Source organism: Dermacentor albipictus, chromosome 1 (genome assembly GCF_038994185.2).
Source record: "Dermacentor albipictus isolate Rhodes 1998 colony chromosome 1, USDA_Dalb.pri_finalv2, whole genome shotgun sequence".
NCBI lineage: Eukaryota > Metazoa > Arthropoda > Arachnida > Ixodida > Ixodidae > Dermacentor > Dermacentor albipictus.
In genome coordinates this window covers 208,183,211-208,327,389 of record NC_091821.1, presented here as the reverse complement: position 1 = coordinate 208,327,389, position 144,179 = coordinate 208,183,211, and the positions used below count along the sequence as shown (strand labels likewise).

Here is a 144,179-nt window from a genome sequence, read left to right as displayed (position 1 = left end):
CTCTCGGATGAAATTATACCGTGCACACACACACCCCATTCACACTCCCAATTCGCTCAGGAAGACATTATTGTCTTTCGTCGAAGTCAACTAGAGGTTGAATCACCTTCCAACTTTTTCTTTCTTTTTTTGTCTGCTAGATCTATTATCTTACGTTTGTCAGTCGCGTTTCTTTTTTACCGCAGGGATTTTGCTCTTCACTGACAAATGCAGGTAAGTACACACTAGGTGAGACTTGCTTTTCTCTATAGGATGGTAAATTTCTATCATAGTTTCATTCAGCTCATTGCATTATAGTTACCTTTGAGTATCACTACCTATGCAACACAATGAAAGGTTACCCTCATCTTCTTGTCCGCCTTTTTTTCTCAGAAGCGGATGGCATGGAGACGGTGGTGGTGATTTTCCCACAGGCGTGGTTAACCTAGTAGACTTGACCGGCAATCGCTGCGTCCGAGCGTCTCTTTCCGTGTCGTAAATACGTGTCACCCGCCGCGGTGTCTAAGCGGCCATGGCGTTCTGCTGCAAAGTACGAGGTTGCAGGTTCGATTCCCAACCACGGCGGTGGGGGGTGAAATGTAAGGACCCTTGTGTTTCTAGGGTGCGTGAGAAGAACAGCAGGCGGTCAAAATTAATCCGGGTTTCTCCACTATACGCATCCTCGCGCACTACTCAGGTTTTCTTTTCTTTTTCTATTTTTGGCTGCACCTGCAGATAAAAAAGTAATTGCCCGTGGCAGATAGCACAATTCTTGTTATAAGTTATTCGATGAGGCTGCCATTATTGCCACGGAAAATCAAAATGCTCAATGGCGTAATTATCTCATTACACTAATTAATATTTCAATTAATCTTACGGCACATATTTAAATCTACACGTTGTAGCTAATGACTGTGCGAGGCATAGCGACTTGAATCCTGAAGATGGCACCACTTCCGAGATATGCGCCGTCAAACTTGCGGTAAAAGAATGCGCCGTTCCACTTGCATTTTGAACAGAACGCTGCTTTCTGCATTTAAGCGCAAAAGTAACTGGAACGCCAACGTATTTGGCCGGACGCTTCGAAAATTAATATATCGAAACTGTTGCAGTCCTGGGGAACCATTTTTAAGTCGACATGCCTTGCATGCTCATTAGCTACAATTCGTAGATTGAAATATGTGCCGCAATGTAACTAATGGGAAAGTTAATTAGCGTAATTATGTCAATTATTCAATGAGGCATTTTGACTTCTCGTAGAAGTAATGGCCACCTCAACGAGTACTTTGGATCAAAGGTTAGAATTCGGCTATCTGACACAAGCAATCAATAAAAAAAAAGTTGGTGCAGTTAAAAAATACGTATATCCGCGGCCCTCCTGGGAAAAGCGAACAGTTCTGCACGCGCGTGAGGAAACTCCGCTCTTCTCACGCTGGTGGTAGTGGTGAAAACGTTATTTTGCGCGGAAAGTTAATAGGGTGGGCTTCGTCCTTCCTGGGCGTCTGCCCCGAGCCCTTGGGCTCTGGCACGGCGTCGTCGGCGCTCTGGACTGGCCACAGTTGATCTTCTGGGGCTGAGCTGAGCAGAATGCGTTGAAGGGCTGGTTGGTGCTAATCCACAATTACTTTGTTCAGCGCAAAACAACGGACACAAGAAAGACGACAGGACAAGGCGCGACAAGCGCCTTGTCCTGAGCTGAGCAGCGCAGCACACCAGCGCGCGCGCAGGCTTTCGCTAGAGGCCGTCTCCCCGTTGCTACTCGTCAGCCCGTTGCATTCCCAGAGCGTGTGCTCGAGAGTTTCTATTGAGCCACATTACTAACATTCGTTTGTCTCGCATATATCTAGATAAATTACATTCCGCATTAGTGGATTACAGTATTATGTCCTCGTTTGTAATTTGCCGCCACTGGACAGTCTCCGACTTATTTAGTTTTTGATGAAGTGCTGGATAAATACAGCTCTTCATTTTGTAATGTATTGTTATGTGTTTGGTCAATCTGTCTCCCCAGTCCCAATCTCCGTCCTCACCTTATTTGGCGGCCCCCGAGTCGACGGCACCAATGCTTGTCGCAACTCGGTCGGTCAGCCCTCGAGCTGCGTTGCGTACCGCCTCGTTGTTTCCGCCGTCCCCTGGTGAAGTCGTATTATACGCAGGTGTCCATAGTAATTGAACGTTTTTGTCATTTTTTTTTGGCTCCTTTAAGTAATATGTGTAGTGCCTCCGGGGAGATTCGGCCATTTGCATGGCTGCGAGTCACTGATTATATATATATATATATATATATATATATATATATATATATATATATATATATATATATATATATATATATATATATATATATATATATATATATATATATATATATATATATATATATATGCTAATTAATTAATTATGGGGTTTTACGTGCCAAAACCACTTTCTCATTATGAGGCACGCCATAGTGGAGGACTCCGGAAATTTAGACCACCTGGGGTTCCTTAACGTGCGCCTAAATCTAAGCACACAGGTGTTTTCGCATTTCGCCCCCATCGAAATGCGGCCGCCATGGCCGGGATTGGATCCCGCGACCTCGTGCTCAGAAGCCCAACACCATATATCCACTGAGCAACCACGGCGGGTTATATATATGCTTCGGTTTGCGTTATTGCTAGTGCTATCGCCGTTCCTTCTGCTGGTTCTGTATACTCTATCTTTATTGTGACGCTTGTTACACTTTCTTTTTATGTGATCGACTAGACTTAAGCACAGCAAAGGATTCTTCTCGTGCTGTCCAGAAGCATCTCCTTTCAGATCGGAAGCGCTAATTGCAGGACCAGATGAAGTTGCGCGGTAACGTCCCAATGTAACACAGCGGCTACGAGGGGCGCCGTGATGGAGTGCCCCGGATTAATTTTGACCACCCGGTATTTTCTAACTTCAAGTGTGCGCGCAAACTGGTGCTCTGGTCTCTCCCATTCCTTCTCTCCCTCTTTGCCCCTTTATCTCATGCTCTTAGAGATGTACAAGATACCGAAATAGTGTTTTTAAGATAAAATACTAAACACTGCACAAACAAGACAGAAGGTAAAAGGAAGATGGACACTTTAAATGTTCAGTATAGCCGAACTAGGAATGCCGCTTTAAGCCAACTTTTCGGCAAGAACACCTGTTTTCGCCAGGGCCTCAACTGCTTAGGGTGCTAGGCGAAAAAGGTAAGGCAAATACTGGGGAAAAAAAAGAGAAAAGAAAAGAAAGAGATCACTTAGTAGAGTACTAAAACCGAAATTCCAAAAGTGTCCGAGGAAAATCCTGAAAAAAGTATTTCGTTGTACTTTCAAGGTACTTTCAACATACGAGACACTGGAGAAACAAGAGAATTTCTATATGACTGCGGCGCTTTCTTTTGTCGAACAATATAAAGGGCCAAATTACCGAAAACATTTGCTCACCTTCGGAAAGGGGGGGGGGGGGGCTTTTAAAAATTTGCATCAGACAGCCTGCCTTCTTTTTGAAGATATCGGCGCCTACACTGAAAGCCGCTCTCGGCAGCCTTGCGGATAAGAAGAAAGAAAGAAAGAAAGAAAGAAAGAAAGAAAGAAAGAAAGAAAGAAAGAAAGAAAGGAAGAAAGAAAGGAAACGTTGAAAGGGAAGAGTACTTCAATGCCAACGTCACATCTTAGTCGTGGCTCCGTCGTACTCAAACTAAGAGCGTAGTTGTTGCGCAGCTGCACCCTCGGGATTGTCCGCTGGCGAGTTGTGGAAGGAATGCCCTTGTCGCGTGCCCGACTTTGTTTCTCCTTTCCGTTTAGCCCGGATGAAGTCGGCTGCAGAACAAGGCTGTACTAATTACGCTACTAAATGCTGCTTTGCGAAAGTGTTTCGAAAATACCAAAATACTCACGAAAATATTTAAAATACAGCATGTCAGTAGTTGGCACAGACACACATTAGCCGATCCCCCATTGCAGGGTAGCAAACAGAACGTGCGTCTGGTTAACGTCACTGCCTTTTCTTGTTTTCTCTCTCTCTCTTATAGAACTAACTATACGAGCGTTTCAGCATTCCGTCCCTCTCTGTATGTGCGAGCCGCGGCTGAGAATCGAAACCACGACATCGCATTCAGCAGATGAACGGCATAACCTCGGCGGGTGCCTGTGGCCGGCTTGAGTTCTGTCTTCCACGAAGAGTTGCTTTTTCTTCTCTTCCTCCTCGCTGCGGTTACGTCGCTCATTTCAAGTTATTCGCGGTCGCATTGAGACTGGAGATAACCAATGTCTGCAGTTCGTATTAATTTATGCGCGAACAGAAGTCAGCACAGACATGAAAGAGACAGGACGTGCCGCGTTACCAGGAAGGACGGAGAAACACAACCGCCCCACTGTCGAAGAAATAAGGTTCAGCAGGTCTATGTCCCGTCTCCGCGCACGTTCCTATTTGCGCTAAATTTAACACGGGTATGCACCCAATTTTCTCTTGGATGTATCCTACTGAACAATCTTAGCATCCTACACTTATGTCTGCTGCAATGTGAATGAAAATAAGCAACACGGCAGCCACACAAGGTTGAAAAGCTGGAAGCAAGGACCTCGTCGGGTCATCCGGCCTGTTTACACCCTTTGCCGCAGCGCTTTTATCGCCAGCCTAAACTATGACATCACGCCAGACATCGGCACCTGCAAGATACTGCATTTCTCATCTCTGCACAGAGAGTGTTGTTACCGACCGATGAAAAGACCTTGTACCCGAGTCCGCAGCCACGCACGATTTTACTCGTGCCAATTACATTCGCCGTCGTTGGCGTTTCTGCAGCAAACTGTGGCACACTGACGCTCTCCGGCAGTTCGTTTGTTCCGTATTTTTAGTTGTCAACAAGATAAACGCGTTGCAGGCTGATCGTCTTTACGGGTGCTCCAAAGGAGTGGACGGAACTCGATCGCAGTAACAAGGACATAACAAGCGCACAGTACGCCTAGCCCCGTCGAGCACTGATCTTTGCAGCAGAATCCAAGATCATCGTGCTCGCTGGTCCAAGCGTACCGCCCGCACTGACTGTTGTGATAACAATGCAAGGTAAAAAGAAGGGTGGGACGCTCCCGGGGGAGCCTCCGCCTCTGCCCGGACAAAGGAGACGCGCAAGTGGCACCTTATCGATGACCCGATAATCGTACACTCACCGCGCGCAATTGAGGGACGCCAGCAGTGCGCAGCTGCAGTCGACGCCTGTAGGACGAGTCTCCGCTCCCACTCTGGGCGTCGTTGCGGGTTTACAGGCTGGCGGCGCTGTAGATGGGGTCGTGTAGTAGCGCTGCGTCGGCGGAGCAGTTTAGCGGGACCTGCCGGCGTGCGCCGCACGTGTTGCTGTTCTTCGCGCTCCGAGGCAGTTCTCAGGCCCGAGAGCGTAGCAGCAGACGGCTTCGTTTCGTCTGCTGCGAAACGCGCCGGCGAGCGCACCTGGGCTGCGAGACCGACGCCACCTGGCGCAGCGCCGTGCGCCGACCAATGGGACGGCGAACGCGGACGCGCGCTGCGCGACGGGTCGTGGGTCCCACAGCCTTCGGCGACGAATTTCTGGCGGTGTTCGGTCGTTTCTTTATTTTTTTACGACGGTTTATCTTATCGGCGGCCCGCAGGACCGAAACTGATGGCGGCGGCGAGGCGAAATTGCCATCCCGTGTTTCGTTCTTGCGTTTCGGCGCGAATTATGTTTGCCGCGTTAATTGCGCGCGTGCAGCGTTCACTCGAGCGCGGTGCCCCTTGGTCGTAACTGATAACAGGAGGTGCTGGTTGGCATTGTAGGCGAGGACCCGGCGATAGGCACTGAGCGCCGCTCGCGGGGTATAGTTTCCAAGCGCAGTGGTGCACCGCTGCTGCGCGTGGTTGCGATTATGCAGCAAATTCTACACGTCACTTGAGAGAGTGGCGCTACTTCGAAGTTCTCCTGTTGGTCGTTTAGGAGGAAGTGGCTTTTGGAAAAGGAGAGCAGCAGCCGCGGTGTCGGGGGAAGGGAGTGGGAGGAAAGAAGAAGAGAGAAGTGCATGGGGAGAAAAGTAGCAGAATGTATCGCATGACCATGCAAGATCGAGGAAGGAGTGAAGGCACGTACGGGGGGAGTGAATGCTTGTCCAGCCCCGTGTTTCGGTGTGCATAGGTTTAAGGGTCCATGTAAACCTATAGATTGCTGTAAACCAAGAGCCAATCACAAGAAAGCTACAAAGAGAGAAGGAAAGCTGGGGAGGTAAGTTAGCTGCCAAAATTCGCCTGGTTGGCCACACTGCGCTTAAGGTGGGGAAGGAAGGCTAGAGAGCAGTGTAGAAAGGGTAAATGCACTAAGTTCACGAACAATTCACTACAGTCGCAAGGTCGATGCCCGAGTCCTCTAGTCTTCGGGAAGCGCAGCGGCGCCCTCTTAGCTTTCTGCATGCAGAGTTTCCGTGGCCAGTCCCTAGATATTTTCGCCGGCAAAGCTATCACGCAGCAAATATAAAGTAACACGAACCAGCGCCTCCTGTAGATACCAGAAGACATTGCATGCATTGCACGCATGTATTGAGCCGTGACGTCACGCGCAATTTTAAGGAGTCCATTGAAAATAATGTCGTAAAACAAAAACAACATTATTGCGCTAAACGTTCCCCACGTCCCTCATTTAAATGTACGTCACGTCTGCCATTTAGTGTTACGCAACGGCTCAAAGTGTGCAGGCCTAGGCCTAATATTATCATGCAGGTGTTGATGAGATTCTGCGATCACCATGCAACAAAGAGTAACACGTAACTTGATATGAGAGATGCATTTGGCAGTTTCTTCGCAGCTGCTACAGTGACACGCAGTAGTGTCAGCCATGCAGAACTTCATGAAAGTGCCTGCTAATCGCAGCGTACACATGCATCACGATATCCCGGGTGACAGCTGACGCTGCAACGAAGGGTGTTCCATACAAGTGCAACAGTGATTATGCGCAGATGACCTTTATGTTATTCCCGCGATGACAAATAAATTATAGCGTCGAATGCCACGAAACTGCACGGTAGATTATTAGGAGGGGCACCCTGTACAGGGGGGGGGGGGAGGGGGGGTGGCGGAGAGCGGGTATCCGAATTATTTTGACCACCTGAGGTTATTTAACGTGCACCGAAAACACGGTACACGATGGCTTTTGCATTCCGCCCCTGTATACATCGGAATGTGGTCGCCGCAGCCGAGAGTCTTCTTGTGACGAACTTGAGCAGATGGACGATCCAAGTGAGCCCTTTCTGGAGAAAAGCTGCGCGAAGGTTTCACAAAAGGCCATGCGCGGTCAATAATCACATTAGAAAAGAAAACTACGGGTTTTTCTCAATGTCACCGTTTCGCCGTTGATAAATACGGTGTACGACTTTACCCACGAATTTGCGTGCACATATGCAACTAGTGCTTGTTACTCCGCGGAGTCTTTTAATCCTTCTCTCCGAAGATATCTATACGCATATCTCCGCCTTGCCGCATTCTGGAGCCTTGCACGTACTTGAGGGCATGCCAAACCTGACACTCACATGTGCACATGCCATACACGCTGCGCGAAATATTGGCCGCTTGGCGGTAGTGCTTCCACTTGTACGACCATAGGCGACATTCAAGTGGCTTAGACGTTCTTTAAGTGGCTGAGCTCGTGCGCGCTCCGTAGTCTATCGTTGTTGTTCTTGCATGTGTTCGACAGCAAGGGAAGTTTGCACCTTGCAAATTTCGGAAAGAGTTCTCTCTAACCGCAACGTGACAAGCGTGTGGTCCCCATGTTTGACCTGTGATTAATGTGTACGATTTGCAATGAGAAGAATTGATATTCGTCTCGGTGTCGGTTAGAGAATGTTGAAGGTTTTGTGGATGAGGCAACGCGGTGACGCTGATTGCAAGGGGTTAACTGTCTATTAAGGCGGTATATGCAAGCGATAGAATGGGAAAGATTTACAAAGGCATCTAAAGACTACGAGTCAAAAGTCCCAGTGTTGTTACAATTTTGGTCTTCTTCCAATCTTAGCCGAATCTCTCTCCGAATTCCCTCCAGCGGCCTTGCACGCGCATTTAAAGTCCCACGACATCACCCTCGACCCATCGTTCGCCCAATCACACTGCAGTGCGCGTATAGCGGGCACACAACGGGGCTCCAGGGTGACACTGATCGGAGTTTCAGTGTCCCGAGGCCAGTGCTATAAATCCTCGCTTTTGCAGTGGGCCTCCTGTCTCACCACCGCGCAAGCACAGTCCCCAAAGGAATGCACTCCCATGCACGCTCGTTGGACGTGCTTCATCTTCAGTATGGCCGCGTGAATACTCTAGCAATGACGCAGATTAGTATGATGGCACTCAGAAATGTGTGAGCTTCATTTTTTAGCATGCCACAGCTTAATCATTCACGCGTACTGTGTCGGGTGCCACTAACTGCTTTATCTCAATCGGCCCTGGTCTGCCCCGACGGCATAGTCTTGCAAGAATGCAAATGCAGCCGCCTGGTACGTCATTGTCGAAACCCGGGAAATTGTCGCTATACGGAGCATCTTATAAACCTATGTACTAATGCACTCACCAGCTGATTCGTTAAGATCACAGAAAGAGCGATAATCGCACGTGGTACGCACCTTGAAAAAATCTATCCTGATACCATCCGTGACCAGCTATTCGTGCGGTCATTGTTTAATCCATAACGTGGCTGACCTCGTGTTCCCCGTGCAGCACGAAAATTTTGTCAAGCACCTCTATCATGGCCGCTTCTTGGACGTGAATGGTGCGAGAATGTTACGCATTTGTTATCATGGACACACCTGAGCTTGAGGCTGCTGAACTGAACATCGGTGTAAGCGAAGCTTTCCGTGCTGGATGCTTTGATTGACGATAATTAGCGGTCCGAGTGGCACTCCGCCCGCATTATCACTGCGATCGACCGGCCGTGAATGGTGGATGATAAGAAAATAAAAAAAGTAAGTAAAAGAAAAAAAATTATGCAGGTGCACGCACTGTGGAAATTGATGTAAATGAAGCTTTCTGTGCTGTTTGCTTTGATTGACGATAATTAGCGGTGATGTTGACGGCGAATGTTTAATTTCTTCGACGTTTAGTCCAACACAAGAGTGGTGAGTTAATGTTAAACGTCACCTTACGTGTACCGCTGCTGTCTGTACGCGTAGTACACAGAACACACAGGGATAGGTGTTTGCTTGAGGTGCTTGAGGATAGGTGTCTGCGTGTTGTTGTGCGCCATATTTCATAACCTCTGAGAGGGTTGAGCATTGTCATTGCCTCACATGGTACATAGCATCGTGGCAGAAGTATTAAACTTGAATTGGATTATGGGGCTGTACGTGCCAAAAGCACAATCGGATTATGAGGCACACCGTAGTGGCGGACTCCGTATTAATTTTGACACCGTGATGTTCTTTAACGTGTCACAAAATCTAAGTGCACGTGCGTTTTCTATTTCGCACTCGTCGGAATGCGGCTGCCGCGGTGGGGATCAAATCCGCGACCGCTGGTAATGCCATAGCCGCAAAGCTACTCCGGCGAGCACAGAAGTGTTGATTTGACGGTCGACCGCTTCGGTAGTGTCGCCTGGACCCTGCGGTGTGATTTAATTAATGCGGCTATGCTTTTGCACGCCTTGCGTAGTTTGTCCGCTTGACACATTTGCATGATGTTTATTTTTCAGAAATAGCAGCAACGTACTGTACCGTATCTTGAACTTAAGCTTATCCAGTTTCGCCGCAACCGCTGTCGTTTAGTAGTAGGGTTATCCTAGCCTTCTCACGTCACCTTCCCCCCACCTTTCTTATATGGGAACTGCCTCTTCTCCTCCTTCTCCTCCTCTCTACAGTTCTATATGCGTCCCCTCTGGCCTGGCACGTTAGTAAAAAGAGAAGCACTGCAGTTTCTGCAATGCTTCTGAGCGGAGTCACAGATAATTAGAGCTGTCAAGCGGCTAATGTGGCGACAGCCAGAATACTCCAGGGGTTATTGTGCGCATTCGACGCAGTGGGGTGAAAACGAGTTTCTCGCTTTGTCTTTCCTCTCTGACTCGCCCCTGTCATGTATCATGATCATCAGCCTATTCTATGTCCACTACAGGACGAAGGCCTTTCCCTGCGATCCCCAATGGACGGTTTGCATAGAGTCACTGGAAAATTTTGTTTCCGATGACTCTAGGTCGGATGGATGTTATGAGCGTCTCCTTTGGAACGGGGGGGTGGGTTGCGCCACCAAGCTCTTGCTGTTATACTGCCGAATGTCCTACCTAGGTTAAGCAAGAAAAAAAAAAACACGATGAACTCCCGCAACCAAGTTTTCGGACTCCCTATTGTGAACTTTGCTTTTGTACGTCTCCGTTTTTTGTCGTTTCCCTACTTTTCTTCCACCAATCTTCCAATCGCCTCTTACTAATCTCTATTGCGGACATGTTTACTTTTTCCTTGCTCTCGCTGAACCCAAGGGCTTCAAGGAGGCCAGTGGTGTCTAAATAGACCGCTGGGCAGATGTCTTCACATTCTGATAAAACATGCTCCATCGTTTCCCTAGCTTTACCGCAGCCACCACATGCTTCTTCTTCCTTCTTATATCTCGCTTTATAGGTGCGTGTTCTAAGGCATCCCGATCTCGCTTCGAAAAGTAATGAGCTTCAACTTGAGTGATAATAAATTGTTTCTTTCCTGATTTTGTTTTTTCCTGTTAAGTAGTTACTCATGGCAGGTTTCTTTTCCATTGCCGCCACCTATGAGATTGTTCCTGCCTCTCGGACTTTCCGCTTGACGTTCTTTGTTGCTATGTTGCTCACCCTGCAGGCCCCATACTTGCTGGTAAGCTTCCTAGTTCTTTTCCTCCACTGTGAATCAATGTTTTTCCTGTACAGATACCTCAATACTCTCCCAGCCCATTTAATTTCTTCCATATTCCTCAGTCGTTCTTCATAATCAATTTTACTGTGCGCTTCCCTCACTTCAAGACTAGTCCAGCCCATATCACCCTGCACAGCTTCATTTGTAGTCTTCCCGTGAACGCCCAATACGAGGCACCCCACTGACCTTTGATTGCCATCGAGTCCTGATTGTACCCCTGATTTCAAGCAAACAACCGCATTTGCAAAAGTAAGTCCCTGAACCATTACACCTTTCCACATACCCGGAGCACGTCCTACCTATTGTATCCCCATAACGCTCTAGGCTTCATTATGGCTGCATTTCTTTTCCCCTTTACTGTTATTGTTTTTTCCTGTGTTTCCATATATCTACTGCCTTCGTTTATCCATATACCAAGGTATTTATGTTCTTTTACCGTAGGTATTTTCTGGCCCTGTATTGCCACTGTCTGTTCACTGTTTTCATTGAAAACAATAACACCTGATTTTCTAACACTAAATTTCAAACCTAAATTCTCGCCTTCCTGTACACAGATATTACCCAGACGTTGCAAATCACGTTGCTTGTTAGCTAGCAACACAATGGCCTAAACAAAGAAACGTTCCTTTCCTTCGAGTGCTTCCTAACCTTACGTGAGGCCTCCTTACAGCGAAGGACCGATGGAGGAAGCAGGCGTACTCTGAAAGCTCCCTTCGCCTGTCCTCACGTAAGGAGCGGTTGGCGCATGACAGGGTTCAAGATGATCTCTTAAAAGCTTTACGCGAACACTATTATTCAATAAAAAATGTTGTATCGTCGCAGAATTTTTAAATTGAAGAGCTACTATAGAGATGTGTAGACACTTTCTTCTAATTTTGTTTACTAAACGTAAAAAAAGTACCACATTACAGTGCAAAACTTGATGTGCTCCAGCCACGATGGCACGCCGGCGTTGTGCAACGCCTAGCAACGCTTTCATGTCACACTCGTGACCGAAACGAACATGCCTGGCAAGACGTACCGTGCTCACGCTTCTCAGGTGGGCGACAGCGCGCATGCGCAAGCAAACATTACGTGGTTAAGCAGTGAGGTGAAGCGCTCGTTCAGGGCCAGGAGCGGCGTAAGGACGCATGAAGGTAGCTTCGGAGCTACCTTACGCTGAGGAAGCACTAAGGAAGCCTTCACCGAGGGCCCCTCAGTAAGGAAGCTTTCAGAAGGTGGCCTCACCGCAATGAAGGGTTCCTTACTGAGGTACGGAAGATTTCATTGTTTGACCCAATGTCGTCCGCATAAAATAAACCTGGAAGCTGCTGCTCTACTGCTGCTCTACTGCTGCACACGCCTGATTGTATAAGAGATTAAACCCGGTATTACTTCCTTCTAGCGCCCTCTCCATCCTCGCCATGTACATCACAAACAGCGGTGAGGATAAAGGGCACCCCTGCCTCAGTCCCTTGTTGATATCAACTTTCTCATCGCTCCTCATCCCTTCCCATTCAAAACAAACGATATTTTCTAGGTAAATCTCTCCCAAAAGCTGTAGACAATCGTCACCTAAGCCTTCCCCTTCCAGAATATCCCACAAAATGTTGCGGTCTATGTTGTCGTACGCTCCTGTAATGTCTAAAAAGGTCACATATAATGGTCTGCTTTCTAGTCTTGATATTTCAATACACTGAGTAAGAACAAATAAGTTATCATCCAAAGGCCTACCTATTCTGAAGCCATTCTGAAGTCCTTCCGAAATGCCATTATTCTCTGCCCATTCTTGCGGCTTTAATTTGATTTGATTGCCTGCATTGCTAGCTTGTATATTACCGATGTAATGGTCAACGGTCTATACGAGTGAATTCTATCTTTCTCCCCTTTACCTTTATAAATTAAATTCATTCTACTTTGTCGCCAACTGTCTGGTATTTGTCTATTTTTTTCCACTGCTTTCACCAGAGCTTCCTTACTTTTTGGTCCTAGTTCATTTATCAGCCTAACGGGAACCTCGTCTAGCCCTCTGGCTCTGCGCTTAGGAATTTTCTTTTCGGCTTTCTTCCACTTGAAATTTGTCAGCACCAGCTCCTTTTCCATGTGGTTCTCTTTCATGCTCTTTTTTTTTTCTTCGAATACAACCTCGACATTGCCTTGGAAAGATTCGGCTGTTATTTTTCGCATGTAATTTAATGCCACTTCCCGTTCAAGTTTGTTTCCATCTTCGTCTAGGATATGTTGTATTATTGTTGACTTCCTGCCTAATAATTTTATGTGGTTCCAAAATATGCTAGGTGCGGCCTTCTTTTTCTGACATATTTCTGACAACCAACGTTCACTTTCACCTTTTATCTTTGCTTGCACCAGTATTTGAACCATAGACTTTTTCTCCCGGTATATTTCCCGTTTATTGGCTACTTCATCCTGCGGCAACTGCGCCTTCTTTGCCTTCCTGTGCTCTCGGGATGCTTTCTGTCGTTCGGCGATCGCTTCTCGTATCTCCCTCTACTACCAGCTTTTCGGTTTCCTTTTTCCTTTCCTACGAACATGTTGTTTCTCTTTCCGTATTTCTGTCGTTATTACACTTAGGAGCTCACTATATTCCCACTCTTTACTTGGCCATTTGCCAAGTTCTTCCTTGACTCTAGTGATTGTGGTTATTATTTGTTCAGCATTCAAATTTGGACTGACCATTTTGCACTCCTTGCTCTCTTTCTCAACTACATATCCCATTTTCAAAATGATGCGTGTATGGTCACTCCCTATGCTGCTATACCCTTCCTCGTCAAAGACCATTTCTCTCAATTTATCATGGATTCCTTCTGTCATCGGACAGCAATCAATGGTCGATTGCAGGTTTCCCACTTCCCACGTGATCTGCCTTCCCACACTTAGGCCCTGTATTCACGATAACGAGGTTATGTGGCTCACAAAGGTTTAGCAAGCTTGGATTGGATTGGATTTATTGGCCTCACCCTTTGTAACGGGTGGGCATCGCTGTGAAAAAGTATCGATGCCCTGGCCTTGGTAGGTCGCGCATCAGGGCCAAGCTGCAGCGCTCTGCGTGCGGGAGTATGTGGTTAGAACGCGAGTTTCGTTTCGCGGCTTCTGCCTGGCCTCTGCCGCGGCATCCGTGTATGTTCACTCCGGCAAAAATAATTGAAGACGCCGTCACTTCGTTCCAGTTTTCGTACATATGACATGGACCTCCGACTTCTCGAAGCGTACCATTCAAACTGATCGCGTGTGGCAATACGTGCGGACAAAGTCAGCGCTCTGAGAGTGATGCTCCGCTTAGGAGAGTTTACCGTTCTAATATGGCCCATCTGCAACAAAGCAATGTTGCACGGAGCTGTTTGTCTTATTACGACGGTCCTTTTTCGCGTACGATAAATACAGGAAAGTCTCAAACGGCGCGCCGTTCTCTCGACTATATGCACTAACTGGCACCGATGAAGACAGTATATGTAGGCCTTGCTCGCTGGCCGTGGGTGTCGCCGGTTACGAGGAATCTCCTGCTAGCAATTGAACGCATCGTTTTTTTGCGAACTCTTTAACGCGTGCATGGATATTGAGAGGCTAAATGAAAAATACATTCGGATATCTGTACACATTCGGCCGAAAACAGCAAACCAGGAGAACTCCGTCGCACGGTGGTCGCTCCGCGCTGCCCGTCGGCGACGCCAACTGCCCTCGGATGGTGTGTTTCGATCACTTCAGTGGCTTAGTGCTGGGCGCTGATTGTCATATGAGGCGCACTTTCGACATCACTTTATAATATTTATTATAATTACATGTCAGCGACAACTGAGTGACATCACTGCGCTTTCGCAAGCGCTGTCCGTCCTAGTCCATCGTGAGCTTTCCACATTCCGACAAAATGCTGCTGCGTTTAAAGGTGTCTCGAAGCTTGCAAGCCGAAATAACCTCGCGGCGCTGGCATATGACAATTCAGTAGCCCCAAGTAACGCAATGAGAACCGGCTCTGAGAGGAGCGAGCGAGTTGAGTGTTGTGGTGGCATCTCCCGCCCTCGCTTATCTATGCTGCTTTCCTCGCCAGATAGCTCTTCTCGGACGGACACCGAAATTATCTCGTGCTCCGTTCGCTAGTGAAGCAATTTATGCACAATAGGCAACACAACTAGCCGGCCTTTTCACGAAAATACCGCGATCAAAACCACCACAAGCCGGCGCCTCAAGGCGCGCTAGGGCGGGTGTAAAGCTTGGTTGTAGGTTTTGTTCGTCTGCTTCTCGTATCTAACCAAGTAGAGGGCGCTTGTGACAGCCGTGTTCGCGCATGGGCAACAGTATTTTTTGCAAACCGTCCATTACTCCTGCCCTGCGCCAACCGATTCCACCTAGCACCTGCGAATTTCTTAATTTTATCACGTCACCTAGTCTTCTGCCGTCCTCGACTGCGCTTCCCTTCTCTTGGCAACCATTCCGTAACCCTAATGGTCCACTGGTTTTCTAACATAAGCATTACATGACCTGCTCAGCTCCATATTTTTCTCTCAATGTCAATTAGAATATCGGCCATACCCGCTTGCTCTCTGATCCACTCTGCTCTCTTCCTGTCTCTTAACGCTGTGCCTGACATTCTTGGTTCCATCGCTCTTTGCGCGGTCCTTAACTTGTTTTCGAGCTTCTTTGTCAGTCTCCACGTTTCTGCCTCATATCTCAGCACCGATAGAATGCATTGATTGTACACCTTCCTTTTTAATGATATTGGTAAGCTTCCAGCCATTATCTGACAATGTCTGCTGAATGGGCTCCAACCCATTTTTATTCTTCTGTAAATTTTCTTCTCATAATCAGGGTCCCTTGTGAGTAATTGACCTAGGTAAACGTACTCCTTCACAGACTCTAGAGGCTGACTGGCGATCTTGAACTCTTCTTTCCTTGCCAGGCTCTTGATCGTTATTTTTGTCTTCTGCATATTAATCTCGTTCCCGAAGTTCCCGGAGCTCGACCAGCATCGCCCCCAGCAACCAGCCCCCGAGGGAGGTCGCCGTCGCTCCAGATCGCGGTCAGGGGTCGCCACCGTTCCAGGAGTTTATCCCGGAGCCGTTCCCGTGGTCACTCCAGGGGACGATCTGCTTCCATGGTTCGCTTCGAGCCCAGAAGCCGATCCAAGTCCAGATCCAGAGCCAGGGGACATCATCATCATCAGCAGGTTGTCCACAAGGAGGGCCACCCCACTATGGCAGATCGGGTACGTGGAGGACCAGCGGAGGTGATGTCGAGGTCGCTGCCAGAGCGTGATGATACTTTGGAAAAAATGACGAGATTAGAGCGCGAGAACGCGGCCATGAGAGATAACATTAATAGGCCAATGGCTGAGATAGCCGAGATTAAGGGCGCTAGGAACTCGCAACCCACCGCTACCGTCAACGCGCAAATTCTGGAAGTCTCGATGACCGCGGGTAGCAACGAGTCACGACCCCCGAAGAAGAGGGCAATAGCTTGTGATCAGGATAACGTGTCACGTAAAGCTAAAACAGAGGTGCGCGAGATGTTAACAGCTCTTAGCGAAAGTATGAAACAGTTAGGTGATAGGATCACTGAGATGCAAAGCAAGATGACGACGTTAGAAGCAAACACCAACCAGCGGTTGGCCAAAATGGAATCCTTTCTCGAGTTCGTTGTGGGCCCGGTACCGCCACCGAACCCACCGATACGTCTTTCTGACCCAGCAGCTAGCAATGTAGCCACGATTCTAGCCCCACCTAGGATCAGTGTCCAGCTCGTAAGGGATGGCTCTGCCCCTTGAGACATTTCAAATTTGGCATTGGACTGTGGGGGCTTCTCTAGGAAGAAGGCTCCCATACAGCAATATCTACGCAGTTGTCTTATTCTTATTATTATCTTATTACAGGAAACCCTCTCGCCTGGCATCTCGATGACTGGGTTTTGTTCGGTCGCCGTGCAGTCGGGGGGTCGAGGGGGGTATGTACTTTCGTTAGTAAGAAACTCGCTCATGTAACACATGATCTCAAAATGGCTGGTAGTAATATTGGTATGTCATGGTAGAGATCATGCCTGGTTGGGTCAACCGAGGCAGCATATATATTCTTAACATTTATAGTAGCCCCAACGATAGAAGGCAACGGTTTAAGACTCTGCTCCGCAAGGCCGTAGACCTGGCAGGCTCAAGCCCTCTTATTGTAGCCGGGGACTTTAATGCCCCACTTCATGTCTGGGGTTGTAAATATGATACCAATAAGGGTAAGCATCTCTGGCAGAATGCCATGGATCTGGACCTGACGCTGATCACTGACCCTAACTTTCCGACCCGAATCGGGACATCCACGTGTAGAGACTCTACCCCCGATCTCATCTTTGTGACTGAGGACAAATGGAACAACTTGGCTGAGAACCTTGGTAGTGATCATTATATTTGTGAGGCCCAGCTTCCTATCGTGGGTAAAAAACAGCGCGAATTCTCGTACACGGACTGGGATAAATTCCGCAAGCTTCGGGAGGAGAGGCATCCTCAGATTCACGACCTACCATAGAGCAAAGGATGGGTCAGATCCAAGAGGACGTTCGGCGTGCAACTTCTAAGGTCTGCACCGACCTTCCTGTCGAGAAAATGGACAGCAGGTTAGCCCATCTGTTGAAGGCCAAATAGTCTATTCTCAACAAATGGAAGTGTCAACGATTTAATCGTAGGCTACGCAAAAAAGATATCTGAGATTAACAAACACATTGAAGAGCACTGTATAACCCTCTCTAAACAGCAGTGCGACGAGGTTTGCAATTCGATAGACGGCCAAATGCGTAATGGTAAAACTTGGAACTTGCTTAAGCATCTGTCTAACGAGACTAATACTAAGTCTAATCAGAGGCATGTTATTGGTAGAACCATACATGAGGCCGCACAAATGACCTCTGAGGATAAGTTAATCCAATAATAATAATAATAATAATAATAATAATAATAATAATAATAATAATAATAATAATAATAATAATAATAATAATAATAATAATAATAATAATAATCAGCCTGGTTACGCCCACTGCAGGGCAAAGGCCTCTCCCATACTTCTCCAAGTACCCCGGTCATGTACTAATTGTGGCCATGTTGTCCCTGCAAACTTCTTAATCTCATCCGCCCACCTAACTTTCTGCCGCCCCCTGCTACGCTTCCCTTCAATTGGAATCCAGTCCGTAACTCTTAATGACCATCGGTTATCTTCCCTCCTCATTACATGTCCTGCCCATGCCCATTTCTTTTTCTTGATTTCAACTAAGATGTCATAACTCGCGTTTGTTCCCTCAACCAATCTGCTCTTTTTTTATCCCTTAACGTTACACCTATCATTCTTCTTTGCAGTGCTCGTTGCGTCGTCCTCAATTTAGGTAGAACCCTTTGCGTAAGCCTCCAGGTTTCTGCCCCGTACGTGAGTACTGGTAAGACACAGTTGTTATACACTTTTCTCTTGAGGGATAATGGCAACCTGCTGTTCATGATCTGAAAATGCCTGCCAAACGCACCCCAGCCCATTTTTATTCTTCTGATTATTTCAGTCTCATGATCCGGATCCGCAGTCACTACCTGTCCTAAGTAGATGTATTCCCTTACCACTTCCAGTGCCTCGCTACCTATCGTAAACTGCTGTTCTCTTCCAAGACTGTTAAACATTACTTTAGTTTTCTGCAGATTAATTTTTAGACCCACCCTTCTGCTTTGCCTCTCCAGGTCAGTGAGCATGCATTGCAGTTGGTCCCCTGAGTTACTAAGCAAGGCAATATCATCAGCGAATCGCAAGTTACTAAGGTATTCTCCATTAACTCTTATCCCCGATTCTTCCCAATCCAGGTCTCTGAATACCTCCTGTAAACACGCTGTGAATAGCATTGGAGAGATCGTATCTCCCTGCCTGACGCCTTCCTTTATTGGGATTTTGTTGCTTTCTTTATGGGGGACTACGGTGGCTGTGGAGCCGCTATAGATATCTTTCAGTATTTTTACATACGGCTCGTCTACACCCTGATTCCGTAATGTCTCCATGACTGCTGAAGTTTCGACTGAATCAAACGCTTTTTCGTTATCAATGAAAGCTATATATAAGGTTTAGTTATATTCAGCACACTTCTCTATCAGCTGATTGATAGTGTGAATATGGTCTATTGTTGAGTAGCCTTTACGGAATCCTGCCTGGTCCTTTGGTTGACAGAAGTCTAAGGTGTTCCTGATTCTATTTGCGATTACGTTAGTAAATACTTTGTAGGCAATGGACAGTAAGCTGATCGGTCTATAATTTTTCAAGTCTTTGGCGTGCCCTTTCTTATGGATTATGATTATGTTAGCGTTGTTCCAACATTCCAGTATTTCGAAGTCATGAGGCATTGCGTATACAGGGTGGCCAGTTTTTCTAGATTAATCTGCCCACTATCGTTCAACAAATCTGCTGTTACCTGATCCTTCCCAGCTGCCTTCCCCCTTTGCATAGCTCCCAAGGCTTTCTTTACTTCTTTTCGCGTTACTTGTGGGATTTCAAATTCCTCTAGACTATTCTCTCTTCCATTATCGTCGTGGGTGCCACTGGTACTGTATAAATCTCTATAGAACTCCTCAGCCACTTGAACGGTCTCATCCATATTAGTAATAATATTGCCGGCTTTGTCTCTTAACGCATACATCTGATTCTTGCCTATTCCTAGTTTCTTCTTCACTGCTTTTAGCCTTCCACCGTTCCTGAGAGCATGTTCACACGCTTGCTGGCACACGCTTGCTGACAAATATCTCCCACTCGGGTCAGGGCGGTCTCCTGTACATCTCGATTACCAGGGCCAAGCCAATTCCTACCTGAAGGCGGAGTTTGGCGTTGAGGATATTCGTAGCGCTCTACATAGACTCTACGGATGGCATCTCCAACAAGACGTTGCGAAATCTGGATGATAAATCAATCGCATACCTCACAGAGGAAATTAATGAAATTTGGAGGAATGGAACCGTCCTATTGCCTTGGAAGACTGCTCTCGCAGTACTCATCCCCAAACCTAGCAAAACACCTAGTGTTGACAAGTTGAGGCCCATCTCGCTTACATCCTGTGTGGGTAAGGTAGCGGAGCACGCGGTCTTGAATCGACTCTCCCGGTTCTTGGCGAATAACGACATTTACCCTCATAGTATGGTAGGATTCAGAGCAGGCCTATTCACACAGGATGCTATGAAACTGATTAAGCATCAAATCATAGACAATGACTCTAGCGACACTCGGGCCGTTTTGGGACTTGATCTTGAGAAGGCCTTCGACAACGATCTACATTCGGATATCCTAGCCTCGATATCTCGGCTCAATCTCGGGGAGAGATTTTACAACTATGTTAGATCGTTCCTCTGGGATAGAAAGGCTATCCTCCGGGTGGCCGATCTCGAATCACAGCTGCTGTCTCTTGGCGAGAGGGGCACGTCACAAGGGGCAATTATTTCCCCCTCTTTATTCAATATAGCAATGGTCGACCTTAGCCGAAAGCTCATCGAGATTGAAGGCATCAAACACACTATGTATGCTGACGATATGGTGCACAGGAGGCAATGATGGTCAGGTTGAGGGAGCTTTACAGGAAGTCATAGACACTATCGAAACCTATCTCCAGTCTCAGATGCTCCTAATCAGTCTCAGATGCTCCCACTTGAACTCGGAACTCTCTCTGTATAGTCCCAAGAAACGTGGTCCAAGGCCCAAGGGGTGGACATCGTTAGAAGACAGATATTAACCTATATACAAGAAACTGTTGCCGCATACCGAGAGTCGATTCAATCAAGGTATTGGTCATGATCGTTTAGTCAGGGGTACAAATAACAAGACTATAGGCAAGCTAATTGCTAAAACTGAAAGCGCCGTTCATTTAGTTCGGAGGGTATCAAATCGGCATCATGGACTCAAAGAGGATAACCTCATTCGACTAATGCATGCCTTCGTTCTGTGCCACTTGACATACGCGGCAGCCATGCATCGATGTAAACGGGCAGAGCAGGATAAATTGAATGCACAGCTTAGGAACATTACTAAGCAGGTTCTCTGGTTACCGGTATACGCTTGTACAGAGCGCTTAATGCACTTAATGCTTAATGCTTAATGCTTAATGCACTGAGCGCTTAATACTCTGGAAGAGGTTGCAGAGGCCCAGGAGCGCGCACAGCTAACTCGCCTCACTACGACGAAGGCAGGGAGATTCATCTTGCAAGAACTCGGATATTACCCCGACAGAGTAGCGGAGGAGTTCTCTGACGTTCCTCCGTCGATTCGTGAGAAGATTACGGTCGCGCCCATACCTAGGAACATGCACCCCGATCATAATCGTGGTAGGAGGAGGTCAAGGGCAGCCAACCTCCTTAGGCAAATACACAGTGATCCGCGACAGGTCAGCTTTGTGGATGCCGCTTCTTGTAAGGGACGTCAGGCGTTCACCATCGTCACTGTCGATGGTCGGCAAGGAATCACCAATGCTGCCTCGGTTCGGACGAGGGACTCCGAAATTGTTGAGCAAATGGCGATTGCACTAGCCCTGCTGGATAGCTCACGGGATGTCATCTATAGGGATTCAAGGTCTGCAGTCAGATCATCTGAAAAAGGCCCCATTTCCAAACAGGCCCTTAGACTTCTTGGGGGCAAGGAAATCACGCACCACTTCATTTATTGGTTTCCCGCACATCAGGGTCAGATATAGGGTGCTCCTCCTAACCTCAACGAGTCGGCTCACGGGGCTGCTCGTGAACTTGCCCATCGCGCTACCCTCGACCAATCAGAAGCCGACTCCCCAGAGAACAGGGACACGCCCTTCACATACAACGAGATTACTAAACACTACTATCTCAGCCGTAGAAAACCTACTTCGTTCCTCATCCGCGGCTCAATAGAGCTCAAGCACTAACCCTCCGTCTGCTACAAGCGAATACGTATCCCAATCCGTCGCTCTTACATAAAATCTATCCGGATACTTACACTAATGGTACTTGCCGCGATTGTGGGGAAATAGCCACGTTAGAACACATGCTCTGGCGGTGTGCTCGGTCACGCTCTATCATCGATAACAGCTCGGCCACATGGGAGGCGGTTCTCCGCAGCCCTCTTCTGGCTGACCAACTCTGGGCTGTCCAGCAGGTTCACGATGTGGCCGAGAGGCTCGGCCTTCCGGTTCCCATGTGGGAGCGGCCCGCTTCGTGAAGACTCACGAGCTGCAGGGCTTCAATAAAGTTTTACCATACCACACCAGCCTGAATTGGACTGCTTTTAGCCTTACTGCGTCTAGGCGGGGCTCATTATGCAAAATAGAAGTGAGGCGTGCAGACAGGACACAAGAGTAGAGAAGTGGACAACACGAACGCCTACTATCAACTGAAGGGAGCACTGAGGCGAAAAAAGAAAGAAGACGCAAATCTCATCTGCGCATGCTCAGGAATGGTAACACCACGTGTCAATCGGGTACACGTGCTGGTCTACGTGAGAGATAACTGTTAAGGCACTTAATCTCTTCCTTATGTAAAGTAATCGAAGCCTGACTCACGCACGCACTTCCACCATTATAGATATGCCATGCCTCTACCATAAGACGCGTATCTTCATTCTTATGCCTGTACAATATCGCGCATTCATCTACCTCTGGCGTGCAGTTACAATCTCGGCAATGTAGCGAAAGATTAGAAGGCGATCCACCGGTTAACGACCTTTTATGTTCCATTAGCCTCTGATTGATACACCGTCCCGTTTGCCCTACGTAGAACTGGCCACAGCTAAGGGGAATTTTATAAACCACACCCATACGACAGTCAGTAAAACTGTTGTTCTTATTGTGCTTCACTGGACAAATATCTGTTCGTTTTTTGCCTTTTACCCGCTCCTTTTTATTCTGTACGGCAGCGCATATCTTACCTAGCTTATTGGGAGCAGTGAAAGCAACATTAACATCATATCTACTAGCAACTTTTTTAAGCCTGTGCGACACTGAATGAATATACGGAATAGCCACTACTTTTTTTTTGCTATTACTGCTTTCTGTAATCACGTCCGTCCCTCTCGAAACCGACTTCTTTAGGCGCTCAGCCACAGCGGCCACCGCTACACTAGGATAACCTGCTTCTAATAGGCGCCGGAACTGCGCATTAAAACTGGCGCTCATTCTGTGCATGCAAGATCTTGTGAGGGAAGACTTAAGGCACGACATGGCAATTCCGTTTTTTACTAATTTAGAATGCTTGGATTGAAAGTTTAGCAACGGCTTCAAAGATCTTGGGGAGTACTGCCAACAAACATGATTTTGTTCGAAGATCAAGGAAATGTCAAGAAACTGAATTACGCGTCGCTGAGGAAATTCCTTGGTAAACTTTATTCCTTCCCGATCAAGTTTAAATTGCTCACTCACTGAGGTAGCAGCGGAATCGAATTCTTCCCTATTGCAGAAAATCAGGTAATCACCAACGTAACGAAATATCTTGATAACACTATCACCTAAGGCCTTCTCTAAGCAGTTGTCAACCTTACTCAGGTAAATGTTGCTAAGAATAGGGGCAACCTTTGAGCCAAGGCAAATGCCTGATTTCTGCAGAAAAACGCCGTGTCTCCACCCAATCAGCGTCGACTTCAAGTACATTGAAATAATTTCTAGAAAAGTTCCCGTGGAAAGACCGCATCTGTCAATAAAAGCCGACTCTTGCACTTGTTCTTTAATGCACTCATTTACAGAATTTAGCAACCCATCATGCGGCAAAGAATAATACAGGTCTTCGATATTCATACTAAAAGCTGTACAATCACGAGGATTTTCCTTTCTCAAATACTGAACTAGTGCCTGAGAATTACGTAGGCAAAAGGGGTCTGAAAAAACTAGTGAAGCTAGGCAGTTCTGTAGGTAACTAGCGACACACACCTGCCACGTCCCTTTCTCTGACACTATAGCACGAAAAGGAATTTCTTGTTTATGGGTCTTGGCTGAGAAAAACAGCTCTAAGGTGAGGGATTTAGCGTTCTTGACATTAGAGACAAGCTTATCAAGATTATGTCTTGACAAGAAGTCAACCGCACGTTGCCTAACTACCGAAGGCTTGAGTTTTACTGGCTGCAAGTTCTTTGCAGCCAGTAAAACTCAAGCCTTCGGTAGTTAGGCAACGTGCGGTTGACTTCTTGTCAAGACATAATCTTGATAAGCTTGTCTCTAATGTCAAGAACGCTAAATCCCTCACCTTAGAGCTGTTTTTCTCAGCCAAGACCCATAAACAAGAAATTCCTTTTCGTGCTATAGTGTCAGAGAAAGGGACGTGGCAGGTGTGTGTCGCTAGTTACCTACAGAACTGCCTAGCTTCACTAGTTTTTTCAGACCCCTTTTGCCTACGTAATTCTCAGGCACTAGTTCAGTATTTGAGAAAGGAAAATCCTCGTGATTGTACAGCTTTTAGTATGAATATCGAAGACCTGTATTATTCTTTGCCGCATGATGGGTTGCTAAATTCTGTAAATGAGTGCATTAAAGAACAAGTGCAAGAGTCGGCTTTTATTGACAGATGCGGTCTTTCCACGGGAACTTTTCTAGAAATTATTTCAATGTACTTGAAGTCGACGCTGATTGGGTGGAGACACGGCGTTTTTCTGCAGAAATCAGGCATTTGCCTTGGCTCAAAGGTTGCCCCTATTCTTAGCAACATTTACCTGAGTAAGGTTGACAACTGCTTAGAGAAGGCCTTAGGTGATAGTGTTATCAAGATATTGCGTTACGTTGGTGATTACCTGATTTTCTGCAATAGGGAAGAATTCGATTCCGCTGCTACCTCAGTAAGTGAGTAATTTAAACTTGATCGGGAAGGAATAAAGTTTACCAAGGAATTTCCTCAGCGACGCGTAATTCAGTTTATTGACATTTCCTTGATCTTCGAACAAAATCATGTTTGTTGGCAGTACTCCCCAAGATCTTTGAAGCCGTTGCTAAACTTTCAATCCAAGCATTCTAAATTAGTAAATAACGGAATTGCCATGTCGTGCCTTAAGTCTTCCCTCACCAGATCCTGCATGCACAAAATGAGCGCCAGTTTTAATGCGCAGGTCCGGCGCCTATTAGAAGCAGGTTATCCTAGTGTAGCGGTGGCCACTGTGGCTGAGCGCCTAAAGAAGTCGGTTTCGAGAGGGACGGACGTGATTACAGAAAGCAGTAATAGCAAAAAAAAAGTAGTGGCTATTCCGTATATTCATTCAGTGTCGTACAGGCTTAAAAAAGATGCTAGTAGATATGATGTTAATGTTGCTTTCACTGCTCCCAATAGGCTAGGTAAGATATGCGCTGCCGTACAGAATAAAAAGGAGTGGGTAAAAGGCAAAAAACGAACAGATATTTGTCCAGTGAAGCACAATAAGAACAACTGTTTTACTGACTGTCGTATGGGTGTGGTTTATAAAATTCCCCTTAGCTGTGGCCAGTTAGTTCTACGTAGGGAAAACGGGACGGTGTATCAATCAGAGGCTAATGGAACATAAAAGGTCGTTCACCGGTGGATCGCCTTCTAATCTTTCGCTACATTGCCGAGATTGTAACTGCACGCCAGAGGTAGATGAATGCGCGATATTGTACAGGCATAAGAATGAAGATACGCGTCTTATCGTAGAGGCATGGCATATCTATAATGGTGGAAGTGCGTGCGTGAGTCAGCCTTCGATTACTTTACATAAGGAAGAGATTAAGTGCCTTAACAGTTATCTCTCACGTAGACCGGCACGTGTACCTGATTGACACGTGGTGTTACCATTCCTGAGCATGCGCAGATGAGTTTTGTGTCTTCTTTCTTTTTTCGCCTCAGTGCTCCCTTCAGTTGATAGTAGGCGTTCGTGTTGTCCACTTCTCTACTCTTGTGTCCTGTCTGCACGCCTCACTTCTATTTTGCATAATGAATCCTTACAAACTAGCTCAGCTTTCTGTCGTTCTAGGCTGGGCTGTTTCTCCTTGACCATTTTTACTCTCTCTCTTCAAATTGAGGTGAATCCTAGCCCTCACTAGCCTATGATCACTGCACTTTACCCTGCCTATCAGTTCTACATCCTGCACTATGCTGGAATCGGCAGAAAGTATGAAATTAATTTCATTTCTTGTATCACCATTAGGGCTTTTCGAGGACCACTATCTGTTATTACGCTTCCCGAAAAAGATGTTCATTATTTGAAGCCTCTTCCTTTCTGCGAATTCTACCGTCATCTCTCCTCTTGCGTTTCTAGAATCGACGCCGTAGTTGCCAATTGCCTGTTCATCGGCTGCTTTTTCCCCACTTTTGCGTTGAAGTCACCCATTACTACTGTATACCAAGTTTGCATTTTTCTCATCGCTAACTCAACATCTTCATAAAACTGATCTGCTTCCTCATCGTCGTGGCTGGATGTTGGAGCGTAGGCTTGTGCTACCTTTATTCTATACCTCTTATTAAGTTTGATTACGACTTCTGCTACCCTCTCATTAATGCTGTAGAATTCGTCAATGTTGCCCGCTATGTCCTTATGGATTAGGAATTCTGCTCTGAACTACTTCTTATCTGGTAGTCCTCTATGGCAGAGGACGTGGCCATTTGTCAGCAATGTATAAAACTCACCAGTTCGTCTAACCTCACTAAGGCCAAAGATATCCCAAACAATGCCTGATAGTTCCTCGAAGAGTCCTGCTAGGCTAACTTCACTCGAGAGGGTGCGGGTATTGAACGTTGCAAGGGTCATTTTTCATTGGCGGCCTGTCCGGGTCCAGAGATTCTTAGCGCCCACTGCTGCGTTACAGATCTGACCACCGCCTTGGTCAGGTGCTCCGCAGCTGCTGGGGACTGATGACCATTGGTTTATCGAATGAGTCATTTGGGAGGGAGTGGCCGAATACTGCACCAGGTAGGCAAATTCCTGTTCTGGTGAGGGAGTGTCTTGTTGAAGCTTAGTGGGTCTTCCTAACTTGGTTGTACCTGGATTAGTAAGCCCCACTTGCTCTCGGCGTTTCTTACGGTGTCAGGTGCCACTCCAAGCCTGGAGATGTGGTGTACTGGGGGAGGTGAATTCGAGTTTCACATCTTCAAAAAAGAAACACACGCACACACCACCCCCGACGCGGTGTGCAAGACAGCAGCAGCAGTGGGAAAGTCGAAGGAAGAGGCAAAGAAAGGTTCGCTTTAAAAGCCAGCTATCCGAAATGCAATTAAAGATAGTGACAATGACGACGAGAGCATTGAGCTTGCTTGGAAGGTGGTACAGCGAACGCAGAAGCGCGAGACAGAATGTCAGGAGTGTGAGTGAGAAGGCCAAAAGCACGAAAAAGAGATGGCAGAGATACACCAGAAATCGCGTGCAGCGGCGGGTAGCGAAGGGGCTATCCTTAGGAGATCAAGCGATGTCCAGCCATGTCGGATGGACCAGTGAATGAAACCATACAAGGTGGGAGGACATTGCTTTATTCTTGGCTCATTTCGAGAGAGCTTGCGAGAGGTGTAATTTCACTACGGGCACCTTGTGACAGTGGTTGGTGATTTGATTGCCTTGTGAGGCGACGAACGTAGCCGTAAGATTAACGGCGAGTGACGCAGAAGAGCTACAGGGAAGTAAAGGCAACACTCTTGAGGAGGTACCAAATTTCCACGGAAGCATTTAGGCAGCGTGCAAAAAGCGAGCAAAAAGCGAGCAAAAAGAGCGACGAGGGCTACTCAGAGTTCGCATACGGTTTAAAAACAGACCTTGTTGAGTGGCTTAAGGGTGCCGAAGACTACGAAAGTAGAGACAAAATTGCAGAGTGCATCTGTCTCGAAGAAATTTTACCGTAGCATTCCACAATCAATTAGGTTTTGGGTGTAGGATAGAGATGCCGTAGACACGATAGGTAAGGCGGTTCGGCTAGCTGATGAGTACGAGAGGCGACGAAAGCTCACTACCGGGGACGAGCGTTCAAATGGAAGGGATAGTCCGAGAAGGTATATCCGCCACAAAAGACAGTCACAGGAAAAAGCTACAGGGCGGCAGAACTCGTTGAAAAAAACCCAGGAAGAGAACAAGGAAAATGGAGCTAGCAACCCTCCAGAGGAAGGGTCAACGAAGGATGGCATGAGAGAGTTTCGAGAAGAGGCGACCAATCCAATGTTATCAGTGCCATGGCCTAGGCACTTTGCTGCGGCTTGCAAAAAGAAAAAAAAAAGGTGGTAGTACTTTCATACGTGGACAAAAGTGAAGAAACTTAGAGCTTCTCCATTCATACCTCCAGGAGCTACCGATTAGCGGAAAAACCTGTAGGGTATTACGGGACAGCGGAGCAACCATGGACATACAGTTCACCCTTCTTTTGTAAACGCGGAGGACTGTAGAGGGAAGATAACTTGGACCAAGTCACTGCTAGAACACAGCGTGTGTCTGCCAATAGCACGAGTGACGATTTCCGGTCCTTTCGGTGAACTAGAGACAGAAGCAGGCGTTTCGAAGGCGCTACCAATTGACTACCCGTATCTCTTTGAAAACCATTCGGAGCGTTTGTTACGGGAGTGCGGTCAGAAGTTCGGAGAGGGAAGGGTGCAGGCAAGGTGGGAGCCCGCCAAATCACCGCTCAGTGAACTGAGGACCCAAGCGCAGTGGTGGTGGAATGCTAGGAAGCGCATTCTCATGTAAAACCTAAGACAACTGAGGAAAAGGAAAACTGCGTGGCAGCAGAGGGGCCAGCTGAAAGAACTCCCGTAGAAAACTCGCGTAGCGAAGAAAGGGTGTCATCTGAAGTAACAGAAAGGGAGAACGGCTCTGTGCTTTCAGCTATCTCTGGAGGCTTTGACAGGCTACTCCAGGTAGACAGGGAGTCGCTCAGCGCAGAGCAACAGAAGTTACAGACTCTGACATGTTTACACTACAACACGAAAAAGGTCATAGCCAGGCGCAACGCGACCATGCACGAAAAGGGAGAACTGCTGTGTAGACACTATATACCGAGATTGTATGGGCCTGACCCTAGATCAGTTAATCGTTCCGGAGAGGTATCGGGTGGATCTCCTGACTTTGTGTTGCGGAAACGGCTGGTTGGGTCATCTAGGAATGAACAAAACGAAGGAGAGGCTTCTGTTAGAATATTACTGACCAGGATGATTTAAGGATGTGGAAAATTATGTAAGGGCATGTGACGCGTGTCAGCAAAGGGCTTCAAAGTTGGCTCCAATAATCACAGAGCCATTCCGCCGGCTGGTAATCGACACAGTCGGGCCTTTGCCGCCGAGCCGATCAGGGTGCAAGTACTTGTTGACCATGTTCTGACCCGCGACAAAGTTTCCTGAGGCGATTCCTTTGACGGAACTGAGCTTCAACGAGATAGTCGATGCTCTATTGTCCGCTTTTGCACCTGCAGAGATTTAGGTTGACCAGGGGACGGTATTCACAAACGTCTTACCCCCGACGTTCCTACACAGGTGTGTTGTGCGACTGATACATAGCTCCGTGTATCATCCACAGTCAAACAGCGTGGAGAAGGTGCACTCGGTGCTTAAGAGAGTGTTACGTGCATTGACCCATGAACACAAAGCAGACTGGGAGGACTGTTTACCCGCAATACTGCTGACGTTGAGAGTGGTCCCGCACGAAGCAACGGGGTTCACTCCCTCTAAGCTGGTGCATGGTCGGACGATCCGTTCCCCTCTCAGAATGTTAAGAGAAATGCGGAAAGTAACAGGGAAAAGACAGGCGGGGGTCAGTTACGTTTGAAATTGCTGGACCGGATCACTAAGGTGTCTCGCAAAAACTGGTGGAGAAAAACCTAAAAGAGGCCCAGAAAAATGCGAAAGCGTAATATATGTTAGAAATGCGCTTAAGCGAACATTTAAGGTAGGCGACAATGTCATGATCCTAAGGCATTTACGAAAAAAAAAAAACTTCAGGTACAGTGGGATGGAGCCGTAAAGGTTCCAGAAGATGTCGGAGACTAACTACACCTTAGAAGTTCCCGGAAAGGGGAATCCTTTACGACTGCAATTTAATGAAACCCTATTTGGGAAGGGAAGAGATTGTCAATAGGGTGGCAAACGTGTCTGAAGAAGTAGCGGTCGATTCTTCAGTTTTAGCAACAGTGACGGGCGCGGAACGCTCCATAGAGGACAGCCTGAATCTGTCTGTAAAGTGACTGACTCTCGATGCCAACCAAGTAGGCGACCCTCGGAAACTCTCTGAGGAATTTCGTCAATGATTGAATAGCCGGCTGGGGAGAACGACACTCATTACTCATGAGACTCATTGACTGAGTGGACGAACCCGTCCACTCGAAACCGTACCGTGCCCCACCTCGACAGCGAGAAATAATGGAAGTAGAGATCAAACGAATGCATGAGTTGGGAATCAGTGAGCCAGCAGACAGTGATTACACTTCCCCGATGATTCTCGTAGAGGCGAGCGGGAAAGAGCCGTGTCCATGTGTGGACTATAAGAAATTGAATGCGATTACAAGGGACCAACAACAAGCAACGCGGCGGCTCTCCGAACTAAAGATAGCATCTATCACCAAATTTCCTCAACCGCGAACAAAGACGGATGTCAGGACCTTTCTGCGGCTCGTGGGATGTTACCAGTGGTATGTTCCAAATTTCTGACAGACAGCAAGCCCCCTAACAGAGACCTTCTGAGAGGGAGAGCCCGGAAAGGTTCGATGGAATGAGGCAAAAGAAAGCACATTTCAAGATTTTAAAAGGGTTGCGGTCTCAGCACCAGTGCTTCAGACCTCCGATTATTCCAAGGAGTTGATCGCGCAGTGCGGCGCTAGTGGCCGAGGACCAGGTGGGCGAAGACGCCGAGGAGTATCCGGTACTGTATGCTAGCCGAAAATGAACGTGCCGAGAGGAGGCGTACAGCGCCTCAGAGAAAGAATGCACGTGCTTAGTTAGGGCGGTCCAGAATTATCTTGTTATCTGTATGGAGCAAAGTTCACTTTCGAAACCGACCGCTGTTCTCTGACCTGTCTCAAACACGTGTCCCCTAAGAACGGATGCTTGCTCAGACGGAATCTAATTTTCCAGGAATATAACTTCACCGTCCGTTAGAAAAGGGGCAAGTTAAATGGGAACGCGGATAGTTTGAGACGGTTGTTTCAGTGAACCGAGGTATTATCTTCCGTCCTTTCACTAACGAAGTATGTAGCTTTATTATGCGCTGGAAGCCATCCCCGCAGCTTCAAAACATTGCGTGTGTATGTTTCCAATTGTTTTCACTAATTGTTTAGTTTTCTCACGGTTCTTTTGCAACGACAATATATCACTCTGGCCTTGTCGGCATTCGAGGAGATATAGAAGGCTGTTTGGAAAGGTGGTTGGATCTGCATTATCAAAATTGGAAAAAAAAAGAGAACACAGGGTTGAGTTTGATATAATAAGAGCCTGCGCTTGCACGTGGAGCAGCGCTGTGTTCTTTCGTTTGTCTGACGTACGTTCCCAGGGCACGGGGTCCAGGAATTCGTCACACGAAGCTCGTCGCAAGAGCACTACTGGCTTCATCGGCGTTCTTCGTGGCCAACGAATTGAGTTCACCGGCCATTTCAAACTTCCGGGTAGAGGAGGAGCTGTTGCACACGGACCATTAACTAGCATCGGTCAAGTTCTCCTGACGCAACCATTCGCCGTCGCATTCCAATTGTGGGGGCGTAGGTGCGCGTCGACCATGCTACCGGACCGGTCAGCCAAGTTGGCTATCCCGCAACACTTTTGATACAGCACGAATGATGTTACCAATTATGTTTGGTGGATGATGATGAATGATGTTTGTTGGCTTCTCATGATATGATTAATAAAAATCGGGCCACTCGGTTAAGCCCCTTTCTTCTCGTTCTTACATAACGAGGGTCTCGCATCCGGCAACACTGATGCCTTCAGGTAGCATGTGTGGGTTTAGTGACCAGTTGCCGTCACCCAGAAAGATCACGTACTCGTGACGCATGCGGCAGAAAGGATGTTCCACATCCGCCATCAAGGTTTGTGAGTGGTGGCGCTGGCTTACAGTCCCAAGGTTAGTTCTAATAATAATAATAATAATAATAATAATAATAATAATAATAATAATAATAATAATAATAATAATAATAATAATAATAATAATAATAATAATAATAATAATAATAATAATAATCAGCCTATTTACACCTACTGCAGGGCAAGGGCCTCTCCCATACTTTTCCAACTACCCCGGTCATGTACTAATTGTGGCCATGTTGTCCCTGCAAACTTCTTAATCTCATCCGCCCACCTAACTTTCTGCCGCTCCCTGCTACGCTTCCCTTCCCATGAAATCCATTCCGTAACCCATAATGACCGTCGGTTATCTTTCCTCCTCATTACATGTGCTGCCCACGCCCATTTCTTTTCTTGATTTCAACTAAGATGTCATTAACTCGCGTTTGTTCTCTCACCCAATCTGCTCTTTTTTTATCCCTTAACGTTACACCTATCATTCTTCTTTCCATAGCTCGTTGCGTCGTCCTCAATTTAAGTAGAAACTTTTTCGTAAGCCTCGATGTTTCTGCCGCGTACGTGAGTACTGGTAAGACACAGCTGTTACACACTTTCCTCTTGAGGGATAATGGCAACCTGCTGTTCATGATCGGAGAATGCCTGCCAAACGCACCGCAGCCCATTCTTATTCTTCTTATTATTTCAGTCTCATGATCCGGATCCGCGGTCACTACTTACCCTAAGTAGATGTATTCCCTTACCACTTCCAGTGCCTCGCTACCTATCGCAAACTGCTGTTCTCTTCCGAGACTGTTAAACATTACTTTAGTTTTCTGCAGATTTATTTTTAGACCCACCCTTGTGCTTGACCTCTCCAGGTCAGTGAGCATGCACTGCAATTGGTCCCCTGAGTTACTAAGCAAGGCAATATCATCAGCGAATCGCAAGTTACTAAGGTATTCTCCATTAACTCTTATTCCCGATTCTTCCCAATCCAGGTCTCTGAATACCTCCTGTAAACACGCTGTGAATAGCATTGGAGAGATCGTATCTCCCTGCCTGACGCCTTCCTTTATTGGGATTTTGTTGCTTTCTTTATGGGGGACTACGGTGGCTGTGGAGCCGCTATAGATATCTTTCAGTATTTTTACATACGGCTCGTCTACACCCTGATTCCGTAATGCCTCCATGACTGCTGAAGTTTCGACTGAATCAAACGCTTTTTCGTTATCAATGAAAGCTATATATAAGGTTTAGTTATATTCAGCACATTTCTCTATCAGCTGATTGATAGTGTGAATATGGTCTATTGTTGAATAGCCTTTACGGAATCCTACCTGTTCCTTTGGTTTACAGAAGTCTAAGGTGTTCCTGATTCTATTTGCGATTACCTTAGTAAATACTTTGTAGGCAATTTTTCAAGTATTTGGCATCCCCTTTCTTATGGATTAGGATTATGTTAGCGTTCTTCCAATATTCGCTCGAGGTCACGTGAGGTCACGCTCGAGGTCATGAGGCATTGCGTACACAGGGTGGCCAGTTTTTCTAGAATAATTTGCCCACCATCCTTCAACAAATCTGCTGTTACCTGATCCTCCCCAGCTGCGTTCCCCCTTTGCATATCTCCCAAGGCATTCATTACTTCTTCCGGCTTTACTTGGGGGATTTCAAGTTCTTCTAGACTATTCTCCCTTCCATTATCGTCGTGGGTGCCACTGGTACTGTATAAATCTGTATAGAACTCTTCAGCCACTTGAACTATCTCACCCATATTAGTAATGATATTTCCGGCTTTCTCTCTTAACGCATACATCTGATTCTTGCCTATTCCTAGTTTATTCTTCACGGCTTTTAGGCTTCCGCCGTTCCTGAGAGCATGGTTAATTCTATCCATATTATACTCCCTTATGTCAGCTGTCTTACGCTTGTTCATTAACTTGGGAAGTTCTGCCAGTTCAATTCTAGCTGTAGGGTTAGGGGCTTTCATACATTGGCGTTTCTTGATCAGATCTTTCGTCTCCTGCGATAGCTTATTGGTATCCTGTCTAACGGAGTTACCACCGACTTCTATTGCACAATCCTTAATGATGTCCGTAAGACTGTCGTTCATTGCTTCAACACTAAGGTCCTCTTCCTGAGTTAAAACCGAATACCTATTCTGTAACTTGATCCGGAATTCCTCTATTTTTCCTCTTACCGCTAACTCATTGATCGGCTTCTTATGTACCAGTTTCTTCCGTTCCCTCCTCAAGTCTAGGTTATTTCGAGTTCTTAACATCCCATGGTCACTGCAGCGCACCTTGCCGAGCACGTCTACATCTTGTATGATGCCAGGGTTAGCGCAGAGTATAAAGTCTATTTCATTTCTAGTCTCGCCATTCGGGCTCCTCCATGTCCACTTTCGGCTATCGCGCTTGCGGAAGGAGGTATTCATTATCCGCATATTATTCTGTTCTGCAAACTCTACTAATAACTCTCCCCGGCTATTCCTAGACCCTATGCCATATTCCCCTACTGACTTGTCTCTAGCCTGCTTCTTGCCTTCCCTGGCATTGAAGTCGCCCATCAGTATTGTGTATTTTGTTTTGACTTAAATTTACCCATCGCCGATTCTACGTCTTCATAGAAGCTTTCGACTTCCTTGTCATCATGACTGGATGTAGGGCGTAGACCTGTACGACCTTCACTTTGTACCTCTTAAGTAACGCGTAAATAACCAACCAGGGAAGTGGATGGAGAAACCGCGCCGCGGTAGCTCAATTGGTTAGAGCATCGCACGCGTAATGCGAAGGCGTGGGATCGTTCCCCACCTGCGACAAGTTGTTCTGTCATCCATTTTTATTGCCATTATTTAAATTTTTATTTACTTCATTTATTAAGTACAAGTAATTTCCCCTAAGTTTTCCTTGGTTTCCTTGTATGTTGGCTTCTCATGATAGGATCAATAAAAAGCGAGTCACTCGGTTAACCCACTTTCTTCAGGGACGCAGGAAGGCACATATAAAAAGACAATGCCACGGCGCTACTAGCAGCAACGTTTATTCTCGAAACCAAGACCGCTTATATACCACGTACACCATAGCAGACACGGATCACGTGGAAGCACTCAGAAATGTGTGCGATGAAAGCCACACTATCGAACCATATTTATGTCCCGCGATAACGTACGAGAACAACTTGTCACGGCTGGCGCAGGAAATCTTGCTCCGTACAGGAGACAACGTAGTCGACGGCCTGCTAACGCACAAATAATCAAGTGCGCCAATATGTTCTGCCTCAACAATGAATGAGGTGATCTCTTCTCTATACCTATCAACAATGACGTTTTTATCAAACAAAGGTCGGCAAGGACATGCTCTGGTATGGAGGGCGAGAAACCCATCAGTTGGCAGCTTTTGTGTTCTGTTATTGCGCTCCCTCAATCGTTCAATTAAGCACTTGCTGGTTTGGCCGACGTATTGTTTCCCAGAGCAGAGCGGAATACGATAAATCAAAAATGCCTTGCAATCTACGAACTTGTTTTTATGCTTTCTTGTGCACTCAACTTTTTCTATCATAAAAGGAATAGTCTTCACACTGAGCCCTCCAAGCTTACCGGGTACAGTAAAAAAACACCCTAATGTTATCACGGAGTGCTACCTTCTTGAGATTGTGCGAAAGTTGGTGAATATAGGGAATTACAGCTGTGCTTCTCGTTCCTGCATTTGCACGGTGTTGAGTGTTAGACTGCCCTGAACTCCCGCGAACTCTTTTTAGCTGCTTTTCTGCTACTGACACTAAAATACAGCCTGGATAGCCAGCTTCCTTCAACCGTGAAGTCTGATTCTGGAAGCTATCCTTCACTATATAGGTGAGCGCAAGATTTTCTTAATGCGTTGCTGAGGAATATTGTCACAACGCCTCTCTTGGTTAGTTTCGACGGGTTAGAGTGAAAAGGGAGTAAAGCTTTTTTGTCCGTGGGCCATAGCACCAGCATAGCTGGTTGTCGGAGCAAAGAACTTTTAAGTCCAGAAATCTAATAGTTCCATCAAACGGCCATTCAACTATCACGTGAAGAGGATTAAGGCTATCGCATAACACATTCAACACTTCCTTGTTTTCGTCGTAAAATCTCTCCCACGAGCATGATCAATAAAAATAATAAAATTATCAACAAATTTGAAAATCTTTTGTACACTTGTTCCTTCGAAACGGTGTGACAAGCCTTTGTTAAGTTCAGCTAAAGAAAGGTTGCTTTTGGAAATAAGTGAAAAAAAAAGGGGAATAAGGAAATATTTTTACACAAGAGGGTGTGTGTGCATTGGCTCACGTATAGTCCCCGTATTCAGCAACATCTTGTAGCGCACACAAATTTTAAGGGCTGGTCATAACATCCGGACATCCCCCCTCGATGCACGCACAGTTACAATACACGCATTGTTACATCAAATGCATCTTTGGTATTCGCTTTCTCCTCCTATTCAGACTCCAACAGCTATTCAAGAAATAACAGAAAAGTTCTTCCAGTTGATTACATTAAATCACTTTCCTTATTGTGCTAGAAGCTCGAGGGGCAGACGAGATGGAAGTGCTGCGCCTATGAACGCAGCTGGAGTATGTGGCTATACACCTTGTGGTTCAAATGGTTCACAACGCAAAATGGAAATTTCTGTAAGCCACGTCATTGCCGTCGCACACTTCGCTTGCACCTGTGTCACTGTCCCTTCGGCGCCATCTGGCTTGTGAGGCGCGCGGGGCATCTGTGGTTGCGAAACATCGGGTTAACCGTCGTCGCTCCCCTTGCTCGCTTTACAACACGTGGCTGCTACATCAGTGCCGTAGTTCCACGCAGGAAAATTAAGCTAATGGCAGCAGGTGGCACGCAGCGTTGCATAGGTTGCTCACCATGACCCAGAACAACGATGAAGAACAGGCGTGCGGAGACAACAGCGCTATCACGAAAGGGTTATCGGCGCGCAGTGGAGGGGATTAATAGCCACGTTTCACGGGATGTTTAACCGACCCTTGTTCCAGTGCTGCTGAGGCAATTCAAGTTACTGCCTATTGCACTTATGCGATGGTGTACTTGAAAGCGCTTACTGCAGTTATTCCTTTAACCCTGCTATACGACCAATTCAGGCTGCTACTTGCAAACAAATATGCAGCCTTAGAACAGAGAGATGAAGATGACATTGAGGTGATGATTGACACCGTAATTAGGTTGGCTTCAGAGGCAACAATTGAAGTGGGAGGCAAGGCACCAAGGCAGCCAGTAGGCAAGCTCTCCCAAGTAACAAAGGACCTAATAAAGAAACGACAAAGAACGAAAGTGTCCAACTCAAGAGATAAGATAGAATTGGCGGAACTGTCAAAACTGATCAACAAGGACAAAGTAAGGGATATTCAAAATTATAACGCGAGAAAGACTGAGGAAACCGTAAAAAAATGGACAGAGCATGAAATTATTAAGGAGGAAACTTGGCATAGGACAAATGAAGATGTATGCACTGAAAGATAAACAGGGTAATATCATCAAAAACCTCGAAGGTATATAGTAAAAGCAGCGGAAGAATTCTATACTGACCTGTCAGTACCTAGAGGAGCCACGATACCTCCATTCGAAGCAGTAATGAACAGGTTGCAGAGACTCCTTCTGTAACTTGCGATGAGGTTAGAAGGACCTTGCAAGACATGAAACGGGGAAAAGCGGCAGGAGAAAATGGAATAACAGTCGATTTAATCAAAGATCGAGGAGACATAATGCTTGGAGAACTGGCGGCTCTCTGTACGAAGTGACTATAGGCTTCAAGGGTCCTAGAAAATTGGAAGAATGCAAACATTATACTAATCCACAAAAAGGGAGACGTTAAAGAATTGGAAAAATATAGGCCCATTAGCTTACTCCCAGTATTATATAAAATATTCACCAAGATAAATTGCAGTAGACTAAAGGCAACACTGGACAACCAAGGGAACAGGCTGGCTTCAGGAAGGGATACTCTACAATGGACCACATTCATGTCAATAATCAGGTAATCGAGGAAAGCGCAGAGTACAATCAGCCTCTCTATATGGCTTTCATAGATTACGAAAAGGCATTTGATTCAGTAGAGATACCAGCAGTCATAGAGGTATTACGTAATCAAGGAGTACAGGCTGCTTACGTAAATATCTTGTAAATTTCTACAGAGATTCCACAGCTACCTTAATTCTACTCACGAAAAGTAGGAAGATACCTGTAAAGAAAGGGGTCAGACAAGGAGACACAATCTCTTCAATGCTATTCACTGCGTGCTTGGAAGAAGTACTCAAGCTATTAAACTGGGAAGGCTTAGGAGTAAGGGTCAACGGCGAATATCTCAGCAACCTTCGGTTTGCAGATTACATTGTTCTGTTCAGCAACATTGGAAACGAGTTACAACAAATGATTGAAGACCTTAACAGAGGGAGTGTAACAGTAGGGTTGAAGAGTAATATGCAGAAGACAAAGATAATGAGCAATAGCCTGGCAAGAGAACAAGAGTTCAAGATCGCCAGTCAGCCTCTAGAGTCAGTGAAGGAGTACGTTTACCTAGGGCAAATAATCACAGGGAACCCTGAAAATGAAAAGGTAATTCACAGAAGAATAAAAATGGGTTGGAGCGCATACGGCAGACATTGTCAGCTTCTGACAAAGGAAAGAAGAAAAGTAAGATGTACAATCAGTTCATTTTACCGGTGCTGACACATGGGGCAGAAACTTGGAGACTGACGAAGACGCCAGAGAATAAGTTAAGGACCGCGCAAAGAGCGGTGGAACGAAGAATGCTAGGCATAACGTTAAGAGACAGAAAGATAGCGGTTTGGATCAGAGAGCAAACGGGTATAGCCGGTATTCTAATTGACATTGAGAGAAAAATATGGAGCTGAGCAGGTCATGTAATGCGTATGTTAGATAACCAGTGGACCATTAGGGTTACGGAATGGTTGCCAAGAGAAGGGAAGCGCAGTCGAGGACGGCAGAAGACTAGGTGGGACGATGAAATTAGGAAGTTGGCGGGAGCTAATAGGAATCGGTTGGCGCAGGACAGGGGTAGTTAGAGATCGGAAGGAGAGGCCTTCATGCTGCAGTGAACATAAAACAAGACTGAATATGACTTGCGTAAAAAATGCGATTGAGCTTTCCTCATAAAACAGCACATAACTGTGGTATATAAGCCGTAATAGAACTGCGGCCTAGTCGATGCACGAACACGCGTATACGTGGTGTGCACGAGCCTTTGCGTCGTGAAAAGCAATTCTCAAATGCGCCATTGTACAGGCATTGTAGGTTTCATGCGGGAAATTCTGCGCGCTGCATTTGTTGTTGTTTATTCACGCAGGCACTAAAAAACGAAAACCCCGCAACCTGTTGGCATGCGGACGAGCTTGAAAAGTTACGGAATGTCTTAACTTCATAGAGGACCATTGTTCTACCCATAACCGCTGGCGCTGAATGATCTGTCGAAGTTTTAAGCCGTCTAGGTCATGGCGATCTTAAAGTGCAATGCAAATTCTTTACCAGCGGAATGGTACTTCTTATGGCAGACAGAGCACATGATTATCCATACCAAGTAATATAGAAGGTGTGAATAAGGCGCATAGACTCTAAGTGCTTGTTAGCATATATGCTTCATCTCGAACTGCTCGCTCCTGTGGAGGAGCCAAAGAGTAATTTTGAGCGACGTTTGGTTTGAAGTGGGGGCCAGATTATGATATATCTCCAGATTAACAAGATCATGCTTTTACCAACCACGAACTTTTGCGCGATAACAATGGACCACATGAAGTAAGAGAACTTATATCGGCGCGCACGAGCCAAGTCCTTCCCGTCTCCTTACTTCGCCTTCACGTTTGTGCAAAACGATTATTGCTCGCTACACGCGCATTAACGTTTGCATTGTTACTGCCCTTAACCACACGTGCTGTTCGGCATCAAGGATACTGCGTGTAGCGAATTACAGATGTATATGTATATGTCTGTATACCGTGGGTGCGGATGAAACTTTTGTGACACGCAGTGGCTGCGTAATCAGGCGTGCTTGCACGACACGTGCCATTTATATCTCTCCGAGGCCACAAGAGAGAGCGAGACAGAGAGAGCACAGTGCATGACCGCTTCCCCACTGCCCGTCGACGAATGCGCGTAGCAATAACGCAGCAGTGGTCTCCTTCCTGAAGGCGTTGTCAAGTGCGCGATAAGGAGAGCATATGTATACATGGACTACGCTGGATCTCAGTCGCCCGCAAGACCCATGGCGAAGATGCGGTACTGCGTAGGCGGCTTGCGGTTCCGCGCACATGTGCCGTGGTGGGACACCGCAGCGTGCCTGGTGTAATGAACGCGCACATCTGACCTGGAAACCTTTGGCCGGTGGCTCCCGAGACAAAAGGCGACGCAGCCTGGCGTCACCGCCACCAAACAATGCCCGCTGCCCTGCTCTCTCCAGTCTCCCGTGCAATCTTCTGATTGCGTCGCTCGGAGCCGTGCGGTGCAGCGAATATGAACGCGCTTCGATGTGGGTTAGCGATAGTGGCCCTGAGATAGACGGCGACTATCTGCGGGGAAACAGAGGCGCATGCTGCACTCCCAGCGGCGGACGACACCGGCATCTGCACCCGGGTGAGTCGCCGCCAGCGCTTCTTCTGCGAAACGCCATCGCGCTTTTTTGCGCGCTTGCCCGTCTCTTACGTCTCGATTGTCTCTTCTGGGCGCGTTTTAATTGATTTGGGGGCGGGAGGCGTCGCGCTTCGACGCGCTTCGTTCGAGCGCCTCGAAACGCGAGGCTGAAAACCTCTTGATCGAAGTGCAGACAGATGTTTGGGGTACGGTATAGTGGCTCGAAATCTATCTAGGATGGCACCGAAAGAACGCGCTCACATCGAGCCGGATCGAGGCGTGCGCTACTCTGCGGCAGCATAGCTGTTCCAGTCTGATGCGACCGACTTAGGCAATTCTGCAACGTCTGCTCGAACTTTCCGTTTGACAGTGACCACGTTAAAATTTAAATTAAATTGCGGGGTATTTACAAACTAAAACCAGGGTCTGATTATGACGCACGCCGTTATGGGGGGCTCGAGGTTAATTTTGACCACCTGGTGATTTTTAACGTGCGCTGCAATACACGGCACACGGGTGTTTTTGCATTTCGCCCCCATTGATATGCGGCCGCTGCGGCCTGGATTTGATCCCGCGCCCTCGCAGGCTTAGCAGCGCGCAACGCCAAGTAAACGCACCACTGCGGGTGACCTTTCTGTCCACGTTTCCCTTTTCCGCACCGCTTCTGCGCTCCCCTTGTCAAAAGACACTGACTACGTTAGATCTGCAGGCTCGACCTGCAGGTGAGGAAAAGTATGCGCTATAGTATGCGGACCACGGGATGCGCGTGCCAAACTGCATCGGTGCGCCGACTTATGACCCGGTGCCTGCTGTCGAGAGTGGCTCTGGAGCGCGTGGGCGCATGCGTATCCCACCATATAACTGACAGCATGTCATGTTGCTTCCCGTGACGACGTAGGCTACTTGGGTCAGCCGCAGTGCGCGGCCTACTGCCTACCGTCGTGCCTTTTGATGACTCGACCAGGATGCCTCTTAGGGCGATATTCGCTGCTGACGTGCTGCTGCTACTTCCATAGAATAGAGTGTCAAATCCTTTGGCGCGACAAGAACAATTCGAAAAGGAAGGAGCAGGAGAGAGAGAAATAAGGCAGGGATGTTAACCAGAAATGCGTCAGATTGGCTACCCTACTCTAGGGGATGGGAAAGAGGGAATAGAAAGGTGAGCTAGAGGAGGGAGGGGGCCGGATAGAAAAGACGCGGTGAGCTCGCGCTGAGGGCCTGAGCGAGTCAAAGGCCTTCACACAGGCTAGCCGCCCCCAAGAAAGACAAAAGCTTTGTGGGCGGACGAGTGATGGGGGCGGTCTTCAAGTAGCGTTTTTGCACAGACAGCGGCCGGTCTTCCAGTCGTCGCAATGCGATATACAACGTTTGTCTTTCCGATTGAAATCGATGTGAATGGCACAATAAGTGTTCAACGTTATCTTCCACGCCGCAGGCGTCGCACGCAGCACTATCGGTAATTCCAATCAAGTACTGTACGCCTTTGTGAAAGCCACTCTCAACCAAGGCCGGTGTCTAAGCGATGCCTCACATCGGTGAAGCCCGGGCGGAGGCCGGAGTTGGAGCGAAGGGTGCAGTTCGTGAAACCTGGTGCGCCTTATATTTGGCGTGTTCCACTCTGTTAAAGAGAGCTTGTGTGCCAGGTGAGGAAAGTGCCTTGCAGCGTCTGTTTGGGAAAGAGGAATGGGTATGCTGTTTCCTTGATGTGACTCTCGGGCAACATTGTCTGCTAGATCATTTCCACTGACCCCGGAAGGGCGAGGTAGCCACTGGAAAAGAATTTCGTGGCCTTTCTTTTTGACGTCGTGGTGAAGTTTGAGAATTTCGTACGTTAGCTGTTCGTGAGCGCCACGTCTGAGAATTGACTGCATGTTTTCTAAAGCCGGTCTCGAGTCGGAAAACATGGCCCGTGTGCCAGGACGCTCTGCGTCAATAAATTGAAACGCACTGCGCAGAGCCGTGAGTTCTGCAGTCGTAGACATCGTGACATGTGACGTCTTGAATTTCAGTGTTATTGTTCTCGTCGGTATAGACACGGCACCGCCAGAGCTGATAGATGCAGTCGATCCGTCAGTACGTGGCTCCTGTATCTCTCGTACAACAGGAGTAAGCTCAATTGTTTTAGCGCAGACGGTGGTAGATCTGACTTCTTCTGAAGTCCTGGAATTCCGATGTGTACTTCAGGACGGCACAAACACCATGGAGGAGACACTGACCTGGCCGCAGGTGTGTACCCCGATGTAAGCGAGGCATGATATGCACTGGCAGTTGTGCTAAATGACGTGCGGGGTCTTTCCCCGGTGAGTGCGGCGGAGATGGTGGCAAGGGGTCCATGGCAATTTGCCTGACATGTGCACGTATTGTCTCGACTGTGATGTGCGTCGTGATTAAATAATCTTGAGCAACGGCAACAGTTTCAGCCGTAGACGTACTGCGTGGTAATCCAAGGCATATCCTCAGTGCTTGGACCTGAATGCTCTTAATTGTACGCAAATTAGTTTTACAAGTGTTCGATATAATAGGTAGGCTGTACCGGGGGAACCCAACAAACAACAACCTGTACAGCTGTAACATGAATTGTGTGGACGCCCCCCAGTCCTTTCCTGCAAGGAACCTGTACAGATGACAAATAGCGATCAGTCGCTTTTTCAAGTGGTTCACGTGAGGAGTCCAGGACAGGTCTCTGTCAATCACAACTCCCAAGAAACTATGACTTCTGCTGGGCGATATCACTTGTCCGTTGATTGATATGCCGTATGCAGATATTGGCTTCCGTGTAAATGCCAGCACTGCGCACTTTTCCCACGACACCTCCAGTCCTTGTTTACGAAGGTAGCATGATGTCGATGAGACGGCAGTAAGGAGCAAGGCAGTAGTCCAGACGATCGATAATCGATGAGACCAGGACGCGCGAGCCAGATTCACCGCAGTCACTCGGCAAAACTGCGGCGCACATGTGACGAAGCAGATGAAGCGGCACAGGCGGTGCCGCCCTCGGTACGTTTGGTCGACGAGAAGCGCACCTCGTTAAGTGACATGACATGTCGGCAGATATGATGCGACGCGCATGCGCACCGCCACTCAAGCGCTAGTCTGGACAGCAATTTGGCACGCGCTTTCGTGGTCCGTATACTTCTGCTCACGGGTGTACGCTGTCGATAAAGGCATGACGTTCGCAGTGAAGAGCTTGAAGCTGTGTGCTTGTATGCGGATTTAAGTAAACTCGCACAAAGAGCTCTTCTTCGTGTGTCGAATTCGTTCATGTGTCGTTTTAAACGGGCTATAATTTGGAAGGCCAATAACCAGCTCGCCGAAACACATGCTTTGTCCGCATAACTGTGTCCCTGCTGATAGTATACTGCTCGGAACATAAAACCTTTACACTTGATGAACGCGCACACAACAAACGAGGACATAAGGCGAAGGTAACACACAAGCTCCTTTGTTGTGTGCACGCTGCATATCATAATTAATAGCTACGAACTCGCCCAACTTTCAGTACCGTTACACTCGAGGTTCCGCACGTTATGATCACGATTAACCGCCGTATTCAGAAACGCATCTTGACTTGAAGCCCATGCTTGACTTGATATAAATGACGCCTGTTGCGAATGCGCCAAAGATACTCATTGCGTTTCTTACGGTGCGTTCGCGACAGGCGTCATTAAAATCAAGTCAAGCATGGGCTTCAAGTCAAGATGCGTTTCTGAATACGGGGGTAAGACATTCCACGGTTGCCTATAGTGGCGTTGCGCTGGGGACATATTGTGGGAGTCTGGGACGATGGCTTTCGGCGATAGTAGACAATTGTAGTATAGCGCACACAACTATAGCGTGCGCTTAGCCGCACACGTTTATCAGTTTTAGTTGCCCTGAGATACCTTACGAACTCAAAGGCCATATTCCATCGTCGCGGCTATCTCCCAACTTTATCGATAGGTGGCGCTGATATAATAATAATAATAATAATAATAATAATAATAATAATAATATGCATTTATTTTCCATCCCAATGATATGGGAGGCAGAGAGGAAAAGCTAGGTTTCCTGCTTGACGGGCTCTCGCCTCCCCGATACATATACATGACTTAGAAAAACAGGCAAACAGTACAAGCATATGAGTACAGTCAAAAAGGAATATCAGAATGCACAAACAAACGAGAATTTTTACACAAATGTACAAACCCATGAGAACAAAGGGATGTGCATAATATCATGTCGCACATTTCAAACAAAAAGTGGCACGGGGTGATATCTCGAATGTTCCTATTTGGAACATTTTGTAGGACATGTTGGAACATGTTGTTGGTAATGCTGTAGGACATCAGGCAATAAAATAACAAGAGCTTGGTGGCGCAACCCCCCTCCCCCCTTCCCGTTCAAAAGGGGACGCTCATAACATCCATCCATCCACCCTCTCGTTAGGCTTAGAGTGTTCGGAACGACAAGCGATATCGAAATCTCCACAATGTTATCCATAATAATCTGTCGTCAAAGCGGCCTGAGACTAAACGAAAGCCGTTTACAGAATCAGTTGCTACGAACGAAGCGAATTTTACAAAAGCAACGCCAAATTAAATGGTATAGCGTACGCTGAACTAAAACTGTCTGCTCTCGGCTCGGCCATCAGGCGCGCGCTGATTGGCAGGCTAAGAGAAACCGGATTTGCGGATTGGCTGGTTGAGTACTACGTCACGCGAAGGCGATAGTATCGCCGAAAGTGATTGTGCGGGAATACGTCCCCTGCTGAGTTCAAGGTCACGCGGGTTGGCTCCCGACCACGGCGGTCGCATTCCGGTGGCAGCGAAAGCTAAAAACGCTATAGTGTTCCGTGCATTGGGTGCACATTAAAGAATCTGGGATGCTCAAAATTAATCCGGACCCCCGACTACGGCGTACTTCATACATAAACAGATCGTTGTTTTGGCACGTAAAACCCTCGAATTCTTCTTCTTTTTTGATCACGTATAGATAAGTGAAAGGAGTAGTGGAAGAATACGTAAAAAAAAAATCACCTCTCGCGGTAATGTGCAAAGCATTAACAGCGGAGATAACTTGGTGTACAAACTGGCGGAGGTGGGCAGTGGCGAGCATGCGAAGGAGGCTTAATCAGTGAGTAACAATGCTGGAATTTATGGCGCCAACGGGATAGGCGCGCGGGAGCGAAAGCAAGTGACGCACGAACGGGGGCCGCTACGCCGGGGGAAAGGGGCGGAATGATAACTCGAGAGAAGGTGGAGCCGGATTCGTCGGGAGCCGAAAGGACCTGCAGTTGCTAACGGTTCATTCCGGGAAAGAACCACTCAAGCGGCAACCACGCGGAACGCGTTTCAATGCGTATTTGCTTCGCGACGCTTTCCTGGGTCGGTGCGTCCACTTCTACCCTGCGCACGTCTATGGCGCTCACGCTGACCATGTGCTGAGGCGTAGCCGAGTGGAGGGGGGGGGGGGGGTCACGCCGGGATAAGACAGAACGCCGTTCGTCCAATACCACGTGCGCCTCTTCCCGCCTAACTCCCGGATTTTTTTCCCCTCACTATAAAGTGTTTTCATAAAGGCTACGTAGCTGGAGTTGTAGCTAAACTTTTTCAAAACATTGGGATTATGAGAACTGAAATCCGATGATTTCCTGCGCATATGGGGAAAGTGGACGGGACTCGGGTAAACCTCAATCAGGTTGCTCATGACTTGACACGAGTATTTGCTAACCGTGACAGTCACAACCAAGCCGTTCATCTCCAGGCCAGGGAATCTAGAGATCATTTAATAACTTACAATGACGTTACCAAACATTACTATTTAGGACGCAGGCAATTCCCATTGCCACATTAAAAACTGAACAGGGCTCAGGCAGTCACAATGCGCTTATTGCAAACGGGTACATACGCCGTACCGCATTAATAAAATATATCCAGAGAGGGAGATTAGGATGGACTGCAACGATTGTAATGGCATCATTAGAATCAGGCATATGCTAGTGGGGTGTCCCGCGACTCTCCCCAGCCTCGTTGAAGAATGAACACAGTGGAAAAAGAGGATTCAAAGCCCGTTTTTTCAAAACCAAGGGCCGTCCAGAGGGCCCATGATGTCGCTGAAGGACTTGGACTGACGGTGCCAACGTGGGAGCGGCCCGCCTTGCCTTAAGAAGTAGAGCCTCCGGGCCTCATATCAATAAAAGTTTTCACACGCGCACACGCACGCACGCACACACACACTAGTAGGTCACTTGTTGAGTCCAAAGCACAGTGTGTTTGGTTTATTCCGCGTACAGCGGGGGCTTGCTAATGCTCGCCAGCTGCATACATGTTGGAGGTAGGCCACGTGCTAGCACTACATCTTTAGAAGCGCACAGGTCGAAAGAGACAAGAACGCGTTGCTGCCTCTTCTGGTTCGCCAATATGGTTTGTAGCAACGACAGATTCTGAAACATATTATTATTATTTTTCTTTAAGTTCTTCACTGCACTATGATTACGAACCGGCTAGGGAACCATTTAACGTTGCGCTCCTCTAGCCTCTATCGTGGGCCGATACCGGAGATTGTGCGGTCTTAAAGTGTACGCCAATCTGGAAGATAGATCGGGTACCGGTGCTCCCGGTGGTACCGGTGGTACCGGTGATAAGGGGGAACGCTGTGGCATTCTTCCTTTGTGACAGCTACCGTTTTGAGACGCTGTAGTTGAGACTCTGCGCCTCTGATAGAAGACTTACACTGTCGTTTCAAATGCTGCGGGTCTGTCAATAAATTATGTGCATGGTTAATACACCCCATTCTCACACCCAACTATTCCAGCGAGTCTTTGTCCTTCGTCGACTTCAACTGGAGGTTGAATCGCCGTTCCAACTTTTTTCCCCACCTTTCCCGCCTTTCCGTTTAAGTTACCAAACAACTGAGCGTGACACCGAGCTTGAAATAGTGTTGATGGTTACTTCCACCCTCAGGTTCAAAGGCTGTTGGGTCCTTCGGCGCAATAACTTTTACTAACAATGAAGGCTCATGCAAGTCAAGCGATAAGATTAGAAAGAAAAAAGAAAAGTAAACCTGTTGACGACGCCGTTCCCGGCGACAATCGAACGACAGAGCCTTTGACGTGTAAGGGAAGACATCTATAAACCGATCTGGGTGTAACCGATTTATGGGTGTATAAAGGGTGTTCGGTTTTCCCATGACTAACACCCTCACGCTTAAGGGGTATCTTGCATGTTTGCCAACATTTTCTGGCAAGTGAAAATGATGACAGCTGTGACAGATGACACCAAAACCGCATCAAATAGATTTTCAAAGCTGTCGCTGTATTCTACTATTAGATATTTCTGTGCACCCGGGGCTGTCAGAATTATTACATTTTTTCAATCACGCTTATTCTTATCGCACGTCTAGTTAGAGCTCCCGTCGTCGAGTTCTATAACATAAAAAAAAAACCTGACGGTAGCTGCGTTACCCATGGGACAAGCAAACACTCTGAAGGGTGTGAAAAACTTTAGTGATACTTTGTTCCGGCGTCACGATTATCGATACTGCCACAAACGTTGTTTCAACAGTACCAGTACACAACCCCTCAAGCACGCGCACAAATATGTTTTTTTCCCTTTCTTTTTTTTTCTTTTTTGTTGCCGAAGGTTAGGCCATTCACTATCACCTCCAACAACAGCTGTATAGCGCGGCGTGCACTGTTGGTCGCGTCCTCGCCTTTCGTGTCCCCATGACGCCCGCTTACACAGGTTCGAGAACGCGGCTGGTGACTAAATTTCTTTCCTTGTTCGTACAGCACGTTTGTTGCTGCACGAACGTTCTTCGCTAAAAGCTCTTTGTCAGAGAAGCCCACGCGGCGCACTTAGCCCATACTGCACAGAACAGCGCAAACAGAAGGACAAGACAAGACGACTTGGCCCAGTTCGATAAAACTTCCCGCGAACAATGTTGCTCATTTTCGTGCTCGGGGCGGAGCCCTCCGATGCGACCGGTCGCGCTTTCGGTAAACCTAGCGACGGCACAGTATAGGTGTACCTAGAAGCCGCGCATGCGTATATGACACCTGAAACGGGGGCAGTAGCGATAGCAGCAGAGCGGTAACACGTAACGCCGACTGCAGAAAGCTTCAGCGTCCAGCCATTGTTGTAATCGCGGTGCCGCTCCGACCACGTGCAAGCTTTGCGGGTGCTAAGCCGCGACGCACTTCCGTCTGGCGCGGCTTAGCTAGCATGCGCGATAAGCTGATTGGTGGTGGCGATGCTTAACAGTAACGGTATACAGGGTGATCATTTTTAAGTTTCATGAAATTTTTTTAAAAATAGCCTGTTGCTGATAACAACTATATTGCTTGAGCTAGATTATTCAGAGGGGCGGACATTACTTGCACGAGGAATCGGAACGCATATTCAACTGATTAACAAAAATTCACTAATAAATTTTGAATTCATCGTCATCATCAGTAGCAGCCTATTTTATGTCCACTGCAGGACTAAGGCCTCTCCCTACGATCTCCGATTTCCCCTGTCCTGTGCCCGATTCCAACCTAGCGCCTGCGTATTTCTTAATATCATCACCCCACCTAGTCTTCTGCCGTCCTCGACTGCACTTCCCTTCTCCTAGCACCCATTATGCAACCCTAATGGTCCACCGGTTAACTAACCTACGCATTACGTGACCTGCCCAGCTCCATTTCTTTCTCTTAATATCATTTAGAATACCGGCTATGCCCGTCTGCTCTCCGATCCACACCGCTCACTTCCTTTCTCTTAACGTTATGCCTAACATTCGTCGTTCCATCGCTCTTTGCGCGGTCCTTAACTTGTTTTCAAGCTTGTTTGTCAGCCACCAAGTCTCTGCCCCATATGTCAGCACCGGTAAAATGCACTGATTATACACCTTCCTTTTCAATGATAATGGTAAAGTTCCAGTCAGGATCTGACAATGTCTACCGAATGCGCTCCAACCCATATTGAATTAATTACTTTACGGCGTTTGTTGGAAGTTAACAATTGTAGCCGGCGATCTTGCAAGGCACTTGGAAGAAATTTCCAGAGTGACGTCATGTTTAGAGATATGCGCCATGAAATTTGCCGTAAAAGTTAGCTGTTGTTCCACTCACATTTTTAACAAAACGCTCTATTATGCATTGTAAAAGTAACTGGAACGTCCATATGTATTTCGTTGCAGACTTTGGGAAATACCTCTTAACCTATCGTCTTGAAGATTCATTTCAAGTGGATACGTCCGCACGCTCACCGGCTACAATTCGTAATTTGCAAGATGTGCCGTAAATTAATTAATGAAGAAGTTAATTAGTGATTTTCTTGTAGTTACTTGAACATGTGTTCCGATTTCTCTTGCCAGTAATGTCCGTCTCTTCGAGTAATCCAGACCAAGGACAAGAATTTTTTTTTTTTTCAACCTGGCCTGTGGGAAGGCATGTGCTTAAATTTCGCCTTGAACTGGTCTGTATATCAGCGACTGCCCAGCTTGATTGCTTAGCACTTGAATTTGTTCCCTTGTTTGCTGTGAGCTTACTGCACAATATGGTCTCTGAGGGGTAAATGCGAACTTCACACACGTGACAGATACAAGGTAGCAATAAGCTTTCGGCTCTATGGAGTGAAGTTTTCTATAGACAGGATTTTTTTTTTTAGGTTGCTCTGCGGCGTCGCGTTTCTTTTTTTGCCTATACTGCAAATAAAAAGAACATAGAACAAGGTGACACTATACGCTGTGCTAATAGGATCCTGCAGTCGTACTGTAGCCATTACCTGTTTCAGACGATCGAGGAGAGCTTTGCTTTCAAGCTGATTGTAAGTCTATAAAAAGGACAGCCTTTCTAACCTTCGCGCTTCTATCGCGCACGTAACACGGGGGGGTGTCTTATCCTCGTACGTGCATTCCGCTCCGGTTGATGTTTGTCCTTTTATTCTCCCTATCTCTAACCTCTGTTACGGGTGGACAGGATGATAAGAAGGAGCATTTGCTCGGGGTTGAAATATATGAACTTGCGGCAGTATATACGTGAGCATAGTTTCACTCTGACAATGCTAAGACAGAAATACTGCGCCCGGTATCTGTGTGCTACTCCCGCTGCCGCTGTTCAGCCATCGCGGGAAGGATTGGCAATACAGGGGTTTGCCTGCACTTCACCCTTCCGGCATCGAACCAACTTGTTAATTTTTATGCAAAGTTTCTTCAAGGTCGCTTCTTATTGCAAGTTCGTTTACTGTGGGGATAATTACTTTATTAATTAATTTACTTTATGTTGTTGGAGGAGATATTGTGCTTGAAAAGTTTGCGGCCCTTTATACCCAATGCCTCACGACTTAGTAGAAGTGTAGCAGAGAGCTGGAAGAATGCCAACATTGCACTAATCCATAAGAAGGGAGGTGTTAAAGAGTTGAACAATTATAGGCCCATTAGCTTGCTATGAGTATTGTACAAAATATTCACCGAGATAATTTCCTGTAGAATCTGGGCAACACTTGACTTCACTCTACCAAGAGGCTTCAGGAAAGCATTCTCTACAAAGTGTCCCAGCTAATTTTGGCCAATAAAAGCGTTTTTTCCGAGCGTGAAAGAAGCCCGCGAATACACGCAGAGTGCCTCGAGCGGCCAGTCGCGCGGCAATTTTGCGTGCATTTGCCGGCTTCTTTCAAGCTCGGCAAAACACGACGAGCTGCTAATGTGATCCATGGCGCAGTGCTGAGAGTACACTCTGTAGGGCTGCCTTGGAATCGCACAAGATTGACCATGCATGGGGTGGTTCCTCCTGAATGAAATGAAGAGCCGCACGCAGGGCTACCAGTTCTGTAGCTGTCGTTGATGATACATGTCATGTTTTTAGCTGTATTTTGACGGATCTTGTTGGTATCACCACAGCGGCAGTTGAACTTGTAGGTGTGACTGAGGCCTCGATGTAAACATGCACGCGGCCACTGTGCATCTAATCTAAAATTCCTAATCTGGCCTGATTCAGGGCAAATGACGGCGTGTTAGCTTTCTTCGTGATTCCTGGGATGGTGAGGCGCATTTCAGGTTTGCGCAGGCACCATAAAGGTGAGCATGGTTTTGCTGCAGGCGTGTGTAGCTCGATGGCAACGAGGTACGGTTGGCAACAATTATACGACTGAAAGTTGTGTGTGGCCTTTCTGCGGGTAAAGCGGCAAGATGGTGAGAAGGTAGACGGGTGACATGACGAATATGCACCCTGAGAGCGTCGGTGGCTAAGTAAGTTGATATTGGGTGATATCGCGCTATGACAATCGTTGCCGTTGTAGAGGCACACTTCGGAGACCGAGACACGTCCTTAGGGCTTGCGCTTGTAGTCCCTGGAGTACAGGCAGGTTTGTTTTGCAGGTGTTGCCTAGCACAGGGCCGCGGTATATTGCGAAACCGAGGAACAAGGCGTTATAAAGCTGCAGCATTGACCACACCGATGTGCCCCATGACTTTCCGCCGAGAAATTTGAGGAGGTGTATTATTTACACTAACCTCTTCTTTGGGTATAAAACGTGAGGGCTCCATGATAGGTCGCGGTCGATAATTACCCCTAAAAAGCGGTGTTTCCGTGCGTTTGCAATTGATTTCCCATTGACACTTACAGAGTAAGGCCTCATTACCTTCCGAGTGAATGTAAGAAGGCAGCATTTCTCTGAAGACAGCTCTAAATTCTGTTTTCGCAAATACAGTGATGTTAACGTAGCTGCCTTTTGTAGCCTTGCTCGTACCTGCAGTCGTGTTACAGCAGACGCCCAGAAGCAGGTGTCGTCAGCATAGATTGATACTTGAACTGTGTTGGGCAAGCACCTGATTAGGCCAACGAGCACTATAGGTTGAATAGCGTCGGGCTCAACACCGCGCCTTGCGGTACTCCACAGAATGTTTGGTGTTGAATCGTGGCGCCATCCTCGATCATCACTAAGAAATTCCTGTCAAATTAAGAACTGCATAGCTACTGAAAATTACGGCCAGCGATTCCGGCTTCAATCAGAGCCTCTATAATGGCATAATGTGCTCTATTATCATAGGCGCATTTTATGTCAAGGAATAATGCTGCAGTGAGTCGTTTCAAACGTTTTTGATGTTGAACAAACGTGACCAAATCGATGACATTATCTATGGATGAGCGCCCACATCGGAAGCCAGCCACATCATTTGGGTACACGTTGTAATTTTCTAGGTACCATTCCAGGCGAGTCAAAATCATTCTTTCAATTATTTTTCCTATGCTACTGGCCAGAGCAATGGGGCGGTACGATGACAAATCTAACGGTGATTTACCAGGTTTGAGAAGTGGAACCAAGCGGCTGCATTTCCATTCACGTGGAGCCAAACCGTTGCGCCAAGACTAGTTGTAATGGCTTAGCAGCACGAGTCGTGCTTTGTGCCCAAGGCTGCCGAGCGCCGCGTATAGGTAACGCCGTGCGGCTCAGTTGAGGAAGAGCGCCTGCAAGTCGCCAGTGCCGCTTCAAGCTCCTCCACCGAAATCATTACACCCATGCGGGAGTCTCGAGGCATAGGAGTGACACATCTTGTAAGTGCGCGTTGGCGCTGCAAGCTGGCAAGTCTTAAGCGAAATTAATCAATCTCTCTTCGACCTTTGTGTAAAGCGAGTTGAAAGGAACACGCTGTTACGGTGTTACGCCAAGTGCACGCACTGTTCTTCATATTTGAGATAAGCGCTGACGTTAACTGTTTTGAAGAAGCGTTGCGAGGCTAGGACGCAACACACGGGGACCATTAAAAAAAAAAAATTTGCCGAAAACATCGACGATGATTGTCAACGTAAGCGCACGTTATGACGCGCGTACAGGAAAGAAAGGCTCTCACCTCAACGGGTCTGACATGGTCGGAGTTTGAGAGTGACAAGAGACCAGGACGAGGTTGCACCTTGAGGCGTTGAAGTACACTCATCTCTCTCTCTACCCGCCGTGGTTGCTCAGTGGCTATGGTGTTGGGCTGCTGAGCACGAGGTCGCGGGATCGAATCCCAGCCACGGCGGCCGCATTTCGATGGGGGCGAAATGCGAAAACACCCGTGTACTTAGATTTAGGTGCACGTTAAAGAACCCCAGGTGGTCGAAATTCCCGGAGTCCTCCACTACGGCGTGCCTCATAATCAGAAAGTGGTTTTGGCACGTAAAACCCCATATATTATTATTATTATCTCTTTCTCTCTCTATCTGGCCACTCCCCCCACTCCCCAACTCACTTGCTTTCCCAGGATGCGATCGCCGTTGTAACAACAACAACAAAAGTTAGTTTTCAGTGACTCCTACTGCTTTAAACTCATTTAGTGCGACAGCAGCAGGAAACATCCCAACGCCAGCGTAGGACACGTCCGAGAGTCGTAACAGCTATAATACTGCATGTCTTATGTGGTGGGATCATTTTTAGGTTTTACAGAATGTTTTAAAATTATCCGCGGCAAATAGCCCACTTCGATAGTCCTTGTGCTGGATTAACCAACGAGGCGGACATTACTTGTACGATAAATCGAAACACATTGAATTAATTAACTTCTTAAGTAATTACTTTACGGGACATAATGCAATTTACGAATTGTAGCCGGTGAGCCTGCAAGACATATTCGCTTAGAACGAATTTTGAGGATAGCATGGGTTTAGAGATATGCGCAATGAAACTAGCGGCAAAAATGCGCCTTTCTACTTAATTTTTTAATTAAGGTTTTTTTTTTACATTGAATCGCAAAAGTAACTAGAACGTCCATGTATTTCATCACACATTTTGACAATGAATATCTCGAAACTGGTGCCATGCTGAAAATTAATGCCAAGTGGATACGCCTTCCAATCTCGCCGGCTACAATTCGTAAATTGCAATATGTGCTTTGAGGTAATTAATTAAAAAGCTAATTAAGTAATGCTTGTCAACTCATTGATTACGTGTTTCGATTTCGCATGCGAGTAATGTCCGCCTCGTTGAACAATGAAGCTGAAGGACTAGAACTAAGTTACCTGCCACCGCCGGTTTTTTTTTTTTTTTTTTTTTGCAAACTGGAACATGGTCACCCGGTATATCGTTGCTTGTACCTGTGAGGTGGTTCGCTCCACAATCCTGCGACTAAAGTAAGCAGTTACTGTTAACAATGTTGCGATGATTTCTCTTCTACCACGAGACAAGAACACACCCGCCGTGGTTGCTCAGTGGCTATGGTGTTGGGCTGCTGAGCACGAGGTCGCGGGATCGAATCCCGGCCACGGCGGCCGCATTTCGATGGGGGCGAAAAAACCCGTGTACTTAGATTTAGGTGCACGTTAAAGAACCCCTGGTGGTCGAAATTTTCGGAGTCCTCCACTATGGCGTGCCTCATAATCAGAAAGTGGTTTAGGCACGTAAAACCCCATAATTTAATTTTTTAGAACAAGAACAGTCTTGTTTTTTTGTTAAATCGGATTTAGCTCAAAAGCGGTTATGCTGCTCCAGAGAGGAATTGTGGTACTGAGAGCAGCTACGTCATCTGCGATAAGGCTGTGGTACAGCACTGCGAATTCAGTCGCCTTTCTTTTGGAGCCCTCTTTCGTCCTGTCGTAAGAAGTAACGTGATGACAATGCTTTGCGGCAGTGTGCCGGTAAGCTCGTCCCCAATCTAGCCGTGAAGTCTTGCGACTTTCGTCTCAGTAACTAGATCTTGCTTTCGACTTTTTGAGCGTATCGTAAAAGTTTCGTATATATAATACAAGATGTGCTATCCTGGATTTTGGCCCGCCAAACTGGCCTTCCGCATTATATTTCGGTACCAACTTTCTAGGCGCTTAAATGCTTTTGGGCTTGTTTATGACCCAAGGCCCACTGTTATTAGTCATGTGACGTATGGATAACATTCTTTTTTTCCTAGTTTGCATTCTGGAATTGCCCTTCGTATTATGTTCTGGTTTCTTATTGCATGCGGTATTTTACGGTGCTGATAAAACACGCCGGAACATGATTACGGAACATGTCATATATATCATAGCGCAACCTAGGCTGCCTGTGTTGCAGTGATTGTCAGCATCTGCATTGTTTAGGCGGCGCACTGCAAGCAAAAAGTGTACGTCTCGCTGTGAACTACAGTGTGCGTCTAGTTCAATGTACTGTAAACACAGTGAAGTCTTTCTCGACGGACGTGTATAAATGTGCCTCGCCCTGTAAAACAAAGGGCACGTGCAAAAAAAAAGAAAGAAAAGAAACACCGAGGCCAATCATTTACTAGAGTGAATCCGTGCAGTAGCATCTCCACTGCACCCCCCCCCCCCCCCCCGGCGATAGAAAGTCCCGTGACACTGTCGTGAGCTGGCAGGCTTTATTGAACGCTGCTCTGTCGAGTGCAGGCTCCGATGTCTCAGTGCGTGTCAGAAGTGTCGTAAACATTAGGCAACCGTTGTACGCACCGGCATTGTCGAGCACGTATACCTGTCGATAAGCAAGGCTTGATTCTGTACGGTAAGGGCCGCGAGAGCACTGACGGGAGCACGCGAGGGTGCTATCACGGCGCGACGGAACCGAGATCGCGGCTTGCTAGAATAGGATGCAACAATTACGCCAATAAACTCTCAATGCCCGCGCTGCATTTCACAATGACCAGCAAACGGCAACCGGGTACAGCGCAGACAAAACTGCGCGCGGGCCGCGATGGAACACGATCTGCCGTGTGGTCGATTTTATCGGTCCTCGGCTTGACTAATCTAGACAGCGCCGATAGCCGCGGCGGTCGCCGAAAGCTAGCTGGCGGCAAACAGACGAGGGCGAGGAGGGGTGCGGGATCACACCGGCGGTGACGCTGGATTCATCCAGAGCGGCGGCGGCCGGGTTTACCAGATGCCCTTGACTTACGCCGCAGTCTACTGCGCAAGCGCCGTACGATCACCGCGCGAACGATTCGGCTTTTTCGCGACAAAGCTCAGGAGGCGGGGAACGGGAGTGCAGTCCGTCGAGTGAAGCAGACGAAAAGCTACTCGCGTCGTCCCGCCGAGTTCGCAGGTCCGCCCCTGGTCGAGTGTCCGGCCGTTGAGCAAGTGGTCGTTTTCGTTCTACCAGGTGCCCCCATGGCCTCGCGCCGCAGAAGTATGGTCAGCTTCAGCGAGGCGTTCGCCTCGACGGCGACCACCGGGGTGCCTGCTGTCCCTCCGGGCGCCTACTACCGGCATGGCCCCGGCGGCAACTTCATCCAGGACAGCTTCCACAGCTCCACCGACTTTCCCACGTATATCGTGTGGCAGACGCTGTCCACCGACCTGTCTGAGCGCATGCGCCAGGGCTCGGTGCGTCTCAGCCGGACCAACACGCTCGAGTATGCGCCCATCACCGAGGAGAACGGCGAGAAGGCGCCGCTGTTGAATGCACTGGACGACGCGGGCTTCTCGGAGTCCACAATCTCTACGCCCGCCATTCAGCCAGGTGGGTGGGTCTGTGCTCAAGGATGTGTGCCTCGATCGCCACTGTTTTATTGCGGATGCTGAGCTGTTGCTGTGCAGGCAAGTGTGGCAAGGGCAAGAACCACTGCTCTAAGATTGTTTCTTGCCCAAGCGTTGGATAGCCTCTGGAGAGTAAATTCGGCCAGAAAGTTTTGCTATGCTGCAATGCTATTCAGAATCTGCTAGCGTTGTTAGCCCGATACTCGCTTGGCTTCAGTGTTTGGGCTAGTTGGTGGGACATAACTTGGGATGGAGCGCAGAATAGACGGCACAAAGACTAACACACACCAGGAGGCTGTCTGTGAGGTCTTTGTGAATTATTTTAGTGTTCTGCGCTGCATCCGCTATGAGAGCCGGATATTCGTTCGTAAATACCGCAAATCAGCTTCCTTGCGCCTATGAATCTGTGTATCGGCAATTCGTACGACTAGCTTTCTTGCGAAGCAGGGAGTCTTGCGCACTGGCGAAGGAGTAAAGTCACGATGGCGACAATATTTGCGTTTCGGTTGCTTGGAATTTAAGGATTCCTTGCGAGGTTTGGTCATTTCAACTAGACAAGCGCGGGGCGTGTGTCCCGTGGTGATGGTCGTGTTTGCAAAGCGTTACACCGATGTGCGCCGCGAAAACAGCTGGAAATTCAAATGAAGGCCCGCGTACCCGTCTTGAAGCAGTCACTCGGCTCGACAACGAGATGGGTGAGGTCACACGCGTCGCCCATCGTGTCACACGCGGGGCTCCTGCAGCCGCGCAAATAGCCAGCGTCAGTGTGAACTACTCGGGGATTCCCGTGCAGTGCAGTATGTGAAACAGCTGTTGAAGTGCACCACTCAGCAAGACGAGATAAAAAAAAAAGGAGAGGAGGCCGAACTCGCGACTACAGGATAGGTCCTCGAAATGGGAGAAGGCAGGAGACTAACGTCGCTTGCGGGTGTTGGTCGAGGCGACGGGAGAGCCCAAAGCCACCTAGATAGCGCAAGGCCTGTACACTCTGCTTTATGACGTCACGCTAACAGGGCCGACTGCTATAGAATCTAATGGGAATGCTGCTGAGTAATCCACGGTGATTTTGCCGTCGCCGCTTTCGTCACGCCGGACTTGGCAATGGAAGTTTCGGCACTCTTAGTATGGCGTCCTAGAGCAGATGCTACATACCTTGTGACATGGGTGGCGTTGGAGAACCTCTGCTGCGGGCAGGGTAGCCTCCTCGCACCATGGCTTCCCAGTGTTTCATTTACTTCTATCTCCGCTGCTACTGAACCGTTTTTCAAAATTCCTGCGCTTTACAACTTGTAGTGTATAACCCAACTTCCCTACTGTGCCTTGTTGGGGGGCCATCTAAAGGTGATTTATGCGCGTACGCCGACTTCACGGCGATACGAACGATTATAGAATTGTATAGAATATATAAAAACTTCGTATTATACAATGCGCACACCGATCTTGCTCGAAACACGCGAACTTTCCTCTGTTCCGTTTTCGGAAAAAAAGTTTAGTGCCTCCGCAGTTTCGAGGCAGGTAACTGCTCGCCTTCAATTATTTTTTCAGGGCGACGCTGCTTTTGCGGCATGTGGCACAGAATGTCCGCCTTGAATGTCGACGAAATTTTAATATATCCCTTGAATCAAGCGCACAATTGAGGGAATGTAGTGAATTAATGATTAGGCTGTATTTGGGCTAACTAGGTGCTCTGTGGTAAATTAACGAATTTCTACTAATTTCACTTTGAGGTTTGAATAGCGCGTCGTTTCACACCTGTCGGACTTCAAAAATGAAGGCTTCGTAAGAACAAACGCTTAGACCACCGCCAAACGTATCGATGAAACATTGCCGTAATAAAGGGAGCTTTATTTGGAGAACATTCTGAAGAAATTTGAAATATGTGCGTGTATTGGGGGCGCCTTAAGGTTCTCCCTATTGCCGTCGGATCCTTTAAGAGAGATGGAGAGGAAAGGCAGGGAAGTTAACCAGATATCAGTCTCCTGTTTGCTACCCTACACTGGGATTGGGATGTAGGGGTTAGAAAAATGAGAGGAAAAGGTTAAAAAAAAAAGCGCACGCACATGCACGCACGCACGCACACAAAGGGCGTTCCAGTTAGAGACGTTCACAAAGGCCGGTAGATCCCTTAAAATGCTCCTTCGAGTAGTGACAAATTTTTTAATTGGCGTAAACAAAGAGCAAGTTATGCTTGCCACTTTCCACACGCATACGGGATACTCTAAGTTTATAATCAACTGTTGAAACTTTACGCGTTGACAGAAGTAATAATTTGAAAACGTTGTTAAAACGTCGACAACGTGGGTTTACGGACCCTATGTAAACAACCTTTTCTCTCCTTCTCTACACTTTCAGCTATTCTTGTCCTGTTAATTCCATAACCTCTCCTCCTCTGCTTGCTGCCGTTCAGGCGTCTAGCCGCTCCATCCATAAAGTTAGTGCAATCAGCAGCAATTTCCTTTAACCGCTTACTACTCGCGGAGGTTGTTGCAAGAGCGCTGAGAAAAGTTCCTCGTGGGCTGGAGCCTCGAACTCTACTTCGCTTGAATTTGAGCTGTGATTCTGCAAGGTCCCACACGTATGGCCGGGGTTTCTTCATATGAGAAATGTCAGCGTAGCCGCTGCGATTTCGCTTGCGGCTGATCATCGGCGCCAGACAGCGCCTATACTTTACCGTGTGTCCCAGCTAAAGTTAGCCAAGCTGTTCAACGGAAACAACAAAATATAGTGCAACATAGTTATAAGACCTACGGTGTTCTGCCGAATACCCTAGCTCTTATAAAGGTATCTTGAACCGTGCTTTAAAAACCTTATATATTTTTTTCTGTCGTAGAACCACTTGGCTAACCTTAGCTGGGGTACCAGATACGCAGTAACGGTGCCACTGGCACACATGGAGTTATTGCGCGTGTTTCAACTCCATTAGTGACGGTGGTACTAAAAATGGTGGTACGAAACCCTCCGTTTTTCTTAAGATTGGCTGCCTGAGCCTCCGAGCGACCATTCGTGGTGTGCTTTAATTCCATTTCCAGTTCAAAATGACGCGACAGTGAGTGTTGCCAGAGAAGATCTGCTTGATATGCGTATTTATTTTGGGACATGTGGCAGTTGTCACGGGCGTGTGGCACTTTCTTTTGCTTTCATTTTCTTACTTTTCGGCATTCTAGGCGATGCACTACCGCGTATCCGTGCGTAACACTAGCGTTTTCGCTGCAGTAGATTTGATAACGCATTTTCTGTTTTCGTTTTGCCTTGAGATGTACTACGTGCGATAGCGCATGTTTTCCTAAGCGGCAGCTCTGGTTGCAACCGACCAGCGACTGCTCAGCGCCGCCGGTGATCTTGCGTGTGAGGCCATCTTCAAGCGAATATTCTTAACTGGTTTAGTCCCGTACGCGCCAAGACAAACTTGTTAGTGGTCCTTTGTGCACTTTCGACAGGCATGTAGCACAAAGCCACATTAGACAGCACGGTCGCTGCTGTTAGTTTATTCAGCGCCAGCGTAGTCCGTGTACTTTAAAGGGCCGTTTATAGACAAGAACGGCACCGAGAGCGGCGCTGCTGCGCCGGCGTTGAGAGCGCCGCATGCGGAGCAAAATTCTATTAGCCGGTGGTACCCCTCTCCCATCTCTCGTTCGCGCCGCCTTGATTGCCTCCTGCACTGCGCGTGTTTGGGCACGTTTCGCGCCGCGCGCGGTGTGTGCGCGTGGACATTTCCTTCGATGGGCGGTGTACAGTCTCTCTGACATTTAGGGGAAAACTCGAAGCGCATTGCATCGCGATGCGGCGAGCGCTTGAGTCAGGCGGCGGCAGCAGCTCGCGCAGATGCTCGAGGGGCGGGATCTTGAACGGCGTCGTCTGCTACGGCGGCGCACGCTGGCCGCATTGTCGAGAAACGTTCTACTGTCAGGTGCAGGGCGCTGATCACATCGTTACTGCGTGAAATGAGCCGGTATTGTTTGCTAAGCGTTGCGCGACGCCCACTGATACGCCTCGAATGTAAGTTCATCGCTGCATGGCAGGCATAGACGACGTACTGATTCCATACATTCTTGACGGCCCGTTTCTGGAAGGCGACTATATATTCTAACGCGATAGGACGCCGATCCACACTGCTCGTGCTGTGCAAGAACTGCTAGAAGAGCGCGCAGTCACTCTCTTGGAGCGGCCGCCTCAAACCCCGGGCGCCAACATCATTTAAAATGTCTGGGGCTCGTTGAAAGTATACCTCTGGCGAAACATCCCCTCTATCAGTCGCCCGAGGATAGGCTTAGATCCACCATCGTCAGTGACTGAGACGTGCAGCGAATGAACACATCCCTGATCAAGTCATTCTACACTTCACTGCCTTCCAGGATGAGCGCTGTCATCGCTGCCGCTGGAGACATGACGAGATACTAACTGAAGTTCCGAGCGTGACGTGTCCAATTCCCCACCGGCGGGCAGGGTCTGTCTGGTGTAGCGAATGATTGTCGAGGAAAATCACTTCCAGCTCATTGTCTGAACTTAAAACGTTCATTTAATCGTGTCCGTTTTTTTCATCGTGTTCGACTCCCATTGTTGAGCGCTTTGTTTTCCTTTCGAGTCAAACAAAGACTGAGCACGTTGCGCGCACATCTTGGTGCCTTTTGTCACTGCTCATTACGGTAGCACACACAGTGAAGAAATATACGTGCACACGCTCAGTACTCCGGCCTTTCGAAAGAACAAATGAACCATGTTGTCAAGAAAAGTTTGTGGAACTCCATTATCGCCAATGAAGGATCAGAGTGTGGCGACGCACAACGTTTAGTAAAGAATATCAGCTCAGTTCCCGCAGTACCGATGAAATCGATGCACTGCCCCTGACAGTACCACGCTTCCCGAAAATGCGGCCAGCGCGCGCCGCCGTAGCAGACGACGCAGATCACGACACTGCCCCTCAAGCGTGTGCGCCTGCTCGAGCTGCTGCCGCCGCACGACTCCATTGCTTGCCGCATCGCGACGCAATACGTTCCGAGTTTTCCCCTTAGTGTGAAACAAACTGCACACGCTATATTTGCCTTTAAGAAGATCGGTACGCTTGACGATTATTTTTATGGCTGCAATGCGGCGAAAGGGCAGCGTCTGCTTAACCATGTAAGGGACGCTGAGGAGGTAATTGGAAACGACATCGTATGTGCCGCCGGAAAAATCGTCAGCACATACGATGCGGCACATACATACGGCACCTACGAGCTAGTCATTTTTGCAGTTTCTCACATTATGTTGGCTCCAAATCCGTGTTGTCTCTGATGGCGACAACGGACTTCTATCGACACTGTGCGGAAATAAACAAGATATATCGCTGCATAGCACAAGTACGACATGCGCACACAACTTTAACTAGTACGTCCCCTACAATATGGAATAGAGGCAGCAATGTAGACAGCTTGGTCATTTTTTAACAGTACTCAAGAGACGGAAGTTGAAAGTATTATTAATCATTCCTTATTTATTTATTTGATACCTGCTTCGCCTTTGCAGGCATTACAGCAGGGGGATACATAAAAATAAGCATCATATTTGATACCAATAAAGAAAATAATTACACAAAGCGCGGTAAAAAGCATCATTTGACACATTGGATACAATCATAGGCGGAAGATTATTCCACTCTCTTATACATCTAACAAAGAATGAATAGCGGAAGACGTCACCTTTAAAGGAAAATTCTTTTATTTTGAGACTGTGGTCCCTTCTTTGGGATATATAGGACGGCTCTTGAATGTACTTCTCCTTATTGATTCCAGTTTTAGAATGGTAGATGTTATGGAAAAATTTCAACCTGAGGTTTCGTCTGCGATCTTTCAATTCTTCCCATTTAAGTTTACGTTTGCTTTCGCTCATGCTAAGGTGACGATCCCAATTACCTAGAACGAATCGCACTGCCCTATTCTGTATTTTTTCAAGCGTATCGGCCAGCTCTTTGGTATACGGATCCCAGCAAACGCATGCGTACTCCAGCAATGAGCGCACATGAGTGAAATACAGTTGTTCTTTTAAATTCAATGGAAGTTCGCTGAAATTTCGTCTTAAGAAACCCAAAACACGTGCAGCCTTTACTTTGATGTGGTGAACGTGCTTAGCCCACCTCAAATCACTCGTTAAATAAACTCCTAGATATTTATATTCCCTGGCCGTGCTTAAAGTAGCGCTATTTATGGTATACGTATTCAACTGGTATGAACGCTTCCTCGTAAAGGTGACGTGAACACACTTTTTAACATTCAACGACATTTCTGAATGGGCACACCAGGATGATATAACATTCAAATCATGCTGCAGGTATTCTGAATCACGTTCATTCTCTATAATCCTGTAAACTACACAGTCATCCGCGAACATTCTGAACGAAGATTTGAGGCCAATAGTAATATCATTTATATACATCAGAAACAAAAGAGGGCCCAGAACTGAGCCCTGGGGAACTCCTGAGGTCACGGGAACATATCCGGAGGAACAACCGTTGAGAACTACCGACTGCTGTCTTAGAGAGAGATACTCGGCTATCCATGCAATAACTGATTCATTCAGTTTATAGCCCCGTAATTTACTAATAAGAAGGTCATGGGGAACAACATCGAACGCTTTTTTGAAGTCCAAGAAAATACAGTCAACTACTTTACGCTTATCTATTGCTAGAGCCAATTCATGCGTGAACTCAACAAGCTGTGTTGAGCAAGAAAATCCTTGCCGAAAACCGTGTTGACTAGAATGCAGAAGATTATGTTTAACCAAATGTGTCATTATACAACTATAAAGGACATGTTCAAATATTTTACATGGTATACTAGTTAACGACACCGGCCTGTAGTTCTCAACGTCATTTCTTGGCCCATTCTTATGAATAGGTGTAACACGTGCTAACCTCCAATCACAAGGTAGTGCCTTCTCCACCAAGCACTTCTGAAATAGACGGTGAAAGTATAACGATAACGTTGCCGAACAGTTCTTTATTATCGCTGCTGGTATATCGTCTGGGCCGCACGCTTTAGCTGGTTTGAGATTTTCTAACAATTTACGAATACCAGGCACACTAAAAGTGACCTCGGGCATCACTTCTGCCTCAGTTGGAGAAACCATGTTAACAACGCGTGAAAAACTTGGACTAAACACGGACGAAAAATAATTGCTAAAGATGGCTGCCTTAGACGCATCATCGTCAACGATTGTGTGAGAATATTTTAGAGGAGGAATAGATGTATTATCTTTACCGTTGAGACGAACGTATTTCCAAAACTGTTTCGAATCCTCCACTAGCTTCTTACCAAGACTTGAGAAGTAAGAATTTTTAGCTACTTTAGTTAGACTTTGAAAGTTAAGTTTCATTCTTTTCAGCTCCCACTTGTTTTCCACAGAATTATTTTTTTTACATTTCCTGTACATTCGTCTTATACGTCGCAGTAGAGTACGCAGCAGAGTACTTCAGCAATGCCGGTGCGACCAAGACGCGGGTGTGTATCGTCCAGTAACCCGATCAATCGGTGCGGTGGTGAAGCGGGAATGAACTCCGGTCATGTTCAATGCATCATGCACATATTCAATTTCTCGGCACGCGTGAACTTCGGCCACTGCTAGCGCATACAACAGACGTGGTTTCCATTCTTAGACAGCGCACACACAAACGAAACACGAGAAAGAAGACAGGACAAGCGCTTGTTTAACTTAAAGTTTTTATATGAATAAAAGGATTATGTACCGAGTAATTATTAATTTCACGTGGGTTACATATAGAAACCGTCATACACTCAGGAGGGATCAATGAACGAGCTCGCTTCGTTTGCCAGATGTTTACTTCGCTCGGCGCACCGCAGTAATCCATGTCTGTCGTCTGCTTCTTTCGTACCATTTTCTTGTGAATCGGCAGAATTTCACTGGTGGCATCAACCTTTTCATGTTTACATTGCTGTCGTGACAGTTAACAACACAATAATAATTTCCGGTCATCCGAAGAGGTGCCGTCGCAAACAAGAGACGTTTCGCGCGCAGCGCGAACTGAACGCGGGCGCGACCGTGAAGGGAAGCGGCGACGGAAACCCCCGCTGGAGATGAAATCGCTCCGCCAGGGGAGAAACGAGCGCTGGCGTCTAGGATGAAACTTGGCGTGCGGTCGTCTATAGACGAGCGCACGCCAAGTTTCACCCGAGACGCCAGCGCTCGTTTCTCCCCTGGCGGCACGGTTTCCAATCCCCCGGGGGTTTGCTTCCGCCGGTTCCCTTCGCTCGCGCTGAGCCAGAGGAGGCCAGGCTGAGCGCGCGCTGCACGCGAGAAGGCTTTCTCGCGCGCGCTGCACGCGGGAAGGTGTAGGTTTCCGTCGCCGCTTCCCTTCACGGTCGCGCCCGCGTTCAGTTCGCGCTGCGCGCGAAACGTCTCTTGTTTGCGACGGCGCCTCTTCGGATGACCGGAAATTATTGTGTTAACTGTCACGACAGCAATGTAAACATGAAAAGGTTGATGCCACCAGTGAAATTATACCCATTCACAAGAAAATGGTACGAAAGAAGCAGACGACAGACATGGATTACTGCGGTGCGCCGAGCGAAGTAAACATCTGGCAAACGAAGCGAGATCGTTTATTGATCACTCCTGAGTGTATGACGGTTTCTATATCTAACCCACGTGAAATTAATAATTACTCGGTACATAATCCTTTTATTCATACAAAAACTTTAAGTTCAACGAGTGCTTGTCCTGTCTTCTTTCTCGTGTTTCGTTTGTGTGTGCGCTGTCTAAGAATGGAAACCACGTCTGTTGTATGCGCTAGCAGTGGCCGAAGTTCACGCGTGCCGAGAAATTGAATATGTGCATGATGCATTGAACATGACCGGAGTTCATTCCCGCTTCACCATCGCACCGATCGATCGGGTTACTGGACGATACACACCCGCGTCTTGGTCGCGCCGGCATTGCTGAATCAGGAATGATTAATAATACTTTCAACTTCCGTCTCTTGAGTACTGTTAAAAAATGACCAAGCTGTCTACATTGCTGCCTCTATTCCATATTGTAGGGGACGTACTAGTTAAAGTTGTGTGCGCATGTCGTACTTGTGCTATGCAGCGATATATCTTGTTTATTTCCGCACAGTGTCGATAGAAGTCCGTTGTCGCCATCAGAGACAACACGGATTTGTAGCAAGCATAATGTGAGAAACTGCAAAAATGACTTTAGCTCGTAGGTGCCGTATGTATGTGCCGCATCGTATGTGCTGACGATTTTTCCGGCGGCACATACGATGTCGTTTCCAATTACCTGCTCGGCGTCCCTTACATAGTTAAGCAGACGCTGCCCTTTCGCCGCATTGCAGCCATATAAAAATAATCGTCAAGCGTACCGATCTTCTTAAAGGCAAATATAGCGTGTGCAGTTTGTTTCACACTAAGGGGAAAACTCGGAATGTATTGCATCGCGATGCGGCAAGCAATGGAGTCGTGCGGCGGCAACAGCTCGAGCAGGCGCACACGCTTGAGGGGCGGTGTCGTGATCTGCGTCGTCTGCTACGGCGGCGCGCGCTGGCCGCATTTTCGGGAAGCGTGGTACTGTCAGGGGCAGTGCACCGATTTCATCGGTACTGCGGGAACTGAGCTGATATTCTTTACTAAACGTTGTGCGTCGCCACACTCTGATCCTTCATTGGCGCTAATGGAGTTCCACAAACTTCTTTTGACAACATGGTTCATTTGTTCTTTCGAAGGGCCGGAGTACTGAGCGTGTGCACGTATATTTCTTCACTGTGTGTGCTACCGTAATGAGCAGCGACAAAACGCACCAAAATGTGCGCGCAACGTGCTCAGTCTTTGTTTGACTCGAAAGGAAAACAAAGCACTCAACAATGGGAGTCGAACACGGTGAAACAAACGGACACGATTAAATGAACGTTTTAGGTTCAGACAATGAGCTGGAAGTGATTTTTCTCGATAATCATTCGCTACACCAGACAGACCCTGCCCGCCGGTGGGGAATTGGACACGTCACGCTCGGAACTTCAGTTAGTATCTCGTCATGTCCCCAGCGGCAGCGATGACAGCGCTCATCCTGGAAGGCAAAAAAGTGTAGAATGACTTGATCAGGGATGTGTTCATTCGCTGCACGTCTCAGTCACTGACGATGGTGGATCGAAGCCTATCCTCGGGCGACTGATAGAGGGGATGTTGCGCCAGCGATACTTTCAACGAGCTCCAGACATTTTAAATGATGTTGGCGCCCGGGGATTGAGGCGGCCGCTCCAAGAGAGTGACTGCGCGCTCTTCTAGCAGTTCTTGCACAGCACGAGCAGTGTGGATCGGCGTCCTATCGCGTTAGAATATATAGTCGCCTTCCAGAAACGGGCCGTCAAGAATGTATGGAATCAGTACGTCGTCTATGACTGCCATGCAGCGATGAACTTACATTCGAGGCGTATCAGTGGGCGTCGCGCAACGCTTAGCAAAGAATACCGGCTCCTTTCACGCAGTAACGATGTGATCAGCGCCCTGCACCTGACAGTAGAACGTTTCTCGACAATGCGGCCAGCGTGCGCCGCCGTAGCAGACGACGCCGTTCAAGATCCCGCCCCTCGAGCATCTGCGCGAGCTGCTGCGCTTCAAGTTTTCCCCTAAATGTGAGAGAGACTGTACACCGCCCTTCGAAGGAAATGTCCACGCGCACACACCGCGCGCGGCGCGAAACGTGCCCAAACACGAGCAGTGCAGGAGGCAATCAAGGCGGCGCGAAGGAGAGATGGGAGAGGAGTACCACCGGCTAATAGAATTTTGCTCCGCATGCGGCGCTCTCAACGCCGGCGCAGCAGCGCCGCTCTCGGTGCCGTTCTTGTCTATAGTCCGACGTAACGCACGCGCGCGCGCGCGCGCGCGTTCGCTACGTAACGTCGGCGAAAACGACACCTCTAGAGTCGGGCGCACCGGCGCAGCTAACGTAACCGGCGGCTTCCAACGCGCCCCGACGGGCCCGGCGATGATTTGGCTCCGGAGCCATTCGCGCGTCGAAGTCGGCGGAACTCTCGCACCACAATGCATTGCGCGCGAAGAAAAAGGCGCCAACACAACTCCGCAGACGGCTTTTGCGGACGGCGCGTGACTTGGTGAATCTTCTGCGCATGCTCCGAAGATAGCAGCCTACGGCGCGCGCGTTGAAGTATAGAGGGGATGGCATCTCGGCTGGCGCAGCGCAACCGACGTAGCCTGACTGACCGCGAACGACGCTCGCCCGCGCCGCGCGCGGATAACGTCGGACTATAAACGGGCCTTAAGAGCAGTTTTAGCCCGTGATGGCGGCTTCGCTCCAGCGGAGCCTGCAAAGTGGCTTTTCTATTGTCACCATGGTAGGCGGCCGGCATTGCAGCAAGAGCGTATACCACTGACGGCACTTGTAATTTTACGAAGCGTATAGCGCTCGGTCATAAAGTCGAGCAAATGCCTGGCGCCGTATTTTTTTGCTCGGCCTTTCTTTAAGGAACATCCCGTCCCAGCTCCAAATTACTTCACGAGTGCCGGCTGTGAATCAGACTCGAGCGATTTACGCCCATCGCCAGGTAATTGTGCTTTCCTTACCGTTGCCCGCTGATGTCGTTCGATCGTCAACTGAAATGCACTCCCATTTAGGGTGAAGTGCACATTGAAGTCTTTCGGAGAGTTCGTCTTATCTGGGCAGGCTTAATCTAAAAAAAATCTTGGTGCATTGATTAATCGGGATAATTATGGTAATCACAATTTTTGGGGGGAGTAATTCTCATCACTCGTAGCACTTTCGCCCCTATAGAAGCGAAATGGGGCAGCGGCAAGCGCATGTTTCCAACTTGTTCGAGCAAGCCAATCACTGACATTTTAGTTCTTTGGTCGTAACACTAGCTGATAGGTGTGGTACTTTGAAAAATTGCAGCATGATCCAGCCATGTTACAATAGTCGTGAAAATTTGTTTCGGGAACTTCGCGAGCAACGCATCTTGCCAGCGAACAGCTGCGAGTTGTATGAGCTTTTGTTTTGCTTGCAGCATTCGCTAAAGTTCATTTTTCTAACGTTACGTAAAAGAAACCAGTACTTCTTGCCTGTGCCAACGCGTTCAGTGAGGAGGCTAATGGAGGAGACTAAACTGATGGCGGTGGTCACTGCCCCTTACTTGAGAACCTTAGCCTCTAGATACGTTTTGTTTGCATGATGGCCTGGGTCTAGGTGTCATTGCACTATACGAGTACAGACGATTACGCTTTGAAATACATTACGGTAAACAGAGTTTAGGGCCTTTTGCTACTTGTGACGCGTAAAAATTGAGCCTTCTAACTCGACAAAACATTGAGGCAAATTAAAAGCATAATGACAGCAAGAAAGAAAAAAAAAGCGAAGTCGCACCTATTACGTATGGTCACTGGAAGAGGTAAAGAAACTCCATGATAGACTTTAGAAGATACATAGAAACAATAAAATTGACAAAGACACGCAGTGCAATTTTCGTTTTTCTTTTTTTTCTTTTTTTTGTCGCGCTTCGTGTAGTTTCTGAACTGCAGCATATCGAACCAACTGGCCTTCGTCATGTTGCTTCTGCACTTGACAAACTCGGCACTATGCCTGTTGAGACGTTGCATGCTTTGTACTTTTACGAAATTACTGCTGTGCGGTGTGCGTTAGCATATCAGTTTCGTCGCACCATTCACGAATCGAAAGTCAGCATAAAAGTGATCTAAGCCCTCTGACACGTAATCTTATGTGCTGTAATTGTGCGCTCCGGTACTAGTAACGAGAATACGACGACGAATGCTCGCTTCTGCCTTTATAAACGCCTAAGCTTTCTTTTTTTAAAATGTTAGCTCATATTCTTGCTTGTCAACTTTTCCTCGTTCTCTTTTATGACCTATTCGTCCCTCGGGCATGTTTTTATGTTAGGCGCCGAGTATATATACGCGAAGTATCGTCTATTGGCGGTCATGCACACTGGTAAACTCTCGTGCAATAACGATGACGTAGCGCCTCCTACTTCGAGCTGAGGCACGTGGCAGAACAGTTAGATCATACCAAGGTGTTTTGACGTCATATTATAGCTCAGTATACTTCGGGTACCATTCCTCAGTCTGTCCCTTTTTTCGCCATGTTTGCCGTGGCGAGGCAACGCGTAAGCTGCGGACGAAGACGGGCACATAATTTGATATGAGAAAGTGTTCGGCGGATTTTTAAGGTGGAAAGCTGAGCTGGCAGCAACGTAGACCTTTGATACAATTCCATCGTTTGGGGCGTATATAGAACACTTCAGGACAACGACACGAGAATCCGATGTCAACGTGTCCGTCGGAAATTAACATGATTAACTGAGCACGTGGTCCAGTGCGAAAGGGAACACCTAGTCGACGTTAAAACAGTTACTGCCGAAGTACGAGCCGGAATGCTTGTGCATGTGAAGTATTTATAGTTGAAAAAAATGTCACGTGGTACTTTTGGTTTGACATTAAAAGCAAGGGCATTAAGCGGTCTGGAACGCAAATCATGTGCTTCCAACCATGTTTGTTCACCGCGTGCCTTAGAAATCTTACAAAAAAGAAGTCTTGACGAAACACGCATTGTTTTTTCTGTTGGGTAAAAGTCTCAATACGAGCGAGCGCTTGAGGTTTGTCTTCTGTGAGTTATCTTTCTGGACCCGCAACCGCAAATCCAGCTAAACAGCTTGCTTTGTTTTAAAGAGGATGAACTTCGCTCGCTGTTATCTCAACATTTGCCGTTGCTAACTCCGACGTTGCTTCTGTGCGAAGTTTCTGCCCAGCAAGCACTATTGGTCAGACAATGCAGCGTTTGGCGAGCGACGGTCAGTATAGACTGCCCTTCATTAAATTGCTGGAAGTGCACTATAAGAGTGCTGAGCTAAACAAGTCATTAACGGTCGATCCTTCCGTTTCGGCAAACCATATGCCCTATCTACTTGCTGCATACTTGAAACGCAATTTCGTCCGTCATAACACAATTTCACCCATCAAGAAACTACAGGAGCGAAGACTATAGAAAAGAACGTCGGAGACCTCTGGCACTACGACGTTTTTGTTGGTCTGCGTACTTTAGGTCGAATTGTTGTTTTTGTTTTGTACTGGTACTTACTGTACACAATTTTGTAAGATGTGGAAACGAACATTCACCACCCCTGCAGGTTAAATATTTTACAATGGTCCTTTCTAGCAACAGTGTACTGCATGCTAAGAGAATGAAGTACCTGGCGGCAATTAATGATCCAAAATCAATGTCGGCTTTCTAATGCAGAAAAAAGAATGAATAGTACTAATTCATCCGCAGACCTCCATTGTGGCGTCTCTCATAGGTCCATAGAGGTTTGCGACGTGTAATCTCATGTTCTAAAGTGCAGCTTAGGAGCTTTATCGCGAGCGCGACCCACACCAGCAGGTTAGGGAGAGGTCCTAATGACACGTTTCCGCAGTGTTGGAAATGTGAATTTATTGCGTCTGTTTGTCTGTTTGTTTTTCCTTCTGATTGGGTGGCTCGTGACAGGTTTCGTAAGAGACTTTCAGAACGCATAATGAGTAATCAGTATGCGCGAGACGGAGACTGCTGTAACGAAATGTTCGCTTAATTGACCACGTGGTTACGTTACCACATATTTCAACGATGCCAAAAAACTGACACATCGCAGTGAAGACTTTTTTTTTTCGGCGGCGCATTAGTATATAGTGGCAGACGTCAGTAAACGTTTTATAATCGCTATGCAAATTATTTACTTTTCCCATTAACGTTATATACTTTTAGGGCACATGCTGCAGTCAATACTTAAGGGCCAAGTATATTTTGCGGGCAAGTTTTATACTCGACGTTTTCAGCTAGTGCAGCAAATGCGGGTCGACAGAAGCAGAGACAGTAAAAACTAAGGCACCAAGAAGCGCAGTTGTTTGCTGACGCAGACTTGCGCTTCGTTAGTAGGTTTTACGCCACGTCTTTTCTCCACCTGCCTTTGCCGCTTCTTTTCAATGGCCTTGGCGCCGCTCATGTCTACTTAAATGTAGGGATTGGGTTTTTCGCCATCCACTTACTTGAAATGTGACAGGCATTTACCGGCATTTACATTCCTTGGAGAATTCGGCACTTATCGGCGCCCATGTTTTTTTTTTTACAGTGCCGCTTATTCGGCATTCCCAAATCCGGCACATTGCAGTTTATACCGAATTCACAAAATTGAAAATGTCTAGTTTTTGGCATTTTATCGGTAAAAACTGAAAACTACCGCCCCTATAATTGCATGCGTATTCTCTGGAGTTGAAGTGCCTTCAATTGTCGATTGCATAAGCTGGACCCCCTGCGACGGCTACAACTGCCGTCTAGCCTTTCTCGCGACGAAACTACCTCGCTGTGCCGCTTGTGGCCGGTAGTGGCGTTCACGAACGCTTAACCTATCGTACTACCACGTACGGGATTGGCCGCTAGCCCAATGTGCGACTCCTGTTGGTGCGAGGGTACCATCGAGCACCTATTGTGTATCTGTCCTAGCTACGATGCACAACCCCTCTCTCAGGACCACTTTAAACCGACTGGACTCGAGACCGTTCTGAGACAAAGCTACTCGGACCGTGGCACTGGCACAAAAAGCGATTCGTGCACTAGTACACTAGAAGTGCACCGGTTTGAGAGACCGCTTATGGTGTCTCTGTGCATCCTCCCGTGTGCGCCCAGTGCTCACTGTCTGCCTCTTCTATTCCGCCTTGTCCTTACCCCCAGTGTAGGGTAGCAGCCGGGCGCTCGTCTGGTTGACCTCCCTGCCTTTCCTCTCCTTGCTTTCTTTTCTTAAGGCTAGCACCATGGTTCAATATATCCGTCCGCGAACTTGCGGCGAAACGCGTTCCAATTAATTTATCAGAAACTGTTCTTTGAGAGCGTTGGGTCAATTAAGGGGTGCCTAAACCAGCTCTAATATCCTCTCTGGGCTTGTCCAATCCTTTCACACGTAGTGACGCCAGTATAGGTCGTGCACGTGACGTAACCAGGGTAAAAGCTGTCAAATGGTCTCTGTTTGTCCATATGCGAGGGGGACGTCAGTTCCGGTCCGTCCGCCAGCACGACTTTGCCACGTCTCTTCCTCGTCGTCTCGCTTGCCTGTGGTGCACAATCTACTTCTCGTGTATATCGTATTCAACGCTGCGCGTGCGACGGTGATTGCGTGTAGCCGAAAAGCGGGGAGTGCTGATAAGTGGGAGTGGTGTTTTCAAAGAGCGTCACCGTGAAATTCGGCGCCGAAGTAATGCCCACGTGTTTAATGTGACGTACGTGAGCGAGGAGGAGAGCGCCAGTGGGGGAAGGTATAGCAAAGGCGAGAGGGAAACCGCGGGTGTTTTTTGGGGCCCTTTAAAGCAGCGTGAAACGGCCAGTATACTCGGTGGCACATTTTGGGGGCGAATGCCTCGAAACTGGTGGTATTTTCAACCACAAATGCCTCCAGTCCCTGACCACCTTCGTGTGCCCTGAGGCTATCTAAAGCTTACTCGAATATGTAGTACATTTCAGCGATTATCGCGCAATCTCTCATGCTTGCCTGCGCAAATGTCACCTGAAAATAAAGCTCCTTATCTTTGCACTGCGCATTGTTTTCAACAAGTAATCTTCGCTCGCTCACGCGACTTGTCGTCCGCGACATGCGCTCGCTAAACGGTGCCATGCGTGTAAATGGCGTGGTGGACCGAATGGCTGCTGCGGCAGTTCTTCGGCACCTTGAGGTCCACTCGGTTTACGCCTTGTATGCTTATCTTATATCCTTCATGCAGCAAAATACAATTATTGACGCCGCGTTGTTTGTGCGTGCGTTGACGTGCGTGTGTGTGTGAAAGCCAGCCTTAAGTATGGGGCCGCTCTGTTTTGAATGTTTTGGAAGCTACAAAAGTATTTAAATTTCACAGCGAAGCTGTTAACCTCTGGTTGGTCGGCATTGTTCGTATCGTGGTCCGTGGGCAAAAATGTGGGCCGATCCTGGATGTAGTGAAATAGCGAGCCGAACCGCGGTGGAGGGGAAGCAGGTTTCAAGCACTCGGCAAAGTGAAGCGACAAATGCATAGATTGGAATCACGCACACAATTAACATACAAAAAAGCGTTCGTTTCAATAAAGAACAAGCACATCCGAATCGCAATGCATCCGAATCACAATGGATCAGGTGCTCCTAATAACAATGCGAAGCACGTAGTGCTCCCCGCGTACGTTTCATAGTAAATACTTAAGCTGCCGCAGCGACGGCAGCTTGCGACGTGGCGAGTAACGTCACTAGCCTTTCGTATGTATAATAGAACCAGCCTAGCAACTGATTTCATTGTTGTTGCTGCACCGCTATGCAACAGCATACTTAAGACAACGCGTACTTAGGACTCCCGAGGAGCAGTGTGAATACGAGGAGCGGCAAAGGGTAAAAGAAACGGCAGTACGACCAGCGACGGCGTTTTGTCAATATTACCATTACTACCATTACTCTAAAGCAATGAAGGATTGCATATCCCTTTCAGCAGTTGTGGTGGTTTTCAACAGTTTCGCTGGACATTCACTTTCCCAGGGCCGGGATGGCGAGTCAACTTTTTTCATAGTATGCCTACCAGACCATATAATTGAATTGAATTTCGCAGCTTCACTTAACTATAACTCGTTCTTTTTGCTCTTTCTTCTTTTTAGAATAACCGACCTAACTTTTTTTCGACAAGGGTGAACTGACAGAAACTATACCTCTGCGTGGCTCCTTGTGCTAAATTCATGGCAGTTGTGCGTGGACGCTTCACCCTGTTCGCGGCTTAGTGTAAAGTGCACCTGCTATTTCCCCTTTGAACATCTAAGCTGAGAAATCATTTCTGCATTTTCCAATGAACAGATCGGACCCCGCACCTGTCCACTTGTCTCTTGTCCCGTCTTGTTTTCGTGCTCAGTTTTTAGTTATGAACATGTATACCCAACTAGCCCAGCAGTTCATTTTGCTAAAAGGTCACTGTTTGCAGAGTTCTGCTCACTGCCCGCTGTACATGTTTTTCTTTTGTACAGCGAAGCTTTTAGTGCGACTATACCCCTCGTGCACCGCCTATAGAGGTGCCACTGATAGCCACCTAGCGGGCGTTTCCAACAAGACTCGCGGGAGCAGTAGCAGACGACAACCCTTTGCAGCAAGGATGGCTGAAGTTCGCGGCTGCGATTTGTCCTTTGTTCGGGCGCCAGACTGCTTTTTCTGCGGTGATAGCTGTAGGGAGGAAGACGCTGACCTCTGTGGGAGCGGGTATGAACAGGATGTTACCGGTGTTTGGGACAACATGGTCCACATACGTGCCAGGTGCGTCCCGCAGACAAACGCCGTGAACCCCATTTACATGAAGTGGAGCTCATGTGAACTAGCCGATAAATTTTGTTGACTAATGCGATGTCTCGATCGTGTTTCTTTTTAATTCTACCCTTGCCGTAATGCTGCTTCTGTGCCTCAATAATAAGCACCCGTCGTTAGTGCAGACTTACATCAAACAAATCCGCACGTTGCGATGTCTGCATATTCCGTTGTGATTTCGCTGCCGATGAATACATGCGACATCGCCGAATAAGTGCAGTCGAAGTCGCTTCAAGAAGAGTAATTGCCAATTTATTGATGGAAACGCGTACACTAGACAACGAAGTCACCAAACGCACGGGTTAATTTGCAATTTTAAATTCCCCAAGGGAGCTGCTTGGAAACGTACAAAGCTAAAGTCTAACTTTTCAGTGCTACTTTTTTAAATGTTACTAGAGAGAGGTGCCACATGATATAAAGACAGAGCAGCGCCAGTAAAAGTAGATGAGCGCTGGCGCCAAGGCCGGGTTTAGTCCTCTGCGGCGTAAGCATAAGAAATAATTCAGTTGAGTACAAAATTCACATGCAAGAAGCGACTGCGTTGTGAAACAAACAAATCACTCGGCGTGTTAAGTCTGATGACTTCCCAAACGTGACGCGAACTTTTCAGCGAAAAATGGAACAAAAATACCATATGCAGCAACTATTAGGCATTCTCGCCCTGAAATACCTATTTTCTAAACACATTCCCCCCCCTCCCCCCCAAAAAAACAACACAATATCTAAGATGCCCTCGGGCGAAAAGAATAAAGCTGTTAAAGAAGCTTTTGCTTGGTATCATTCCGATAAGACACACCGTGATTTATACCCTTTACAAACTAGGCAGGGTGAAAACGTTGCAGCTCAAAAGAATCAAGAAGAGTTATGCATGAAGCAACCAGCAACAGTTAGACATGTGCGAAGCCACGCATAAAATAGATGTAAAAACATGAAGTGCGCGACGGCTGGTGCGAGGATTTGCCGGGCCACATAAAACTAGCAATTTCAGTTCTTGCAAACTTCTGTAGCTTTAACATACAACACAGTGCGCTCGTGCAGTCGTGCTGCCTAGCTAGCCCAACGCCGTAAAGAAGCGGAAAACAATATAAGCGGCAAACGGCATTCCGAACTTTAGCGAAATGCCTTTAAATCGCATGCTGCACTGCAGAAGGGCTTCGTCGTTTACGCGTCTAACTACGATCGAGTGGGAAAAAAAACACCGAAGCGACAAAGGAAAGGATGAGAACAAGAAATTTCCCGCCGAAGCGACGATCCATTGCTACCGTTGCTCCCACTGATGAGGCTTTCAGGGAATGATTAGAACCGTATCTCCGGCACGTTTTCGCCGGTATTTGAGCTCCCCACCGCGCAACAATTCTTCTTCGACGTTCCTTGAAGCTTTGGCCACCCCGCACATGCGAAGGGTGTTGCCTATTTTGCTCTGAAAACGTGAATAAGACAGAGAAGCACTATCAACGACACAGCAAACTACGGCGCGCGGCTGGCTCCTCTCCCGCGTGTTATGCGCAAGGCCGCCACCAGTGGCGCGTCCATCGGCGCGCACTACGCGTATAGAAGCGCGCGGAAACGTTGTATGCGGGTTTTCGCTGTGTCCTGAAAGAACTACATTATTCAGTTTTTATTTAAAGGAAACTGGGTTTTAGGACGTTAGGGACATTAGGAGTTCATTGAAACCTAAATTCTCGTCTCATATACCTGTCTAGAGGCTATACAGCAAACGCTTACGAAGTTTTCCCGGATGCCCTGAAAGAACCGAAAACGGCAGCAATTCTATATTCAGGGAAAGTAGGAGACATGCTATGGGTGGACATTACAGGAAGCCTGAACTATATAGATGTACACCTTTTGTATGTGTGTACACCCTTTGCAGCAGATGGGAGGGCTCAGAAGAAAAAAACAAGCTTTAACAAATTTGTTTTCCAGGGCATAAAAAAAAGACACAAAATTTATGGAATAAAACGGACTGCATTGATTTATATCGTTCTAAAGTTAGGTTAGCATGTGTCATCTTGTGAGTTTAACCAGTCAGGGAATATAACGTTTCATATAGTTCGTGTACCATTTTTTTTAATGGTAGTGGTTTGCTGCATCTACATTGTTCGTTGCTTACAAATGCAACCTCGATGTGCGTCACTTATCGAAAGACACAGGATCCAACCTCCTATAAGGACGAAAAACGAAAGGGAGGACAGTCCTGGTAAGGCTGTCTCAGTCATGTTAAGAAAAACCGGCTTTTAAAGCCACGTCTAATGTCTAGCTTAGTCTGTCAATGGACGTCTGGGTCGGTACGCAGTACAGAATTTGCCGCTGTCCTAACCCAATGCTAAAACGGAAGCGAGCCCAGAGTTTGGCAATTGAGAGCAGCATTTTTAAGTCGATACTCTGCGCTTGAGTTTCTTGGCGTGAAAGCAAGCTCGCCATCCGGTATTAGTTCCATCTGATTTTCAATATATCTGTGTAGCGTAACCTAAGCGCACCCCTTTTCTCCCCCCCCCCCTCATTGTATATACTGAGAAATTATTCCGCAAGCAGCTTTTCTCTGCAGAGCAACAGCTTGACTTGGCTTTCTCTCTCGTTGCAAAGCAGAAAGCCTCCTCAGAAGTTCCTTTCAATTGGCTCCCAACTTCAATGTAAGCCTTTTCTGTTGTCTTATTCCGAGGTAATGGGCTGTCTGACAGCGCAACTCCAACTCGCGCACTACTATGGAGGAATACTTTGCAGGTTCCTTTTACCGTCACTAGTAAAGCGAAAAAAAACGCAAGAAACCAAATCCTGGTTGCACCGCTCATCCGAAGTTCACTGCACTGACTCGCCAAGACGTCATGGATTTTGACAGCGTCTGCGCGGATCCGTAGTTAAATGTTTTTCATTAAAAGAAAGGTACGCCGAACTTAAAGGAAGTCTCAACCTCGCAAGTTTTGAGACCCTAACCTGGCGTCAAGAACGGCCCAAGTGCGACAACAAAAGTTGAAATTCATGACGTTACATTTACTTGACGGCACTCAGGTTACAACAACAAAAATTTAGAAGAGAACGCTTTGCCTTCATTTCTTCGATTAATTACCGAGATTTTTCTCGCAAAATAAAAATTGTTTTGAAGAGTACCATTCTTATCTTTCAATAGATTAAGCGCCAAAAGTGACGGCACACAAACGGCGCTTAATCTATTGAAAGCTATGCACCAACTAGCCCCACAACGTGTTTTATACTGCACCATTATTATCTGGTTTCAAGTTGGTCGCTGCAGAGAATCTGTAGTGATGGCTGCTCTAACCTTTCCCACCTTTCCGTACGTCCAGAGGTACCCACATGTTTGAGCTATAGTTTTTGCTATGGGGAACCCGCATGATATATATAGAATTGACCACATGGCTATCCGCAATTAAAGAAAAAAAAAACTGCTTCCAGAAGTGGGCAGCCAGCACACCAGTTTCCACTCTGTAATAGTGAAAAAGCGCAGCTTTCATGGACGGTAGATGCGAATTCCGAAAGCTATGAAGAATCTACGAGGGAATAAAAAAAAGACGTGATTTGCTGCAGAATGCCAACATCCTGCCTCAACTCTTGGAAACATATTTTTCATGCACCCTCGTCTGCTCTTATGTTTACTTCTGCGTGTCAAGACAGGTTCTGTTTTTCGAATCTTTCCAATATTTCAGGAAAAATAATTTTTTACATGTTTTTCTTGCGCCTACAAAATTTATCGAAGTTTGACATCTCTACACTGCAGTCCCACAAGACGTCGACGTGACCAGCCGTGGTTGCTCAGTGGCTATGGTGTTGGACTGCTGAGCACGAGGTCGCGGGATCGAATACCGGCCACGGCGGCCGCATTTCGATGGGGGCGAAAGGCGAAAACACCCGTGTACTTAGATTTAGGTGCGTGTTAAAGAACCCCAGGTGGTCGAAATTTCCGGAGTACCCCACTACGGCGTGCCTCATAATCAGAAAGTGGTTTTCGCACGTAAAACACCATAATTTTTAAGACGTCGACGTGCCACAAAGATAAAACTTCAAATGAATAGGGTGCGTCCGATGGGTGATGTGCGGGCAAAGTTTGCTGTGTTAATTACGGCCTCTGCAGTGCACTGCGTACACTCTAAAAAAAGTTCACACCCTTTGGGGTGTGTATCTGCACCACAACAATAATCGTCACCTGCCTTGCTTGCGTTTCCTTTCTTGAAAACGCCGCGCCCGCTACTTTCCTGTCGGCAATGCTATGTCATGCTGATAACGCGCATGCCGTCCGTTACTGGGAAGTACCTGGCTCGCCGCGTTAAAGAATGGAAAGGCCGATAAGACAGATGGTGTTTATTGTTGTGTGGCAAGATACGCCCCAAAGGGGCGTATCGACTTTACTTGGAGTGATATGGAAGCGATCCGGAGAGTTTTTCACAAACGGCGCCGAATTTAGCCTACTTTCCCGTGACAAAAAAAATAAGTCACTGAGATCAAACCTTGTAAATATATGGGGGATATTATGTCATATGAGCATGTGATGTTTCGTGGTTAAATTGGATTTTGCTAAATTATTTGAGTGCTGTTTACGTAAATATCTTGGAAAATATCTACAGATTCCATAGCTACCCTAGTTCTCCATAAGAAACGTAGGAGGATGCCTATAAACAAAGAGGACAAACCAGGAGACACAATCTCGACAATGCTATTCACTGCATGCTTGGACAAGGTATTCAAGCTATTAAATTAAACGGCAAATATTAAATTAAACGGCGAATATCTCGGCAACCTTCGGTTTGTAGATGACATTGTCCTGTTCAGCAACACTGGGGACGAGCCACAACAAATGATTGAGGACTTTAACAGTGTATAAGTGGGGTTGAAGATTAATATGCAGAAGACAAAAATAACGATCAATAGCCTGGCAAGGAAACAAGAGTTCAGGATCGCCAGTCAGCCTCTAGAGTCTGTGAAGGAGTACGTTTACCTAGGTCGATTACTCACAGGGGACCCTGATTATGAGAAGGAAATTTACAGAATAAAAATGGGTTGGAGCGCATTCAGTAGACATTGTCAGATAATGACTGGAAGCTTACCAATATCATTAAAAAGGAAGGTGTACAATCAATTCATTCTACCGGTGCTAAGATATGGGGCAGAAACTTGGGGACTGACAAAGAAGCTCGAAAACAAGGACCGCGCGAAGAGCGATGGAACTGAGAATGCTAGATGTAGCATAAAGAGACAGGAAGAGAGCGGTGTGGATCAGAGAGCAAACGGTGATAGCCGATATTCTGATTAGCATTAAGAGAATGAAATGGAGCTGGGGAGGTCATGCAATGCGTAGGTTAGATAAGCGGTGGACCGTTAGGGGGACAGAATGGGTGCCAAAAGAAGGGAAGTGCAATAGAGGACGGCAGAAGACTAGATGGGGCGATGAAATTACGAAATTGGCGAGCGCTAGTTGGAATCGGTTGGCGCAGGACAGGGGTAATTGGAGATCGCAGGGAGAAGTCTTCGTCCTGCAGTGGTCTTAAAATAGGTTGGTGATGCTTCCCAGTGCCCCGAGAGAACTGTACGTGACAAGTTCTCATTCAGTAGGAAAGGCGAGCGTGTGATGTGGGGGGAACTTGTAGCGTTCCTAGCTTAATTATGAGTTTTGTAAGTAATACTTTTTCTGCGCATTTTCGTGCGTCATACGAGGTTCGTAGTAGGTTTTCCCGGTGTGCTTGGAGTACTGAACGAGGCATCTTGTTTATAATTGACACTTAGGAGAAGGGTAGTGAATGATGTATTGACAAAGATCAGTGTTTGGGTTAATTGCTGCCTTTGCAGTAAATTACACATGGAATCACTCTGGAGCATAAGCGAGCTTTAAGAACAGGCGCACAGTTTATCTCTGTCCTGGGAGACTTTTACCTGTCACCAAGATAAAATTTGGTGAAATTGTGGGGAACATTATGGGGCTGATGCCCACGCGAAATTAAAGCTGAGGGCTGCTGAGTATACTGCTTCTGCTAAAAAGGCCTCAAGCTCGAAAATGTCATATGCGGGCAACGTATTAAAGTTGTGAAATTATACGGGCAACTGGGGAATCGTTGATGAAACTCCTCCAAAGAAACAACTTCGCTGGTAATTAAGCTGTCATTCTGGAAAGTTTCACAAGCTTGCTGGAAATGTTTTTGCATGAACTGACTTTTTTTATACGAATCAATCTTTTAATCTTGCGATGGATACGCCCCTCATTTGTAAAGTGTTTTGCGACTGCTCATTTTTGCGAAATGTTACGTGTTCTCTTAGAACTAGCTAGGTGCCTTCTTTTATTTTTACAAAAAAAAATGAACATGTATTATAATGCATAGTCAGTTGCGTATTAGATGAGGTATATACTTTTTTTTTGAATAATGTAGAAGAGTGCGAAACGCTTTAGCGAAGTGCACACCGAGAGTGTGAAGGCCAGGGTGTGCAGTTGGCGCTATACAAATCACGCCTCTGTAGTGTTGCTTGTCCGTTAATATAGCTGGGTGTTCCATCGACGAACAGGGCGAACAGCTACGAATTCTCAAGACGGTAAGCTGACCGCCGAAAGCGTTTCCTGCCGATGGTGGCCCGTGCAGTGCAATAAAAACTGCGTGAACGAAAGAAATCGCGGCTAGTTATGGCGACGCGTCATCGATGCGATATCGAGCCCTCTCTGATGGAATAAATGGCTTGTTAGTTTATAGAGCAAACACTTTTGGTCGAAAGATAGCGCGAGTTTTTTGGGCGTTGCTTTGTGCATTTTTTGAAATCTGTGATTACCTTGTCAATGCGCTAGTCTACTGGAATAAAACACATCAAGAGAATGCTGGAAAATTTTGGAAAGCACAAGACTAGAAAGATTTGGTGTTTTTCGCCTTGTCTAGAGTGGTCGAGTGGCCGGCTACGTACTGCGCCACCTGTGTACAGGTAACCACTGGGTTCGCGATCTGTTGCTTACAAGCGCATGCGTGGAACGCGCATGTGGCGTGGCCATTCGTCGATGTTACATGGCGTCGGCCTGTACCTTGCGAGCAATGGGCGACCAAAATGAGTGGTCCTTTGTCCCAAAAGTGGACCAAAATATATAGAGTGGTCTTTTTGACCACTATATATGAGTGCGACTTACACCATCCGCGTGTAAAGACATGCAGCGCTAGACAGCGACGCCGGGGCTTGCACGTGATCCGCGTCACACGTATACCACGGCGGTAACCTTCTGGTATGCGTGCGTCGTGTCCTGCATATTGCTACATGCATATTGCTGCAGTCAGACATGACCTATTTCCCGAACAAACAGCAGTTCTATGCCGCTTTTTGGTTTTCTACCGCGACATATCTTCCACCTCAACAACTCGCAATTGGGTCAGACTTGTTCAGCATCACATAAATACTGGTGATGATAGTTCCATTCATCGGCGGCCATATCGAGTTTCTGCATCCGAGCGTAAGGTTATTCAAGGCGAAGTGAACAACATGCTTGCCAAAGGCATTGCTGAACCCTCGTACAGCCCTCGTTGTGCTTGTTGGAAATAAAGATGGCACGTGGCGATTTTGCGTAGATTATCGTCATATAAACCCTCTGTCAACGTCTGACAACAAGTGGGTCGCTGTGGCGACAGATTACGCCACGTGCTATGCAATCACCAGAGCGCTTCCATCAAGCTGCGCCACAGATGTCGCAGATTTTCTTTTACAAGTCATTTTACAGCGTGGATCTCCACGCACACTGCTCACTGGTCGTGGCCGGAAATTCAAAAGTCAACGCCGACATCATGCGGTCCCGCTCGACCAGGTACAAGCTAACTACGTCTTACCATCCACAATCTAATTGGCTCGCGGAGTGTCTGAATGGAACCCTGACAGACATGCTTGCAAAGTATGTCTCGTCCGACAATACTGATTGGGACCTCAACTGCTCTACCTTTCATCACATTTGCGTATAATTCCTCGCGCCATGACACTGCCGGTTATTCCCCGTTCATTCTGTTGTTCGGCCGAGAACCAACATTGTCACTGGACACATCCCTTCCATCCGCCGCACCAGAGGCCAGCGAATATTCACGTGACGCCATCACCAGAGCAGCCCAAGCACGCGCAATTGCTCACGCCCTTGCCTCCTGACCTTCGAAGAGATGAAGGAAAATACCAGTCACAAAACACAAAGGACAAGAAGAGAGGTTCATACCACAACGACCTCTCTTCTTGTCCTTTGTCTTTTGTCTGGTTTTTTCCTTCAACTATGTACCAACTGGCCCGGATTTCAACCCTCCGAAGAAAACCAACGGTGTTTGTAAGATCGACAACATCAGACGTGCACTTTTTTGCCTGGGCATCTTCTACTGCTGTGTTCCCCGACTCGTCACGTTGGGCTGTCCTAAAAACTCCTGTATCGGTACACAAGCCCATACCGATTGCTGCGTGCCGTGACTCCACTTGCGTATGAAATTGCCCCAGTCAGTATGCCAGTGCCTCATCTGCCCTGCATTCCACTGGCGTTCTGCATGTCGCATGCCTCAAACCTTATTTCTCTCCTGTTAACACCAATATTTAGACTCACCGGTACTGTGCTTCTGCTGCTGGGGGTAACGCTATATACTTGCATATTGCGTGTTTCTTTTGGACAATGCGCGTGGGCGCCCCGACGAAGACGGGCTGTCTCGAGCTGTCTTCGAGAAGTCTCGAGCTGTCGGCTGAACTGGCCAGCGCTGCAGTTTTTGTAAATGCACTTTGTAAATGCACTTTGTAAATGCACTTTGTAAATAGTCCTTAGTGTTCAATCGATCGTTCGCGTAACAGTAAAATTCTGCAGCCGAAGCAGCTTCCCTGGATCTCGAACGGTGCACTTCGAGCTGCGGTGACGGCACTTATATGAGCGCCTCCAGAGCTTGAGGTAGCTTTGTGCCGCAGCACGAGCGAAATGCTGGCTATTTTGCGTTTAGTGAGAGGTTATTTCGCATACTCGCGGCCATCCGTAGATGCTGCCATTGAAACAAGCGCATGCGGTTCCCATGCTTGATCGGGAATGCACGTCAGCTAGGCTGTTTGCTCGACCTTTCGGAGGCTGAACGCACACGCAGGCAGCTCCTGTTCAGATGGCTGAGCACAAGCCAGCACCCAGAAAGATCTGAGGGCGGCTTGTATAGCTCTTATTCCCGTCTAGTGCCCTTGAAACTCCGCCGTTTTGTTTTTTGACGTTTTGTCCCTGTGTATGTACGGTGCCCCGTTTCCTTGAGGTTGTTCCGGGCGAATATCGCGATCCGGACGATGTCTCGGAAGACTTTGAATCCATCACTGCATTGCTCCTCGGGCCTTGCAGCGAAAAGCAAAAAAAAAAGATATAAGGTGCTGATGGACGCAGGCACTTTGTACCCATGTCGCAGTGGAGCCTGACAACTCGTGCCTCGAATCGCAGGGGTCGCATGGACCGTGGCCGCCTTCCTGCTGGTCAACTCTGCTTTGGGGGCCGGAGTGCTCAACTACCCGGCTGCCTACGACCGCGCTGGCGGCATTCTCTCGGCAACGCTTTTACAAATAGTAAGCTATTTGCCTTTTAAGTTTAAACGCGCGTTGCTTCGCTTTTTAAAGACATGCGGACTGAGTGAAACCTCAGTTGTCGCACGCTTCATCACGCGTTTATGTGCTTTTTTTTTTCTTTTTCATATTGCGTCTCCTATTACCTCTTCAATACCTCTACCCCACCGCACCAGTACATAATATAGCCAGCCGATATTTACACGTGGCTATATGCTCCATGCTTTTCCCTATAATTTTCCTGTCCGCTCTCCAGCGCGTCTTTAAGTGCGCTTTCTTTGCGGAAAGTACGCACGTATACGATAGACGAATCGGCGGGAACAGGCATGTAGCAAGCTAAAGGTTGTCACCGGCGCGGGTGCAGTGTACTACGACCTTCTAAGGCTCGCATCATCGTATGGCCGAGACACACACCTAACATGCATACTAAGCGGCAGAACGATATGGTTGCACACATGCTTTTCCAGGATTGACACTTCCTCCGAACATTGAGCTACTACATTTGCTTTGTTGTAGTGGAAGTTAAATGGACGCATCCATCCGCTGAACGCGGAAGACCGCGTGTGCCCGCATTTACATGTAACACCTGCATAGCACAACGGAATTTCACAAAATTTGTGCACTCGGGGATTTTTATGCAGATACGCTGGTGGTTCTTTCAACAGCTTTCAAGCGATGTCAGCCGCACGCAGTTGTTAGGCTATCGCTGCCCTATTAGAGCCAAATGCAATTCGGCTTTAATAAACCGTGATTCCTGAGCGTGCGAGCGTGAAGAACCTGAACTAACGAAGCATGTTGACACCATGCGTACACCTTCAAGAGTGCCTGCGTCCGTGTCTGAAAGCCACGGGAAACGGTACGCAAGAATTTTATCGAGTGGCGGCCTTTTTTTTTTTTTCAAGCATGACGGAACGGGTGGCGTCAGAGATGCGCTTTTCATTCGTTCCTTGACAGATGACCCTGTACGTACACTTGACGAGTGAGCAAATGCTGATTGAATTCTTCTTATTCTTGAGTTTTATTCGTGAAAACCTGGTGACGCCCGCGCTAACTTTTCCTCTTAAAAGCAGAATTCGGAATCGGATAAAGGCTGGAGTACACAGAGCGAACTATCGGCGTCCTAGCGACGAACGGTGGCGACAGACGGCCGGCGTCAAAAGTGTCGTCGGCGGCCGCCGATTCTGGCCTGACCAGTTTCGTGCGGCTACGAACATTGAACCGATCCCCGTGTAGAATCGTTCCTACCGTCATGCTTTGTATTCCGGTTCGTCTGCTTTTAACGGCGGACAAGTTGCGAGACGACACGATCAGAAATTCGTGGTTACCGCCTAACTACGCACTGGCGACCCTTATCGAGTGGCATCACATCTCGCTTTCTTGCAAGTGTCAAATAGATGCGGCCGTGTTAGGCATGCAGCTTGAACGCTACTCAGCCAACAGGTAATCGCAAATCATGCAATTGCGTCTCGGCGCAGGCATTCAAGCGATTTATGATGCCGTACTTTTACGACTTACATTGCCAAATGGCGGTTCTGCCAGGTTCTGCAAAGGCGCTTTTAGCGGCGACCGCAAGTACCCGTTATGTGAGAGGTGAAGTCTGCACGTAATTCGCCTGAAATGACAAGAGGCAGCTTAAAGAACCGCAATCGGGCCCATTGTTAGATTATTGAACGTGTTCGACAGCGTGACAAGTTTCCTGCTAAGGAGCCAGCATTTTGTCTTGTTTTTTAGTGCAGAGGTGTACAGCCTCCGCATCCGATGCGGTATGCGTGTGTGGTAATCCCACCTGTTTCTCTTTTAATCTTTAGTGCAGTGACATATTTATTTTCAATCGTGATAGTTGTTGGAAGCGGCATAACTATAGCCTGGATATACGAGTTGCAGAGCTAGGTTTTCTTTCTTTGTTTTTCTTGGTTGCCCGCTCGCAGTGAGGGATTCCTGTGAAAAGTATCAGGACCAAATTAACCGTATTAGCCACTGTATTGTTAATTGTATATAATCAAATTGTTAATGCCAAAAACCGTTACTTTGTCCATTGCATAAATATTACAATTTTACCCTATCTGGTCACACCGATGGCGATGCAGCGATCGTATGGCAGCGTCCGCCTCTTTTTCTCTCCGTGTAGTTCGTCGTGAAAGTTTGCTGCATGCCCAGGATTAAAGCGGTTAACCTCTTCATTGGCAACGCATAAAAATAAAACGTTCGCCATCATTGAGTGTTCGCGCGGAGCATGCTCCAATGTATTGTCACGTGGCACGTATCGCTTTAAGCCAAGCACTTGGGAAGCACTAGAAGGCAGGTTTGCATAGTGTGAGCTGGCTGCCGCTTAGGGGAGAGGGTGCACGCTTTGTGTTTCAAGTGGGTCACGGAACCACGCCGTTTTCGCAGCTCATGATCTGCTTGAATGTGGTGACGATGCTGATCCTGGGCTACTGCTCCGACCTGAACGGTGACACCACGTTCCACGACGTCCTGCTGACCACGTGCGGCCGGCGAGCCCAGCAGGTCGCGGCGATCTCGATCCTGCTGTCGTGCTACGGCATCAGCATCACCTTCCTCATCGTCATCGGTGACCAGTACGACCGACGTAAGATTTTCTTGTCTGTGTAATGTCGATAGGATGCGGATGCGATAGGATTAGACTTCACGCTAAACCGCGGGCAACCCTCGTTTAGTAGCAACGTGCCGTTGTTCCCTGGGACTCGTGGTGTAACAAGTTGGACACTACCTTCATGGGCCGGCCTTGCAACTTGCGAAGCCTGCGATATGCGTCTCGATGGATGACGCTTTTTTGAGGCCGTAAGAACCCTTGACCATGTGCGCTGCGGGTAAAATGACCTAGACGGACACGCTTCTTCCGCATCAGCCCCCACCTCCTTTGCTCTTTCGACAAAGGCTCAAGTGCAGGAGATAAGTCGTTCTCAAGTCAAGTGCTCCGCGACGATACGTTTGCTTTCTTATGTGGCTCGGTCACATACCTGTGCCTCTCTGCATTCTGGGCGCCGTGATTACTTCCCGCGCCTCAGGGCTAAAATAATCGGCGCTAATCACTACGTTATTGGAAGAATTGGCGCTCATTTGCGCCCTACTTCGTCCTTTGGCCTACGTCCACACACAGAAGGTCGCCGTGGTTAAATTGGTTAAGCAGCGTGTATCATGAAACGGAAGGTGGCGATGTGAACCAGTGACCGAAAATTTAACGATAACATTTCGTTTGCGACGTGACGAATGTGCGCTCATCTTGCGATTGGGACGCGTGACTTTCATACACTTCTAACCGTTGCCCAATGTCAACTTCGTCCGTGCGATGTTGTAGCTGGACTGGACTGTTCTGGATACGACCGTCACGCATGTTTCCATCACTGCGTGCGTGCGCGAAAGGAAAATGGCCGCTTTTATCGCTCACCCCGCAGGGGCGTCTGCGCAAGCAGGCGTTTGGTGTGTTGCGACACCACGGACCCGAGCACACGAGAGTTGGACCCTCCCGCGTGTAGCCGTGCGCGGCTTAGCCGTGTCCGGGGAAAGGGGGATCCTGGGGGTTGAGCCAATGCCGGGTGCTCGGACCTTTAAGGCCCCCCGGCGGAGGCAACACGCCTCTTTGGCCTCTGCTTCACGTAGACGGCACCCCCGGACTGACCCTCCCGGGCGAAATCGGTAGTCGCCTTTTCCGGTCTCTCTCTTCTCAAACCTTCGTCTTTATCTCTCACTTTACATCTTTCCTGTCTTCTTCTCTCTTCTATTTACTTCCTTCTTCTTGGCGGCAAGGGTTAACCCTGTGTGGCTATCCAATCTTGGGTACACCATGTTTGGTTATAGTGGCGGCGTACGGCTGGCGTCGTGCAGACTTGCATGCAAGCTCTGCCGCGTCCCCTCGTTGGGCTCCGTGGTGGGCGGTCGGCGCTGTTGCCGAATTTTTATACATTTTCATGGAAACTTCTTTCCCCAAACTTCCTGATCGCCCTCAGAAACGAGGGCGCACCGAAGACCCCTTTCAATTTTTCGGACGACAAGTCCACAACTTTCCTCGATTCCACGTGATTCACTCAGAAAAGCCAGACAAGCTAGTGCGATCCATTTCACCGTTCCTTGTTTCCAAGTCTTTGACCGAAGTTTTCGGTACAGGATATAAGGTGTCGAGAATGTCAAGTGGCGATCTACTTTTGGAGCTCCAAAATCAGCAGTACGAGAAGCTGCCGAAACTTGTGTCGTTTGGGGAGACCCAAGTAACAGTAACCCCGCACCGTACCATGAACACAAGCCGCGGTGTTGTCTCGGACGATGACTTGCTGGAGCTCACTGAGGATGAACTCTTGGAGGGCTTCAGTGACCAGAACGTTATCAATGTTAAAAGAATTAAGATCAGGCGTGACAGCAAAGAAATCAAGACCAAACACCTTATATTGACTTTCGGCTCAAGTATTCTGCCCGAGTCTGTAGAGGCCGGGTACATCAAGCTCCGTATTAGGCCATATGTGCCAAATCCGCTTAGATGTTTCAAATGCCAACGCTTCGGCCACAGTTCGCAGAGCTGTCGAGGCCGTCAAACCTGTGCGAAGTGCAGTGCACACGAACATACTTCTGAAGCTTGCGTAAACACTCTCCATTGTGTAAACTGTGAAGGCGAGCACGCCGCATACTCGCGGTCGTGCCCGTCCTGGAAAAAAGAGAAAGACATAGTAACAATCAAAGTAAAGGAAAACATTTCATTCAAAGAGGCACGCAGGCGGGTAGCATACTTGCCAAAGAAAAGCTTTGCCGAAGTGGCGCGTCGGGGCAGCGTCACAACGGCCTCCGGCGGCTGTCCGGCCCACAGGCAGTGAGTCGGCAGCTACGCCATCTGCCCCCGCGGTGGTTGCAGCTAGCGCTGATCCGTCAACCCTGAATGAGGGATCATCGACCCCGAAGGTTGGCGCAGCTGAGGCTGCCCCGGCCTCCCCGACCCCTTCCTGCGCTGGCAACAGCCGGCGCAGCCAAATCCCACAGGGAGCCCCATCAACCTCCGGGCTGGTGGGCGCAGGGGTCTTGCCCCCCAAGGCGGGACCCTCTCTAGTTACTTCTCGCTCGCAAGAGCGCGTGTCCGGCGCCTCACATGAGGCAATGGACACAACACCTACCCCCACGGCGCTCCAAGCGCCTAAGGAGCGGCAAGGCTCCCTCGAACGCTCCAAAAAAGGCAGAACCCCGGTTACAGGGCCTCGCAAGAGCTCTGTAATCTAAGACATCACGTCCGTTTCCGTAAACACAGCACCAATTTACCTTAAACATGGATACACAAATCATTCAATGGAACATCAGAGGTCTCCTTAGAAACCTTGATGATTTGCAAGAACTCATCCACAAACATAATCCAAAAGTGCTGTGTTTACAGGAAACACACTTAAAATCTAAACACACAAACTTTCTCCGTACGTATGTTACGTTTCGCAAAGATCACGATGATGCCGTCGCATCATCGGGTGGTGTTGCGATTCTTACTCGTAGAAGTATTGCGTGTCAACCTTTAAAGCTACAAACGCCCCTTGAAGCAGTGGCGGTTCGAGTTGTCCTACTAAACAAACTCATCACCATTTGCTCCCTTTACATACCCCCGCATTACCAACTGAACAAACATGAATTTCACTCCTTGATCGATCAATTGCCAGAACCTTATGCTCTTCTTGGCGATTTCAATGCGCACAGCTCCCTGTGGGGCGACTCTCGTATAGATGCGCGAGGTCGCCTTGTTGAACAGTTCCTTTTTTCTTCTGGAGCGTGCCCTCTCAATAAGAAAGAACCCACATATTACTCTCTTGCAAACCGATCCTTTTCGTCGATAGATCTTAGTATAGTCTCCCCGTCTGTACTGCCTGAACTTGAATGGGAAGTTACCGACAACCCTTACGGTAGCGACCACTTCCCTATACTGCTAAGATCATGTAAAGAAAACGAATATCCACCATACGCACCTAGGTGGAAGATTGAGACAGCTGACTGGGAGAAATTTCGATCTCTAACTAGTATCACATGGGCTGACCTGTCTTCGTTAGGAATTGACGCTGCAGTCGAGCTTTTTACAGCATTCATAATAGATGTCGCATTTAAATGCATATCAGAAGTAAAAGGCTTGGCCTGCAAACGGCGTGTCCCATGGTGGAACGACGATTGTAGGATCGCTCGTAAAAAACAGAACAGGGCGTGGGGGTTGCTACGCGCTTCTCCCACTGCGGAGAATCTAGTCAACTTTAAAAAAGCAAAATCCGAAGGCAGGCGAACCCGCCGACAGGCCAGACGAGAAAGTTGGCAGAAGTTTCTATCGAGTATTAACTCGTTCAGAGATGAGGCGAAAGCCTGGAACAGGGTCAATAGGATAAGAGGGCGACAAGCACATGCACTCCCTTTGGTAAACACAGAAGGCGATACCCTACAAGATCAGGCAGACTCACTTGGGGAATATTTTGAGAGCGTGTCAAGTCCAACAAATTATACACAATCCTTTCTCAAATACAAACAAACAGAAGAACGTAAGCCATTAACAAGAAAAGGTCGAGAGAATGAGCCTTACAACCGTCCTTTTAGTATTGCTGAATTGAGAGCTGCCTTGAGCGCATGCAAGAGCTCCGCATCAGGACCGGATCGAATCATGTATGAAATGCTCAAAAATACGCAAGTTACACTACTCACACTTTTCAACACCATCTGGGATGCAGGGTACCTTCCAATCGCATGGAAGGAAGCCATTGTGGTCCCTGTTTTGAAACAAGGAAAAGACCCTTCCTCAGTGGCACGTTACCGCCCAATAGCCCTCACAAGTTGCATTTGTAAGGTGTTTGAAAAAATGATAAATCGGCGACTCATCTTTTTGCTTGAACAGAGCAAAATGCTTGATCCTTATCAGTGCGGCTTCCGAGAAGGGCGCTCCACAACTGACCATCTTGTACGTGTAGAAGCAAATATCCGGGACGCATTTGTACACAAGCAGTTTTTCTTATCCATATTCCTCGACATGGAGAATGCCTATGATACAACGTGGCGCTACGGCATCTTAAGAGACTTGTCAGAAATGGGCATTCATGACAATATGCTAAACATAATAAAAAACTACTTGTCCAAACGTACATTCCGGGTAAAAGTCGGCAATGTACTGTCACGTCCTTTCATACAAGAAACTGGTGTACCCCAGGGAGGCGTGCTTAGCTGCACGCTCTTTATCGTGAAGATGAACACGCTTCGTGCTTCATTACCGCCGACCATTTTCTATTCTGTCTATGTGGACGACATTCAAATAGCTTTTAAGTCCTGTAACCTCGCAGTGTGCGAGAGACAGGTACAGCGTTGCTTGAACAAAGTATCAAAATGGGCAGAGAAAAATGGATTTAAAATCAATCCTAACAAAAGTTCTGTTGTTCTTTTTACACGAAAGAGAGGCCTGATCCCGGATCCTTGCTTAGAACTGTGTGGACACCAAATACCTGTAAACAAGGAGCACAAATTCCTAGGTATTATACTTGACGATAGACTCACTTTCATACCACACATTAAATATCTGAAAGAAAAATGTCTAAAAACAATGAACCTAATGAAACTTCTATCTACGACTACGTGGGCTAGTGACAGAAAGTGTCTAATGAATATCTACAAGAGCCTAATTCGGTCACGATTGGATTATGGTGCCGTAGTGTACAACTCTGCCGCCCCGAGCGCACTAAGGATGCTGGATCCTGTCCACCATCTGGGCATCCGCTTAGCAACTGGCGCTTTCAGAACAAGCCCGATCGAAAGCTTATATGCCGAATCGAATGAGTGGCCGCTCCACTTGCAAAGATCATACATCAGCTTTACGTATTTTCTCAAAGTGCACTCTAATCCTGAACATCCATGTTTTAATACTGTCACTGATATAACGTGTGCTACAATTTTCCGAAACCGTCCGTCTATAAGACAGCCTTTCACGCTGAGTGTGAAGGAGCTTAGCGATGATATGCATGTCCCACTCCTGGAGCACCGCTTAATGCGCCCAACCAAGCTATTACCTCCTTGGGACTGGCAGGTCACAGAATGTGACGTATCCTTCCTAAAAGTTTCAAAGCATGCTCCAGAGGTAGAAATTCGAATGCATTTCCTAGAACTTCAGTACAAGCATTCATGCACAGAGTTCTACACAGACGCTTCCAAGTCACGTGCCGGAGTATCCTATGCAGCCGTCGGTCCCTCTTTTTCGGAATCCGATGTACTACATCCAGAAACAAGCATGTTTACAGCTGAGGCCTACGCTGTATGGTCGGCTGTAAAGCATATAAAGAAATCAAAACTCCAAAAGGCCGTTATATATACTGACTCCCTAAGTGTGGTGAAGGCCTTCATGTCGCCCTACAAACATAAAAATCCTGTGCTTACTGAGGTCTATTCCGACATGTGCAAAGCTTATCTAACCAGCAAATCATCATATGCTGGGTACCCGGCCACAGTGGAATTGAAGGTAACGTTTTGGCAGACCAGATGGCTACGTCAATTGCACTCCCTACTGTTAATAATACTGCTTTGGTGCCTCTCACAGATCTGAAACCTTACATACTAAAGAAACTGCGAAACCACTGGCAACGCATGTGGGACGCAGAAATAAATAAGCTGCACGTTATAAAACCACAGTTAGGTTCTTGGCCCTCCCCAACAAAATCTCGGCGAACAGATGACCTATTCTGTCGCCTCAGAATAGGACACACATTTGGCACCCATAATTATCTACTTACCGGAAGTGAACCCCCAATCTATGGTAGATGCGGCAAGAGGCTTACCGTCCTCCACGTGCTCCTGGAGTGTCGGGAAGCCGACACGGAGAGAAACATTTTCCGCTTGCTTACCAACACTACATCCCTCTACACCCGGCTATGTTTCTTGGTAAGGAACCGCTTTGTGACACCAAGGCAATCCTCAACTTTTTAAATGATGTTGTCCTACATGTATTAAGACCATTAAACTCGTAGCGCATCCTCTTTCCAGAGGATGCCGCTGTGATAAATTTTTTATGTAGCACATGCCTCTAGGCCCTTGTGTCTCAAGGGCTCTAACGAGGCAGTGTTGCTCTAGTGAATTTTAGAATCTTATATATTTTCTATTTTGCATCATTCGTTTACGATGGATTTTAATGTACATAGTATCCATCATTAGTCATCGCCATAATTTTATAGCACGCAGATTTTACGCACTTTACAGCGACTATTTTTGGGCCACTTTGCAGCCAAGTCACATCTTCCATAATATATCGTTAACACTACCACTTGTCATGGCGCTCTTTGGCCAAACCTGGCCCTTGCGCCATAAAACACTACACATCATCATCATCAGCTTTTATCGCTCACTACACCCGAGTGGCTCCCGGTCGCAGCTGGCCAAGTCACTCGAGCGCGATGTTGAACCGTGTACACATATCGTAGATCGATCCGGCGCATCAGGAAGTATTAGTACGATAAGCGTTGCCCTCTCGAGCAGCGCCAACGGTTTCGCAAGCTTGTCTTTGCACACTGTCCTCGTGACACACACCACGTGAGCGGTGAATGTCGTCGCTTGTTTTCCCAGAAGCAACGATAACGTTGGCCAAAGTGCTGATGCTGCAATCCCGTGCTATACTCATTCGAGGTGCGATCCTGAATGTATCTGCAACGGGCATGACTGTACTTACTTTCTCTATTCGCTTAATAATTGCTTAAGAAGTGTTTCCGAGCTTCGTGCCATGCCTGTCGAGTATCTACGTAGTATGTTCGCATTTCCACAGAGCGTACGCAACTTTCTCAATGACTTCAAACGATACCGGCAGGAATTGGGGTGGCGAACTGAAACTCTGCACAGATATAGTAGACAGTGTAGGCAGAATGAGGGCATTTTCGGACGGGCGCTATAATTATTATAACGAGCAGTAATGAATGTACTGAAATGACATACCGTATCTATTTGATTTTAATGTGCCCTCGTCTGCAACGCGTAATTTTTTCACGAGCCAGAATTGCAAAAGGAACAAAAGCAGTACCTTCAGTTATAACACGCACAAGGATTTTCATACTTCAGGAAATGAATCAATGCCCTCGATTTTCCGCTTGCCAATTATTTATGCTGAGAGAGAGAAAGTGCGATTTGTTTGTCCTGTACTGACCAGCTTAATCACAACCAACAGCTGAAAACGCCGCAAGACAAATAAATACATGAGCGAATAATTCCCCTCCAGACCGCACCTTGACTTCTGAATACAGCTTCTACCGACGTACGAACTAGCAGAAGTGCGTACGTGTTGAACATGTATGGTCGACCGAAACACAGGGGTGCGTCTTTTGACGAGATTTTCCCAAAGGCGCCGCAACTGGCAAAATCAGCTTTTCTTATAGCGGGGGATTTTAACGCGTATAGCTTCTTGTGTGGGTCATAGTAAGTAGGACATTAAGAGCAGAAAACTCGCTGCGGCCATCTCAGACGTAGCGCTAACGATTCTTACGGACCCGCAGCATCCGACAATGATTGGAAAGTGTCTCGAGAGATGCGTCCAGATATCGCGTTGATTAAAAGAGCGAGAAACCATGAATGACATCACACAGGCGACCTTGGGGAGTGACTACTGCATTCTCAAGATCGGCCTCGACTACAATAAGCATCGCAAGCCGAGAGCACAGCGCAGACTGACGGGCTGGTCGTGGTCGAAAGGCGGCAAACTCCACGCTTAACGCGCCCAATGAAAAGTAAGAGGGCGGAGTCATTGCTGGGAATCGGGGATCGTATTATGCGTACGCTTCAGACCTCAGAAGTCCCAGCTATCGACAACCACCTGCTACGCCTACGGGAAGCCAGAAGACGCCCCACACGGCAGTGGAAGAGGTGACTGTATAACGGCAAGCTCCAGATCAAGATCGCGGAAGTAACGTGGCATGCGGGAGAGTATGCATGAACCTTGACCAAGAACAATTGGTTGGCCAAATGCGACTCCATGAAAGTGTGTGTGTGAAGTGATTTTAGAAAAGGAAACGGAAGAGATGAGTGCAGCCTCGGCACCAATACGGCGTGGCGTCTTAGATGTTAGCTAGAACCTACCAAGTCGCGCGGGGAGCAGCAACGTAACAGTAAGAGAGCCCTGCATGGCTGCACGGGCACAGACAAGCGTTGTAGCCCTCACCAGAAAATATCTCTGTACAATAGAAGACAACGAGGCAGTACGGGAGTATGAAGATATGGATAATCCGGACCTGAATCATGGGTTTGAGAGAGAGAGAGAGAGAGAGAGAGAGAGAGAGAGAGAGAGAGAGGAAGGAAAGGCAGGGCGGTTAACCAGACTTGAGTCCAGTTTGCTACTCTACAAGTAGGAAGGGGGGGAGGGAAACAAAGAAATACAGGCGGCGCCTATGGCTATAACGTCGGGCGCACGGCGCCAGGGAACGACAAAGTGCTTCCCAATCTTAATCGGCAGGCGCTCAAAAAGCTACCCAGGGCGCCGAAGACGGCTGATGTCAGCTTCATTCCCCAGACTAGAAACGAGGTGAACATCGATAACCTGAGACCAATGTCGCATACGTCTTGTGCAGGGAAGCTCATTGAGAAAGCGGTGCAACTGCGCCATTCGCATATCTAGAAGACGTATATATCGGCGTATCCAGGGTTTCGGGCACGCTTCTTAACCCAAGACGTGTTACTGCAGTTGAAGATGGAGGTGATCGATCCCTCGTGCAAGCACAACAGTAGATCCATACTGGCGAGATCCTAAGGGGGCTTTCCACAACCTGAAACACTCCAAGATTCTGGAAAATCTACCGGGTATTTGTTGCGGAAAGCGTACCTTTAATTACATCGACTTCCTGCAACACAGGCCAGCTCACATCAATATTTGACACGAGGTCCGACCCGATAGCCATAGGTACCAGGAGTACGCCTCAGGGAGCGGTCTTTTCTCCACTGCTTTTCGACGTTGCCCTCATGCACTAGCCGGAGAAACTTACAGCCGTAGGGGGGATTCGTCACGCCCTTTACGCGGACGATATAACCATATATACAACAGAGGGCAGCTTTGGACAGATGGAGTGAGCCCTTAGGAAGCTGCCACCACAGTTCAAAAGTACGCAGCAGAATGCGGACTGTGCTGTTTCCCGGACAAGTCGGAGCCCCTCGTCTTGCGCAGGAAGGGGGATACTGCATGGTTAGAAACCTGTCCACGACTCGCTTATTCCCGAGGTGGAGACATACGGGTTTTGGGGTTGCTTATTAACAAGGGCGGGGCGCAGCCACGGTCACTCCGAATGGCATCTGAGGAAATCATCCAAGATGATCCAATCGATCATCCAATCATCCAACAATCAAGATACATGATTTCCATGGCTTCGGCCGCTAAACAAGCGTTGAGCTACTTTTCGAGGGAGGCAACCCTACCTGCTCACTTCAAGGTGCGATATGCGGCATTCGGTGCGCCATAATGTGCACTGCAGTGTTGCAAGTGTTCAAAGCTTGGCCAGGTTAACGTTGTCTGCACGGGGCAGACGACGTACCCCCGCTGTGCAGGCAGCCATGGCCAATCTTTATGTACAGTCGAGGCAATGAAATGCTTGAATTGCGATGTCCCGCACGAAAAATTGTTCGAAGGTAAAATAAAGGTCACAATACTGCAACACATGAGCAAGTGCAGTTTGACACACAAATAGGCGGCAGCGTCAGTGCGCAAGCGGAGGAAGCGGTCGCATCCTCTCGATAAGAAAAATGAAGATGCAAACCCTTGAGGCCTCCTGGCTCGAGCTACCCGACTCCCGCAACAGGCGGATAAATGACGTGGGGTGAACATCCAGAGGCGGTAATAAATACGATGGTAATAGAGACGATGCTGCGACAAATAATTGACGCCTTTCGGTAGCCGCTATCTCGCTCGAATACACCTGTGGCGAGAACGGCTGCGCAAATCATGCTTGCTCTAAATGGTCTCTTGGCTATACGCTCCTGCAGCCTGGACCTTCCCCAGCTTGGAGTAGCAAGCTAGCCGCATCACTCAGCCCGATCTATCCACCTTTCTGCCATTAAAGTTCTCTCTCTCTCCGCCATGTAGCGTCTTCAGCCAATCAGAGAAGGCAGTCAGGCATGAGAAAATTGCAAATTCGATTATATGGCGCAATTTGCGTGCCCTGAATTGCATCCCACAGCGACGTGTAGATTGAATTGTGCGATTTTTAATACCAATGACCGCAGCTTTTCACTATTGCACTTTTGGTTTAGTACTCAAATATAGCACGCTTGCTTTATTTGAGTTTTATCCGGAAAGAAAACGCGCTCGTTAAGATCGAGTAATTTTATGGCAATCGCTTTGCGAACGGCCTCTTACAGCACAGAAGTGTGTTATTTGAAGCGATCGATGACCACAGGAATCGAAACGTCCAGCGGTGACTTTTCACACTCCTAGTTAACTCTCTCGACGTTTTCATGTGGGTCTTGAACTAACGAATAAGTAAATTGCGCAAAAAAAGACGCAGGTTCACGGCGCAACGTAAAGCACGCACGGGCGCCAACTTGCAGTCTGTATGCTATACAAGGCAGCAAGTGTGTACCCTGCAGCCAGTGCAAACATAACTGGGGGCGGACTTCTGACAGGCATTGTTCGCAACAGAAGCATAACTATCTTATCAGAGAGCCGCGAGGCCGACCGGTGAGTTTGCTCAAGAAAGGAAAGTTATCTGTACATGGTTTCGTTCGATTGGATGGCTTGAGCAGGTTTTCTAACCAACGATAATATTGATATGGCACAGCCGCAGATAAGGGCCTACTCATCGTGGCTGCAGTGAAGACTAGAAAGGCGAGGTGGTGCCGACTGCTAGTCGATCGCCAACTTTGTCGCGTTTGGACTTAGCGTAAATACCGTTAAAATAGCCTAGGGTGTCCTTGAGTTACACGAAACGTGATCTTAAGATGAGCCAGACGTTAAACAAAAGAAAAACGATAAATGTAATTGAAACTAAGTAGGGCTGTGTAAAAGCAGTCAGTAGTAAAACGGTATGACGAAATCTGTAAACGAGTACGATGTTTTCACTAGGTGGCACAGTAGTGTTAAAACATGTCTAAACTCGAAAAAAGCTATGAAAATGCAGGAATTACTGTATAAATACAGAAACTTAAAAGGGAAGGTAAAATACACAAAAAATATTAAAATGATTAACTGCAAGAGGGCCGTAACTAGTTGATATGGCAAAATGAAGCAGTGCTGATTAAAATGTCAAACGAAATCTCTAAACCGCCTGGGGGGGGGGGGGGGGGCAGTAAAGACAACTGAAATTTACATAGTCACTGCGCAGTTAAGTGTAAGCAAATTGAATAAATGAAACAAAGATGGAAAATGTGCAGTGATCACTTCTATGGAAGTTAAGAGGATTGTCATATGTATACGCGGATCGACCGTTACTGAAGCTCATGACTCAGTTCATCTTGAGTTATCCTAGTAATTAAAAATTTATCTTGTGTTCTGCTGTAGGTGTAAGCATAAAAAGCTTTCTTGTTAACGAACCCCTAGGTGGTCGAAATTAATCAGGAACCGTTCATTAAGGCGTCTCCCATAGTCTGCTTATAGTCGACTGTGCAGCTACCGGACGTCAAGCCCTGTAAACAGAACGCAACGCTTCCTTGCTGTGACACGGAGGTTAGTTTTGCGAGCGTTGGACAGCACGTCGCAAGTATGTGTACGTCGCAAGCAATTATATGTATATATCTAAAAAGTCAGCAGACAATGAAACCAAGGAAAGCACCGGGGAAGTTAGCTGTGCTTGACTGTTAACTGTGCCGGTAAAACGGGGAACACATGTCTTGCGTCAGTATGCTCCAGCTATACGGAACTCTTACTATAAAATACTTGCGACGTAGCACACCAGTGCTGTCAAACGCTGCCAAAACTAATATGCAGGTGTAGGCAATGAGTCATTTGACTTGAACTGCAGACTGGACTGCAGATCGCTAAACCCACTGATCATTGTCTTTCGTCGCTCTGTGTCTCATGCTTTGGGGCGCTTTGCATCGGAGAACTAATTCTTCCTGATTCCGGTACCTACTATTATCAAATAATGGCACCCTGTGCGAATTTGTCAGACATGCGAATTCTCGATTGAATTGTCACTCGGCCTCTCAGAGCCGCCACGGTCGACGAGGTCTGTTCCGAAACTAGATCACGCTCAAGTGTGTAGCTAAATCTGAGCCTTTTTTTTCCATGTTGAGCAATTTTCTCGCCGCTGGATATTTGTTTCAATAGGGATATTTTGATCCTCCTCCTTATGTGCTTGAATACGTGTTTCACTTAACCAAAAACTTTGCCCCGCCTACGTTGTGCTATATCTACTGTAAAAAAGAAAAATTCTCACTAAATGACTGGAACTATCTTGGAAGCGCCAATTCCAAGCATTTCACCGTCAAAATGACGGCAGGCCGTCATTTTGTAAGGCGTACTTACCGCAACGTACCGCACACGGCAGCCAATCGAATCGCGTTTTCACGAGCAATTTTTTCTTAATGTAGTATTCGTGTCTTCTTTCTTCTCTCCATGTTCACGGTCATAAAAACGACTTGTCGAAATGATGCCAATGGTTTATAAAAGAACGAAGACATGGCCGTTAAAGTGACCGCTGCTTTCTACAGTGCATGCATTAAAGAACGTAATTGGGTGACAGCTCTGTGGGTATTGCCTCGATTGTTCTTGTCCGAATCTCGGCACTGTTACCTGGTTTCGATTCCTGCTGTTATCGAGAATCATGGCTCCTATTTTGATCTTTAGTTTAGCGAACAGTGAAGCTTTTAGCTTACAATTTATTACATATTATTTTCGTTTGCTTCTCCAAGGAAGGAAGGAAAAAGTGGAGAAGGAAGGCAGGGAGGTTAACCAGTTTAGCCTAACCGGTTTGCTACCCTACACATGGGAGCGGGATGGGGGGGATGAAAGATGGGAGGAGAGAGAGCACATAACACAGCAAACACATCGTCAGTTACAGTCCGTCACTCTTGCGCGGTACGCCACATCACTGTCACAGCCGCTTGTCCAAGCCCGTATCCTTCATAAACCGAAGTAGTCCCTTCGTCGCCTTCAGCTGCGATGTCTTCTGTCGGCGATATGTGAAAATGGTTGCATCTGACGATGGTCTATTGTCCAGGTGCGCTAGAACGGACGCCATGGACTGTCTCTGAACATTATATTCAGGACAGTCGCACAGAATGTGTTCCAGCGTCTACTCGCAAAGACAGGCATTGCAGAGAGCATTGTCGGCCATTCCAATGCGAAACGAGTAGGATTTCGTGAAGGCCACCCCTAGCCATAAGCGATAAAGCAGGGTGGCCTCTCTTCGGCGGAGTCCAGTTGGCATACAGAGATGCATCAATGAGGGCAGGTCGTGTTGTTGTTGCTTCTCCAAAAGGGAACTTCTCGGCTACTATACATGAGAGAAGGGCCACTGCAACTCGGTCTGGGCGTCAGCAGCTCGTCTCATGTGAGCAGCTCGCCTGCGACTGGTACTATACTAATTAATGCTGATCGACCGAATTAATGACAATGCATACTGTTGGAAATACTTTTCTTCGTTGTGGATCGCTTCGGCGGGATAGACCACAATAAGTGAAATTTAGCCGTCAATAGGAATGAAGGAATCCAGGAAAACAGCGTGCCACAGGGCGGCGTACTTAGCACAACTCTTCATAGGGAAAATGAACTCTATCAACAGTCATTTCCACCTCTGTTATGCACTCCATATACGTCGATGATCTGCAAATAGCGTGCCGCGCCTCAAACTTGCCAACATGTGAAAGGCAGCTCCAGATAACAATAAATAAGCTAATGGAGTGGGCTGAGAAAAATGGCTTCTGCTTCTCGACTCAGAAAACTGTTAGTGCTATTTTCACAAAAACGAGGGTTGTACTTAGACCCGGATTTAAAATTGAATGATGTTGCGCTGCCGGTAAAACAAGAATATAAATTCTTGGGAGTAATATTTGACAAAAAACTAAACTTCCTAGCCCACATTAAAGCACTAAAGATTAAGGCAAATAAAGCATTGAATATCCTCAAGGTTTTATCTCATAAGCACTGGGGTTCCGACCGAGCGTGTCTTTTACGTACTTACCGGTCTCTTGTGCGTAGCCTTTTAGACTACGGCTCCGTGGTTTACGGCTCAGCCAGACAGTCCTACATCCAAGGACTTGATCCAGTACACAACCTTGGACTGCAACTGGCCAGTGGTGCCTACAGTACGTCACCTATTCAAAGTTTATACGATGAGTATAATAAACCCTCATTACAGCAGCGCAGAGCATTGCTGACTTTCTCTCAAGTACTCAGAGTTCAGCCATCAACGCAACACGTTTGCTACAACATTCTCACACAATGCAACTCACGGCTACACTATACAAATAAACCGAACATGATTAAGCCGCTTGTCCTGCGATATGAGGAATATGTTCGAGATTACAACATTCCTCGCGAAGTGCTCCAGGTTGCCAGAAAGCCAAAGCGTTTGCCCCCGTGGTACGATTTTCAACCGTTAGATGACTGGACATTAACACATTTATAGAAGGAAGACACCCCCGCGCGAACACATTATACAAGAATTCCGTGCTCTTCAGGAAAAATATCAACATCACGCGGAATTCTACCCTGATGGCTCTAAAACGAAAGAACACGTGGGTGTGGAGGTCGTAACGGCAAATTTGGAAAGAAGTATTCGGTTGCCACAACACGCCTGCTTTCACGGCCGAAGTTTTCGCTATATGGGTTGTTAAAGATTATCGCTTATAAACACAAAAATGCAGTCATATACACAGATTCTTTAAGCACACTGAAGGCTCTACATCTGAAATCTGAGTGTGATTCCCTGATAGGAGACATTTTAAACATGGTGGCGCTTAGCAAATACGGGAGGTCAATTCGTTTTTGCTGTGCGCCAAGCCATGTTGGGATACCAGGTAACGAAGCAGCTGATAGATGTGCATCGATGGCAGCGTACAAAGGGTTAACAAACACAACACTTCCATACAAAGATAGCATCCGTGCGATTAGAAAAGCCTTAACGTCAAAATGGCAACGCGAATGGGACCATTGTGCCGACAACAAGCTACATCTCACTAAACCCATAGTTGGCGAAGGGAAGTCATGTTATCAGGAGCGGTTCTTCGAAGTAGTTTTGTGCCGACTACGCATTGGGCACACACACCTCACACACAATTACTTACGAAAGAAGACACACCAACATGCGAGAAATGTCAGCAGCTACTGGCAGTTATGCACATATTACATGTACGCAGATTGAAACACACAGACGAACACTTTTGCACAAATTATATCAACTACACATACCTTTGCATCCTGCTCTAATTTTAGGTGATCCGCTAGTCCCAGCATGTGACGTCCGTAAATTTCTAGACGACACTGGATTTTTACATAAAATATAGATAATTAACACAGCCTTTTTCTTGATGTAGTAGTTCTGCGGAAACCCGCAAGGTGGAGAGAAGTAAATAAAGGGAAAATCAGACATTTAGCAATTGCTACAAAGGAAACCCATACGGGTTCCTCGAAAGAACAGCCTCCAGGTAACGCCTCCAGGTAATAAAGGGAAAGTCTTTCCCTTTATTTATTGATTTATTAATTTTCCCTTTATTCTTTCCTTCTCTCCACCTTGCGGGTTTCCGCAGAACTACATCAAACTCTTGCCTTTGCTTCGTGTTGTCGACAAATTCGACTTCGCCCTGCCATCTGCTAGCCGCCTGCTTAGCTCAGATGGTAGAGCGGCTGCCCTGGAAAAGCGGTGGTCCCGGGTTCGAGTCCCGGACCAGGACGAATTTTTCTTCAACTGCGAGGTTTTTCTTTCGAGGAACCCGTATGGGTTTCCTTTGTAGAAATTGCTACGAACGGGTGGATGTCTGATTTTTTCCCTCTAGCCTTTTCCTTCATAAACTGGATTTCAAAACACCTCGTGTTTGGCGCAGCATAGCCTTAGCCGCTTTTGCGCCATTAAACCCCATTTAACTAATAGGAATGAAGGAGTTAACAGTCGGTGAGACATTCGAAACCCAGCTCGACCTATTGGTTCGCCATAAGTGCGAAGTAAAACAATTTCTTTCGCACACAGGTTAGAATTGTATTCGTACGCAGGAAACGATGCCGAGTTGGACCATCACCTCAGTGAACACCGCGGAGATGTACAGTAAGCTGCAGCGTAGCGCGCGGCAGCCTCACAGCTGCGCCCCACGTATGGGAGTACACGTTGCCTGCATATGAGAACGTGCCTCGTGATATAGCCCATTCTTGAAAAGATTGCCACGTTCTTGCAGTGTTCGCCTCGCTGTTCGGGCCCGTCTTCTGTCACGAGTGGTACCTGAACCGCCAGTTCACCACATTTGCCACGGCTGTGCTGCTCATCATGCCACTGTGCTACTTCCAGCGTCTGGACTTCCTCAAATACACCAGGTTTGTGGACGCTGAGTATAGGCGCTGCCCAACAACATGACACTTGTAGGGAATTTTCTGCGAAAGTCAATCGATGACAATTGTCAACGAAATCAAATAGCCCGATTGCTTCTAAAACGCTATTCGCTTTGTTAAAGGGACGCTTGACATGATGGCTTATATTTAAAGTTTCAGCGAGGAGGCTTAGGTAGCGTTTGTTGTTCTATTGCACAATTCCGTAGAGAACACGCAGATATGTCGCGGTGGCGTAGGTAGACAGCGCGTGCGTTTCTAAGGGCTTTAATAGCCTTCATTTGGCAACGAATGCGCCCCACAACTCGGTTGCACGAGAGCACGCGCTCTTTGCATCGGCGATAAAAGTCCCACCACCGACAAACCGCGCAAAAGTTATTCGCTTTAACAATTAAGGACTGGCGCATCCTGGGATTTCGCATGGGTCAGTCTTGCTGTGGGTGTAGGCTTGGTAACCACGACATAACGCAAAAAGAAAGTGACGTCAGATTTTGGTTCTATTTATTTGACCGTAAATTATGCAGCAGTAAACATTGTTGCGTATGGGTGTCATGCCGCGCCTTAACAGCATTCGGAAAACATGAACGATCTAGTCTGTGAAGTGAAGAGCCTCCCAAATCTCTGGTCTTTTCGATAAGGAACGTCATTTGTGCGGCACGTGTCGGTATGACCCCCGCCGCTGAACTGTGCGTCTTAACGCATAGCGCATTTGTTGTTGCTTCCTGTCGGGAGGCAGACATATTTTATTGTTGAAAATTTTCTACACGTGTTGGATTGATCAAATCCGTTACCATGAGATCTGATAATGCTTTCCCTCTCTTTCTTTTTCGCTCTGACTTCTCTAGCTCGCTCGGAATCTTCGTTATGCTGTACCCAGTTTTCCTGACGATATTTATTTATTCCACGGAAGAGCTGGAGCAAGTCACCATGAAGACAAAGTAAGTTTTGAGTGGTAGTTCACTAAGAGTGGGTATGTTGCAAAAAGAAAAAAGCGCCATGCAGGAGAGGTTTCTTGCTCTTTCTGTGCATGTTCACCTACATGAGGGTGCACGTTGAAGACGGGCGACCAAGTTGCTAATGTGAATGTTCGAATGGAGCTCAAGAAATTAACTTTGCTTATATCCCCGAGCTATGCGTTTTTCATAGCGGCCTGTGCAGTGTTGTGAGCGAATGGTTGCAGTGACCGTGTGCAATGCATTGTTTCCCTTACCGCCACAGACCGGACAACCTTACCGACCTCGTTGTGACCCTGCCGGTGATCTGCTTTGCCTACCAGGTAGGTGTCGCGCGGCTGCGCTGTGTATCCGACGTTAACTTTCACCCTTAATGAAGGAAATAACTCGTTTTACCCATACGCTTCATTCTGTACATGTTGATCGAATTATTTGCCAGTGCCGCACGCAAGGGGACCTATATATCTGGCATGAGTCAATTGGCTCGAAGCGATTTTATAGTACAGATGTGCGACTTGCAAAATAACTGGCAGCAACTGCGTCCAACCGCTCCACGACCATTTCTGAGCGTATTTCGTAAGAACAAGGGGCCGAATCGTTAATGAACCATTTTTAAGAATATCTTAAAATCCTGCTATAAATACCGTTCAAGTGCAGATATCAACATGTAGCTTCATATAGGGCTTCATATAACGCCGATGCGAATGCGTAAACAGAAATAATAAAACAAATACTATGTTATATGAGCTTAACCTCGTGTACATTGACAAAAAACAGAACACATACACAGGAAAGTTGTATTTAGGGCACGTTTTCATGTGTGAGTGAGAGCTCGTCTCGATATATTTATAAAAGCGGTTTATACCTAGTTTTTTTACGAGCACAGAAAATCTCCTTGTTGCAATAAGGGGTTGTTTTCACTAACGTTAGTTATCGCTTATTTATTGCTCTGTTCGCCCTTTCTTTCCCGCGTGCCATTACATCCTGCTGAACACCCATGTTGCACCACTTAAGTGTCATCATAAGCGAAATAATGCAAGTTGTCTTTAGTGTTTTTGATCTAGTATCTGAGAACAGTTCTGTCCATAATTTTTGAGAAAAAGGAAGTTTTCTTGTTTCGTGTTATCGGCGTTTAAGTAGTCACCTTTAGAAAAGAAAAAAAATTCTAAAGTGTCCTTTAGAAAAATTTAAGGCAATTTCTAAAGGTACGTGTCTGGCTAAAAACAATATTCAGCAAATTTGTTTAACGTATTGAGGTCTTGTAACCAAAAACAAATATATTGATATACTTTTTTTTCTTTGGAGATAATGTTTAAATATAGAAACGCTTAAGAATAGCTGCCTATTAATAACTTTTTAAATTTGCTTCTTTCTCCCGCGGAGGTCTCAAACCACCCTAGCTACCTCTTCCGTATGACTAAGTTTTACAGAAAAATGCACTCATGTTGTTTGCTGTTTTAAATCGCTTCGTGTATGCAAAAACGCATGGTGCATGAAAACGGGCCCCGCATTGCGGACACCTTTGGTACTTTTTCTCCTAAAATATGGCTTTACTGAAGAAACAAGTGTAACTTTGGTGTTCTTGAATGATGCGAGTATAATAAAAGAAAGCAGTGAAATCTAATGATTTCGGCCGCATTTGTATCTCTCGTGAAATAACCCGAGTGCCATACCTGAATCAAAGCAGTACGTAGGAAGTAAATGTCTAACGGGACATGTTAATTTAGTTTATTTCTACGTAAATTCACGCGATTGTCTAACAGCTATGGCTTCTGCTTTCACCTGCATTAATTTTCGTATAGGTTCTAAAATTTAGTTTTTCCAGTGCTTCGTAAATGCAATGGTGCTTTTATACATTCAGCATTTTAGTTTAGCGGTCCTTCAGCGGTAATTGTCTTACCACATCGGGTATAATCTTTCTTCATTTATCGCTCCTACGAACTTCGTGTTCGATGACCTTCGAGACGGGTGGCTGTAGCGCTATTTTTAGCGGCGTCGCCTTTTTCGATCCCGAATATTGTTTTCAGGAAACATTTAGGTTCTTGCCAGTGAGCCACCACCCATATTTGTTCAATGTGAAGGTAGTTTTTGAAATGACTCCTAATAGTCTCACTTATTCTAGGCGTCCATTTTGACGACGGTGGTCTAGCTGGTCTAGCTATAGGTCAACATTGATCCAACTTGAATGCTAATAGGGCTAACAATCTTTTCTATAGTCCACCTGATATACTGTCGTACAGCGGCAAAGAAAGAACTGGTGAATGTGCGCTGTCCAAAAACTTGTTATTCGGTACGTTATTAGGTACACCTACATCACTTTAAATTTTGATTTATTTTTTGTTAACATTTGGAGCACGAGCGTATAAGAGCCTCGGCGCTTGTGTTCACGTACTGGGCGTGGGTCGTTTGCTTGCGTCTTTTTTATGTCTGCGCATGCAATTTCTTTCGCTTTTATTTCTTATTCTACAGATCTGCGCAATTGCCAGCGACCTTTTATTTTCTTCCGTTGTCGCGTTCTTCTACTCCCGTATAGTAAACGCACCCTGCCTTCGCAGGCGCACGAGGTGGTGGTGCCCATCTACGCGAACCTGCGGGACCGGCGACTGGCGAATCTGGCCAAGGCCACGGTCCTGACCACCACCTTCCTGTTCGTTATTTACACGCTCATGGGCACTTTCGGGTACTTGGCCTACGGCTCTACGGTCAAGCCGGACATTATGCAGATGTTCGACGCCTCCAACCCTTGGGTCCTGTTCGGCATCGGCGCCCTCATTGTCAAGATGGTCACCACGTACCCGCTGATCACCTTCTGCGGTCGGTGGGTGCAGCACAGTTCTGGCTTAATTCTCCGCTTGCCCGTCGCCGCCCGCTTTCGTCAAAGTTTTCGTGGAAGAATTGAAACTCCGTATACTTGAGCAAACTGTCGCGCATGCGGGCAGGGCACGATTTAGCGCAGCTTTTCTGATATTCGCGCGGTCTCATTTCTCGAATGCTTAAAATGAGGCCCAGTCAAGGCGGCAATCGCGGCTTTTAACCCACCTGATCATTCAGCCCATATAGGGTCAATAAAGTCGATCGATTGATCGATCGATCGATCGATTGATCGATTGATTGATTGATTGATTTTATGTAGTTGATGGCAATGTGTCGTAGTATAGAAGAGGCTTCTTCAGGCAGCATTTGTTTGTTTACTGAAGACATCCATGAAATCTATCTTACAATGTTGATATATACATGAGCTGCCAGGACCAAAGACAGAACAATCGCTTGTAATTTCAACTTGCATTCAATGGTGACTGATATGATAGGTTGTAACCAATTTGATAATACGAATTTGCGTCACTTAAATGGCGTAAGTTTTTCGGATATGTGAAATATTCAGCGCAGCTAGAATCGTGACGCACTCGTAGACCTCCCGATATGAACGTGCAGTTGGCTATTTCCGTAACAGGAGATAACATGATCTTGCGTGCTTGCGTTTCTGCAGGGGAGCCTTCGACGGCCTGTACGCAGAGCTCACGAAGGTTTCTGCGAAGGAATTCATCGAAGGGGAGCCGCGGAGGCGCTTCTTCATCACCACCGGCTGGTTCTTGACTACCGTTGCTCTCGCCACTTTCACGTCCAACGTCGGCATTGTGATCGAGCTGCTGGGCTGCTTGGCAGCTGCCAACGTATTTATTTTTCCAGGTAAGCTCGTTACTCGCGCGCCACATGGTCTGCAAGTGCAAAGTCTCCCGATGAGCCAGAAGTCATACTCACTCGTGCTCGGAAACCACGTTTGGGAAGTCGTGTGATGTTAGCGGTCGGCTCACGGATCTAGAGTATGCACGATCCCTTCTTTTCGTCCAAGATGTTTTATTTTGTTCCTTCGGCCTAGTTTGTCACTGGTTCTCACCCGCTGCGGTGTCCCAGTGGCGTTGCGCTGCTGATTGATTTGATTGATTTGATTGATTTGATTGATTTGATTGATTGACTTGATTGACTTGATTGATTGATTGATTGATTGATTGATTGATTGATTGATTGATTGATTGATTGATTGATTGATTGATTGGTCGCGGGTTCGATTCTGGCCGCTGCCGATTTTCGGTGGGGGTTAAATTTAAAAAAAAATGCGCTCGTGAAAATTAATTATGCATCTAACAAAGGCTCCCACGAGCTTATCTTTACCCTAATTGAAACATTTCTGCGATTTAACCTAGTGCGGAACAATGGGAGGGTCTGCTCACCAGTAGCGAGCTCGCAGCCCAACAGGCAATTGTGCAGCGTGCGTGCGAGGCAGCAAGACTCGGCGGTGCCCTGGAATAGGGGCGCCGACCCTGTGAAGCGGCCAGGACTCAAGATATGAAGACACCGGCCCACAGCCAATTTCTCTGAGATATAAAAGCAGTAACGTTTTTCAATTCCATTCTGCGATTCTAGTTGTACTTGTGCCTATACTCTTCGAATCGTGTACTGGTTTCCTTCTTGGTTGTTTTGTTTGTTTTCCTGCGTGTAACTGTCGGAACACTTTCCTTCATCGTTCAAGTGCAGGATACAAGTCTGTCAACATTGTAGCTTTTTTTTTCGTTTAGAGAATTGTATAGCATGTCCATAATACAGTTAATTTGATTTCCCCTGTTAGGGGACATTGTTTTTCTTTCTTTTGTTTTTCATTCTCCTCCAGGTATTGCGATGGGTGCTCACGCGTATCTAAACCGAAGCCACCCAGCCTCGCACACAGGCCAAGAGCTTAGCGGTTCTCGATTGAATCCGGGCACTTCGCAAGCCGCTCCCGTCTGTGTTCGAATGCATGCTTTGGAACCCCTCGAGTCGTCGCGGTATAGCGCGCACGCACTGCAGGCAGGCGCAGTAGCGATCTCCGACAGGTACCTTATGACGCTTTCGCGGTTGAATTTTGACATGCGTGATTTCGAATATGTAACTGCAGCCCCGAGGAACCGGCTTCCGAATGATGCTTGCCAGATGAGTGTAAAATACGCCACAGGCCGGCTTGAGTTCCGAGCTTTCGGTCGCCTCATGTGCCGTTCGCTTTATGTGAGCTTAAGTCCACGCTCGTTGCATTGTCCAAGCTCGTTGCATTGTCCCATAATCGACCCGTGGACGCTGTGATGGGTCTACAGCGCGTTGCGCCAGTGTGGCGGTGACATCGTGCGTGCTACTGGGATCAGAGAGTAGCTTTAGCATAGGTGTGACGTATTATCTCAGACCAGGGTACCGCAGTGCACTGAAGAACAGCAGCGCTGGTGATGGCATTCAATGACGCGGCGATAAAGCGCAACGAGCTAGAAGTGTTCTGTTGCACTACTCTTTAAAAGAGATCAAGCATGCCTTGACGTTTACGTCGCTCGAAACGCCTGTGCTGATGCTTGCATGCACGCCTTCTCGTGTTCCAATGTCATTACGATTATACATCTACGCTAGTACGTCCCACGTGCGTTCAATTGATAAGCGATTTGTCGTAACGTTACCGCCTTGCGGCCACCTGCCAACATCGCACATTGTTGATCGGCGCACGCGCATTCACCGGTCAGGAGCAGCGTGTATTAGCTGGCAGGTGGCAGGAGCGGTTACGGCAATGCTAAAACAGCTCGTATTCAGCACACTGCAAACACGTGCTGTTCTTCTGAGCTGACGTGTAGCGGCTGCTTGCAGGTCTGTGCCTCCTGGGCGTGTTCCACCAGCAGGAGAAATTCGCCTTGAAGCGGCCCGTGGCGGTGTTCACCATCGGCGCCGTCATGGTGGTCATTGGCAGCTTCGTCTTCGGCGTAGTCCTGGTCAATACGATAATGCAGGACATCACCAAGGACAGCTCGCATCACTTGCTTTGCACGTGACTGCGTCGGCCCCCCTTCTCGGTGCTTGTGTACATTTTGTATAGAAGTGTGATGAGTGTGCCATCTTTTATGCTGTCTTACGCTTTAAAGATCTGTAACTTAAGTGTCGCATGAACATCGATTTTACTGCTTGATCTTGATTGGCATTGTTTTCTGATCGAGTGCGTGTGTTCTCGTGAGAAATAAATGCGATCTGAGTTTGTTTACACTGATGATTGCTCGATACCTTGCTGCTTTACCGTGGTTACCCTTTGTGCCCCAAGTTGACTGCTGAGTGTCACCCGTTCGCATTGGGTGCGTAATGCTTACGATTCTTCGGCGTTGTCAGCGCACTAAGCTATACAGCTTAGTCCGCTAACAGCACCGAAGAATCGGGCAGGCGCAATTGAACATTACGGATTCGGGGGTCATGGCGAGTCTTCCTAATTGAAATAAACGGGGCATGTCAGTTACGTGCGAACTAGCAGGTTAACGCGCTGTCTTGTTTTCAACGGTCAATCAGAATTTCGTTGGCTAATCTTCTCGCGAGAAACTGATTTCACTATCATTAGCATATGAAAGGCGAGCCGAGTATTTGAAGGTTAACAGCAAAGTAGAGATCGAAGCTTGAAAGACAATTCAAATAGTGCGGCCGGTTTGCACGGTCGCGTGGCATATTATGCTAACTCAAGCCTGTCATTTCTTGGCACCCACTCAGCCAAGAACTCGTGTGCACGCTTGAACTCTCCCGCTCGCGTTCGTCGGCCATGACGCAAGCCTTTCTAAGCCGGCTTACTGTCACGTCTACGGAGCTTAATTTCTGTCGTACGGGAAGTCCGTGCAACTATAGCCGTTTTTATTTAGGCTGTCCTTTCACAGTTGCAGCGCTCACTGATTTAGAAAGTGATTGAAGTAGGGATGACACTTGGTAAGTATGGAGGTCGGAAAACGTGTTTTTAATTTGCTACTAGAGTTGGTCTCGACACGTCGGACCCAGTGTAATCGACATCGTGACGTCATGACACAGCGAAATTTCCTGACGTCGTGAAGCAATAAACCTAGGTATGCTGACGTGTTGATCATGAAAATAAGTCATGAAATAATATCATGAAATAAGCCCATAATGCGAAGCGTTATAACTTGTAGGAGTTTGTCAGGATTAAAACGCTGCTATAAAGCCGCATGAAAGTTACGACTAAGTGCCGTAAATACGCCTGCTCTTAGCAAGGCGCACCCTCTCCACATTTCTCAGTTGTCGAAATTCGTACGGCCTACTGAAATATTCCAAAAAATGCTACCCATTGAGTTACGCCAGTGTACAGCGGTGAAGTTCGACAGATGGCCGCAGGGGTCCAAACTTATTTGGTATGATCTGGTTGTCCGGATTTATTAGAAATGTTAAGGATATCTAGTCTAAATAACCAGTTAGCCCTATAATCGTATATCCTGAAAATTTGGTGTCGCTAACAGTTTGTACGAACATTCTGTTCTATCGCATGTATCCAGGTACCATATGCAAATAGCAATAGTTCATAGTACAAAATAAGTTCATTTAACGGCTCAAAAAATGTGGCATTGACTTTATATCATGCTGTATGTGAACCTTGATACCGGGAAAGGGCAACCAAATTTATTTTTCAGACTTATGCAGCTTTAAGAGTCCAATAACTGAGATAAAAATCTGCGGAATTTTCAAACTGGTTCGAAGGTAATTAGTTAAAATAGCACATATCGAAAGCAAAAAAAGCTTGAAGGATTTGTCTTATGTTTTCAGTTAACCATTCAGCCCAAATGTACTATCGGCGACCTTAAGTACATTGGTGACCTGCTCTCAAAAAATACCGGGCAGATCTCTCGAATCGTTGTGACAGCAGTAACACACGGTAATGGGTTGCTATTCACGCCGAAGTTCATTCACGCAAAATTCCTCGTGCCATTATAATACGACTACATTGTCGGGTCACATTTATCATCCACGGCGTTAACGCACTGTTACCGCACTCGAAGACAGACAGACCTTATATCTGTATTTCGCTTTGTCAATTTTTCTTTGCAGGTAGCGTTGACATCAGCAAAAATAGATGCATACATAAGCACCAGAGTGAAGGCAGGGTGAATAGGTAGACACGATTAAGCCGGCCGTTCATTGCCTCACGACCAAAAAGCTACGTTCAATTGTAAAAAAAAAAGTCCTTTTTGCGACACGAGTCACGAGTAAGCTCCCAATGTAAAGAATGTTTGTACATGACCATACTTATTTTGTTTCGGATCGAACACGTGCGTGTTCAGCGCCTTTTTACCTTCTTATGTAAGCAAACATTGTTTCTGAAATTGAATCAACAAAGTAAGCCGTACAGAGACCACAAAGGAAGCGACTGCTGTTTTTATTAATTTTTCGATGATATTGTCACGGGTATAAAACTACGTACGCGTTGTGTTTACGAGAGATACATAAACAGCAGATGAGTATCCCGAGTGGCTGTTGCCACTTCGTCGCCTTTACCGTCGTCGACATTGTTCTCTCTTCCCACCGTAACACGACCTCCGGCGGAAAAAGCACCGCCCCGGTGCTTCAGGCAGGGTCATCAGTAAGGGCATAGTACGGCTTAAGCCGAGAGACGTGTACGACGTCAGATGAGGTAGAACCGGGTGGCATGGCGGAGGTCACAGGGGTTATCTCGTAAGTGACATTGGTCACTTGACAGAGAACGCGATAAGGGCCTTTGTAGCATGGAAGGAGTTTCTCGGAGAGCCCCACTCGGCGGCTAGCGGACCAAAGTAGTACGAGAAAGCCTGCTTAAAAGTATGTGTTACGATGGCGGCGATTGGTAAGCGTGCCGTTGAGTTTCCGGCGATGCCAACAAACGAGTACGGGCAAGCTGGCGCGCATGGTCAGCGTGGGCGATGGCGTCGAGGGCGCACTCGGTCCTCGAATCCTGTACCAAGGGGAGTGAATCGTTCAATGGAAATACAGGGTCATGACCGAAGAGCAAGTAAAAGGAGGAATACCCAGGAATATTGTGGCGTGATGAATTATAGGCGAACGTGACGTAGGGCAGCGCCACATCCCAGTCCTTGTGGTTGGGCGAAACGTATTTCGATAGCATGTCAGTAATGGTCTGATTAAGTCACTCAGTAAGGCCATTGGTTTGGGGATAAGAGGTAGCTAGTTTGTGCTTGGTAGAACATGAGCGTAGGATATCGGCGATGACTTGGGAGAGAAAAGTGCGGCCGCGGTCGGTAAGGAGGTGGCGCGGGGCGCCATGTACTAAAATGATATCCCGGACTAGAAAATCTGCGACGCCGGTTGCGCAGCTCGTGGGAAGTGCCCGAGTGATTGCATAGCGCGTCGCGTAATCAGTAGCGACAGACGTGTACGAGGTGTTGTACGAGGTACGTGAAGGTGCTGCCGAAGCTGGACTCGTGGAAAGGGCCAAGGAGATCCAAACCCAGGCGAAAGAATGGCTCAGGTGGAATGTCGATGGGCTGTGTGTACCCGGCAGGAAGCATTGCTGGCTTTTCGGATGTTGACAGGGCTTGCAAGCAGCTACATAGCGCCGTACGGAGCGAGGCCAGGCCAGTAGAAGCGGTGGCGTAGGCGGTCGTATGTGCGAGCAACCCCAAGGTGTCCGGCAGTTGGGGCGTCATGAAGCTCCTGAAGCACGGTTGAGCAGAGGTGTTGAGCAACGACAAAAAGAAGAGGAGGACTGTCAAGATCAAAATTACGTCGGTACAATATCCCGTCGTTGAGGACTAACCACCGTAACGATGGATCAGTAGGAGCAGATTCTATTCGGTCAATGAGGGTCCTCAAGGTAGCGTCATGGCGTTGCTCGTTGGCCACGTCCAAAAGCTAGGAAATGGAAAGAACACTTGCGGAAGCGTGTTCTTCGGGCATGGGTACAGGGTAACGGGACAAGCAGTCGGCGTCCTTGTGTAGGCGACCAGACCTATACACCACAGAATAGGAATACTCTTGTAGCCGCAAAACCCATCGTCCAAGCCTCCCTGTGGGATCTTTTAAGGACGAAAACCAACAGAGGGCGTGGTGGTCCGTTACAATAGAAAAGGGCCTGCCGTATGAATAGGGGCTGAATTTCGCTAATGCCCACACAAGGGCCAAATATTCGCGTTGGGCAATAGAATAATTCCGCTCCGCAGGTGACAAAAGGTGGCTAGCATACGCGATGACACGTACATGGCCGTGTTGAACTTGTGCTAGGACGGCACCGATTCCGTGGCCACTGGCATCGGTGCGCACTTTTGTCGGGGCTGAAGGAGCGAAGTGCCCTAGACACGGTGGGGTGGTGAGCATGGTGGAGAAAAGGCGGTGGCCTGAGAGGATCCCCATTAAAACGGCACACTTTTCTTCAGAAGATCTGTGAAAGGGCGTGCTATGGTGGCAAAATCTTTAACAAAGCGGCCTAAATAAAAGCAAAGGCCCACGAAACTTCGGACATCTTTTGCGGACTGTGGAACAGGAAACTCTTTAACGGCGCGATTTTCTCAGGGTCCAGTCGGATGCCAGTCGCATTGACGACTTGTCCTAGGACAGTTATCTGAAGGCGGCCGAATTTATATTGAATCCTTCGAGTAATGAGTTCATCATACGCTCAAAGGTAGCCGGAGCGTTGCACAGCCCAAAAGGCACAACTTTGAAGTGGTAAAGACTATAAGGTGTTATAAAGGTGGTACATTTTCACGATCTAGATCATCCACAGTGATTTGCGAATATCCGGACCGTAGGTCGATGGACGAAAAATACTGTGCCCCGTATAGGCATTCGAGGGCGTCATCTATACCATGTAGTGGGTAGACGTCCTGCTGGCCGTAAACGGTGGCCGTAAACGACGCAGAATCTCCATGTGCCGTCCTTCTTTTTGACGAGCACGGCAGGTGATGCCCAGGGACTTGACGATGGCTTAATGATGTCTTTCGCTAGCATCTTGTCCACTTCCGTTTTTATGACGTGGTGCTCCGAAGCTGAAACTCGGTAGGGTCGCCGATGGATGGGTGGATTATCACCGGTATGTATACGATGTTTGACAAGTGACGTCTGGCCTGAGGGCCAGTTGTTCAGGTGGGATATGTCATTGTACGAAAGCAATAGACTGCAGAACTGTTCAGCCTCCGCAGGTGAGAGATTCGGGGCGATTATTTTCCGAATGTCGTTGTCAGTACAATTTACAGACAGGAAGGTCACACAGAAAGCGTCGACGGCAAAAGTCTCAGCGCAACTAACTTCTAAAGCAGCGATCATAATAATAATAATATTTGGGGTTTTACGTGCCAAAACCACTTTCTGATTATGAGGCACGCCGTAGTGGAGGACTCCGGAAATTTTGACCACCTGGGGTTCGTTAACGTGCACCTAAATCTAAGCACACGGGTGCTTTCGCATTTCGCCCCCATCGAAATGCGGCCGCCGTGGCCGGGATTCGATCCCGCGACCTCGTGCTCAGCAGCCCAACACCATAGCCACTGAGCAACCACGGCGGGTAGCAGCGATCATAGCCAGGGTGATATCTTTAGGCAGAATTTGCTTAGTGAGCCCGAAATTCACCACAGGGAGGTACATGTGATTGTCTGTGACCATAGTACAGTATGCGGGATACTAACGTTGTGGGTGAGAACGATTGCAGTTGTATGAGCAGAGATGTAATCACCATCGGGAACTGCCGCAGAAGGCGACATTTCGATGTATGTTAAGACCTGTGGTGGGACGTGAACAAAATAAATCGGTCTTGCGTGAATTTCGTGTGGTGTCTGAGGAACGTCCAACAAAGGCAGGTCAAGACGCACAGTACTTGAGGAACAATCGATGAGCGCTGAATGGGCAGAGTGGAAGTCTAGGCCTCGTATGAGGTCATGGGGGCATTGGTCCAGCACACTGAAAAGGACGACAGTATGACGGCCAGAAATGCTCACACGCGCAGTGCACATTCCGACCACGGTCACCGTGTTGCCGTCGGCGATTCGTACGAACCGAGTAACGGCAGGCGTAACAATTTTCCTTAAATGGCGGCGAAGGCGGCTGGTCATAATCGATATATGTGATCCGGCATCTATGAGTGCTGTGACGGGTGTGTCATCAACCTGGACGTCAAGAAGGTTATGTCCCGAAACAGCGTCAAAGGAGGATTTTGCGGTGAGTCCGACATTGCAGCACCACCTCGCGGTGTCGCATTGCCTAGTTTTCTTGCTGGGATAGTCCTGGATAGGTCGGCGAGGGTGAGCGGTGAAGCTGGGGCGGACGTGACTGGCGAGGTTGAGGCGAGGGCGAGCGAGCATAGCGGCGAGTCAAGGTAGTGGCGTCGGGAGCGTCGTAGAAGCAACGAGGTGAAGAACTTCGGGGCGAACTTGAATTCCAGAAGGTGTTTCGAGGCGGGGACGGTCAACGGCTCCGGCAGCGATGGGAAACGTGACCGATTCGGCCGCAGCAGAAACAGATCAGCCTGTCGTCAGGTGTAGGTCAGTCCGGTGGATTCCGGGCAGTGTGGGGACAACGGGCTCTCTAAAATGGACTGCGATAGGACCGAGGCATAGGAGCAGGGCCGGTGTCAAAACTACTCAAGGAGCAGGCGCTGGGACGACCCATATTAGCGATTTCCTGGCGAACCACGGACTCGGCGATATCGTCTCAGCAGTGTTGTTTTAAGACATCTGTTGAGGCGAGGCAGGAAACGCTGCTTCGAGTTCGCGGCGTACAATGCGGATCACGTTTCCGCTTGGTGATGGCAAGCTAGATTGGTTGGTGGGGTCGGTACAAGAAGAGGTCACTGCAGTATTTGGAAGCTGTGTAAACTGATTGTGTATACGGCGACTCTTCGCCTGCTCGAACCGGCGGCATTCCTTCATGGTGGTGACGACAGTCGATAGGTTTCTAAAGACCGGAAAGTTGAATGCGTCATCCGCAATGCCTTTGATAATGTGTCCAACCTTGTCCGCCTCTGGCATGGACGTGCCGATTTTATGACAGAGGACGAGGACGTCCTGAATGTAGGAGACACACGACTCGGTAGCAATTTGGGCACGCGTGGCGAGTTGTTGCTTCGCGGCTAGTTGTTGACCGGTCGGATTGCCAAAAACGTTGGACAGCTCCTCTTTAAACAACTCCCAGCTGGTTAGGTCTTCGTCGTGTGTGTAAAACCACCTTCGCTGTGTTCCGTCGAGGTAGAAGACGATATTGGCGAGCATTATGGTCGGATCCTACCTGCTCACCTTGCTGACGCGCTCATACATCTTCAACCATTCTTCTACATCAACACCATCGAGGCCGTTGAACTTGCCGGGGTCTTGCGGCTGAGGTAGAGCAACATACTGGGTATTCGTAGTCGCCATTGCAGCTTCAAACGCGGTGCCTTGCACTGGAAGCATGTTCCCAGGCTGGTTGAGACGTCCGCTGCGGAGCTCCATGGCGAAGATGCTTACCCCGCACCTCCACCAAAACGTCACGGTTATAAAACAGTTTACACGATGTATTTACGAGAAATGCATAAACAGCAGCTGAGAATCCCGAGAGGCTGTTGCCACTTAGTCGTCTTCACCGTCGTCGACATTGCCCTCTTTTCCTACCGTAGCAATATATATATATATATATATATATATATATATATATATATATATATATATATATATATATATATATATATATATATATATATATATATATATATATATATATATATATATATATAGTCGAATGACGCCACGGTTTGTGAAAGCTCAACTCCGCGGAGCAAACACTGGAACCGCAATGAAGTTATCCCAGGAGCTTGCGTTCTGAGCGTTGCTTTCAAAAGCGAGCTGCTCGAGTGCACGCACGGTATTGACATTCACCGGGAGTAATTCGTCAGTCTCTTATTCGATAAATTTCCTTATTCAATAAATACCAAAGTTCAATAAGAATTTCGGTACCAGTACAGAAAAAAAAATGCGGATCTCACGCACTGCGGGAATCGATGTAATCGGAGCTTTGTATGTTGATTGCTTTGATTGACCATAATTAGCGGCGATGTGCAATTTCTTTGGCGTTTAGTCCTATACGAGAGTGGTGAGCTGATGTTAAACGTTACCATGCCTCCATTGCTGTTTGTCTGCGTAGTCCACAGAACACACAGGAAGACGTGTTTGAATGAGGCTTTGTCGTGCGTCATTGCTCATACTCTCCAAGAGTTGGGCGTTATCATTGCCTCACATGGCACACCGCATCGTGGCAGAAGTGTTCAACTTTAATTGAGTTATGAGGCTGTACGTAACTCAATTAATCATAAAATTGTATGTATAGATTGTATACATGCATTCGCGGTCTCTACCACGTTTCGCTGCGTAGCGAAGACGCTCCTGCTCCGCGCGACGCTTCTTTCGGACCTGGGCGTCCTCGACGCTGTGTCCACGCTTTGGAGCCATTTTGCTGGCGCGTGTTTACGTGCTCCTTCTGCATACGTGGCCAGCACGCTGTCCAGACGCCAGCTCCAAGCGCTATATTCAGGCTATGGACGATTGTAATGTTCACAATATCACAGGCCAGCACGCGACCTTCAAAGCCCAGCAGCTGCATTTTTGTCGCATAGGGCAGCAAGCACAGCGCGTACCGTGCGCACAAACTACGCATCCCGGCCCAGAGCGGCGCTGGCCAGCCGGGAGGGGTGGGTGGATGCTATGAGCATCTCCTTTGGAACGGGGCGATGGGTTGCGACTCGAAGCTCTTGTTACCTCATTGCCTTATGTCCTAACTAAGTTAAAAAGGAAGAAAAAGAAAAGGAAAGAAAAGCCCACGACGAATTCCCATAACCAAAGTTTCTGAACCCCTATTCTGAACTTTGTTTTTGTACGCCTCCGTCGTTTCCGTAGACTACGGAATTCTACTGGAGGCAAACGCTCAACCTGGTACTTCCCCACTTGGAAAAAAAGAGGAAACTCCAGCGAGGTAACCTGGTGTGTCTGGGTGGAGCTGCGGTCCCAGACAAAGTGTCGTCACTACTTCGGAAAGGCCCGAAATTTTCCTTCGAACCAGCATTGGAACCCCATGAATGGCTAGCCACGAATCGCCAAATATCAAGGAAAGCAGGTCCGGAAGACGAGGAAAGGTGTCTATTGGACGGCGCCGACAGCTTGGCAAAATCAGTGAACAAGACTGTTTACAAGAAAGACCCAACAAGCTTTGTTTACGACTTCTTCGTAAGGAATCGCCTCCAGCTCATTGAATCTGACAAAGAAGGCGGATTCGTCGTTCTGCCCTCCGGACTTTTCAACGAAAAAGCAACTGCAGCTGTGCTCAAGAACTTTAAAAAGGTACCCGTGAAGCGTTCTCGCGTAAAGCAAGCCGCAATCTCTTTATGCGATAACCTAGAGCTAGCAAAAGTGTCTCACGTTGTTAACAACAGCAAGAACGATAGCCTGTCTGTGTTTTTTTCCGCTAAAACGCCTCCAGAGCCATTGTTAGCGAGAAAGGCACATGGTAACACGAAATTAGTATATTTCTGCAGAAGCATTTGAACATGTTGCATATTGATGATCCTTTTGCCACGAAGAATTCAGAGGATGCTTTTTCGCTTCTGCAGACAGTTGACTCAATCGCATTTGGGTTCTCAGTTGATGTAGAAGATTTATTCTACTCCATACCTCACCAGCCACTTTTTGAATCAGAGCGTAGCTGCATTGAAGCTAACGATGTCATTGGTTTCCAAAACTCAGCAGGCATTTCGGTAGACAGTTTCCTGGCTCTTTTAGAATTCTATCTCAGTGCCACTTTTATCACCTTTGACAACCAAACCTTTTTGCAGTGACAGGGAGTGTGCATTGGGTCGTGCGTAGCACCAGTTTTATGCAATATCTTTTTATCGAGTATTGACCGCACCGTGTATGGTGTACTTGACAAAGACAATGTAGCACACGTTTTCAGGTACGTTGACGATTTTCTTGTGCTGCTGAAAGTACGAAATGATTGTATGTATGACGATGCCATTGCAGACATTTTAAATCAATTTGAGAATAATGCCTTAGGTCTAACCTTTACACATGAGCTCCCTGTCAATAACACTCTGCAGTTCCTTGACCTCAAACTTACCTTTGGAAAAGAGCACGTTTGTAGCTGTTTCTGCCCTCGCACACAACAACAATTATTACCATATGATTCAGCTCACTCTAAAATCACCAAAAGGGCCATTGCTAAACAGATTATTGAGCAGTCTTTGAAGAAGTCATGTACGCATGCCATGCAGGCTAGCTTCGACATGCAAATTTCCAGGCTGAAAGAGGCTGGCTTCCCTGATGTGGTTGTGCTGGCAGTGGTTGAAACGCTCGAAAAGAGGCTAAAAGCGCCCCAAAGTAAACTCCGATGTTGCCAACAAAGCTTCAAAGCCAGTTGAAATTCCATATATTCACAGAACTGCACATAATCTGAAGAAGATAGCAACCAAGCATGGTGTCCCACTCGTTTTCTCGGCTCCCTGCAAGCTGAGTCGCCTTTGCGCCCGCATTGGGAGACTTCACGCCAGAAAGAAGCAAGGTGGCTGCGGCGTGAAACACAAGAACCCCTATTTAGATTGCCAAGTTGGCGTTGTTTATCAGATTCCCCTGACATGCGGCAAAACCTACATAGGCCAGAGGCGCCGATGTTTGAACGTGCGAATCCGAGAACACGAAAAATCAATTATAAACCGGGAGCAACGTCATTTACCCATGCACTGCTTAGAACATATATGCAGGCCTCTGCTCAACCAAGTTAAGATCATGCGCAAGTGCACTAATGAAAAAGCACGCGAACTTCTTGAGTCATATTATATAAAAAAGAAGGGACAAGCATGCATCAGTGACACATCAGTCATACATTGCAATAGGGAGGCACGTTTTCTTGATAGTATGTTTAGGTGACGCACGCCTTTGTTTTTTTTTCTGATTTTGGGTTGTTCTTCTGTTATGCTGCTGATACCCTGATGCGCCTGCACTGGTATGGTCTGATATATAAGAGTTTTTTTTTTCTGGAATAAACCTCAGTTGTCAGTTTGCGCCTGTCCTGTCTTCTTACATGTGATTGTCTAGAAAGCGCAACCAATGTTTCCTATTACTTAGATTTAGGTGCACGTTAAAGGACCACAGGCGGTCGAAATTTCCGGAGTCCTCCACTACGGCGTGCCTCATAATCAGAAAGTGGTATTGGCACGTAAAACCCTATAATTCATTCAATTGATACACACATCGTTCGCAACAGCAAATAAGTCCCCCCGCCAAGCATCGAGAAGAAACCAAATTGCCACAAGTTTGACAATTTCCTGCATGGATAGGCTAAGCGCCTTTTTGACATCGTGGAACTTGAACCTCACACTGTCATTATAACATACGGAAATAAGTGGGTGCACAACTCTGCTTTTGTTGATATGGAAATAAGATGAGTTCAGCTAGTATCATACGATACGTTAAGAAAAGGACGTTTTCCAAACCGGCTACAATTATAAGCGCACGTCTTGCATGAGATGCTGCAGAAGCTGGGTATCTAAATAGAAACGTGTTTGTTGCACAAGTGGATTTGGTACGTTCAGTCTACTCTTTTCACATATATTTTAAAAAACAGGAAACGTCATGGCTGTAGTCGCCATGAATATCACTGGCCAAGTAAGTTCTTTAGTTAAATTTGATAAAATCGCTTAGGCTATTTTTTTTTGCAAAAAGAACAGCAGGAAAAATGCAGATTTTGTGCACTTAGCGAATCAATGGAGGGGACGTTTTCACAAGCCAGCAAGGCGAAATGGCACTTTTCAACGCGAGGCGCACTGAAAGACATCTGTAAGCTTCAGTTACAAACGTGTCACTCAGCCGCCATGATGGATCTTGCCGAGCACGCGGAAGGTTTATTAATGCGAAAGCATTATATATGTCCGATGAGGTAGAAAAGCCGGCGTTGTCCGCAGTGAGTGGTAACAAAGATAATCATCACCAGTGACGTTATCCGCGTCTTAGATTAGAGCACGGTGGAATAAAGTGGATGAGGTTGGATTAAGGTTTATCCAAAGAGTAAGGTGGATTTAGGTTGGTACAAATTAGAACAAGGTGGATTAAGATTGGTACAAATTAAAGCAAAGTGGATTAACGCGCATTAATCTTGATTAAGGTTGATACAAATTAGAGCAAGGCGGATTAAAGTCGATTAAAGTTGGTGCAAACTAGAGTAAGGTGGATTAAGGTTGGTGCAGACAAAGCAAGGCACATTAAAGTGGAATAAGGTGGATTAGGGTGATATAAACTAGAGCAAGGTGGATTAATGTTGATACAAATTAAAGCGAGGTGGATTAAGGTTGGTGTAAATTAGAGAAAGGTGGATTAAGGTTGTACAAATTAGAGGAAGGCGGATTAACGCGGAATAATGTGGCTTACGGTTGATACAAATTAGAGCAAAGTGGATTAAGGTTGGCACACGTTTGAGTGAGGCAGATTAAGGTTGGTACAAACTAGAGGAAGGTGGATAAAGGTTGGTACAAATTAAAGCAAGGCGGATTAAGGTTGGTAGAAATCAGAGCAAGGCGGAATAAAGTTGATACAAATTAAAGCACAGCTTCAGTAGAAATGTTTAGATGAATTGCATGCCGAAACAGTGTTAAAATTTAATAATTGGCTGCGTCGAAGGAGGTTTTTAAATGCTCTAGTGGCAAATTGCAAATCTCTTAGCCTATCCCACTCCACCTATAACGTTGGTGCTTCTCCAGCAGGTTTCTCTCACAGTAAATTTTATTTCAACGAAGTTTACTCTTGATACACAAATCGTTCGCAACAACAAATAAGTCCACCGCCAAGCATCGAGAAGAAACCAAATTGCCACAAAATTGACGATAGGCCAAGCGCCTTTTCACATCGTGGAACTTCCACCTCAACCATTCATTATTACATACGGTAATAAGTGGGTGCACAACTCTGCTTTTGTTGATACGAAAATAATATGATTTCAGCTAGTCTCATACGATACGTTAAGAGAGCGAGATTGTTCCCGGCCAAGTGTTATAAACGTACGTCTCATTAAGGCTGCTGCTGGAGCCAAGTATATAAATAGAAACGTGTTTGTGGCACAAGTGGAGTTGATGTGTTCAGTCTACTCTTTCCACATATATTTTAACAAACAGGAAATACCATGGGTAAAGTCGCGATGAATTTCACTCGCAAAGTAAGTTCTTTAGTCAAACTGAACAAAATCTGTTAAGATAGTTTTTATTTTGCGACAAGAACACCAGGAAAAAATGAAGATTTTGTGCACTTACGGAATCGAGGGAAGGGACGCTTTCACAAGCCAGCAAGGCGAACTGGCGCTTTACAACGCGAGGTGCACTGAAAGACTTACATGTTAAGAGCGACACATACCCAGTGGCCCATACGTAGCGACCCACGCCGGCTTTAAACAGGTTCAGTGAAGAGTGGCACATGCCCCTGCAGTGTCACATAGTGACCCAAGTTAGACCAACGCTTCATTTCGAACAGGGTTCCTTAAGCACAGCAGCCCAATGTTCTGCCCATTATAGACCATAGACTAGCCAGTTACCGAAGTTGGCGGGAAGACTGCTCGTGAAGCAACCTAAGAATGCTAATCGCATCAAAAGAAAACAAATATCTGGATAGCCGCATGTGCGGATGTTACTAAACGAACCGCCAGGCAGCCTAACCGGTCACTCCGGTTATCCGGTTTTCGAATTCGAATAATCGGTGAATCGAATTACCCGATAGCCGGTTTTGCCGCGCTAGTCCTGATATGTGTTAGATACCAATGCAGCTGCAACATATTGAAATTTCTGGCTGTGACAAGCAAACAAAAAGCTAGTTTTGTAAACGCCACCAGCTCTTCAGCCTCGACTTCATTCCACAACCTGTTCAAACAATTATGTAGTGTAAGATGTGTTTCTTGAATTTTTATATTCTTCATTGGCAATTGACCCAACAGAATAATAGCTATTCAAGGCTCACAATAAAGAACATTATATATACGAGTTAGTTAATACGATTGTCACAAGTATAAATCACAATACATCTGCAGGCTTGTACTATGCCCGGCGTCGGCCTGACACCGGCAAAAGATGCCGAGAGCGAGTGGGGCTATACTAATCCAGGTACAACCAAATTAGGAAGGCCCACTAAGCGTCAACAAAGACACTCCCTCACCAGAACCGGAATTGGCCTCCTTGGTGCAGTATTCGGCCACGCCCTCCCTCATGATTCCTACAATTAACCCATGTCCGTCAGTCCCCAGCAGCTGCGGAGCACCTGACCAAGGCGGCAGTCACACCTGTAATGCAGCAAGGGTGCTAAGAATCTCTGGACCCAGACAGGCCGCCATTGGAAACTGACCCTGGCAACCTTTAACAGCAGAACTCTGTCCAGTGAGGCTAGCTTAGCAGGACTCTTTGAGGAACTATCAGATATTGTTTGCGATATCATTGGCCTTAGTGAGGTTAGAAGAACCGGTGAGGTTAATACAGTGCTGACTAACGGCCATGTCCTCTGCTATAGAGGTCCCCCAGATAAGAAGCAATGCAAGGTAGGATTCCTAATGATAAGGACTTAGCGGGCAACATTGGCGAATTCTACAGCATTAATGAGAGGGCAGCAGTAGTCGTAAACAAACTTAATAAAAGGTATAGATTAAAGATAGTTCAAGTCTACGCTCCAACATCCAGTCACGATGTTGATGAAGTAGATAAGTTTTATGAAGATGTTGAATTAGCAATGCGAAAGGTGCAAACTCAGTATACTATAGTAATGGGCGACTTCAATGCAAAAGTGCGGAAAAAGCAGGCTGGTGAACAAGCAATTGGCAACTACGGCGTCGATTCTAGGAACGCTAGAGGAGAGATGCTGGTAAAATTCGCAGAAAGGAATAAGCTGAGAATAATGAATACCTTTTTCGAGAAGCGTAGCAACAGAAAGTGGACCTGGAAGAGCCCTAATGGTGAAACAAGAAATGAAATTGATTTCATACTTTCTGCCGATGCCAGCATAGTGCAGGATGTAGAAGTGATAGGTAGGGTAAAGTGCAGTGATCATAGGTTAGCGAGGGCTAGGATTCACCTCAATTTGAAGAGAGAAAGGGTAAAATTGGTCAAGAACAAACGGGTCAACCTAGAGGCAATAAGGGTAAAATCAGATAAATTCAGGCTGGTGCTTGCAAACAAATGTGTAGCCTTCGAACAAAAAGATGAAGATGACATAGAGGCAATGAATAAAATGGCAACTATGCTGGCTTCAGTGGCAGCAATTGAAGTAGGAGGCAATGCACCAAGGCAACCAGTAGGCAAGCTCTCCAAGTAACAAAGGACCTAATAAAGAAACGACAAATAATAAAAGTGTCCAACTCAAGAAATAGATACATAGAGATAAGAAAATAGATAGAGATAAGATAGATAGATAGAACAGATAGAATAGGCAACGAACCAAGGCAACCAGTAGGCAAGCTCTCCCAACTAACGAAGGACCTAATAAAGAAACGACAAAGAATGAAAGTGTCCAACTCAAGAGATAACGTAAGAAATGGACGCAGTCTGAAATCAATGAGAAGGTATTTGGCATAGGACAAACCAAGATGTATGCACTGAAGGATAAGCAGGGTAATATCATCAGCAATCTCGAAGGTATAATAAAAGCAGCGGAGGAATTCTGTACTGACCTGTACTGTACCCAGAGGACTCAGGATAACTTCATTCGAAACAGTAATGAACAGGATACAGAAACTCCTCCTATAACTAGCGATGAGGTCAGAAGGGCCTTGCAAAACATGAAACGGGAAATTGGAAGAATGCAAACATTATACTAATCCACAAAAAGGGAAAAATTAAAGAAATGAAAAATTATAGGCCCATTAGCTTACTCCCAGTATTATATAAAATTTTCACCAAGATAATCTCCATTAGAATAAGGGCAACACTGGACTTTAGTCAACCAAAGGAGCAGGCAGGTTTCAGGAAGGGATACTCTACTATGGATCACATCCATGTCATCAATCAGGTAATCGAGAAATCCGCAGAGTACAAGCTCTGCCTATATATGTGGCTTATATATGTGGCTATATATAGAGAACGGAAAGGCATTTGATTCAGTAGAGATACTAGCAGTTATAAAGGAGTACAGAGTACGTAATCAAGGAGTACAGACCGCTTACGTAAATATCCTGGAAAATATCTACAGAGATTCCACAGCTACCTTAATTCCATACAAGAAAACTAGGAAGACACCTATAAAGAAAGGGTTCGGATAAGAAGACACAATCTCTCCAATGCTATTCGCTGCGTGCATGGAAGAAATATTCAAGCTATTAAACTGGGAAGGCTTAGGAGTAAGGATCGACGGCGAATAGCTCGGCAACCTTCGGTTTGCCGATGACATTGTTCTATCCAGAAACACTGCAGACGAGTTACAACGAATGATTGAGGACCTTAACAGAGAGAGTGCAAGAGTGGGGTCGAAGATTAATATGCAGAAGACAAAGATAATGAGGAATAACCGGGAAAGCAACAAGAGTTCAGGATCGCCAGTCAGCCTCTGGAGTCTGCAAAGGAGTACGTTTACCTAGGTCGATTAATCACAGGGAACCCTGATCATGAGAAGGAAATGCATAGAAGAATAAAAATGGGATGGATCGCATACGGCAGACATTGGCAGCTCCTGACTGGAAGCTTATCATTATCATTGAAAAGGAAGGTGTATAATCAGTGCATTTTACCGGTGCTGTCGTATGGGGCAGAGAATTGGATACTGACAAGGAAGCTTGAGAAGAAGTTAAGGACCGCATGGAAGCGATGGAACGAAGAATTCTAGGCATAACGTTAAGATACAGAAATAGAGCGGTTTGGATCAGAGAGCAAACTGGTATAGCCGATATTCTAATTGTCAATAAGAGAACAAAATAGCGCTGGGCAGGTCATGTAATGCGTAGGTTAGATAATCGTTGGACCATTAGGGTTACAGAATGGGTACCAAGAGAAGGGAAGCGCAGTCGAGGACGGCAGAAGACTAACTAGGTGGTGCGGTGAAATTACGAAATTCGCGCGTGCTTGTTGGAATCGGTTGGCGCAGGACAGGGGTAAATGGAGATCGCAGGGAAAGGCCTTCGTCCTGCAGTCGACTTAAAATAGGCTCATGATGATGGTGAATGGCTTCAAAACACTTCATTGACACAGTTAACAAGCTTGTTTTGAGCGTGGATGGTTTCGAAAATAGTTTGCACAGAAAGAACGTTATTTAGCACATGTTTACACATATTATCTCTAAATAAAGAGCGTAACTGTAGGTAAAGTTCCTACTTTTTTCATACCTCCTTATCATGCCTATAAACAGGTAAACATAAACTATAGAAGAAGAACATTTTAGTGGCGGCTTTCTCGTGCTTATAAATTCCTATTTCGATGCTCATGCCAATATTAGATTTTTAGAGCCTAAAAAAGCCTTTTCCGTGTTTTACCTTAGCCTAATATCGTTTATGATGTCGTAACCTGCCGGAGAACTTGGATGAAGGTAGCTCATTATTAACAGAAACACATTACCTGTGTAAAGGCTGTTATTAACAACTCTGCAGCAGACGACAGCATCGCTGTGAAATGGGCTCAAACTGCTCTACGCGACGATACACTTGAAGTGAGCGCGTACTTGCACGCTCTTTTAGCCGACATCATCGACAAACTTGAACTCTCAGACTCTGATCCTGAGTGTGGGGCTCATTTTGAACGTTCAGGAAAGGTTCGCCATCATCCCCAATGCACCTATTACTGAGAGTTAGTTCGAAACTTGGGTGTTTTGTTCTGAGAGGACTGTCACATGTTCTGACCAGTGAGAGAGCGTAAACTTTATTTTCAAATCAACGAGATTCGAGTCCGGCGTCTCTTTAGTGGGTCTGGGCACTCGCCGCGGACGCGGTTCCGAGACTTTGTCTCGAAGCGGCTTCCTCGGCTCGCTAGACGGCCCAGAGTTGTGCGGTCAGGGTCGAGCTGCAGCTGCGCGGTCTTCCAGCGCGAGCGGAGGCCGGCGGTGGAAGAGACGCAGGGGTCGGCACTGCCCGACTTGTTCGTTAACTCCTGGCACTCCCATAAGATGTGACTAAATGTGGCAACCTGGCCACACGATGTGCATCTGTTTGATGTGCATCTTTTTTTAATCCTCGCAACTTGCCTCTCATTTCGTGTTGTCGAGAAAATAAAAATAATTTCACAACGGGTTTAGTGGGCTATTTTTTTAGAAAATCATATCTTATCCTCAGATGCGCAATGTAAGTTCTCATTTACTGATCATATACATGCCTTAAGTATTTAGCACCTATATATGCCTTTAGTGACCAGCTGTAGCGCCTGGTGTAGGCGCCTAAAACAGCATTTGAGTTTCTGAACGTCTGGTCACTCATGAGGAAGCGAAGCCCTGTTCTCAAACTTGTTTATGTGGTTCTCAGGTATACATTTAATGCCGTGTATTTAAAGGTTGCACAGAAATCGTAAAATCGGGGAAGTAACGCGGGTCTCGTGATCATGAAATTGCTAGATTTGTGTGATAAGTTGCCAGCTGCTGAAGAATTCATCCAAGCTCAAAGTCCCTGACGATACCAAACTTCTCGAATTGTGTAGGCACTATCCATAAATAGATGTATGGGACTGCGACCACGTCATTTCGCACTTGTGGTTCTTCTGTACGGATAAGCTTTCACCCTGCGCTTACTGATCATGCGCGTTACAACTGGGATCAGTCTACTACCAAGCTTGTCAAATCATCCGGGCGCGCATTAGGTGTTTCCGCTTGATGTCCGACTCGAAACGCCAGGTGAAACCTTGGTCCCTAACATATTAATCTGCAGTTTCCCAACATTATCGTAAGAAGTTTGCTGAACAAGTTTATTAACTTCGTGCTCACTTCGTATCACTTCCCTCATATACAAGGTGTATTTTCTTTAGCTGCACCAAATTTTGAAAAATTGCCAGTGGCAAATATCACAATTCTAACCCTTAAGCTAAATTACTCGAGGAGGCGGCCATTACTTCTACGAAAAATCAAAATGCGCGATGGAATGTTCCGCATAATTAGGCTAATTAACTTTTAGATGAATTAATTTAGGATACATGAATAGTAGCCGGTGAGTTCGCAAGGTGTATCTTCTTGGAACGAATTCTCAGGACTACACTACATTCAATATATTAATTTTCAAGTTGCCCTACGGAATGAATTGACGTTCAGTTATTTTTGTCCTTCAATGCATAAAACATCGCTTTCTCAATGAGTGCGTAAGTGCAAATCACATTGACTGCAAAAAAGACGGGGACAGAGGAAGAAAACACATAAACAGCACAGGCGGTACCGCCTGTGCTGTTTATGTGTTTTCTTCCTCTGTCCCCGTCTTTTTTGCGGTCAATATGATTTGCAGTAAATACCAACTAGGCCAAACTGAAGTTCTTCTGAAGTGCGTAAGTGGAACGGTGCGTTTTTACCGTAAGTTTGACGCCGAATATCTCGAAACCGGTGGCATTCTCAGAAATTCCTTAAAGTGTATGTGCCTTGTGGTCACTGTGATGTGTGTCACTAGCTACACTTCGTAGATTGAAATATGTGCCATAAAGTAAATAATAAAACAGTTAATTCTTGTAATTATGGTAAATATATAATTAAGTATTTTGGTATCTCGTGTAAGTAATGCAGTTGCCACCTCATCGAGTAATTTAGCTCGAGGGTTAGAATTGTGATACTTGGCACAGGCAATTTCTTTCGTAATTTGGCGTAGCTAAAGAAATATTCTTTATGATAGGCGTGATCGAGACTTGTGTAGACGATTATATACAAGATGCGGGAATAACACCCCCTGAGTTTAACGTGGTCAGATTTGACAGTAAACACTGCTGAGGGGGTGGTGTAGATGTTTTCATAGAGTCTTACTTTAGTTACCTTGTGATACCCGCGGTGGTTGCTCAGTGGCTATGGTGTTGGGCTGCTGAGCACGAGGTCGCGGGATCGAATCCCGGCCACGGCGGCCGCTTTTCAATGGGGGCGAAATGCGAAAACACCCGTGTGCTTAGATTTAGGTGCACGTTAAAGAACCCTAGGTGGTCAAAATTTCCGGAGTCCTCCACTACGGCGTGCCTCATAATGAGAAAGTGGTTTTGGCACGTAAAACCCCATAATTATTAATTAGTTACCTTGTGATACAAGCACCAGCTGAACTGTGCTTGGTGCAAGGTTTATCCTTGAAGAGAAATGTATCAAAATGAGTGCCTTTTACAGACCTTCAGGTTCGGCCCTTCAGCTCGTATATAGTCTGAATACGTCCTTGGGCGCGCGCCTCTTCAGAGCTACTGCTCACGGGGAGATTTTAATGCCTCAAGTATATATCTCGTGGCCACCACTAGCTTCGACTGGTCATCATGACGTTCGCATATCGAGGGAGCTTCTTGGGCTTTCAAAGTCTAGCGGTCTTAAGCATGTAGTACAGAAGCCAACCCGCGGTCAGGCATTTCTAGATCTATTTTTTCTCAGCCCACGCTTCTTCATAGATGGCGGTTTTTGAGGTATAGTGTTCGGCGATTGAAACGCGATACTTGGACGGCGTAGCGGCGGGTGCTTATTGCGCTGGACGATCGCTGGGGGATCAAATGCAGTCACAATGTGTCGCGAGGTCTCTCGCCTTCGTCGTATATACCACAACTAATCAGCTCGATGTCCACAGCGCTCAGTGGGGCGCAAAAAGCGTCGGCAGCCACGCGCACTGAGTATCGCGTTTCAATCGTTAAACGTATTGCTAACCATCAAGTGGTTTCAGTTTGTTTCTCTTTCTGTACCTAAACCAAACATATCTTTCACCTCATTTCTCAATTTTAACCGCGCTGACGGCGCTTCCATTATTGAAACATTGAGTGACTCTTTCGATCGTTTTGTACTTAAATGAGCGTTGCTAATTATTTAGATTGAAGCTTTTTTGCCTATTTTACCTAGTTTGGCGTGGCTGCTGGGTGCTGCTGCATCTGTCGGTATCTCGGCAGATATATTTGGGGATATACAGAAGGTGCTTTCTCTCACGATTGTCCGGTACCGGGCATAGCGCAAGCCGGCACCGGATCTAGTGCAGGCCGTGTTGCACCTCAGGGCGATCCCTCCGTTAGCAACCAGTTTGTTGCATTTGTAGGCGATCCCACTGCTAGCGACCTGTCTCTCGAAGCTCCACCGACATTACTGATTGGGTAGCGTGGCGTTGTCGGTGAGCTGCAGGCATCCGGTAGACCATGGCGACCGAGCAAGAGCGAGACGACGTTTTGCTAGTGCGAAACTTGCACTGTTTATTCAAAGGTAGTTGAAAGAAAATAAGAAGAGCATGAAGTATGAAGTATCACAAGTACGTTTCGGAGCCCCTTAAATAGGCTCTATACAATCGTGTGGGCGGGATCTTGCTTTCGTTGATGACACGTGACAGGCACAGAGAGAAGGCCCCTCCTCCTGCAATACCAAGCACGGGAAGGAGAAGTCGATCCTCTTTTCGACGAATCCGGGGAGAGCGTCGGGTGAGTGACCTCTCCGGTAGCGTGGGGATGACGCAGCACCCACGGACCCCGAACCAAGTTGAGAGGGGAAGGGGATGTCAATCCTCGTTTCGACGGATCCGAGAAGAGGGTCGGGTGAATGACCTCTCTTCGACGAATCCGGGGAGAGCGTCGGGTGAGTGAGTTCTCTTCGACGAATCCAGGGAGAGCGTCGGGTGAGTGGCCTCTCCGGTAGCGTGGAGATGACGCAGTACCCACGGGCCCCGACCAGGAGAGGGGAAGTGGATGACGTAGCACCCACGGGGCCCTTGGCGTCCGGCCATACCTAACAGAATCTCCGGCGGGGGAGGAAGATCCCGACGTGTAGGGGCCAGCAGCCGCTGTACGAGGGATCGGCGTTTCGGTTCAGGATTCTCCGTAGAGGTCACGAACCCTTCGTTCGTAGCAGGTAGATTCCGGGGAGTGGTCATCTGTCCACGTGGCGCTCTTGTGACATTTCTCCCTAGTCCGGTCCGGTGAAGTTGGTCTTGCCATTTTTCGTCTCCTGCGTGGGCAAGCAATCACCACAGAACAGTGCCGGACCCACAACCACAAAGCAGCGAGCACAAGGCCACTCTCCCCCAAGACACACCCGGCTTTTAACAAAAAAAACTCGCTACACCTTTCCCATTTCCTACGCGCGTCCTCCCCCCCTTCAACACTAAAAACAGCCATTTCTTGAAAGCGTTAGGACGTGGTTATTAAAATCAGCTAACAATCGGCTTCACTTCGGAAAACATATGAATGCACGAAAAAATGCCACGGAAACCCGGATGAGTGTGAGGCTTTCGATACTCTAGGGGCAACGACTTCAACTGTCGGCATTGCCGTTAAGCTTACCCTTCTTGTAGCGAATATCGAAGGTGTACTGTTGAAGAGCCAAGCTAGCTTCTGCACCGCCCATACTACACGAACCGCATGTTTCCAACCTATCGCAGTGGCGTACTTATCGCACGTATCGGTGCCACTGAACAGTCTGACCATCTTCACAAGTACGTAATCACAAGCGCGCTAGCCTTGTGGTCACTATTCAGAACGCGTACTTGCGTCGTAGGCAAACCTTTCATTATGCCTACTCACGTTTCTTCCTTTAGTCCCTACAGGACACGTAGCTTAAACGAGCAGCAAAAATTGCGTAACTTACGCACTCCGCAGAACCCTTAACAAATTGCGTCTGCTAATAGACAGGTTTAGTTACACGTACGTAGAGGCTTTGCGTACGTAGAGCTTCTACGTGTGAGCAGTGCGCATGCGTAGAACGTAGCGGGCGCGCGCGCGTCTCACGGACGTAGGTGAGATTCAATTCCTTGCGTGCGTTTATTGCGCACGTAGACAGCTCGCGCGGGAGTTCCGCAAGATCACAAACAAGCGATAGGGGGCCGCGCGCGCGCAGACGGCTCGCATCGAAACACGGCGACAGGATTGAATTGGCTACCGCCATGTTCACATTTCCCGATAGATGGAGCTACGGGGTCCCTCTTGGTAAAGCCCCTTAAACTTCGTAAAGTACTGCCACGCTTTGAAGAATGCCGCCTCCTCCTCCAGCGCTCTGGCCGAAGCCGACACCGCGTCGCTATTGGCCTAATGGCATCACGTGGCCCCTTGCGCCGGCTTTGTTTGTTTACAGTCGCGCTTCAGTGCCATCTTTGCTCGAAAGGCGGCGCTTCTTGGCGGCATTCCTTCCGTTCCTATTCTGTGTTGTTTTGATCTTGTGAACGCCTTGAAGGATGTTTTGTGGCAACTGCGGCGTCGCTTCACGTCATTTTCTGTTACCATGACCTGCTGCGCGTTTGGATGCCAATATAGTTTTAGCAAAGGCAAGAATATGTTCGCGATACCGTCCGGTAAGCGCAACGGGTTAAGAAGAAAGACATGGCTTCACCGAATCGGGAGGGAGAACTTCCGACCAACTTCCTCCGCGCGACTATGTGATGTAAGTTGTGACTCTCGCAGAGTATTGTATGTGCCAGGCTTGCGTATTGTGCTGCGGGCAATAACGTAGTAGATATTGCACAGTTCACTGTGCATGTTGTCATTTGTACGCACGCTTTAACATGATTTTTACGCAACGTCTGCATTGCTTATATGCGCACTACGTGGTCGTGTTAGTCATATTTGGTGTGCTTAATCGTTTTGAACGCCAACCGGCCTGAGTTCGCGGGCACGCGAGGTTGCGTGCGATAACGTGATTACGAAATATTTAAGATTCAGCGCAGTCCTCTTGATCAAATTTCAGTCTCGATCATGAAAGCGCCTCAGGAGAGCAACTCTCTGCCTTTTGTGGTTACTTACTATCCTTCTTTAGATAGGCTAGCTCTGTTTGCCACATTTGTTCGTGTTCCTCGTTGGCGGTCGCCCGGTGAATTTGCGATACAGAGGCACCGATGAAAAGCATGCGTGCTCTCCCGAAACCGTGTTACGCGGTGCGTTCGTCGTCGAGCGACCGCATCATAGGTAATTGAGTCGTATGTGCTAATTCGCGTGAGCTTTAAAGTGTGCGAAGCTTAAGATGCGGCGGTGGAGCACTCGCAAAGAAAACGTGCGGTCGCCCGCCCGTTCCCTGGCTGGTTTAGTCGTCGTTCGTGCTTAGTTGTTTGCTCGTTCGTTCGCACGCTCGTTTAGTCGTTTGCTCGCTCGTTAGTTCGCGCGCTCATATAGTCGTTCGCTTGCTCGTCTATGCTACTATTAGTTTCTACAGTCACTATGCCTTATTGAGACGCGCTTGCTGTAGGACTCTTAGGCTGGTGCGTTTATTTACGCAGTGAGACAATAAATGGTGCACACGGACTTGTGACTGCAAAGGCAAATCTGTAATGCATCTATGTGAAAATAAACTGTTAACTTGCAACTCGAATGCCGTTTCATATCATTTTAACCTATGGATAAAACCATTTCACTTGCCGCAATTTCGGCCGCGTCATGGCGGGGGATTCTTTGCGCGATCATGACTTCACTAATAAAGTCATATCTCGCAAATGTTACTTCGAAGGGAGTGCAACCGTCCTCAGTGCATGCACCTCAGTGCAACTCGGTTCGCGACAAGTACGTCACTTAGTAAACGGACGAACCAACGCACGATGAAGTGTTATTCGTGATAAGTCATTAACCTCAAAAAATTACTGAAGGCCACAGTAGTCTTGTTTGCGATTGGGTCAAGCATTGTTATCGCGCTCCCGCTTCGAGTACGAATGCTAAAAACTCATTATATTTTCTTGTGTACGCACAGTCCCGACTCGATGATCGGCCGCGGTATTTCTGTCGGCGTTGAGACACGAGAAAAATAATAGCACCAGCGCCCACCTCTGAGTCTTTGCGCGCGCTTAGATTGGCAAGCACGCACGTTGGCGGCACTGTAGCTTGTAATACACTTTCGAGCCTCCAGAGCAGTGATCTCCGTCAGCCTTTGTACGTCATAGCTCATACGCGCCGCGAATTCACATGGTAAGGGCGGCGCGGATTCTTTAGGCTGAGGGCTTGCTGGAAGCCAAGAGGTTGTCATTCGATGGTAAACGTGTTATTTACAACCATTCGCAACAATATCTTGCGACACGCCCTTGACAAATGTTGCGTACCTAACTGTAGGGCACGCGATACATTCGCAGTCGTCAACGCACAGCGTTAACACTCCGTCAGATACTTTTTTAAGAAATAGTTATCAAAAAATGAAACAAAAGCTGCCGTTACCGAATTTGTATAAGCATCCGACTAAAGATTCTATGCTGTACACGAAGTTACGCGGAGCTGGAAAGCCAACATGAACGCCTAAAGAGCACTGCCTTGCTATGCGTGCATTCACTCTGCGAAAGGTCGTCTGCTGCGCTCGAGCAAGTAGGCGGTGCCATGGTCGAGGAGGGAGCGTGAAAGAGAGGAGAAACGAGGAGGAGTGAAGGCGGAGGAGGAGCGTGGCACTACTTTACGAAGTTTCAGGGGTTTTACCTCTTGGTAGAGTTACTGTATATGCTACCGCAGCTAGCAGAGTTGCGCGTCTGTTTTATCACGCCGCTAGCGCCCCTATTGGCAGAGCGTCATCACGTGGTATTCAAGCAAACGTGCATTGCGGAGAAACAGATGCCCGGGCCAATAATTTTTGTATTTCCCGACGCCGCCGCTGCAGCGAACTGGATTGACACAAGTTATCGCCAGTCAAATTCAAAGCGAATCCGGCCGATCTTGGCGTTTGCTGTTCGCGTGCGCGCTAGCTGCGGAGAAACAACACAACGTGCGCAGCGCATCTCACAGTTGGTTCATCACAGTGTCCGCGCAGTCCCATCGGGATGATATAATGACCGGGTGCTCTGCTCCCGTCTGCACGAATCGCTCTGAAAGTGGAAAAGCTTTTTATTCGATCCCATTCAAACCCATGCACCACACTGCTTTCACAGAACTGTCATAAAAAAGCCAGCTCACATTTTCAGGATAATGCACTGCTTTGGTTGCTGTTTCTGAACATAAAAGAGGTTACACAACTAAGTAAAGATATTTCATCTACTACTGCTTATGTGAAGCAGGATGCAAGAGGAATTAATGTCGTTATTTACCATACGGTAAGGGCCTTTACTGTGTTTTGCATTATTACCCATATTGTAGCTATGTCAATCCTGTGAGAGAAAAACTTTCACTACACTCCCACAGAAGGTTACTTTTCGAATCCCTGCAGTGAAAAGGCACATAATGAAGCGGCACTTGAAGGTGTGGCTGATATCCAGTGCCTGCTAGTAGGTGGGTACGTTTCTACAGCAAATTTAATGGGGTACCAGAGTCGAAATACTAATGGTTGGTCATTTATTCACCAGTAATATTTAAGACTGCCTACACGTTGAGAGCTTTGGCACATAAGCAGGTATGCCTATTGCAAAACCCAGTATCCATGTAGTGTCCAGTGCAGCGCCGGATTATGGGCCCAGTGCCGCGCGCTGGATGCTGGGGTGCTGGGCAGGCGCGGCGTACTGGGAGGCACTCGGTACTGGTGCGAAAAACGGCTCTAGCGTATTAAATACGCTGTGCCTGGACACCGTATATATATATTTTGAGAACAGAAAAAAAACAGAGAATATGGCGCAATTAAAAAAAGAAGCTCCCACCAGGATTCGAACGTGGGACCTAAAAATCCCAAGCCCGGTACTTTACCACTACGCCACGCCAGAACTTTTTTTTTCTTTATTACATGGAAAAGAAAACTGAAGGTGTATTACTGAGTGGACACAACTACACACCTAAAACTCAGGCAAACACACACATGCATCCAACAAGTGCATCCAGTCTGGCGGAGGTTCCTGCACAGCGTACACACTTCTTACATACGCAGCACTTTCGCCAAAGAAGGATTTTGTAGTTCGCGGGCTTTCGGCATGGCGATCACAGAGTCTGCTTCTCCACAGGCTATATAAACCAAGCACAATGAACATGTCATAGGGAGGACCACCTGTAACCTTAAACGGTAGAAACCTAATTGAGTATAGAGTCATGGCAATGTCCTTTTTAAGCGTCCTTTGGAGAATATCCCAAAAAATTACAGCGTCCCTACAGTCGATAAAACAGTGATCTATGGTTTCGGCACGGGGACAGAGCCGACAGTTTGTTGACCACGGCACAAAGCAACCCCTCGAATTCAACCAAGTTTTAACAGGGAGTGTTTCCGAATGTAATTTAAAGAAAAATGTTTTTACTCCAGGAGGCACACACATTTTTCGGACGCGTTTAAGTACATCCTGATAAGGTCGGTTTAAATAAGGTGCACGATACAAAGGATCTGGGAAAATAGAGTCAACCAGTGTCGCAGAAATTGCTTTTCGACTCGCTGTGAACACGTACTCCAGGCTGAATCTAACTTTCAAGAAAAGAAATGTGTCAACAACCTCCTTGAGAAAGCCCCAAGGAGCCTGTGGGACATCTTTGACATTTGATGACACTACTATGTTAGGAACATAATGAACTAAACGCAGTTGCAACATTTCACGCAAGAACGGGTGGTCACTGTCTCGAAAGAAAAACAGGCGAGAAACAATTTGCCTGACGAAGAGGTGTACTAATCCTAGACCACCACGTTCAAGGGGGAGAAACAGATTGTCGCGCCGCATCCATTCACAGCTCGAACTCCAAATGAATGTTGCAAATACGCGATGCAGTGCCTGAAGGCGAAGTCTTCATGCGCCGAACATCGGCGCATGATTTTCTACGTCAAGGACGAAGAAGCAGTTTTAGTTTCACAGAGAGAAGTGTCGCTCGGTCATGGTAGATACGCTATCGCGCAGCAACTAACGCTCACACCTGTACCACAAAGAAAATTTTGCTGTCCATATTCAGTATCTTGCTCGGAAGTGCCACAACACCGATTTTCACTTGCGATTGGCATTTTAACTTCGAAAAAAGTCCTAAATGAACCACCGACGCGGGACGCTGTATGGGCTGTTACTACCGATTTGGATAGCCGTTTGTTATTCTTCACGCTCAGGATATGCAACGTTTTCTTAGTTCAGTGATGCCTTTCATCTGTCTATTCATTTATCTTCGTCAGAGAAGCGCAGGCTAGGACTGTGATCTTTCGGCGACAGCACATATATACCTGTGTTCATGACGCGTCACATCGGCGCTCATCGCTACTTGTGCTGTTTGTGCCCTCATGCTACTTGTGTTTATTTAAGGACACTGATGCGAAAGCTGAAATATGGTGATTTATCCTTGTTAGACTTCTTGATTCGTGAGCCTAAACGCGCCGAGAGCGTGCAGATGGACTCGGCGGATACGCTTGGCATAAGCTTCGGTGGGGACCGTTCTCGGCGCCTTTTCTTGACGATCTTATTCAGTCAGCTGTTTCGATGCACTTTGTTTGCGATTAGGCGGAAAAGCAGTCCACAAGCGATGCAAAAGCGCCCACGGTCGATCGACGATACGGTAGGCATGTCGCCTGCAAAAACAGAGTGCGGCTTCGCCGCATAGATATGGTTGCTTGCCAGGCAAGATGGCGGACCTACGCGCAACTCTGCTACCTGCGGTAGCATATACAGTAACTCTACCTCTTGGCGTGCGTCGCATACGTGTAGCTATAAGCGTTTCAGATGGCGTGCACGTAAGGTACGTAGGCTTTTCACGTTTGTGTACGTGGAGTCTCTACGTACGTGTAACTAAAACTGTCTAATAACTCGTTCTACGCACGCTCACTAAAGAAGTCAGAATACGGCTGCCCTCAACACACACGAGCAACCCGGTCATACTTCTGCTTCCTTCCGTCCACACAGGACACGCGCTAATGGAACTAAGACCGCTTTTCGGTGCAAATCATGCACCCACCGAAAAATTACGCGGTTAACCTTAGACAATAAAAACGCATAAAACGAAGAAGGTTAACTAAAACACACACGCGTTACCATAGGCCTCTCAACAATAACCTTGACACTTAGGTTACTTACACACAAAAATGAAAGCCTATCTACTTATTAATGAACACCTCGCGATACTACATGTTTACAAAAAACCGCGTCTTTCAAATCTCGAGCTGCTCTAACAAAACATAAACAGAGCTCATACCTTACACATTGAAAGAAACTCTAGTCTCAAATCGCGAAATTTTCCAACTGTTCAAAACTAAAACAAAACACTTCTTTTCTACGGAAGCTCCTTTGGTCTCCCGTTTCAAACGTTTTTGACTGACTCATACTTTGAGCCGTACTCGAGGGGGTCGCGGACCGAAAGCTACTCTGGCTACGGAGGAACAACAAAAAAGCTGACTCACTATCAGCTCCCCCAAGACGTTAGAGTCCCCTGCCAATTTGCGTCCTGGCGCCCCGCTTTCTTCATGACCTCGACTGACCGCGTCGCTACTCCCCACCTGGTCTCGTCTTGCCACCTTTCGCTTCTTCGTACTGCACGCTGAGCTTTGAAAAGAACGAGGGAACGACGAGGAATTTAACTGCCCCGTGTCCTTTTTCCGCGTCCATGCGGAACATGCTTCTCAGTCCCCTTTTGACCGGTGGCTCGAACGTGTTTGATGCGTCAACATCGTTCGTGACGACCGCACCTTTCTTTTCGCTGCGCCCTGCCTTTTCGCGCCTGTTACCGTCTTTGGCTTCGCTACTTTAGCCATCGCATTCCGACCCTTACGGCGCTTCTTTCTGCGGCGCTTTCTCTTTGAATTCTCCTTCATGTCGCCTTCTGGCTTCGCTACTTTAGCCACCGCATTCCGATCCTTACGGCGCTTCTTTCTGCGGCGCTTTCTCTTTGAATGCTCCTTCATGTCGCCTTCTGGCGCCTCGTGCTGGCCGTTACACATCTCATCGGCCCGGATCGGTCTCTTGACCGCACATTCTAAGTGATTATCATTTAACTCGACTCTACCTTTGCCTCGACTGGCGGACAGCTCAACCGACTCTGGTACAATGCAGCAGGCTTTACTCGAGCTATGCAACTCGCACTCTTGCGAACTGCCCTTCACTGCATTGTCCAGTTCACGCTGTGCATCGACACACAGCCCGTCGGTCTCGAGCGCTGTCTCACACGCACAGTCCGAATGATTCCTACCCGCCGTGGTTGCTCAGTGGCTATGGTGTTGGGCTGCTGAGCACGAGGTCGCGGGATCGAATCCCGGCCACGGCGGCCGCATTTCAATGGGGGCGAAATGCGAAAACACCCGTGTGCTTAGATTTAGGTGCACGTTAAAGAACCCCAGGTGGTCAAAATTTCCGGAGTCCTCCACTACGGCGTGCCTCATAATCAGAAAGTGGTTTTGGCACGTAAAACCCCAAATATTATTATTATTATTAATGATTCCTAATTAAATCATCCATCTCTAGGCTACCTAGACTGGCGGAGAGCCGCACCGATCCCTGAACCATGCAGTTGTTCTCTCTTGAGCTACGGAGCTCGCCATCCCGAGAACTACTCTAAACTGCATCGTCTAGCTGGCACCTCACTTCGGTACGCAGATCTGACTCGACATGGGTGCTCGCGTCTGTCAAGTCCGCAGTATCCTGTACCTCGCTAACGACCTCGCTACCATGAGATGCGACGCACACGCGCGGTAACTGTGCCAATTTGTTCGCAGCTGGCCTAGCTGTCTCTACAGTCCTCTGTTGGCACAGCACCTCGTCGCTCTCACTCTGGCCTTTAAAGGCCTCTGTTGTCACTAAGGCATCGTTAGCAGCTAGCCCTTTCCGTTCGAGTATGACTGGGCCGCTAATCTCAAAGGCAATACTTTTCTCGTCGGCTTTTGGCGAAAGTCTGCTAGATACATTCTCATTCTTTTGCTCTGTACTGCCTACAGAATTTTCAGACAGGCGTTGTCTTTGTTCCTTTAACTGTTGCAAATATTGTATCTGTTTGTCCAATGCCGCTAACTCTTTCTCGTGCTTTTGCCTACGTTCTTCTTCTTTTTCCTCAAGGCGCTTACGCTCTTTAATGCTCTCTAGGCATTCCGTCAGTTCTTCGTCGTCTGCCCCGGTCGCTTCGATCGCTTCAATGATTTCCGGCTTTCTCTTTGATTCGGCAATTTGGAGGCCCAATTCTTTGGCCAAGCTCAACAATTCCGGCTACTTTATTGCCTTCAAGTTCATGGCTGCCCTTAGTGAAGCTAAACCTTCACTCTATACAACCTTGACGTACTCAAACTTCCGTCAACGGTTTAAAAAATCACTGCTATGTATTTTCCGAAAATTACATAAAAGCCAAGTCATATCTCAGTGAAGAAAAGCCGTGCACTCACCATATGCAGTTATGATCCAGACACCTTCTTTCCGAAGGTTGTTGCCAGGACGAAGAGGCTACGATCTCGTAGTTGTCGTCCAAGTTGGGGTCTCCAGGATTCCGTATCCCAATCGCTGCCAGCCAGTTTGTTGCACCTCAGGGCGATCCCTCCGTTAGCAACCAGTTTGTTGCATTTGTAGGCGATCCCACGGCTAGCGACCTGTCTCTCGAAGCTCCACCGACATTACTTATTGGGTAGCGTGGCGTTGTCGGCGAGCTGCAGGCATCCGGTAGACCATGGCGACCGAGCAAGGGCGAGACGACGTTTTGCTAGTGCGAAACTTGCACTGTTTATTCAAAGGTAGTTGAAAGAAAATAAGAAGAGCATGAAGTATGAAGTATCACAAGTACATTTCGGAGCCCCTTAAATAGGCTCTCTACAATCATGTGGGCGGGATCTTGCTTTCGTTGATGATACGTGACAGGCACAGTGAGAAGGCCCCTCCTCCTGCAATACCAAGCACGGGAAGGAGAAGTCGATCCTCTTTTCGACGAATCCGGGGAGAGCGTCGGGTGAGTGACCTCTCCGGTAGCGTGGGGATGACGCAGCACCCACGGGCCCCGACCAAGTTGAGAGGGGAAGGGGATGTCGATCCTCTTTTCGACGGATCCGAGGAGAGTGTTGGGTGAATGACCTCTCTTCGACGAATCTGGGGAGATCGTCGGGTGAGTGACCTCTCTTCTTCGAATCAGGGGAGAGCGTCGGGTGAGTGACCTCTCCGGTAGCGTGGAGATGACGCAGCACCCACGGGCCCCGACCAAGTTGAGAGGAGAAGGAGATGTCGATCCTCTTTTCGACGGATCCGGGGAGAGGGTTGGGTGAATGACCTCTCTTCGATGAATCCGGGGAGAGCGTCGGGTGAGTGACCTCTCCGGTAGCGTGGGGATGACGCAGCACCTACGGGCCCCGACCATGAGAGGGGAAGGGGATGACGTAGCACCCACGGGGCCCTTGGCGTCCGGCCATACCTAACAGCCGACAGCGGCCTGAGGTGGCAGGTGTCGTGCGTAAGCGCGGACGTGAGCTCCAACGCAAACATGCCGTATTGTTCCTTTCAGCTCTGTCCTTTCATCGCCTTTATTCCGTTGTGATCAGTCCTTCGTTGCCCAGCTGTTGTCATCGTTTCGCCGCCTTTATATTCTTCTCGTCCCTTCGTTGTCATTTCGTCGCCATCATATACCGTCGTCATCACGCAGCCGTAATCGTGCTGTCATCATTGTGATCGTGCCACCGTTATTATGCCATCGTCCTCCTTGCGTCATCGTCGCACAGTCACCGTCATGCCGTCATGGTCGTTCAATCGTGGTGTCGTCACCTTCCCGGCACGAAGAGAACTGATCTTCGTGTTTCATATTGCATCCAACCCTGTTAGCTTCCGCAAGGCTATATCTGATATCTTTATATAGTTCCGACACACTCTTGACTATTAGGAACTGACGAGGCTACATTTATTTGTCCCTTGATGCGATATATATTTTTAATACTGTGACACAGGCGGTTAAATGTATAGAATAGTGACAGGCTTTTTACGAACATACAAAAGCGTAGGCTTCTTCAGCGAAGCAAGCGATTGACCCACATTACCAATTTATTGGCAACTACACATTTGGGAATAGTTGTAAACCGCTGATCTCAGCCTTTCAACTTCGTGGGTTAAATTTTCCTGTAAAGTGTGCTCACGTGTTTTGAATAGTGCTGAGAGAAGACGCGAATACGATGAACTCATTCGTGACAGTTCTTGTGCGGCGGGAGCCCGATTTTAGCAGCGGCTAGCAGAATATGCCCAACACCTGTGTTCTTTCATAATTCTAAACTTAACACCCCCAAAGCTACAACTCGCATTAGCCGACAATTCACGAGCGAAACTTGGACCGATGCCACTTTGATAGAACACCAACCACACTGCATTTACAAACCGACCTATCAGTAACTACTAATAAATCACCAACAAACCTGATCGTTACGAAGTTCCTTTCTTCGTGTTCTACCTTCTCTTCGTTGCGCTGCTATACAAATAAAGAGTTACCCTATGTTTACCTTCGTATTTCTATTCAAGTAGTGAACACAAATGAAAGCGGAAGAAATAAAAGCGACTTGCCGTCTAGGTGAGCACGGGACCTACAGCCACCGCGTAATGCATGGGAATAGCCGGATGCC

At 47.3% G+C, this 144,179-nt stretch overlaps 1 protein-coding gene and 1 non-coding gene across 3 annotated transcripts; both read left to right on the top strand.

The window, feature by feature from the left end:
* The first annotated feature begins 34,461 nt into the window (after nucleotides 1-34,461).
* Nucleotides 34,462-34,534, top strand: TRNAT-CGU (transfer RNA threonine (anticodon CGU)). The gene has a single exon. It is a non-coding gene; the product is annotated as a tRNA-Thr (tRNA).
* Nucleotides 34,535-39,891: 5,357 nt separating this feature from the next.
* LOC135906667 (sodium-coupled neutral amino acid transporter 7-like) lies at nucleotides 39,892-111,007 on the top strand. 2 transcript variants are annotated; one of them, XM_065438201.2, is made up of 10 exons: nucleotides 39,892-40,336; nucleotides 56,350-56,709; nucleotides 84,455-84,576; nucleotides 86,965-87,163; nucleotides 103,858-103,993; nucleotides 104,851-104,943; nucleotides 105,224-105,281; nucleotides 107,514-107,776; nucleotides 108,446-108,645; nucleotides 110,614-111,007. In XM_065438201.2, exons 1-10 carry the CDS (start codon nucleotides 40,015-40,017, stop codon nucleotides 110,793-110,795), a joined length of 1,935 nt encoding a protein of 644 aa, XP_065294273.1. In that variant the 5' UTR covers nucleotides 39,892-40,014; the 3' UTR covers nucleotides 110,796-111,007. The 2 variants fall into 2 exon arrangements, with proteins under 2 accessions (XP_065294273.1, XP_065294274.1); XM_065438202.2 differs by lacking the exon at nucleotides 39,892-40,336 and adding an exon at nucleotides 56,058-56,292.
* The last annotated feature ends 33,172 nt before the right edge of the window (nucleotides 111,008-144,179 follow it).

Bases quoted from the DNA above. Each gene is read 5' to 3' on its own strand.
- LOC135906667 (XM_065438201.2), top strand. From the start codon at position 40,015: ATGTGCCGTGGTGGGACACCGCAGCGTGCCTGGTGTAATGAACGCGCA. The intron at 56,710-84,454 runs GTGGGTGGGTCT...CTCGAATCGCAG, and splicing joins TACGCCCGCCATTCAGCCAG to GGGTCGCATGGACCGTGGCC. The intron at 108,646-110,613 runs GTAAGCTCGTTA...GGCTGCTTGCAG, and splicing joins CAACGTATTTATTTTTCCAG to GTCTGTGCCTCCTGGGCGTG.